This window comes from Hippocampus zosterae, chromosome 6 (assembly GCF_025434085.1).
Source record: "Hippocampus zosterae strain Florida chromosome 6, ASM2543408v3, whole genome shotgun sequence".
Taxonomy (NCBI): domain Eukaryota; kingdom Metazoa; phylum Chordata; class Actinopteri; order Syngnathiformes; family Syngnathidae; genus Hippocampus; species Hippocampus zosterae.
The window spans coordinates 8,088,240-8,203,227 of record NC_067456.1 but is presented as its reverse complement, the minus strand read 5'-3'; the positions used below and the strand labels follow the sequence as shown (position 1 = coordinate 8,203,227).

Here is a 114,988-nt window from a genome sequence, read left to right as displayed (position 1 = left end):
TAACAACACTCTCATTCAATCAGCACAGGTTTACCTAATACTGTGACCACTGAGTGTAAGTGTCCCTCCGAGTCTGGGGATGCCACAGTGTGCTCCTTAGCAACTGTTTCCACGGCTACAAACTGGGTCCCTGCCTCACCACCCCTAGCCCCCGAACCTGCCTCCATAATAAGTCACCGATGCCCCTTTGCTTCATTTGTGTCCACCTCCTAAAGCCTGCCGATCACGTGCAATGTCATACAAGTATCATGCAATTATAAGGTGATGATTCTGATCTATATGACATCAGCGTGCCATCGCTGTGCCCGCAAGCCGGTCAGTCCTTCTACTTTCATCAAGTATTGACTCACCGTTCAATGAATCATTGTCCTATATGGGAAGCAGTTCCGTAAACAATTGAACAGATACAGTAAAGCACGCACGGGTACACCGAGACATGCAATGCAAGCCTCGGAGCGACACAAGGATCTATTTATATCTCTCCTAAAAATAGGCAATCTTCTCCATAGAAACATGAAATCCATCTCGGGGGCGAATTATTCTCAAGATGCTGCCGCTCCACATGTGTGTGCGTACGTGTTGTTTTACGTGGACCTTCTGTCTGCTAATTCTTCCAGGAGTGGGAGCTAATGAGCATCATTGCAGCCGTGAGCCGCTTTATTGGGGGAATCTCCGCTCTGACGCTCAGCAGGAAGCAGGCAGGATATGACCGTCCTTTCATCATCGTCACTCTACGCGCACGTACACACTTAGATGGGACGTCTTTGAAGCCGAGTATGCCTGTTTGCAAAAAGCAAGAAGTCACCGACCTTTTTCCTAGTGAGAGCTACTTCTTGGCCAATGATGAGTGTGAAGGACGACCCGTTTGACACATACTATTAAAATAAGAAATGTGCTCAAATGACCTTTAATCATTGTATGTTATGATTTAATCATTAATTATATTCTTTTAATGTGATGACAACACCCCCCCTCCAAAAAAAAGCTGTCATTAATTGTCATATGTGAGTATTCTCCCAACCTTACTGTTCATTTTTCGACAAAATAAATAAATAAACAGATAAATAAATAATAATAACATCAGATAAACTTTGAGTGCGCTCAAGCCCCACCGGGAAATGCGTCAAGAGCTTTTGCGGCAAACGACACACCGTTTTATTTTGACAGACGGTGTTTCCTCATTGATCCTGCAGGCTATTTACATATCTCGACTGTTCATTATTCAATCGATAGGATGTGTGAGCAGACGTGACCCGGCTTGATTCTTACTTTACATCTCAGCTAAGGGCATCTCAATGGAGTACCGCCCCCCCCCCCCCAAAAAAAAATCTCCAGTAGTTTTAATTGCATTTCTTTCCTCCTCGCTCTCATGGCAATCACATACTGTAGTCTAATATAATACACACACGCATTCATGCACACACGCTCAGGATCTCCCTCTCTCTGACATGCTGAAATCGGCTGCGGTGGTCACACAGGAGAGAATATCTGAAGAAATATAAGCGCTGCTGCCCAGTCTGCCTTTTCTAAATGCTGCCTAACACCCGGAGTTCCTCTATTTGAACTTAAATTGGGACATTGAATGCATCATCATATTCATCGCAGGTCTTTGAAGTACCGCCTCAGAGAGCTAAACGAGCTGAATTCTTCAAAGAAGTTTGCTGTTCGCCGTTGCACAATTATTGCACCATGCAGTGGCAGCATTCAACAGGACTGCTTTTACAAAGGTGGTAACTTTTGAGGGACACCGACAAAGGTGTTAATTTTGCATTTTGTTGATGACGATGTGATAAGTGAATCAAATAATCCGTTAAATGGTCGAAGGTGGAACATTATTTATTGTATTTATTTTTAAGGAGCAATGATGTGCAACAGATATATATATATTTTTTAGATTACAGGTCTCCGTCACCCCTAACTTGAAATTTTAGGGGCACAAATAGAAAATTTAAAGGTGCACAGTGAATCAATTTATTAATATTCCCATTCTAGTCAGTTTTACTATTTCTGAGTTGAAAAAAACAAACAAACAGCAAATGTAATGGTTTCACATGTGCGAGGAGATGAAAAATGTATCAAATTTTAGGGGGCCAAAATGAATGGCATTTATTGAAGCATTGAAAAATTGGAGTGCAAACTCTACTTCACCCATTTTGAGTCTCTGTGAAAGAAAAATCTCCTAAATTTGATACATGGCTTAGAAGGGTGTTGTTAAAACTTGACAAATTTGAATGGTAAAAAAATAATATAAAATGAAGCTTTGAAAATAATGAAAAATCAAGCCTCCGCTTTCCTAAACTGTGGGGGCGTGAGCTCAATATACTGAAACTACACCATGCTCAACTGCCAATCAAAACCTCTGCTACAACCTGAAAAAAAATGAATGCTGTTTTGCCAAGAATCTTTATGCCGACACACTACTAAATATTTGAGCCGCAAATATTCATCTACTTAAAGCCTCCGGTGGCTGGAGTTTATCTTATTGTGTCATTGCAACAACAAGGCACTCTAAAGCTGCCACATTGACCAAAAGCCGTGGTCCAAGTTCTGGCTATCAAAAATATATTTTTTAATCCCCTTCTTGCCATTCTGCCTTTCTCTTCATTATTAACGTGCACTCAGGGCGGATAACGAGACACTTTAAAGCTGCTACGCCGGTGGAATTAGCGTTTTGCAGAGTTTTGGCGTGGCTAGCCGGCTAAGTGCAATAAGTCGCAATTGCACTAGATTATACCACGGATGCAGATGAAGGCGCTCAAGTTCTTAAATTGTGAGGAAAGGGGGACTCATGTCTGATCAGGAATGTGTCACTGGGCACCTTTTGAGCTACTGGATCCACTCAAAGGACATGGCACTCTCTTTCCATAAATGTGTCCAAATGCAATCTGCTGATATGTAGTGGTGGGAAACCTCTTAAGGTGATGTTACAGAGCTTTTGCACATCGCGACCGCAGTCTGCCTGTTGACTCCACATTTCTACATCATTAGGCTCCCCAATGATGAAAATCCACGCATGCACACCACTCCCGCCCCCTCCCTCTCTCTCTGTGGATGTGTGTGTACCGTGTTGCATTCCATCGCATCCACTCCGCTGGCGCGTCAGTCGGAGGTTGTGGTGCGCGCAGAGAGGACACGCGAGCAGGACCACCGCGGACAAGCATCATGCAGGTAAGAGGACTTTAAATGTCTTGGATGTTTGTCAGTCAGATGTACAGGTTTATGTTATTGATTTATTTATTTTGCGGGCGACAAGAAAAAAAAAAGTACCGTTGCAGGCACGGTTCTACCAAAGTGTTCATTTTGAGTGTTCTTTCGCATTTGATGACTTGTGAGGTGAAGTTATGTAATTACAATGGTTGATGAGTCGCTCGGCGGCGGCTGCTGCACTCAAAACCCCGCAGACGCTTTTCCAGCAAGTGTCACTTGGCATCTTCCTCTCTTGCTTCACACTCCTCCTCCTCCTCGTTAGTCTTCACTTTCTTCTCTCCTGCTTGACTTAAAAATCTAGAAACAGCCGATTGTGTCGTCAAGAGTGAGCGTAATGCGGAGAAAAAAAGAAGCAAGTAAAGTGCCCCCCCCCCCCCCCCCACACACACACACACAAAGTGACTTTCAACACCTTTGCAAGGAGAATTGCTCATTAAAACTGCAGGGACTCAAGCATCTGTACTCCAAGACATCAATCAATGACCGCCGCCGATAAAACATATAAATTATATTTAGTCTCATCTGAGGTCAGATTTTTAATGCACGCTTGATATCGGCAGTGCTCAGTTGTGGGAATAAGAGCGGGACGATGAGGAGGCGCATTTCCAGTAATTGATGCTCTTCAAGTGGAGAGATGGCCGCACCGTCATGTGCACTTTCTTCATTGGCCCGCTCATCAGACTGCAGACTATTGTTGTTCTCGTCGGTTAAAGTGGCTCCGTGAATCAAGATCGCCGGCTCACTATGTGCGCATTGTCCCGCAGGCTGTTACTTTCGCCCAATCGAAACACTTGTTAAGTCCAACACCAGTTGTTGCCGTCAGCACGGAGTAGCTGTCCGCAAATTGCCGGACATGACATGTAACACTTTGAGTAATGAAGATGGAGCTCCACTTTGCACCGCTGCCCTTGTTCCTCCGCAGGTAGAAACCTTTTACGACCAGCGACAGAAGATTAGCTGAAGCTAACAACGCAGGGGGTAGCCACCGTACTGATCCACAACGAGCGCATTTTTTTTTTATATTCGCTTTATCTTTTGCCAGCAGACGTGCAAGTTGTTTGAGGTCAAGAGGCTGAGAACATTTAATTAGCAGTTAGTCAACTTTGAGCACCAAACTTCGATGCAAAGTCATAAAGTGAGCTTGTCTGTTCAAAACGCACGGCTCGATTTTTTTTGACCGGCGCCTTATGTGGCGTTAACCTGCGCAGAAGCGCGTTAGACCGTTGTTGGTAATTCCGCAGATGGGTGGCACCTGGTGCATTAAAAAAAAAAAAGGGCAGTTTGTGCCGTTGTGGGCGTGAACACAGTCAACTGTGGTTGCGGTTCCTCGTGATTTAAATGTGGCATACAGACATCTCGCATGGCAACACGTCTGTGTGGAAAAAGGATGCGATAACCGCTGGCAACTCAAATATGCCCACAGACCCGACGCTTGATTGTTTATTCACCCCACCCCGTTCCTCCCCTCCAATGTGCCAGCCAGTCAAGAGGCTTTAAAAACCGTGATGATAATAACATAAGCACTTTCAATGAATGTATGTCTTTCATGATTGAGAGGGTTTGATTCCAGCCTTTTTTGAGATTTATGAATGAAATACGACCACCAAAAATTGTCGAGTATTTGACTGCTTGCACCTCGATCAAATGCACCAAAAATACGTTAGAGCAGCTGCGCCAGTATTAAGATGTGTCCGAGCAGGCGTTTCTTCAGTCTGACTTTCTGCCACCAATTTGTCCGTTATTATTAAAAAAAAGAAAAAACAATACTGTAGATTGCTATTATCCTTATTTAATAAATTATTACCAAAAATGGATTTGCTTTTTTTTTTAAAAAAAGGTAAATTATGATTTCACAACTCACGGATTAACTGTATTTAAGTTAGTTCAGAGCATCCATTGTACTTTTGGTGTTTTGGGCCCCCTCAAACTTGTGAACATTCATTTTGCGGCAAATCTTCAGTTCAGATTGACATTGCCAGCATGGTACTCATTGAACAAAGTTTCTTGTTGTGGCTGCTGTTGACGGTGGCATCAAAGCATCGCCATCAAATGTGCTTCTATTTCATAAGCCAAAGCCGAGCATGAGTTCATCCTCTTACTGCTGCTTTCTGCTCTGTGTGTGTGTGTGTGTGTGTGTGTGTGCTGCACACACGCATGCAAGCCAGATAAAAGTCTATTCACTGAGCCAAAGAGGCAGATTGTTGTCCCAAAATAATTAAAATAAGTCTGCAATCTGCCCCGTCGCCAAATGTTTAAAATAAAAGCGAGAAGGGCACAGGTTTGCTGACAATGACAGTTGTTTTCATGTCTTTCAGCGACAGTGCCCGCACGGCGCCGTATCAGGAGCAATTATTTTTCTCGCCACAGAAGCACGTGGAGAATTTCTGGATGGCGTGTTATTTTAAGATCAAAGCAGAATGAAAATGTGAATTTCTGACAATAGAATAAAATATTGATGGAATTATCCGTGCTGTTATCACGCAAAAGCTGAGGGGGGTCGCACATTCTCTTCGCTGTCGCTCTTTGGGATTCTGAAATGTGTGAGCAGATCAGATGTGGAATTACAAATAATAATTAAAAAAAACAATAACAACACCGTTGCTTCATAGTTCAAAAGTCGTCTATTTATGCCCAGTGCGTGGCTGGAGACCAGTTCTGGGTGGACAGGCATCCATTCATCCATTTTCCGATCTGCTTATCCTCACACGGGTCGTGCTGGTGCCTATCCCGGCTGTGTTCGGGCAGTAGGCGGGGGACACCCTGAACCGGTTGTCAGCCAATCGCAGCACACACAGATGAACAACAATTTACGCTCACACTCACACCTTGAGACAATTTAGAGTGTTCAATCAGCCTGTCACGCATGTTTTTGGAATGTGGGAGGAAACCGGAGTACCCGGAGAAATCCCACGCAGGCCCCCGGGAGAACATGCAAATGGACAAGCATTACTGCGATAATTGGATGGCCTTGCCTGAGCACCAAATCACTTACGGAGCCTCCGATCAGATTGCTCTGATGTCACTCTCTGGCAGGTGTATTTACATGTTTTCACTAATGAATCATTAGATTGTAAAAATCTCTCTAAACTAGACGAATTAACACCTCCCTCTATTAGAAAAAAAAGCCCTTTTCCCTTCGGATTAAACAGGTGGTAACTATGGTTACCTGCATTCATAGATGCTATTGTCAGCATGCAGACATCTAAAAAAAACACAACAATCTATTTCAAAGCTCCTTTGAACTCACCCTTGCAAACAACAACAGCAGCACCGACGAAAGCAAGTAAATCTTGACGAGTATAGAGACTTCCTGCACTTCCTTCCTTCCTACAAGTAAATACGCAGTATTAAAGGTGAGCATTTCCCAAGCATATCAGTGAGGATTAACACACCCCATTCCAATGAATCATCACTTCAGGATACTAATTTTGAGACACTCAACAGTCAGGCTTTTGCTAACTTTGATTATATGGGAGAACCCCTCCGCCCCGCCCCCTCCCAATACGGCCTGATTATCAGTATGTGTGCAGCCCGTGTTTGCGTTTTTAGACCTGTGTGCATGCTGGACTTTATCTTTAAGGGAGTGATTTTCACAGCAGAGCCAGCACGCCAATTTAGAGAAGTCAGACACAAGTCTGCAGGCCGGTATTGATGCAACACACACACACTCACACACACACACACCATCTATCCATCTATACATCCATTTTCTGATCCACTTTATCCTCACAAGTGTCGCGGTGGGTGCCTGAGCCTATCCCAGCTGTCTTCGGGAAGTAGGCAGGGGGACAACCCGAACCTCCGCACTGTGAGGTCGACGTGCTAACCGCTCGCCCACCGAGCCGCCCCTCAGCGAACCCTTTTACAGCAAATTTGAAAGAATCTCCCGTCGTGTGTAAACTATGTGTCCTCGCTAGATGAGTGCAGGGCGTCAGATTGCACCTCACACAATGTCGAACGGATTCACCTGTTCAATAGGTGTTGTGAATCGTAAGGTTACACTCATTGAATTTTTTAACAGGCCGTAACAGTACCCAGGCTTGGCCATCAAACGCCTCTGTCACAATTTCAACGCGATCCAGCAGGATGCTGAGCAGCTTTTTTTTTTTTAATCGGGGGTTCGGGTCGTGGGCGTGCTGGACCCTATCCCAGCTGTCTTCGGGCAGTAGGCAGGTTGAACTGGTTGCCAGCCAATCGCAGGGCACACAACGACTTCACACTCACACCTCAGGACAATTTCGAGTGTTCCATTGACCCATTGAAAATGCAAACTCCACACAGGAAGGCCGAAGCCGGAATCGAACCTTGCACCTCTGTACTATGAGGCGGACGTGCTAACCTGTTGCCTACCGTGCCGCCCTGCGCAGTGCATAAGGACACAAATGAAGCTCACATAGCACCGAGAGTTGGTATCGACCCTCAAGTCAAAAAAGAGCGACGAGGTGAAGCAACTGTAAAAATATCAATCTCTAATCAATGAATGCGTAGACAGACGGTCTTGGTCGGAGCGGTCAATGCGGTCCAAACAAGACAAGTGACAAGCCCTGAGGAAATGATGCCGATGTGCACACGCTTTCTGCAGTGAGGAGGAGCGGATAATTGAAACATGGCTCCTCGATTGCCCCGAGAGGACTAATTCTTCCTCCACATGAGGGCTCACACGTCAATATAGTATCCTCTCTCTCTCTCTCACACACACACACACACACACACACACACACATTCAGCTTGGCTTCCATATGGACGAAGCCTTCCTCCTCCCTCTGATTCGCACTGACAGCCACGCTGACTGAGAGCGCAAGCTGTCCGCGCACAAATAGTATCAGCTCTCCAACATCAACACGCGCTCCCGTTTTGCCCCCTTTCACACTGCAGCCATGCAGTCACTTATTACACGAAGGCCATTCCATTGGGTTGCATTTGAACAAACCAATTCAATTCAAGACGGGAGCTGTGCTAAAAGACCGTCCACGTGCGGTTCCGCATCCCTGCAAACTATAGAGTCATAGAATAATGCATTGTTAAAATGAAGGAATTTTTTTTACGCTTATAAAAGAAAAAGATCTCCATTGTTTCTTTAAACAATCCGACTTTGTTGTTGTTATCATACTTCTTCGAAAATACATACATTACATTCATACATTACATGTATGAATGTAATATATGTATTATATCATTATATATATATCATATCATATATCATTGCGCTTTATGAAAACAGTCATTTTTTCTTTACACTTAGCTTTAGCATGAGAAGTTGTTCATGAATCCTGTGTCTCTCCCAAAAGATGGTTACTTAAACACTTAGTTGGGATTTTTTTTTTTTGTGGCTTCTATTCTATGCACCTTATAATGCGGTGCCCCATATATAAGAAAACAATTTTAAAAAAGGTCATTCATTGAAGGTGCGTCTTTTACTGCAAGCTGCCCTGTAGTGCGAAAAATACGGTAATCCTCAGAAGTTTAGAGAAACCCCCGTTTTAATTGAATATGGCTTACATACGTCTAATCAATAACCCCCTCATCACCAAAAAATAAAATAAAAACAAAAAAATTGCAAGTGGAGCATGAGTGATGTCGAATCTTCCTTGGACCTGCTGAATGTTAATGACACATCTTTTATTAATGGAAGCTCTCGTGCACTAATGTCTCTCACTCTTTACATCACTTCCCTCTTCATTAACGCTCTTTCCAACTCTACTCTGTCACCACGACCACAGTCAAGTTCAGCTCAGCCTCCACAATACTCTTTTCCTCTTATCTGCCACCCTTTTCCCTCTCTGTCGATTCAAATTTGCATTCTCCCATACCAATCTTGCACTTGTCAATGCAGCTGAGGCCTCCTGCTTCGGATTAAATGCTCAAGACTTTGAGGAATATGGAAATTGTGCAGGGGGGGGGGGAATGTAACTCCGTGTAAAATGGAATTTCCCCTTGAGGGACATTAAACGATTGCTTCATGCGATATGAAAAATTACCTTGAATACTGATCAATCTGAAGAAGATTTCAATATGTACGTTACGTAAGATTCAGAAAGAAGGAGTATATGACCACTCGCCTGCCTTTTTAAAAAAAAAAAGCATTTCTTTTTTTTATTTTGTTGCTGCTCTGTTTACTCTGAGCCTGATATGCATATGTTCAACCATATAGGGCATGTGAGTTTATATGTATGAGATGTGCATACATTACGAAAGAAAAGGGCTGCGCTATGACAAAGCTAGCTGAAGCATTCAAGGTGTGTGTGTGTGTGTTTGTTGGTATTCCTGTCGCTTACTTTGTGTTATGATGAGATCTTAGTGTTGATTCACTGACGCGGTAATGCACATGGCCAAGTAAGAACCCATTAAGTGACTGAGGTTCCTCGCCGAGCAGTGTGTGTTAACAGTCAAAGTCCCCGGTCGCTTGGCCTGCTCAGCGGTGCGTGAACAAGCCGCTAATGTAGCAAAGAATTTCCCTGCGTTCAAAACAAAGTCTGCCTGCAGCTGTTAGTTTGGGGAATATTCCTCTCTAAAGACATGTCACAGTCGGATTCAGTCTCCACCCCCCACTCACCCCCCCCCCCCCCCCCCCCCCCCCCGTGGCTCCTCTGGGCAGGAACTATGTTGATGAGGGAATCAATGGATGAATGCAATTCTTTGTTACGTAGGACTCAAGTGAGCGCGGCATATTTATTTATAGGATGTTATGACACTGCATTGCATAGCTTGACTTGACTTTCAAGCAGTGGTGTCATGGAAGCACACATCACAGATTTTTCCGTGGAATACCGTCACGGAAATCCCTGCCGTATCGCAAAAAAACGGCAGTTTATAATAGGGGCTGAACTAATCTGCATCGACCTAAAATGCTTGAAGTCAACGACAAAGTACAGTAGTAATTTTTCACGTGTTTTTGCATTCCATCTTCCAATCAGCCGACGTACAGAAGACTTTCGAGTCTGTCTGTTGCCGTCACTAGACCATAACGCTCTCTTGATAAATAATCTCTTGATCAATTTAACTTCCACCACATTATAGTCAACTACAAGAAGTGTTTAGGTTTCCCACCCTTATTATATAGTAATTATGTATGTGTTCAGTACCAGGAGAAGAGTCGGACACATTTATTCACACACGACCAGTCATGCAGGTCATGCAGGTCCTGCTGTCAGCCACAGCTCACGTCTAGACGCTCACACACGTTGGTATCACATTTCTGTACATTTGATATGATGTGCTTCTGTTTTTTTTTTTGATCGTCAAACACATTTGAAATGTGTAAAAAAAAAAGTGTGTTTTAATAAGTTTCAATGACACGGTGATTGACTGGTTGGCACATCCACCTCACAGCGCGAAGGTGCAAGGTTCGATTCCGGCTCCGGCCATTTCTGTGTGTAGTATTACATGTTCTCCCCATGCCTGCGTGGGTTTTCTCTGGGTACTCCGGTTTCCTCCCGCATTCCAAAAACATGCATGACAGGTTAATGGTTGAAGGTTAATTCTAAATTGTGAGCGTGGATGGCTGTTCATCAATGCGATTGGCTGGCAACGAGTTCAGGGTTTGGACACATCATGAACTCGTCGCCTACTGCCCGTAGACAGTGGGGATAGGTTCCAGCACACCCGCGACCCTCGTGAGGATTCGAAAATGGATGCAAGGATGTATAATAGATGCGTTTGGAAAATATAAACAGGCGTTCACTGTACTACTATTAAGCTAACAAGTACATTTATATGAATGTTGTTAAGCTTAATTACCCTGTGCGGGATCCCAATCGCGATGCTATCAAATGTTAAAGTTGCAAATCGATTTTGCGACGGATTTGCGTACGGTTTACAATAAATGGATCAAGACATCTAACTTCCAGCAACTTTATGATTAACTCGTTCAAATTTGTCCGACCAAATCACCCACACTGAATCTTGATCCCTTTGTTTCCCTTGCAGTGTGAAACAAGCGTTTTTCCATATCTTCATCGCCACGCAGCCGTCCTCTGCTTGTCCTTTGCTCTTCGTCTCGGATAAGGCCGGGATTCATTATGCTAATTGACTTCAGTGATTCCAGGAACACCGGCAGACCTTCTAGCCCTCTCCGCGCTTTTTCTCTCTCTTCCTGTTTTCTCCCTCTCCCGCTCTCTGTCTCTCTCTTTCTCTTTCTCCCTCTCCCCCTTCGCACGGCCGTGCACCCGTGAGATCAAATGGTTGTTTTGAAATCCCCCATGGTCTCGCTTCAGCTCCTTCTGTTATGCTTTGCATTCTTCTCTGTTTGTTCTGCGCTCATCACATTTACCCGCACGGCTGCTTCAGTAAATACTTGTACATGCATTTTTGTTGGTGTATTTTATGTCTTCTCAGAAGAGCAATGGAGCTTCCCGGAGTTTCACTGAGAAAGAGCTTGTGGATAATTCGTATACATTGCAAAGTAAAAATATCAAGTGAACGCTTGTTTGGCAGTGCTCAACGCAATGAATTTAAATGAAGGTGCGTTAAAGCTACACAGAGCTAATTGGAGCAGATGAAAAGATGCTTACGCCCGTCTGAAATGATCACAGGTGCCCTTATGCGGATTTATTTACATTTAAAGACAGGAGGTCATGTTTGACACATGCTTGGTCAACGGAGACGCGTGGAGGCATCTGTGGCCGTCACGTGTCAACACATGTACTGTACTTGCCCACGTGTGACCGCATCCATCAGGAATGCGATATAGTAGTGCCGCTCTAGAGTAGCTCTGATTGCACTTTGGAAGATTTCGCTCCATAAAACATGAGAAGATGTACAGTATATGATGATTGATGCTGATTGCGGTTGTACGTTGAAGTGGTGTAGAGCTGCACTGGACTGTACTACTTATTGAAATACTATGTCTGTAGGCTGAGTAAAAGGCAAACATACAGCCAGTTTTTTTTTGTTTTTTTTGCCATTGAAAATGGCCATTTTATTGTCAGTGTTAAAAGATGCCCATTCGAAGCAAAAATTACTTCAGATACGACATGTACTGTTTGGCCTGCAGCTGAACTGTAACAAGTTTCTTTTTCAAGAATTTGTGAAATAACCTCAGATTAGAGATTCATTTTATAACTCTTTCATGGTTAATTTGAAAAGTCTTCTCCTTGGCTTCACCATTTCCATTGTATTTAACCTGAGAGCGCTCTCTGTATCTCTCCTCTACATCCCTCATCCTTCCCCCATATTCCCTACAGGCTGATGGTAAAATGGTCGACGGCAGCCTACTGGGAGATGCCAATGGCGTGGAGCCCGCGCCAGGGCGAGGGAAGGATTCTGGGAAGTGGCAGAAGCCACGATTCTCTCGCAAAACTCTGATGAAGTGCTGCCTGGTCAAATGGATCATCGCTAGCACGCAGCCTCAGGACAAAGGTGAGAGAGAGACACAGAGTTGGATTTGCGTATGTGGATGAACTGCTTTCGGGAGAAATGATTGCACAACAACTGTGACCAACCGTAATCCAGTTGATCAGATTATTGATTTGCTGGATCTCTACCAACCTCCCAGGGTCGCACAGGAGGGCAGTGACTCGTTGTGCTGCTCAGCACTCCCCAGAGTCAAGCACCAGAATATCACTCATTTATATGCCCATTTATCAAAAAGTGACATTTACTGTCAGGGCGCTCAGTTTATTGCACCCACCTTGGTCTCCAGTGCTTGGTTATCTCAGTGCGCCCCCTAGTGGTGCCAAGAATGCAGTCACTCTTGCTTCCTATTATTTTTAAATGAGAGGGAGATCATTTTTTTTCTTCATAATCTACTTTTAAAAAGTTCTCAAGTGTCTGAATGGCATGTCTGTTACGTGCTGTTGTAAGAAACACCGCAAGTTTTTTTGTTTTTGCGTCTGCTCTGCGATCTCGCTCCATCGATCGGTCCCGGTACTGGAGGAGTGCCCTTGGACATCGATGCTGGCCATACATCGACATATCATTATTTTTTATTAGTTATTGATCGATTGAATCAATAATAATTAAATAACTACGTTTGTTCCTCTCAAAAAACCAATTCCCTTTTAGTTTTTATTTAGGTTTGAATGTTGTATATTAATAAACTTAGATTCGTTATTCGCTCGTACACGTCATCTCTGGTCGTCGCTGGAGAATTACGTCAACACCCGACAGGTAACAGATAATGAATCAACATGAAGAAAAATAATAATAATAATAATAATGAATCAACATAGAACATAGCAGCGAGCAGGAAGTCAAAGAAAGGCATTTGTTTCAATGGAAACACTGGATTTCGCAAGGAGATTGTCTTAACAAAAACGGTAAGTGTACAGCCTATTCGAATGCCGAGTGAAATGTAACGCTAATGCAACTATTTGTTGACGAGAGCAAAAATGGGTTTTGCTGCCGTATTTATTCAAAAACTTGATCATTCTGTAAATCGCGTGCTCAAAGAGTTACTTATTATTGTGGAGCACGCAGTGAAGTATCCTGGTGCCCGTCCATGTAGACCAGCTGATATTTTTGAAAAATAAAATGAAAAATTGTTTGATGTTAACTTAACATACAGTCGTTCTATGATACAGAAGAATCACAGCAGCAGGTTAATGAGATGTGAAGTTTAATACCTGCGTACATGTTTTTGCTCCACAAAAAAAGAAAATGTTGAATAATTTTCAGATACATGAAGCACTCTATTGAAAAGGTTTGTTTACAATACACAGAGGTTTTAATGCATTAAACATCTTATTATGATAGTTAAAGTAAGAGACTGTATAAAAAGAGAGCTCTGTTTGTTTGTTCTGTGTCAATTTGTTTATGCTAGAATATTAAGAGAACGAGCCTTTATTGTATCAAATTGTATCGCTTTGTGTCGAATTGTTTGGCCTAATATCGATACATATCGTATCGGTCAAAAAAGTATTGTTACACTCTTAGTTAAAATGTAGAAACCTTTTTTTTTAAATCTGTCTGGGTACTCCAAAACCTCTGATCCAAGAATCATACACTCAGTTCTAAACCTGACTGTGGATGTTTTTTCCCCTTTAATATGGTCCTTCACGCAGTTTGAACTTTCCCTCTGACGAAAGGCTCCTTCGGGTCTTTTTGTGCACCTTGTGAGCAAATCATTGAGGATAAAAGTAAAAGAGAGCACTACTTTGATTGGAAGTTCAGCTCACACAAGACACTCAGTGGGAGAAAGTGCAGCCGGACTGTGATTCCTTCCCAGGGGTGGTGTGGAAATTCAGCTTTGTTTTCGGGTGAGTCCTCTCCATGGTAATGACTGGCAACTAAAAATAGCAGCATTGAGATGGAGATGTGTATTGAATGGTGGGAGGTGGGGGGTGGCAGACAGCAGTGGCTGTTTGCACTCGATATTTGAGGTTGAGGTGAGGTTGAAACAGGTTGTGGGGTTACAGGTGTACAGAATATCAAGGAGCAGTCTATAAGAGAAAGTAGTGGCTAGCTGGGAAAATTACAATGGGAATGGTGTGAGTCTTGTTCAGCTTTATTATGTGTTGAAGCTTGAAAAGGCTTTTAAATGATCACGGGACTAGTTCTTGTGCAGGTCATTCACCGGCCACAACATTAGGTACACCTGTTCTGTTCAATACAATGCACAGTGAAAATAGGCTGCACAGTGACTTAATGGCTAGATGTCTGCCACACAATTTAGCGAGTCTGGGTTTGAATATCATCTCTGGTCTTAGTCTGTGTTGTTTTCACGTCCTCCCTGTGCTTTCAAGTGTTTGGTGTGATTGGCTGTCAACCAGTCCAGCGTCAAACGTGCCTCTTGCCCAAAAGTCAGCTGGGACCATCTCCAACCCATCCACAACCCTATGAGGTTAACTAGTCAAGAAAACAGCATTAGTGTGCAGGTGTACCTAATGTAATCTGTTGAGCGGTTCTCTCTTTTGAAGCTGTGCTTTGAAAATAAGCTCCACACCCTGATGGAGAAGCCAGATCACTGGCCCGGGAGCAAGCGTTGGTTATACGAGTCGGATTAGAGTAGAGAAGCGAGGTGAAGACCGCAGGACTTTCCTAGAATCAACTTCTCATCTTCTGCAGCTTGTGTTCACTCAAGGTTGAGACATACTGGCGCGTTTCAACATCAAATGGGGGATGTGGTAGAGTCCAGGCCATGCTGAAATGACAGCAGCCGGGAGTCTGCCCCGTTCCCAACGTCACGTGAGTGACTTGACACGCATAGATGAGACAAGTGAGAGAGGAGAGAGGAAGATGTCCAGAAGGAGGAATAAGTGAACATCACTTACAAGAAAACTGGGCAAACAATTTGAGGGTGAGCTGAATCGAACCATGAGGACACAGATTGTTACCTGCTAAGTTCTTGGTCTATTCGGGGTCCTGGGGAAGGGCCAAATCGTCCTAGAGCTTGAAAGGATGAATTCTTGCAGGGCAGCCTCCAAGAAAAAGATTGAAAAACTGCTGCGCTGCTTTCTGGGCTTCATCGCTGGGATGCCTGGTCAAGGTAGTCTTATGTGTGCACATTTGAAAGATTTTCACCCAGAGGTCACCAACTATTTTGAAACGGGATTCATGCCAATGGGTCGAATTTTGATACCCGACTTCACTTATTTACAAATTACAGGTCATTTGAGCAAAAGTATTTTTTTCGGAAGTATTTATCTCTCACAATTTTTCTCAATAGTGACATTAGAAAATGGGAAAAAGATACACATCAACGGCATTCCTCCAATATCACAATATCCCGTCATTAGTGAGATGTTTCTCCTATTCAAAAGCTGTGCAGTGGAAACTCTCTTTAGCACAACCCGGGTTTGGGATGCTAGCTTGTTTTTATTGAGAATCAGTTTTTTTTTTTCTCGTAGGAAATTAAAATGTTACAGTACATGAATACTGTACCGTGTTCATGAAGACAGTAGGTATCAAACGGTTAACTTTCACATCGTCACGCCTCTAAGAGCGTCCTCCCTCGACTAAATTCCGCGCAAGCACGCAACTGTCCTATCCAGCTTAGTATTTTTTTTTTTCGGACCATAGAGGGATTAACATTTGATGATGATGCAATCCCAGATGAATGCTTTGTTGATGTCAGCAGCTAGTTCAACATTAATAAGTAACACTTGATGAAGTGCGCGGTCAGTCATATTGATTCACTGGTGACTAATGATCACCCATTGTGTACTGTACTATAAATACTAGTGAACCACTGCTTAGCAGTGATTGATTATGTTGTCCCGGAAAAGTACATTATAGGACTCTTACTATTCTTTGTTTCCTAATTAGTAACTAAACACAAGCAATGTTTAATGTTTTATTGCCACAAATAGTGTTTACTCAATGGCAGAGTACCAGGCTTTTATTTTGAAGGCACGTTGCTGTTTGATAAAGAGAATTGTTGCTCCTCTGACAAAAAAAATAAAGGGAAAAGACGATTTAACTGTCTGAGCAGTTTATATGAAATTCTTGACAGGAGGTGCTCGAGACGGCATTGAATGCAATGTGGAGGCGTGCAGCGGTGTGTGATGTAAAAGGTCACAAGCTGCGTATCGCTATTCGATCCCTCGCTCTGTTCCAGGCTCAAACGGACTTTCAAAGGTGGTCCCACCGACTGAGATGTGTGTGGACCCTTTTTGTCATCGTGGGCCACGAGCACTTGGCAGGGAGAGTGAGCGGCTTCACTTTGGGGTTTTGAGTTTTTCCTGGCGGCTCATCCATCGCGTTTAGATTACCGTCTCTGCAGTCACATGTGTCCTTTCGAAGTTTGAACTTGTCTCAGAGCAGCTTAGCTCCAAGAAAGTTGGGCTGTTTTGAGGCATTATGGGAGCTGTGATGGCTGCTCTCTCTGTGGGGGCCCGCAGGCGTCTTTCACGGCCCAGCTGTCTTTCTCAGTGTGGGCACAGTGCAGCCAGGTACCATCGCTCAGGTAGGAACTGGGTCTTGTTCTCTCTGTCAAAACGGAGTCTGTTTAGTCTTCCTCATGGCTGCAGCAGTTGTTATAGTCGGTCTTAACATTTGGTGCACTTGCACAACAACTCATGAGTGAGGGAGTAATGGGATAAGGGTTCCTGCTTGGAATCGCTTCGTGCCCGTTAAGGAATTGCCTTTTAGGGGTGCGGCCACAAGGCGGAAAACTTACAAATTTATGCTGGTGGTGGTGAAACTGTATACATCTTAGAACGTCACAAATGTGTCTCCAGAAACTCAGTCTGTAATGGTCCCGCAGCTCAATCAACAGGTGACATGTTTCCTGACAGGGCGCTTCACGTTATTTTCATATTTTGGTCCCAACACACCATGTGCAGTCATTTAACTTTTTCGGTGATTTCCTCCGACTTTTGTTTCCTTGCTTTTTGTCCTAAATCTCAAAGGATAATTTGGGGCCTTTAAGATGTATTCTATGTGACATCAACTGAAATAAGTTTTGCTGTTAATGTTTTGTCAAGTTATTTAAGAGAGTAACATCAATGTGACTGCTGACATGGTGTGCATAGAATTTACACGCACTGCATGGACAGCCATCCATCCATCCCTTATTCGAGCCGCTTATCCTCATATCCTCGTGAGGGTCATGGGCACCGCCTGGACAGTTAAAAAAAAAACATTGATTGATGGTAAGAAAAAAAAATTTCATGCACCTATGCCTGAAATTGATCAGCTCATCAGCAAGCTCTGTAGAAGCCGGAAACAATCATAATTAACTCTTTCATTCCACAAGACGTACTTGTCGGTCTTTTTAAAATTAGGCCCCGCCTACCAAGGACGTACTTGTAATCTAAGTCTTTTTTTTTTGCGTCATAGAGAGGAAGAGGGTCTGATGCAATCTGTGAATGAGAATAAGCCGTTTGCATTGTAATTCATGTTAAAAAAAGCGACCACTAGGTGGCAGTGGTGCCTCATGTGCTTGAAATACATGCTTTTACAAAAAGCTGTTTTTCTCCGTTTTTTTGCCCAGGAATCGCCATTTCCATGAAATTTAGCTATTTTGTAACGCCGATTGCTGAAGAATGGAAAAAGATCGAAACAAGTTTTTTTTTCTGCTGAAAGAAGAGAGTCCAAACTTTATTTTGGTAGGCTCCATGTTTATATAGCATTAGAACCAAATATTCTGTGGGCCTTGCGAGATCAGTCAAAATCCAGTAAAACGCTGGGATTGAGGGGGGTTGCTCCAGCAAAAATGGCTGGGAGTGAATGACTTAACTGAATCAGGTATGTTGGAGTCGGGGGAGCTCTAAAACAAGCAGGATATGGCTCTTGAGGAACCAGGGTTCTAAGTGGACCACTAACATCACTGAAGACTTTCCATCCTATTTTATTTTATCAAATAATAATGAAAGCAAACATGATCATAAAATGTGTGCATTCACAAATTCAAATTGTCCCACAAATCAATTTTAGCATGTTGTATGATGCAAAGATGCGTTTTAAGCCTCTGCAGTCCCGCAAGTAGCCACCAATGGGCAGTCAAGGTCTGCTGACCTTACCTTTTGATAAGTGCCTGCATTCTTGTTTGTGTACTACGGATATTAGAGACAGTACTACATTGATCCTGATATCCCACCCTCATTCTTTTAGGTTTGGCGGATCGAAGCATGACTGGCAGCAATTATATACACCACATAAACATGTGACAGTATCGAGCAGTTTTGCAGTGGATCTAAAGACCGGGGAGGGCGGTTCGAGGTGATGAGTTGGATTTTTGTCACCATCCATGCAGAAGATTTAGATTTTACTTTCTGGTTAGACATGATGCAATTTCAATCAGCCATTACTGACTGTTGTGTCAGCAGGCAGAGGACAGCCTTCCTTTTAAAAACCTGTTAGTGTCCTAATGGCTGCAGAAACACACACACGCATACACACAGAACACCCCTTGAAAAGCACCACTACGCACATATATCATGCTTCAGGGTGTGTGCGGGTGCGCTTCAGTTGATCCACTGTGCTTCACTCAAGTGCGAATTAAGAATCTAAACTTGACCTTGAGGGGATGGCGTGCAAAGATTGACAGTGCACTCACTCTATTGTCGATTGAGAGCTATTGACAGCACATGCACCGTTGCTGGGACAAAAAAAAGTGTGATATCATGTTTGATGCTATTTTTTTCCCGGAGTGGAGATTAAAAAAAAAAAAAGGAGCAAAATTGAAGGGGAACTCCCCACTCCTGTCTGACCACAAGGATATTGATTTTGCTGACTCTGGCCTCCCTTTTTGTGCCTTCTTCCTTCGACCAAGTCAGTGAATTCACACACACACACACACACACACACGCACACACACACACACACACACACACACACACCCTAGCCTCACTTTGATGCATTAGCCAGTGCAGAGTGATCACATATCCCTTTTTGACATGACTCACATTTTATCTATTGTAGTTGTGGCCAGCTGTGCAATATTTTGCAAGAAAGATTTTTTTTTGTCACTACAAGTCAGAAAATTGTAAACAAAAGTAGTGGGAGTAAGGGTTATGAGTGTGTGTAGGGGGTGGGTGGTGTGGGGGGTGTTAAAAGAATGTGGTTGACCAAAGTTATGGAACGACGGAGGAAATGCAGGGAGGGGGTGGTGCGTTCGGAGTTTCAAGGCATATCAGATGGAGAGAAAGGAGGAGGAGGAAAAGGCGGAGGAGGGTGAGACCAGAGGGAAGTAGGGATAGCCCGAGGTATAAAATGCACGGGGCAGTTTGGTTTTATTCCTCGAGGTGCATTGTGGGCAGTGTCGCAATGGTGGGGTATCCCTTCACGGATTCTCCTCGCTCGTACTGGACGCTTCCATATCGGGAGGTGGATTTGGATTTGGGTGTGTGCAGAAGTGGACTCAACCAGAGGAGACTAAAATTGAAGTTCAATTTTAAATTACTGGATGCATTTGGGGATTACTAAATCCAGAACCGGAGCAACAGGAGGAGGTTGGAGTTGTTTCTTGGCTCATTTTTAGCCACTGTCTGAGCATTGCTTGCTTCTCTGCAATCTTCCATTGAACTTTTTGCTATTTTTTCCCCCGACATTGCCTCGGAACTGAAGTGAGCAGCAGCTGGCGAAACAAGCTGTGTTTTGTTCTGTTTTGGCTTCAATGTGATTTGGTGGATTTATTTCCAATTGCGTCATATGGATGATAAAGCCACCACTGTTCATTGCAGTTGGACTTTCTCCCACCTGAAAGAAGAGATCGGGATCCCAAAGTCACGAGGACCATGGGGGACACCCAACAAAGTGTGTGCTATTCCTCAAAAACATCCTTAGGTGATGTCATGTGATTTAGAGCAAAGCGATGACGGGCGGACTGATAATAGCGGTTTGCTTTAAGGGGGAATCTGGAGGAAAGTGACTTGAAACATCTCTTTTATTGTACCTAATAATAAATGACCCCCGTCTTGCCTCCCGGATCCACACAGGGAGGTTTTCCATATATGTCGGCATCCACGTTGTTTCCATTTCAGCATCACTGTTGACATTACAAGCAGCTTGTTGGCCCGCTTCTCATGGTGTCTCGATACAAACCCATGCAGTCTCCCACCTGTCAGGCTGATTCCCGTCACTCCCTGACTGAGCTCCGGTGAGAACACTCGTTTGCCGGGCGGCCCGGCCCACGAGAACCCGGGTCGGCTCTGCCTTTTTCATCGATAAAGCCCGTCCCGTGCAACCATGGGGATCCAAGGCATGGAGCTGTTTGCCATCGGTGTGGTTATCATTCTCTTCATGGCTGTTCTCAAGCAGTTTGGCATACTGGAACCTATGTCCTCTTTTGAAGGTAAGGGTCAACATGGGCCCCTCCCCATTATCAGCTTTATGATTGCCACAGAAGGCACAAAACCTCTATGATATTAGCGACTGCAATGACAACAAGTGTTGTAAAAATAAATAGAAGCATATACTGGCACAAAGCCTGGGATAGACTTGTAAAGAGAACGGCAGGGGACATTTTGTTATTATAAGGCTTTTGCTTTTTATTATTTGTTTCTTGGATGAAAAACATTTGTGTTAAATCCAATGTAAACCTAACACCGACAACAGTAATTGATAGCCTGTTGTCGCTTGATAAATAACAGCCGCAATACTGAGCCAGCAAACACTTTGTGCACTTGAAAATAACATAATAGCTAAACAAAGAAGAAGCGCGAGGAAATAAAACCATAAAATAAAAGAATAAAACGAGGGATATTATGTACACAGATGGTTTGAAAGAGACTGCTGGAAAAGTCTTCCAACGAGTGTGTAGGTATGTAGATCCGTCAATCCATTGGGTCAATGGATTGATTGGCTGATTGAGGTTTGGTTGGACAAATGGTTGTAGGTCGTTATTTCTGGAAAGGGAAGGTTGATCGGTGGGTTGTTGGCTGAACCTGACAGGTGTGATGGTAGACCTTCAGGGGGTTGGTCTCATGATTGGGACAATAGCTGGATGGGTGATAGGGTGACGCAGGTAGCTGATTTCGTCAGCTGTTAATTGACCAACACAGGGCCGGCTGTTAAGTCGCGCCTAATTTCTTCTGATGGGCTTCCACCATGCATCCATTTTCTGTAGCGCTTACCTTTCTAGGGTCACAGGTGAGATGGAATCTTATCCCGAGAGGCAGGGTCCACTCTGGATTGGTCATCAATCAATTGCAGTGCACATGTAGACAAAAATCCATTCACACACTCGCGTTCACAACGACGGACGATTTAAGAGCCTTCGGTGAACCTAACATGAATGTTTTTGGAATGTGGGTGGAATCCGGAGTATGTGGAGATGAGCCAAGTGCGCGCGAGGAGAACTGTGAGGCCAATATGTTAGCCACTAGCTCTCTGTGCTGCCTGGTTGACTTCCGAGTTTCCCATTATTTCAGAATACGTTTGTCCCCTCAGAAACGAATGAAAAACACATTTATTTATTATAGAATAAAATTGTCACCAATGTTTTAAGTCACATTTTAACATTCCTAATGACCTTTTCAATGTACAAACGAGTTGACCTTAATAAAAATGCTGCATATTAAGAATTCTTTAAAGATTTCTGACAGATGCATAATTCAGAGGGAATAAGAAGGGGGAAGATTTACTGTTGACTCTCGAGGCTTTTCATAAGTATTGTTGGAATGTGCCACGTGTGTGTGAACTGTAAGTACCAGGGCCGAGGTCACCAAACTTGTTGAAATTGAGTTTTGCTCTGTGAAGGCTTACTACCAATTTGAGGCACACATCTGAAATAACACATTTGCCCAATTTACTTTTAATTATGTTTCTATTTGTAATGAATGATAGTCATCTGCAAAGTGTGTGAAGACGCCGATCATATTAACTCATTCACTCCCAAAGACGTTTTTAAACGTCTTTTCAGACTTGGTCCAGAATTGGCTGGTTCTGAATGAGTTAAAGGGGTACGGAACTTATGCATCCATTTTCAGCAGTAAAAAGTTGTCTTTCATGCATTTGATAACTTGGGGATTCTTCATGTACAATTAACACCTTTAAAAAATGCATTCTGACACCTGCTGTCAACTTAGAATGACATGACAGGTGTGTTAGCATTGCAACTTTGCATTACAATAGCTTACAATATTAAATATGCTTTTTTTTTTTTGGAAGAAAACCTCTCTTCGTTTTTGATGGAACATTAAAGCCAAGCAAGCAACGATTATTTTAATGCTGGCACTTGGGAGTCCTAAATATTTTTCTAGGTGGTGTAAAAAAAAAGAGCACTATTGCTTTACTGTAGATGTTCTCAGTGCTGAAATCTCACCCAAAAAAATGGTTTGTATAGCTTTGGGGACGTTTGGGCGTTCTTGGTTCATATTTTCCTGTTCTAGAGCCATCGCGGTCTTGTTGATTTTGGTCTTTGGGTCAGAGTGGCTTGCAGTCAGCATGCCAAGCCAATTACAGCAAGAAGGCTGCCGGCACCACATTAGTGTTTGTAATATTGCTCAGCATCAGTAAGTAATAAATTCAGCAAAAGCCCCAGTAATGTTCTTTTCTTTTATTATTCATCACTCCTTTCAATCGCATCAACCCTCTTGATACCCCCGCTTCCCCAAAGCCTGTCCTGATGCACCCCGGTTTAGCATTACCTCGCATCAATTATACATGTGGTATTGAGCAGGTTTTCTCTAAGGCCGCCTAAATATGGAACCCATAGAATTCCTCCAGGGCCCTGAAGGGCATTGATCATCCATCAGTCGCACCCAAAAATGTCTATCACGTGTCTCACTGTGCTCCTCACTCTACTTTACCTCATCCTATCTCACTCAGTCTGACTTAGCCACTCCAAAGTAGATCATCAAATTGTATGACAATTGCAACCACCGAGGTCATACTTGCAGCCAGATTTACCCGGATTTGGGATGTCTGATATCAGCATGAGGAAATGATAAAGCCAAAAGTTTCCTGAGACAGATCAGTGAGTAAAGGCACGGGCTTGAGCAATCAATTTCATATTTCTGACAATATGTGGAAAGTAAGGCAAAGTCTGCATTGGTGTTCCGAAACACAACTGTTTGTTGCATATACATTTTATGTATGTACGTGTTTTAGTAACATTTTCATAGCGGTTTGTGAACAAAATTGTTTCATTGGAAAAAAATTGTTTCTTCAACACTATTTTTTAAAATTTGTGACACCATGTGTTTTTTTAAATATATATCACAATAAGTGACTTTACAGTAAATGGTGGGGTGGGGGGGGGGGTGCAAGGTTCACTTATAGTTGTATATACAAAAACAAGGCTGATTTCTTGTGCCTCATCAAAAAAAAATGCTGCTGGGCTTTGTTTTTGTTTTTTGAGAGTTGTCCACTAGAGGGAGTCCAAGAGCTGTGTTCCTCGCCCATGAGATGAGCTTTGAACAAGTGTAACAGAACCCGAGGGAGTTGACGTTCCCTGTTCCCTTTTCATTACGCCATGAATGTGTCAGGACTCCACTGAATACTTGTGCAGCCGTACCCTTGTGAGCATCCCTGAGGAGACGGTGGAACATTTGGAAAAGTAGGTCACGGTGTGGTTTTGGCTCAATGCGATTGAGGTCACATTGTTGACATTTGACCTCAAAACCGTGGATTTGGTCGGTTTTTATTCATTCACTTCGTAGCATCGCCTTCATTCCTTAAAATATTTTGGGAAAACCAAGAAATAATGGCACTGTGCTTTAAAAAAGCCAGGAAAAGAGGCACAGGGTGAGAACACTATCATCACAGAGTGGTGTGAGTCTGTGAGATACTACGCAGCACTGTGACATAAGCACTTAGCCATTTTGTGTTGAGTCACGGTGAGACTAGATGCCAGAGTGCTGTTTCTTTGTCGCACCTCAAATAGCTGACACATTTAACCTTTTCCCATTTTCCCAGCCATTAGCTAATGCTAGTCTGTGCAGTCTTCAAGTCTCAAAGCAGCTCCGCTAATGCTCTGGCTTGCCTTGGTGTTTCTGTCTAGTGCCATCCAGTTGTCCCTTGAAAGTAGCTTCGGATCTTCACCCAGGCTTGCGCCCAAGTCAACCACAGGGATGCTTTGTTTGGGGGCAGTTACAAAGTAAATTAGCAAAACTGTTAAGCAACAGTGGACCAAAAATTCAGAACAACCGGTACTCTCTCGGAGACACATTTTCCGAAATAGGCTGACAATAAAACATAAGACTTGCAGATGGCTGATGATTTGTATACAGGCAATGAAAAAGTTCCTTTTCCGTAATATGTAGCCTTTAACAAGGGCATTCAGATCATCACATCTTTCTGTCACTTATGGCTAGAATGCAAAAAAAAAAAAAAAAATGCAATCAGGTGGTGAAGTGAGGGTGCAGAAAGCAAAAAAAAAAAAAAAGGCCAGTCAATTAATATGGCGAGGGAGTGAGCTAAAAAGAGATGCCGTCGGGGAAGAAGTGTGACAGACACAGAGTGACGAGCGAAGTGACAGGACGCAAACATGGACCAGAGCGCAACCACGATGAGCATATAGCAGCAGACACACGCGACCGTGGAAGGAAAGTTAGAAGACGAGAGCAGGATGAGTGTCCGGTGGGAGACAGAAGGCCTGCAGACGGTGGGCATCGTGTGTCTGGTCATCATGTTCCTCAAACTGATGCACTTGCTGGGCCTCATTGACATCACCGAGACTGGTGAGAGACGCTTCTGAACGTTTCTGCACAACCCGGGTTGAATTATTTTCTTATTTTCTTTCATTGCACTTGGATGATGGCATTGGCCTTAAAAGTTTAGATCTTCACGATCAGGCAGAAAATTTACAGTGTTTATGCGAATATGGTCAAATCAACATTTTTCACAAATTTATATGAGTCTGTCCCCAACGTCGTTTGACATTTTTATGCATGATTAACCAATTTTAGTGCTGGAAATATCTCGAACTGTGTCTGAGAAGGAAAACTCTTGTCTCTTTCTTCACATTATGTTGCCTCAGGATTGAAAGTCTGGATGTTTGTTCGACGTTAAGTGAAAATAGATGAGATAGATTTGAGTAAGCCTGTTTTGTTCAAAATGGATCGCTTTGGGGTCAGCCACCAAGATTTGCATGCAGATTCATTTCATTACAACGGTTTTAGCTCCGAGGCCTTTGAAGTTTGGGAAGCTGTAACCACAGGTGATTGTTTGTCTTTGTGAAATATTAAAATATTTTTTTTGTCTGTTCAGAGTGGCGGCAGGAGCATTTTGAACAATAACAGTGCAATAAATTGCAGCTTTTTGTTTTTGCAAGACGATTAAATTGGTGTTTGAACATGATTTTGAGACAATGGTGTGTTTATGTCGGTGCACAGTGGGATATGATAGCAATATGAAATGTAATACCAACTTGGATTGATGCATGGATTGATGTTTCTGAAAAATAGCTGTGTCGGGTCATTGTTGCTTCTCGCTACTGTCATGTGTGTTGCTGTTTGCTCTTGTTTTGTGTTATGTTTAGTTCATGGTTATGTTTTAGATTTAGTCATGGTTTTTGTTTGATACTTTGGACTTTGTGTGTTTTGGATTTAGTTTTCTTTGTTTTAAATACAATTCTTCAAATACACCCCGCTCCTCCCTCCTGCCTGTTTTTTGGGGTCCACCACCACCTTGCTACGGGATTCCGCCTGACAGAAACTATATGTAGACCCAAAACAAATACTGGAATGTTTTTATCTCAAAAATGTGATTTTTTTTTATGCTGCCTAAAATCTAAACTGATAATACAGCAAATACACTTTTCACTTACTTCTTGGATCATTTACAGCTAACCCGTGACCCTGAACAGGGTAAACATCGGTGAGGAATGGCTGGACTGTTCAAAGTTGTTCTTCCTGCACTCCGTCCACTCTGCTTTCGTCATACAAAAAAATCTTGACTGTCCAGTCTGACCTTATTCTTTGTTTTCTTTCTTCCTTACTCTCCCACTATCCACCATGTGCTCTCTTTCCCTCCATTGTGGTGTCCGCACCCCTTCCTCTCTTCTCTCTGTCTAAAGATGGTGAGTATGGAAAATAGTGCTCAGGAAAATTCCTCATCCCTGCTCTTTTATATGATTTCTTTTTAATTCATCCCGGCCCATGCTGTGCTTTCTCTTAGTGTGTGTGAACTGGCAACCAGCAGATTAGACAGATTGTGTTTTAAAAACAAAAGCAAACAGAACATGTTTGGTGACATTTCCGCCATGAAGAAAGTACAACCCATTTCCCCCTGCCTTTTTGCTTGTCAAAACATTCTCTCTACCTGCCTTCTTAAATGTGAGATCCCCTAACGCTCCCTGAATGTTGGCCTGTATGCACACACGTAACGTCTGCGCCCCCCCTCAGCCCCTCACCACACACACACATTACTATCTATGTCCTATTCCCTCTCTCTCCCTTTCTGTGTCTCTCTCTCTCTCTCTCTCTCTCTCTGTCCCACAGACAACAGTGACAGTGATCTGGAGCTGTCGACGGTGCGTCACCAGCCGGAGGGCCTGGACCAGCTTCAGGCTCAGACCAAGTTCACCAGAAAAGAGCTTCAGTCACTCTACAGAGGCTTCAAGAATGTATGTACCGGTACATCACTGTTGGGGAAAACTCTTGGTTATTCGATTGACAAGGTTTGATCACAATTTGTCAAATTACCGTATTTTCCGCACTAAAAGGCGCACTAGATTATGAGACGCACCTTCAATGAATGGCCTATTCTGAATTTTTTTTTCCCATATATTGGACACACTGGATTATAAAGTGCAATCTACAATTCATCCACTAGATGGAGCTATGGTCCTTCCGTTCGACTCGAGAGGCGTTAATGAGCGCCTCCAAAAAAGTAAATTAACGATTACTTCAATGGAACTACGAACATTGAAAATAATGCATCAAAACAGAAAAGCAAGCGAGGAAATCACAAAATCTATAGACCCCCTACAGAATTAATTTTCGCATTTCCTTGAGTGTAGCTCCAACGGAATGATCAGATGTCAGAAAATGTAGGAGACTGGAATGTGTTTGTTATTTATTCCGTTGTTCTGTACTGTATTCACAAACGAGGAAATCACTAAGTAAATTCTGTTGGAGGGGGGCTATAGAATTTATTTTGTGATTTCTTAGCTTGATTTTCTGTTTTGATGCATGATTTTTAATTTTCGTAGTTTCATTGAAGGAATTGTTCATTTATGTTTTTCGGAGGCTGTCATGAACGCCTCTCGCGTCGGAAGAAGAGAAGGCACGGAGACGGACAAAGACGTACTTGTATTTGTTGGGACGATGAAAACCATTAATAAAGTGTGCGTTTTTTTTACAAAAAAAAAAAACACAACACCACAGCTCTCCTTTTTAAAGAGCTGCAACAAAAACTTATTTAACTTCACTGAACCAACAGCAAGATATAACATTGTAAGTATGCCTCCAGCAAGTAGCCATCTTGGGGTCGACATATTACCGTAATGACCATAGATAAGGCGCACCGGATTTTAAGGCACGCCGCTATCTTTTAAGAAAATGGAAGACTTTCTGGTGCGCCTTATAGTGCGAAAAACACGGTAGATATTTTTACTGGTCATTAATCAGAGACTGATTTGAAAATACTGATCTGAAAAGTCAAATAAGGCAAAAAAAAAAGTAGTGGTTGGTATATCTGCCTCATAGTCATGAGATCTGGGTTTGAATCCCAATCTCTAACTTGTACCCAGTGAGTAAGGAGGACGGCTTGTTTCAGCTCGAAAATAATTTGCTTCCCCCCTCATATTCCCTCGGGAAGGAATGTCCCAGCGGTCTGGTTGACGAGGAGACATTCAAGTGCATCTATGCTCAGTTCTTTCCTCAAGGAGGTTAGCTTTCCTTTCCTCGCACCAGGTTGTGTCTATGGTAACGTACCTGAAACCCAGCTCTCTCATCCCTTGCAGACGCCACCACGTACGCTCACTTCCTGTTCAACGCCTTTGATATCGACAGGAATGGTTCGATCCGCTTTGAGGACTTTGTCATCGGGCTGTCGGTGCTGCTCAGAGGCTCCGTCACAGAAAAACTCAACTGGGCCTTCAACCTATACGACATCAACAAAGATGGCTACATCACCAAAGAGGTACTACAGGGGTCAGAGTGCTTGTTTCTTTCTTTTGCTCAAATCTCCTCCTCCCATATCATACGCAACCTTGCTACCTCATCAGGATACGTCTGCACATTATAATGACATCATCCTGAGAGGAGTTTTTTTTCTCATTTGTTGCAAAATATTGTGATTGTACACTGAAGACCATATAGTTGAGCCATAGAGAACAAATAGAAAACTTCTTTTTAATTTGGCTTGAGTAAACCATTTAGTGAACCCTTTTGTATGCGTAAATGGAATGTTTGTGCCTTGCGCAGGAGATGCTGGCAATAATGAAGTCCATCTACGACATGATGGGCAGGTACACTTACCCGTGTGTGCGAGACGAGGCCCCATCTGAGCATGTGGACAAATTCTTCCAGGTTCTCAACAATCATGCTTACGCAAATTCGCATATATCCTCCAGTCATTACTTGTATGACTGACTCTCTGCTTTTGCTTTCCTACTACTCTCCGACAGAAAATGGACAGAAACCGAGATGGTGTTGTGACCATCGAAGAATTCATTGAGACCTGCCAGAAGGTAAAGGGATATCCTTAACAGGGTTTACAAACTCGGGCTTGGGATCCAGAATGAGTCATTGAAACAAATTATTGCGTCATGATTATTGTAATAAATGAAGGTATGGTATTTATTTTTAGTTTATTTCGATTACAGTACAGTGCACTCCGCTTAATAGAACACCATCGGGCCGAAGCGCTTCTGTTCTACTAAGCGGAGTTTCTATTAACCGGAGACACTTTATTAGGTACACCTTCAGACACGTCGACGACCAAGTTATGCACGCAGAAAACCCCCCGCTGACGAGTTAGAAGAGACTCGACTGTGGACGTCCATATCTTTAATCAAACAACAAAACAACAACTTTAATCAACTTCAGTCAAACATCTCAAATCACGAGAAAAATTTCGTTACTTTTGTTTGGAAACAGGAGTCCGTAATTTTGCGGTTGACTTCCCTCTCAATGCGCTGGATAAGAGGGAAGTCCTGGAAACCGCGGGCGTACCTTCTGAGAATCCGGCAATGCATCGTGTCGTCTGAGTATGTCCTTCTTATCCGCAGATGATAGCCCTCGTCTCTTGAGTGAAGTTGAAGCCATTGTGACGTGCGTGTGTCGATGTGTGGAGTGACGCGTGCTACCTGCTACTGTACGGCTAGAACTACCGCGTTTTCTCGCGATAGTGGTACAGTATCGCGATAGCTACACTTCGAAAACCACTAGTTTACAATTTTCATTGCTTACGGCTTGTTCTATTAACCGGAGATCTGTTCTACTAAGCGGAGTATCTTTATAGGAAATTGCATTAGGCAAATCCGTTCCGGAGCCTTTTGCTCTATTAAGCGGATTACTCTATTAACCGGTGTTCTATTAAGCGGAGTGCACTGTATATATATTTTTTTTTTCTTTAATGGCTGGTCTCTTGTTGCCAACCTTTGCCATCGGGGCAAGTTTTGAAAAAGACCTGGCTGGGACTAGGAAATGGGGTATCTTTTCTGTCCTCTTGTTCACTTCCGAATTACATTTCACAGAAAGCTGTCATGAGCCTGACTTATGGTCGCCCATAAGTGCTAAAAAACAAACAAAAATAAAAGACCCAGGGAAATGACAAAAAACTGTCTGGCCACATTACGTTAAACTTTGATGTTGAGGAAGGACCGCAAATGATCATCCTGTGGTGTGAAAGTTAACCTTGCCTTGATGTCTGGTTTGGTTAACTCTGCCTTTTAAAAGTTTATACAAAAAATATTATCATTATTTTAATGATTTATATGTATATGGGTAAGGTGAATGAGTGGTTATTGCATCTTTTCCTTACATTTCAGAGTTTTGGGGTTTGGATCTCTGCTCCAGCATAGTTTGGAGTTTGCGCAATCTCCTTGTTCCGGCTTCATCTCACATTCGAAAATAATGCGTATAAGATTTACTGAAATGTCTAAATGGTCCATAGTTGTTGATATGAATGGTTCTTAGTCCATCGGGGATTGGCTGGCAGCCAGTCGAAGGCACGCCCCATATCTTACTGCAAAGTCTGCTGGGATAGGCTCCAGCTCACACGGACCCAAAATGACGATAGGTGCTATCGAAAATGATCGATGGAGGGATCATATTTTCTCATATCGTTGTTTCAATGTATTAAATATCTTTCCATCTTTTTTCTGTCCAGGATGAGAACATCATGAACTCCATGCAGCTATTTGAGAATGTAATCTAATACATCAGGTTGCTTTGAGAAAGTTTTTTTTTTCTCATACAGACCACACTCACAACCACAGCACACCCATCACCTGTACCTGAACCACCAAATAGATGACATCTTGGCACTTCATGTACTGTAAGTAGTGCAAAGACACAGGGGGGATTTTTCTATTTCTCACAACACTTCTTTTAGGTGCACTATCCCACAGCTACTAAAAAGGACCACATTGGACACGAGATGAACCTTCTGTTGAGAGCGCACAGCAGCACACGTTTTTTGTACAATTTATGTTCCTAATAAAGCCACAAAAGGACTTTTGTCACCAAACTGGAGGAAGAGGTCATCGACAAATGAAGGACACAATATTAGGCCTCAGAGTTCCCTTTTATTTGGACAAACGCTCTGCATAAAGTCAGCCCTGTTGAGCTCACAACGGGTAACGAAATGGAAACTAAAAAAGGGAACAAAGCATGTTTGTGACATGAAATTAGCTTGCACTAACAATTCTAGTTTCTGCGCCTGGGGAAAAACAAAGCGGTGTCAATATCTGCACAGCTGAGTGGAAAATTCTGTACATAGTGTGTGTAAAGCTGTCTCGCTTTTGTAAACCAAAAATGACATTTAGTGACAGCACCTCATAGAATTAAAGCAGATTGCTTTGTGTTATTTTGTATTGAATTAAGATTATGTTTAAATTAGTCAAACGGCCACAGTCTATCTGTGCAGTACTTGAAGAAGTAGGTCTGTAAAACTGGGGTTTATATGCTGAATGAAGGTTTTATTTATGTTGGTTCTTCAGTATCTTCCTCGCATGCTGACTCAAGTGCCACAGTGTAATGTGCAGTACAGTCGGATCTTTGTGACGTGGGTTAATAAAGATGCAGTCAAGTGCTGTGACCTCGGCTTTCAGTCTTATTTTCAGGACATTTTTCCTCCAGGGCTTGGCCATCATTTATATAGAATGAGCTTTTAGGTGATTTAACATAGGACAAGTGTGACATTTGCCAGCAGGGAAAAAATACCAACTACAGTACTACATCTAACAGCATATACAAGGTGATGGATGTGTGTGGGTTTATTGGAATGTCCCTTAGCCCACCATGTTGCACTGCTATTACCAAAAAAAAAAAAACAAAAAAAAACGGCACAGAACAAGCCATCCCGTTTATTGTGGCTGGAATATCAGTTTTGTATTTGGTTACATATACAGGCACCGATTGAAACATGACGATGAGGAAGATTTATTTAAAGTATCATGCAATTTTAAATGTATTTTACTCTGTCTATCTATCTAGCTAACTAACTACCTGCCTTACCTGTACACTATTGCTGTGCTTAAGAATAAAAGGGTAGCCCACTCGTTGCCATAGTGAGGATTATTTTACCATAAGGCAGCAACATGACTACAGTACTGCTTGAAATACATAAAATATTATGTATTTATTATGTATCTCTCACGATTATATATGTGCCGTGAGAGATAGTCAGGGGTGCTACAAGAATGTATCCAATTTCGCTTAATTTGTCTGAAAACCATAAATTAGAAATACAGTACATCTTTGTTCATCTGTCTATGCTAGTAATGTATTGCGACAGACAGAACAATTAAATGTTTTTCCACTAGATGGCAGAAGATACAAAAACCCGACACGGCAACCGCTTGTTACCATTGAGAGTATACTGTACATGTAAAATGACTTGGGGCTTCTTTTATGTTTATTAACATTACGTCCAATTAAACAGGCCCATAATTTGCACCGAGCGAGTTCAATTGAGAGCAGATTGATACTAGAGCATCAGTATATTAATGTGTATCCTTTGGTGGTGGTGTTTGGTGAATAAGCAAAATATTCCTTTGGCACAGCTAAGGTTAGGAAACACTGCAGTCGTCATGATGCAATGGAAGTACAAACGATCGACGATAGAGGGCAGGGTGATTTTCTCATCAAGTCAAGTCAACAGTATTTATAGAGAACTTTCAAACAGCCATTGCTGCATACAAAGTGCTGTACACGGAGCAATTTAACATGTACAATAAACGGTAATAAAAGGCGGTAGAAAGCACCAAACAGTAAAATCAAGAACAAATCTAATACGATTTAAAATAAGAATCAAATAAAACATAAAAATAAGAAGAAAACATTTGAATGAACTAGAATAGTCAGCATGTAAAGGTATTCAAAGGTAAATTTAGTTTATTTTATGCAAGTTGGAAGAATGTGGTACTGTATTATATGACGTTACACACTGAGTTTGGTGAGTCATCAACCCGCCGACTCTGATTGGCCGAAACGCCGTGAGGCAGGTGCCAGACGTCACTGCCGTTATGCGCATGTGTGAAACCTTACTCAACCCCGTGGTTTATGAAAGACATAAATCCCTCCGCGTGTAGCGGTTACCAAACTGTCTGTCGTGGAAAGGGATACTTCCCTCTGCCTCGACCGGTTTCAAAAACTCTCTCGCCGGTCCGTTTCTCCGCCTCGTATGAGCTTCCCCTCCGGCTTGAAGCTAAAGCCTGACGTCCTCCATCGATTACCGCCCCCTACTCTACCCGCTTTTACCGCGCCGCTTCAGCAGCGAGCCAGCGGACGTAGCCGTGCGGGGAAGTGGGCTTCGTCTTCCCTTTCTCTGGGCAGGTGAGTGAACAATCACAAAGAATCACATTTCTTTTATAACACAACCACACTCGATTAGCTAGAAAGCATAGAAACTACACAACCTGGGTTGCCTGAGACTCCAAAAAATACCCCTTCCAGGTTGGTCTCGTGGGTGATGTGTGTCTGTGATAGGCCTAATCTGTCATCCTTGAGCTCCCCAAACAATTTCATCTCCCACACAGCGCGACTAAGATTCATTGAACGCTATTGTTTCTCCGCTGTTTGACTACGTCATAACGCAACCTCCTTGCATTTTCATCCTTGATGTGTCCAGCTGGGCCAAGCATTCGCTGTTATCCTCTGCATTAGTCACAACTAGACCTATAATGCACTTAGTATGACACGATCTGTGTTACCGAAGCTTAACGGGTGAGGTGCTGGTGATGGCTGAGGTTGTCCTGGAAACGGAGCCAAGCAGTCGTGTGCATGTGTTTGTGTGTCTGCCTCGAAACACATCTTAAAAGTTAGAGTGGATATAAAAAGTCAGCTGTTCAAATGCCAGCTTTGTGTGATTAAAAAAAAAAAGCCTTGAGGTAAATACGTTTTTCTCCTGAATGCTGGGCTCTAGACTAGTTGCATTTTGCCCCCACAATTTGTGACCTTCTCCTCGCGCATGTGCAACAAGTAAATTTTCCTTTTTTTTTTAAATCATGAATGTTTCTTCAGCCCAGTCGTTGGCGGCGATGCACAAAGGTGCTCGTTTGCCAACTGACATTAACTCGAAAGACGATGAAAGGAGAGAAACACAAAATGAAGAAAACAAGCCAGGGTTTGGAGACCACTGTGATTGGCTAATCCGTGAAAAGAGGTGGCCCTCGGGGTTATTGCATGAGACTACAGGTAAACAGTAAACAATTCAAAGGAGGACTAACATTGCTTACTTTCTTCCCAATAAACCCAGTGTGCCAGAAGAGAGAGAAATACTGATAATGCATCTTACTTTTTGAGGAATCATTCATGGTGAATTAAAAGGTTGGGGAATTCTGTATCCTGGATCAGTGGCTGCAAGGATTCATCTGATGTATTTCAGTGAGAGACATGTAATGCAAATCCTAATGTCGATGCAAACAACACGGTACTTAGTCTGGAGCCCAGTAACATGACTTATTACTTTTAAAATTATAGATTGAAAAACAAACAAATGTTTTTCGTGGAAAATGAAAAAGGGAAAAGCACAACAACCTTGTTGCATAAATATGCATGCCCTTAAAAAAATGCTTTGTTACATCACCTTTCTACATTTATTCCAGAATCCACCCAACAGTATTTGCTCGCTATTCAGATCATCCCACAGATGTTCGATCAAATTAAATTGTGGACCATCCCAAAACCTTAAAGGTAACATGAAGTAAACTTAGCCAACCATTTTCTGAGTAATACTTAGGGCTAAAACAGTTTCAAGCATACTTTCATTTGCTTTTGTCACACAACTCACCCAGGTTCATAATTAGACCCATAGCAACGCCCTTAACAGCAAAAATGCTTTTGTTTGGCAATCTCCGGCGAGTGACGTCCGTTACAGAATACCGAGTCACCAGCCAGCCATTGTAACGTCCTGTTTATTGTCGTATTAACTGCTCTTTCACATTGTTAAAGAGTTATACGGCGAAACTCCTTGGTGCTGTGTTGCAATGCACTGTTCACATTCAGGCAAACATTTGTTTGATTGGTCAAAAGAAAATAATAGAGTACCGGTACATAAATGGGGCAGAAAATTGGAGCGATACAGTTTCAGTCTCGCAGCGCGGATGAATTTCACCCCATTGTCAACGAGCATTCTTTCTTACGCGCAGCACTTAGAAGACCTCGGTTTTCTCGATCGGATTTGCAAATAAAGTAGCTTTGATCATCAATGAATAACTCTCGCTGTCGTTCATGACAACATTTGATTCAAAGTACCTCGATGTAAACCTGTATGAAAACATTCAAACTATTTGAGTGCATGGATGGGATGCTCTGTCATAGTTTGGAACTAACAATGCTGCCGATATAATGTGTGGAGTGGCCAACAACGCAGCAGAACTAACTACCTTAGCAATGACGATGTTGGACACCAAGCCACTATTAAAATGTGCTCTCCGTGCTAGCGTGACTGCATGCGCTAACTAGGTACTATAATCCCATTGTGAGCAATTTACAGCATGGCGCAGCCTCAAATTGCAAATAATAACGCAAAGCTAATAACCGCAGCCTATATGGTTTATCTTTTCTTCCACCTGCCTCGTACATGTGTGGTAAGATAAATTTGAAACATCGCTTTATGACTTTTCTGCCTGGGTTTGTACACTTCCTATAGTGAGCCTCGCTATTGTTTTGATGTGACGTCACACTTGCGGGTTTTTCCCTTGTTAGGATCTCACTTCGGGAAAATGATTAATTGCTCAAATTTTTGAAATAGATATCACCTTTTCGTGCTTTATTCCATGTATTTTGTTTAATTACTTGTTTGGTATGTGCTAAACATACTCTCTGGAAATAAGGCCGAAAGATGCTGATACTATGGAAGCCTCTTTGAGGACCGTAAGACGTCACTACGAATCTGTCAGTAAAACCTAAACTTTATTTGGGGTTTACCAAAGGCACTTTCAACGGTAGCACGTATGCGAGAAAATGGATGTATTGATGAATGTTTAAAACTGGACCCGGCTACATCATCTCCAGTTTGAGTGTGTTTGGAAAAATAAAAGATATCTGTGCTTTACTTCACCTCTCTGATGGTCGTTCATCTACGTGTGGCCTGCGATTCGCTGGCAAGCAGTTCAGGGTGTACCCCGCCTACTGCCCCGAAAACAGCTGGGATAGGATCCAGCACGACGGCGACCCTCGTGAGGACAAAGTGGCTCGGATAATGGATGGATGGATGGATGGATGCATAATACCTTAACAGCCAGTTAAACAAGTTTCCAGTTGTTTAAAAATAACTGCCAAGTAATGGCATGAATGTGGCAACAAGTGAAATCACAACAAGCAGGCTCTCGAATGTTTGGTTCGTACAGGTGGCTTGTGCAACCAGTTAATCAGACGGTTATTTAAAAAGATCTATTCATAACAGGGCTCTATGCGTGCAGCTACCCAAATTTCTCGATGTGGTGACAGAAAAAAAAAATAGATTGCATACATACAACGGCGGAGGAAGTTTGGCAGTTTTCGACTGCAGTAATCTACCGGATGCTCCAAAGGCAAAGTTGTGTGTTTTGTTTTATATCGCAGGTAGTTCTCTTTTTTTATGTTGAGTTTGACAAAAAACTTGACGTGTTTGCGTAAATAAACAGGTTGAAGCCCCCTTTTTATTTGTGAGGTGAGTTGAATTTGAGTTCACTGCCACCATCGAGCAGCATCAGTGTCTCAACTAGTTTTGCTCTCAGGTCAGTGGCCAAAAAAAATCGGCTCAGTGACGAATCATAACTTGAAAAACTCGTAGATCAAGGCGCTGCTACTTCTTATATGTCGTTTGTGGTCACTGTCACCAAAAACAATTTGAATCAGAAAAGTTTGAATTTAAAAATGTAAATTGACTCAAACCAAATCAAATTGGAATATAATAATAATATAATATCGATATTCTGTACATATCGAACCGTCTTTTGGAGAATGAAATGCCAAATTTACAGTAGGACTACTGACAGGTTTATTCATGTTGTAAATTAATTTCATCACTCTCTCAAAATTAGCCAGACCAGATTGAACTAAAATGTAATCCCATCAAATCTAATTGAATCATTCCATTTCAAAATAAACTGTCCTTGAATCGTCTTTTTTTGGGGGGGGGGGGGGATAAATACACAAACCTACTTTCCATGATTTTGTTTTAAATGAAATAGAATTCATTCATCCATTCATTCATCTTCCGTACCGCTTGATCCTCACTAGGGACGCGGGGGGTGCTGGAGCCCATCCCAGCTGTCTCCGGGCAGTAGGCGGGGGACACCCTGAATCGGTTGCCAGCCAATCGCAGGGCACACATAGACGAACAACCATTCGCACTCACACTCACACCTAGGGACAATTTAGAGTGTTCAATCAGCCTGCTATGCATATTTTTGGAATGTGGGAGGAAACCGGAGCACCCGGAGAAAACCCACGCGGGGAGAACATGCTAACTCCACACACGGAGGCCAGAGCTGGAATCGAACCCGGTACCTCTGTACTGTGAATCCGACGTGCTAACCGCTGGACTACCGGGCCGCCCTTGAAATAGAATTCTAAATAAGAAATGATGGATCGATTCAGTATATGGGTCAAACTTTTAATAACTCTTGTTTTGTGCAAAAAAAAAAAAAACAAGAAGTTTGTGACTGAATGCCAATCTTTCGTTTTGAGTACCATCATTTGCGCTAGGTTTGTTTGTCCTACTCTTATTACTATTTTCCTCTTTGGCTCATCATTAGATCCCGCTATAAAAGTGATATGCACACAGAAAAAAAGCCCTTGGGGGGGAAATGGGCAGGAGGGGAGATAAGATTACATTGATACACTTGACAGTGACTCTTCCTGTCACCAAAAGGTTGATTGAACCGCAAACTTCGGTGACATGACTGGCTCTTAGGGTCTGGTCACTTATGATTCGGACTGTCAGATGCTTGTTTTCCTCTGTTTTACTGCTTTTCAGCTGATAAGATATATATATATATATATATATATATATATATATATATATATATAGCACACAAAGCTAGCTGGTTCTGGTTTAGGACGGTGGTCCCCAAACTTTTTTTGTGTTACGGACCAGTTGAGGCAAGTGTGTGCTGTTGGCAAATCGGGAATCATTATTTTCATTCCTTTTAAATTGCCACTGGTACTGACAACCAAGATAATTATAGAGTAAAAGAGTTTTATCCAACGGTACAACAAATGTAGAATTATATAAAGTAACTGAACAGTTACGAAATGGATTAATCAAGCAAAATAAAAGCGGTTTATAACGTAAACATAAATTTGAAGTTATGATCGTACATACGGCGTTAGCATCATTGCTGCTTGCAAATGTGACTGATGAAAAGATGACATCCTTCATTGCCGCCTTCACCCAGTGGCTTGCGGCTAGTTATTCGCGACTAAACTGCGAATGTTTCCGAGTGCAGGCTGTGCAAACTTCTGCTCGCGTTTTCATACTTTCCACTTGATCTCTTGGGTGCTACTTGTTCAAATGATTCAACCGGCTTCTTGTCTTGTTTTTGACAACAGTACCATGCACAACAGCTTCCTCCTCCACGTCGCTGTGGAGATACCACCAAGGGAGGAACTTGTCAAAATGGCTTCTTCTTCGGAAGTCATGGCTACCTATCGGTTGAGCGAGAGAGAAGAAAAAGAGAGTTATCCGCACCACAAGCAGGTGGTTTCGCAATTAAAGAGCGGGCCGCTGTAAAGAGACTAACGACCTGTCGAAGGTGTTGGTGTTTGAAATGAGTTTTGTTTGGTTTTTTTGTGCCTTTTCCCAGTGTACGTCCATGAGACGGGAGTGGCATTGCCATTTAATGAATGGGATTATTAGTTAAATTTAATTCCTGCTGCTGCTACTGATGCACTTTGGCTAACGTTAGCATTAGCTAGCGTCAAATTGGCCGACCACATATGGTCCCATACTATTATGTTTGGAATTATGTTTTTCACGACTATTTATTCAATTGTCATTCTTATCACTGTTTTACGCATACTGTAAAATGAACTTAACAGCGCAACAGTTTTAGTGGAATTCATTGCATCTCAACTTGGTTACATTCCATATGAATGCAGACTGACAGGAGTGTACAACACTATGCCACAGTCCTGACTGGTTTTGAAACCACACTACTTTTAGAACTTAGTTTCTGCTTACTGCCCTTTGCTTCAACAAGCAGGCTGAGCCGAGCCGAGCCGAGCTGAGCATCGGCAATGGCCAAGTACACCATGATGCGGTGTTATTTGGGTCGATGGATTTGGTCCCTGGCTGTGTTTGCTGTATCGCCCACCACATGTGACTGAGATTACACTGTAGTGCAAGTTCATTCGGTGTTCTTCCACTGAACAGCCCAAACGCAGCGTGTGCACTTGCACGTAGTGTTGCTCTGAATGTTTCCTGAAGTCCCCTTTTTGATGAGCTGTGCGTAACTTTGACCCTACTGTACACACAATATTGGGCTTCTCTAATCTTGCTTTTGTTTGTGTGTTGGATCACATGTTAGGGGTCCACCCGTACAAGTATCCGTATTGGACACTTGCCTGTCATACACAGACTATACCATACAGTGCTCCCTGAGTGTATAACGTGCAGTTTGCTAGACCGCAAACAATTCAAGTAGAGTTAATGAGTGCTTGATTCAACATGACTGCTACTCCAGAGGTAGTTTACTTTAAACTGAGTCACGTGGTAAAAAAAACACATGTATTATTTGTAGTAGGAGGAGGAGGAGGAGTAATTGTAGGAATATTTATCCAAACACATACCTCCTCTTACAAACCTAATTGTGCCATCTCCGCTAACACGTAACACAAAATGCAGTCAAACATCTTTTCAACGTACCCCGTTTCCGTTTCCACTCTTATAATACGTTTCAAACTCCCAATTTCACATTTCATTTTCCATTTGCCGATTTTGCTGACCACATTTTTCACACAAAGATGATGATTGAAAGATGATGGCAAACGGCTTTGGGTCCGTGGCACATCGTGAAGCGGCGAATGCACTTTTCATTTGCTGAATGTTTTCAGAGATGAAGTCGGAACGCGCCAGTTGTTTGTTTCATGTCTAATCAAGCCATTTTTTCTTCATACAATACATTCATTCATTCATCTTCCGAGCCGCTTGATACTCACTAGGGTCGCGGGGGGTGCTGGAGCCTATCCCATCTGTCTTCGGGCAGTAGGTGGGGGGGCACCCTGAATCGGTTGCCAGCCAATCGCAGGGCACACAGAAACGAACAACCATTCGCACTCACACTCACAACTAGAGACAATTTAGAGTGTTCAATGAGCCTGCCACGCATGTTTTTGGAATGTGGGAGGAAACTGGAGCACCCGGAGAAAGCCCACGCAGGCCCGGGGAGAACATGCAAACTCCACACAGGGAGCCCGGAGCTGGAATCGAACCCGGTACCTCTGCACTGTGAAGCCGACGTGCTAACCACTGGACTACCGGGCCGCCCTCATACAATACAATGCAGCTTTATTTGTATAGCGCTATTCACAACCGCTGCAGCCGTAACTAAGCGCTGTACAGAACATTTAAAATACTACGTCCAAGAAATCCGAATATTGATCCATATTTTAAGGCGCATCGGATTAAACGACACACTGTCGGCTTTTGAGAAAATTGAATGCGTTTAGGTGCGCCTTATAGTATGTAAAATACGGTACTCGATATTGGCAAATACTCAAATTTGTATTCATACTAAATCCCTATAAAATTGAATGAAACATGGTACCCTGTGTAGTTCTTTTTCACCAAGTGCGAAACAAAATATCCATCATATGAACAGCACGACTGCTCTAAGCCTTTTCAAATGAATCTTGTGTTGAAAATGAAACCAGCATTTATTACACTTTCATCTTGATTTTTGGCTGACTGTGGCATCCTATTAAATCATTTTGCCTGGTCTCATCTGGCCTTGCGCCATGTGTTGGGCAGCAAATGATCATTCGTCAGATATTCATTGAAATATTGTCTCCGTGTGGGTTGGAGTGACCCGGAGGGGTTGCTTATTGATCTTTTGAAAACGGCAAGTAATCCTAGCAGATGCTAGTGTTTTTGCTTTGTGGGGCCATGTTTGACTTCATGCTATTTTAAGCCCTTTTGGTCTCTATGTCCTGGACGTGGAAGTGTTGGAAGACGAAGGCCTTATTCCCCATGTGAGTAATTTGGCTACGAGGCACAAACGTCTCCGTTAAAACCACAAAAACCAAATGAGATGAATTCAGCATCCATGTGAGCAGACCAATACGATGATCTCAACTTTGGGTCATGAGGAAAGGCGAGATGGAAAATACCTCACAACTTTGAAAAAAAAAACGAGTCCTATTTGGAACATAAACGCCAATGGCTTTGGCTACACCGATTATTAAGCTAACACACGTTTATTCGGGATGTACCATACTAACTTTTTTTTCCAGACAGAATCCCAGTACATCTCCACATTTGTTACATTACTCTCAATCCGGTTTTCCAGTGCGACGAACATGAACCATAAAACAAATATTTACTCAACAGGGCAAACATGCATGGTCATACAGCAACATCAATGCGTAATTCGTTAGCCTGCTTGTGTTAGCATTAATCAGAGAATTCCACGAGTAATTGATTGTGAAATTAATTGACAGCTGTTTGAATAACGGAGTAGTCATTTAAGGCTATTGTTTTACTTAGAACTGTCCAAATCCTCTTATTTCATCCTCTCAATAATAATTACTGCCTGATTTCTGGAGTCACGTCATGAAATCCGACTGGTTATCGTTTCTTTTTTTTTTTTCTTAATTTTTTTATTCATTTATCTTTTTAGCAATCGTAACTTTAAGTTGTGTGTGAAATGGTGACATTCTCGTCAATTTCATGACATGATTGGCGATGCGTTGTTGATAAAAAGGAATGGAATGTTGAGACAAGAATGTGCAGTGGTCATCCCTCTGGGCCTTTGAGGCCATCTGCGCAAGTGAAGTGGAAATAATTTATTTCCAACAGTCTTTTTTTGTCATTTCATTGCGAATGTCTTTGCCGTGTGGCTTCCAGTACTTTGTGGGTTCATTTATTTTTTGTTCCAATCAGATTTTGGCTTTGATGTGTTGCCATTCACATGGATCATCTCACGCCTTTACGACTTAAAGTGCAGCCATTGAACACACATACACACCACTAAAATCACTGGTTCTTCTTTTCACCAATCACATTGTAGTTTCACTTCCGGAAAACCATGCCGCAGGCCCTGTGAGGTCTGAGTTTGCCCATGCAGATTGTCTTGTTTTGTTGCGGGTTGGGGGGAGGGTTTCAGAGCAGGTATGGATGAGTGAACAACTTAAGCATACATGGACAGATAGGATCTCTGGTGAATTAAAAATTTCCACAGTAATAAAATTTTATTGTGAAGTACTATATTATACTGTTGCGATTTAGATCTTTTGATGTAATGTATTGGAAGATAACGATAACTTTATTGTTATTGGTTTTTTTTTAAATTTAATTTATTTTTTATTTGGTTGGGAGGTCAAACGTTAAATATTCCATGAGATTTTGTATTCTCCAAAGTCATGAACTAATAATTGAAGAAATTAGTGTTTTAATTTACGAGCATAGTCAAGGACCAAATGAAACTTGTATATCAAGGAAGCTCTTCCCTTTGGTTTTCCACTCATGTTGAGTGTGCACATGCCATGTGCTTAGTCATCATGAGTGGAAAAATTAAATAAGGGTAGTATTATTCAATATAGGGAACAGAAACTGATGTTCTCTTGTTTTACTATTTCAGATCAACTTTGATGGCAGTATAAAGTCCAAAAGCCTTTTTGGTGTATTTGTACCTGATTACTGCTGCCAACGCATGACTTTCAGAAAAAAAAATGCAGAAAATTCCCCTTCTGGCATATTTGTGTCATATTTTCATTAATCTTTTTTCCTATTGAAATGTAATTTGTTTAAATGTGTTATTATAGTTTGCGACACTCCGATAACTTTCAATTTAAATTGTTTATTGTGCATGTTAAATTGCTCCATGTACAGCACTTTGTATGCAGCGATGGCTGTTTGAAAGTGCTCTATAAATACTGTTGACTTGACTTGACTTGAAATCATTTCTGTTTACCTGGTTGCTAAAGCAATATGAGTTAATAAGCCGCCTACCGACTTTCATTGTTCAGCTTATTGGGAGTTACTTGCTCATCATATTTCCATGTTGCTCAGTGGAACCTTGTTGGCTGTTCAAAGCCAATTCATTTATTTCCCTTGTCTCTCCGTCCTCAATGGTTTCTCTTGAACTTGTGTGGAGACTGACCTCAGTCTCATCCTTTGACACAGCCCCTTTTATCTTCTGCTATTTTGTTTTGTCTGCTGTCAATGCAAGCACATCTCGTTTAAACGGTGGGCCTCTGCCTTGCTGTGCGTTGAGATGGATGTGTGATCGTTGCAAGGGCAAGTAGATAATGTAAAATCATTTGGATTTTTTTTTCTCTGGGGAGGGAGGGAGAGGGAGAGAGAGGTGTTGATTTGTGTTTGTAAGTTACAATTTAAAAATAAAATTTTCAACAGTATTATTTTTTTATTTATAGCTTTTATTTAGTTCTTTATTGTTTCCAGTCAGTTCCCATTAAATAAATCACTTTGTATATCCTTTTAGACTAACATTGTGCTTTTTCTTCACGACAAAAAAAAAAGCTTAGTTTCCACTGAACCCGTACTAATATAGATCGTTTTAGGAAAATCGAGATATGAAATTTCGTCCACATTGTGCAGCTCTACTACCCATCCATACCGAGACTGTTTGCATAACGAAATACGCACCTAAGTGGACGCATATTTTGCACATTAAGTGCATAACTCGCAAAGTTCATGAAAGTGATCATTTGTAACTCCAAGTTCCATTGTATCTAATATATATGAATTAATTTGTATCATAGAGGGTGCTTGTAGGTTTTGCTCACCAGAGGGACTTCTGCCGGCATAGCGTGGCTTCGGGTACCCGTGATTAACCTGCAAAAATTGCTATTCACAGTTACAGTTGCTCCTCATCTGAAGTCAATGATGAGCAAAACCGTTCCTCAAAGAAAATAGTTGTTGTTTTGAGCTTTGGACTATGAAACCCTTTGTGGCCAAAGGGGGAATTTAATGCTGGCAAGTGTCTCGCTGTGGCTTAAAGGATTTTATCGACTCGTTGCAACAATGAATGCCTTTTTGGTCTTAAATCTGCCCGCTGTGCTCTGCGGGAGTTCAAAGGCGTGAGAATGTCAGGTGCAGCAGTAAGACTAACCTATGTGCAAAGTCTACTGTTACATCATGAGCAGCCAGGCCTGAGAGAAAAGTGCCCGATTCTCATTGCTGCTTTATTTGTGGCGTGGAGCATGCTGTGCGGGGGCTGGTGTTGCTGTGAGAACCGAGTAGAAGAATATTCAATAGGTTGAGCATCTTTGTGCCTCTCATCTAAATCTGTCCCTCTTTCTCACTGCCTTGCTTTCTCTATCCCACCTCAACTTTATTGAGGTACGACTTTAACAACTGCATCTGTCGTGCAATACATAGTTAATAACAAAATCATAAATAATCAAATACAAATATTTTCCAATTATAATAGTGCAGACCTCCTTTTGCATTGGCGTTTAGCATACAGGTGGTGTTTTATTCCCCCCCTTCACTTAGTGTTGATAAACTGTCGTGAAGTGAAAGGAGCAAGATAAAAGTCTCCAACGACGAGTATGAGGGTGTTGTCATATATGTTGATTGCCGCTACGCCGAAATTCTAATCTCGTGAACACAGAAAGTATGACGTCATTGCTGTCAGATGAGTTTGACAATAAACAACCAGCTGTAGTTTTAAGACGGTTGATAGCTCATGCAGTAGTGTAAAACACAATTCTAGAAAGATGTGTTTAATTCTCCAGTCCGAAAGTTGTCTCTTATGCTTCACTAGCAGCACCAGTACGATACCGGGCAGCCGCAAGTCCACCGTCCACGTGAGTAACTAGCAAGCACGTAGCTAGCAACAAGTCCCGAGAACATGCCGCACAAACAAAAACAGGACACAAAGCCGGCTGCAAGTAAACGAACTACTCCCAACGACAAAAAGAGCTGTTTACAGGTTTAATGCAACAACATCATGTTAATTTGAAAGGATTTGTTCAAATGAAAATGGACTCGACCAACTCATGACTTGATAATACCTGGGAAGTCCGAGAGATAAAAACCAACATAAGCTTTCCTCAGAAAGAGGTAGATGACATTCAAAAAAGTTCAGATCAATCAAACTGTAACCACTGTAACTGTGACAGCCTGTTAGTCATAGCAGATAAGAGGGACTATTTTGAAGGCCAGTCAAGAAGGAACACCTTGGTCAATGACGGAATTGAATAAACACCACGAGAAACCGGGACCGATACAGAAGAAAATGCAAAGAACATTCATGGAAAAGTTGCAGTAACAAGGGAAGAAAGATCGAGATGAGGAGAGCTCACCGCACTGAGAGACCCGAATGTGGGAGGATTAGACCTAGCCCAATTGTGGTGACGCTTAAAAAAAAATGCACGGACAGAACAAGAATCCCGCTCAGAGCAAAATACTTAAGACTCCAGCATCTATCTAAATGAGGGTCTTTATAAATGATATGCGTCGAAAAAGAAAAGAACTTCTTCCAAAATTAAAAAGCTGCACATGACAGAGGAAAGACGAACATATAGTTCACCACCAACACAACAGGTTCAAGCTCAACACCACCAAGCCGCATGCCGAGAACTGTAACTCAATCGCCTGACCAACGAAATTCTTTGACCGTACTGTAATTGTAAATGTACATCCTCAAAAAATGGACTTCAAAACGTGCTTTCTCTCATAAGGCAGTTGACGATCAGCATCCGACTGTGTAGCGCCGCTGAAATGAATGATACAGAAATATTCGGTTCTCTGTGATCAGTAACAAAGGGCAGATTCTGTCAATGAAATGTACACATGGCAATATGTATTTCACCACTTTCTTTAAGGAGAGGGGGTGGTGGCATTTTCGAGAAAGCTGAGCCTCACTTACAGTCCTTAGATAAATCGCCTCCGCTGGGGATGTAACATACACTCTTACACATTGTGAAACATCTGGCCCGAAATCCTTCACTATGATTCAGCGTTCGAGACACGCATTTCCACACGTGTAGACACACCACACCTACGTAGAGACATCTCAAATGCCAACATGTCATTTGAGATGGTCCCTTTTGATATACTTGTATGAATTATTTATCAAGCATTATGCCATCGGCCCCTGTCACACAATGATGAGATTAGTGGTTTTTCAGTTGCTCTCACCACAAGTTGCCTGTTTTTCTGCCATGTGTCTCTTGCGCGGATGCCTTTCCTGTCAACTGCCACCCCATCACACGCACAAACATGAAAGTGATTCTATCCGGCGGAAGGGGATTAGTGGTGTTTGCACATGCCTCGCCAGATCCTCACAGACCCCTAGGCTGCCGGGATACTCAAGTCAAACAATTCGACCGTGCCGTGCTCTTGTGCCACATGCGCTGTCCTCACCAGGCGGAAAATAACTTGTCTTTGTTATCTACTGGAGCCGAAAGATTATGGAGAGAAAAAAAAAAACAACTCAATAATCTCATGATTATTTTGATTGAGATTGAAACCACGAATATTTATGTCGAAATGTATTCAACAACTAAAACAACCTCAAAGCTATCATCATAGCCTCATGTCCATTCATCCCTGCACTTTGAAGACTTCAGTCTTGAATTTCAAGCCTCTTGCGTTTCCGTTCGGCCTTACATCAGGGGCGTCAAACTCATTTTTTGTCACGGGCCACTTTGGGTTTACGTCTTCCCTTGGAGGGCCGTTACGACAGTGAAACTAAATAAATGTTTATATAATATTACTTGTACACGACACATTGATGGATTACCAGTTTTGAAGGGAGAGTTCACAGGGTAATAAAATTATTGCAAAATCTCAATATTATTTATTACATGTGACAATTTGACATTCCGGTACAGATTTTAGCAAGCATCATGGAAGTTGGCACACATGATTTGCTTTCGCGGGCCACATAAAATGATGTGGTGGGCCGGATCTGGCCTCCGGGCCTTGTGTTTGACACCTGTGCCGTACATCTTTGCATACATTAATGCCTTGAATATGCATTACCCTTCTCTCTTTTATCACATGTATTTTATCTTGTTATTTTCACATCTCTCTGGACTTACTGGGCTAGTTTAGATCTCAAGGATTGTGCGGATTGGTGTGGCAAAAAAGTCCTTGGATCTACATGCCCTTGAATTATGAGGAAAAGAAAATTTCTTGAATCCTTGAAAACTCAACTTTAAATATGACTTGAACGGACAAGGAAAAGAGAAATTAGTAAAAATAATAATAATAATAATATTATAAAAGCAATTCTAAAAACAAAAATACGCTGTTCCTACACGTTCTGGCCTCGAGGGTAAGGCATGGTGCCGTGCCCCAATGACGTCCAGAATGAGAATAGAAGAAGTTACGATTGAACTTGTATATGTCGTAAAACCTGTTTTTTGCAGATTTGAAAGGATCTGTGCCTTCTCGTAGTGTCATCTTACTCTGTGCGTGTGCGCGTTTATGTGTTTCCACAGTATTCATAGGTTATTTGAAGGAATATCACTCCCGAAGTCGATGCAAATTTTCTGTTAGCATTTGAATGGGATCCTCCAATGACTTTTGAATTAGCCCTAGCGATGTTTTAAAAATGAAGCTTGCTTTGAATTTAGATGTACAATGTGCGTAATTATCTTTTGTGTGTTCGAGTTTCACAGTAAAGTCCAACTAGGCTGCCATGAAAAGATTTAGAGCACAATCACGGATGGCAGAATTAGATTGGATTGGATTAAACTTTATTGTCAAATGTACTGTATGTGAAACAAATCACATTTGCTGTGCGATGCCACCCTTGCTATGCAAACAACGTGGTACATACATGCTACTTTCACGTCGGGAGCTTGTAAACGCAACATTCCGCCTTAATTGTTTTTGTTCTATCACATTTTTAAAATCGATATCATGATTAAAATTTTGATGAATCGGACAGCCCTATTACCTACCAATAGTTGTGTAATATTGTGACACTCGCCTTCGAAATTAAGACTTGCTCTTATTAATTTAGTACCCTATTGGATTGACTTACCGTAATTTATCCTTTTTAAACAGGGATAGATGGACCATGGAAAAAGTCCTAATTGGCAAATACAAATTGAGAACTCTTTTAAGGCAGTAAACATCTCAGGCCCACATGGTCACACGCAAGGCTGACTAACCCGTTTCAAACATTTGACATTATTCAAAAGGCCACACAGCCTTATGTATTTACAGTGGCTCGGGGCCACTACATTACTGCGTTGGGCCGCCCAAAGTTCAGACACTAACCTGACTGGGCCAATACAAATTTGAAATGTAAACACAATGACATGAACAAGCGCTTCTTCAATATGTGTTTTTTTTATGTTCTTTTGTGTTTAAAGATCTTCAATTGCTCAATTGTCATTTGATCTTTTTACTTGGCGGCGCACATTTCTTTGCACGGAATGGCTTAAACAAGATAAAAAGCCCTGAAAATTTTAAATATTCTAGATTAGTTTTTCTATCGGGGAAAAAACAATCGGACATTTTTTTTTTACTTTTATGCAAAATGTTTTGGGTGTATGACTTTTAAGGTATAACGTACATGCATATGCAGTCACTCATCGTCTTGGCTTTGCCTGATTCTTCTTGCATGGATAAAACGCATCTTCCCCTCTCCATGTATAAACTTATTGGGGGCTGGATGGAGACAATCACTAATAATCTCACTACTTATTTTTGCTTTGAATAATCATGTGTGTCCAATTAACTTTTGTTTCACCTCCCTGCTCCTTCCTGTGTTTGACCCATCCCTTCTGCCTCAACCCCTACTTCTCCTTCTACTTTCCTCCTTAAACCTATTCTCTCCTCTCCTGCACTCAGGCTCTGTCTCTCTCTCTCACACTTGCTCTCTCTCTCTTTCGTTCCATCTCCCTCTCTCACTTCCCACACAGATGCTCCCAGCCATGCAGATTGACAAGAGTGATGGGATGTGTCAACTAGGTATTTCACCTATCCCAATTTTTTCACACAGCAAGCCGGGAGATTGTTTTAATGTGGACAAAGCTCGGAATTAATTATGGGGCGAGGCTGCAGTTGGTGCAGTTTAAGGGCGGAAAACATCTTTATTCAGTAATTACGTTGTCGGACTGTTTTTTCTGGATTAAACAGCTAATTTACATGACGGCTTTTGAAGGGAAAATGAGCTTCATGCCACCAGTGTTTTCAACGCCCTTTGCTTTTACAAGAATGATGAGTTCCCTTTCTCAGGGGGGTTGGTCTCAAATCCGAGAGTGGCACCAAGTCCCGACATAGCCCATGTTGCCTGATCTGAAACTAACCTTAATTTTGTGATGTCAAAAAAAAATAAAAATAGGTCACAGATATGGTGCTGATCATCTCCCATGTGTATCGAGTGTGTCTGAGGTGAGAGCATTGTGAAATGGAGCTGTGACTTTGGAAAGTACTGAATGCCATTCGGGGAACCCATTATTCTACAAAACACGTCACATCAGTGTTTGTTTTTACGGTCATTTCCTTATTCCTGTTTTGAGGCAGATCCACTTTTGGGCCGTCAAGATTCTTGGTGAGCAGTGAAAATTAGGACTGCTGAAACTGAGAATATTTACCTGAACACAAAAATATATGTCTGAAGTTGAACTCAAGAAATCCCGATTTATCAAATTATGATGTGACGAATATTTTTGAGCGCAGACAACAGAACATCGACAGCCTTTATAATATACGAGTACCCCAGTATCCCATGTCACAATATGGACACTTGCGACTTTATAATCCAGTGCGGCTTCTTTCTTTTACATATCTGTTTCTTTTGTAATTTATTGGTTGACTTTTGGCTAACCGATCCAGGGAAACTTTCTTTTTGTTAAAAAAAAAGTGTTAAACTGGGATGTCACATTTAAAAGATTAATTTGTTACGAATGTCTTTGAATCGTTTTTGTAAATTTTCCCCCCCAATGTCTTGTTCAAACGCATCCATCCATAACGTGCGTGGATGGATATTCTGACGTGATTACACCAACATTAACCGTTTGTTGTTTTAATTGAAGATTCACTACATTTCAATAAATAACATACACACTAAAAAGTATTTTCTGATGAAAATAGAATGATTTTTGAACGTTGTTTAGGCCAGCGGGTCAGTTTGTGATTGCATCATCGAGGATGCCGAGGTGGAACTTCCGCCTTGCAATTGCCTTCCGCCTTTTTTTCAGTTTACAGCAATGTGTTATGCATGTTGCCAGTGATGGTTACACAGCGCGAGAACAAGTACGACTTTGATCCATCTTCAAGTACATGTGAAGATTGTTCATATACCTAAAATACTACATAGAGGTTTTTCTACAAAAATCGGCATAACCCGAATTATTCAAAGTATATTTTTTCATTTATGATGTAAAGATAAACTTGAAAAATGCGATTGGCTGGCAACCGGTTCAGAGTGTCCCCCTGCCTCCTACCCGAAGATGGCTGGGATAGGATGCAGCACCTCCCACGACCCTTGTGAGGACAAGCGGGTCGAAAAATGGATGGATGGAATATGTGTTCTGTTGTCCTCAAATTGTTGCACCTCTTAATAGCCTTGTGTTTAGACCACTAACATGATAAGAGTTTCTGTGCGTGAAACTGCCCATTTGTCTTAATAGGAAAATTGTTTTCCAGATCAAGCATCATATTTGACTGTTGTATACAGTATTTTTTTAAAAATCACTTGGTCCATTACAAGATTAAAAGTGACTTCCCCCCTCCCCTCCCCCCACTGTTATACAAGGGTGACTTTTAGCAACATTCATGATCCCGCACCGTATCCACTTATCATTGATGCCAATGACAGTTTCGGGCTCAGAATGGAAGGCTTTTCATCAGCCTGGGCCAAAGGACGTGTACTGTCCAAACTGACAGAGCTCAAGGTCTCATGTTACCCAAACAGCAGTTGCTGTGACATCTGAACCATTACAAACAGAGCATCCGCTCTCGTTTGCCTTCTTCATCTCTCCTACGAACATTGTTGCTGTCATCCCAAACTTTTTAGACACTGCATCCTTTCTTTCCCTTCTCTCTCTGTGCCTGGCAGCAAAATCCTACCATATTGTCTGTCATAGCCGTAGTATTCATGCATAATTTAGAATCCAAACAGATGTTTTGGATTGGATGCCCTTCTTTGGTCGTCTCTTTTTAATTAATGAATTGAGAATGTAACAACAACAATTAAAAAGCAAGAGCTCGAATAAGTGCAGCCTGGCAGCTTCTCAGGTTATCGCATGTGAACCTTAATTAATTCAAACCTGAAATTCATCCCTCCGCCCAACTCTATTTTGTTTTCCAAGCAGATAAATCGTCCTTGGATGATCTAATCATTCCGAAGGACTCGTCTGCAGCTTTTACACCGGAGCGAGACAAAGGTGACGAAGCGGACGAGTGGGTAGACAACGCCATTACAAGCATGGGTGTGGGCAAGAACACCACCTCCAAGCCCGTGGACAGTGGGAGCGAGGGAGGCAAATACGAAGACGACAACAAACATGGAGCTGACTTCTACCCCATTCCGGTACATGCATGTATTTTTTTTGTCTTTTTAATTGTACAAAGAAAAGTAACAACATGCTTGAGGCTGTGCCTGAAATGATTTGGCCGAGAACCACAATGTTCAGCCTTGTGGGGTACTTGTCCTTGATTCACTTGAGAGATTAAATGGCTCAAATTGAAAAGTTATTTGAAGTGCTTTAATGCAGAGTGTTGGTCTCATCTAACCCCCCCCCCCCCTTTCACTTGACTACCGGTAATTACAGTCTCGGTCTGTTTTTCTACATTCTTCCAACAAATATTTTCCGACCTTCCTCCAGCCGCAAGTCAGTGTTTTAATATTTCTTCTCGATAACAGAAAGTAGCCTTGAATCCTGCTGACTTGTTTTAGCTGCAAGGCCTCTCTGATGTCGTGCTGCCACCCAAAGCATAAACTCAAAGGGGAAGGAAATGAGACAGATTTGTTTTTTCCTCCTTGGTTGTTTGCCTCCCCTTGTCACGCCGAAACGTCCAGGTGTTATTTCCTTACACGTGGTCAACCTTTTTTTGTTACTACTGTGCAAATATACATATGTTTAATTAATACCGTATTGACACCACACACTGTAGCTTCTGTTTTATATCACTGGATATAAAACGACGTTACTCTTAAAAATCTTTTGTAGACTTTCGGACATGTAAGCAGCTTAAGCCAGTTCGGTTTACCTGCTTAAAAAGGAGTCTGAGGAAGTATAAACTTATCACTTACCTAATTGATTGGTCTTCTGTTCCATTGAAGTCATATTTGTGCAGTGGTTAACTGTTATGCAAGTATTATGTGTTTTTAGAACCCGTTTTAACCATTACAATCTTTGCGGTTAGGTGGTGGTCAATGGAGTGGGCGGAGCCAGTGGGGACCAGGATACAGAGAACACTGAGCTGATGGCCATCTACACAAAAGATGTTCAACGAGCAGAAAAGGTAACCATGACTGAATGTGACTATACCCTCTGACACATTTTGTGACTTATCAAGATGACTGATGGTCATGGTTACATGCACTGACTTGCATGTAATGCACGCTAGTAATAGCAATGCACATGTAATAATCATCTGACTGCAAAATGAAAAGTTGACCCAAATACAAAGTGCTACAATCAGACATCTTCCAAATGTGGGTGAGCTCGGCTGTGATGTCACTTCATGATAATAGCCAATGTGATGCTGGAATCTTCATAGCCAAAATGAAACTTAATTCTGATCCATAACCCTAAGAAGGATATTCCAAATAAGCATATGCATTTGCATTGTGAGAGTTTGATGTCTGAAAGGCAATTAAGCATCTCAACATGGAGATTTTCAATGTTAAATCAAAATTGGTGGCAAACTGGGATGTGAACTTCAGGTTACCTGCTCAAAATTAAAGGTGACCTTACATTATGTGAAGACAGCGTTCAAATTGAGTCTGATGCATGGGTGGTCACCGCACAATGTTGTTTGTGCCCATATTTATGTTACAGGTTGTTGTTTGTCGTTTTGCCCAGGCTGACTCTGCTCTTTTGGCAGTCTCTCTGCATTTCTCCTCGGTAGTCATTTTCATATCGTTTTATAAGTCAGTCCAACTTTGACAAAAATTGTAATACAATGTTCGCTTGCTGTGTTGCAGTTTGTTCCCAATCCCTTTAATAATGGCAAATTTACTTGTGACACATATTAATCTTTTGTAAAATCCCAGGTGCATCACGAAATCTGCGGTAAATTGCGTTTTTAAAATATATTTATTTATTTTGCAGACACATTCGTGTACGCAAGCACTGCAATACAATGCTGCATTTTATGCTTGCAGTCAAATTGTGTTCACATTTATATGGTGTGTTTGTGGTGGCTCTTCTCTGAACGCGAGTTGGTCTAGAACATATCGCACATGATGAATGGAGTTTCGCTGTGTACTAATAACACTGGTTAAGTATTCTTCCAAAAGTGTGTTTGTACAAATAAGACCTCCCCTAATAGACAAGCCCTGGTACTGCGCAGATATTAATTCATAGTTGGAGCTACTTCATCCTGAGAAGAATAGAATGTGTCTCACGAGTGTGTATGTTTTTGTGTGTATGTAGAGCTCACTGTCAGAGACGTTGGACAGCTCAGACAGCACTGATCCGAGGAGAATGGACATGATCTATATCATTGAAGACACTCCGCCATGGTACCTGTGTGTTTTTTTAGGCCTACAGGTAAACACTTCCTTTAATTATTTATGAATAAGTAGAAAAAAATAGAAATAGTACAACATGGACAGTCCAAAAAACGTATAAGAAAAATGGCACAATAACCTCACTTCAATGTCAAAGTGATGGGAATAAGTGCTGTATATTTAATCCCACCCCTACTGTTACTATTATTATGATTATTTTTTTTTTAATTAAATGTTACTTTTTACTGGCAGTTTTTAACTCACACCATCAATCACAGTGGAACGTGAACTAGGTGTGCGGCACTTGCTTTCAAACGGAGTAACAATATAATACCATTGTAAAATTTTCATAGAATTTCATAGCTGGACTACAATTACATAAAAATGTGAAAGGAATACCTCTGACAGTGTCACTCAAAAGTGAACTATTTTGAATTCTAAAAGGTGATTTTGTTTTTTTATGTGGCTCTGATGAAAATGATTCTTCATTATTATTATTATTATGGTTTTTTTGTTTTGTTTTTTTTAACCAGGACAAATCCCATTGAGATCCGCAGATCTCTTTACCAAGAGAGTTCTGGCCAAAATGCACCACCACAACACAAGAAATGTGTTTTTAATAAATGTAAATTTACAATAAAACACAAGCAATGAATATTGAACATGAATATTAAAACCGGAACCATCTCTGAAATTCTTATTTAAAAAGAAAATATACACAAAAGTATTCAAAACACTTCAAAGGTTTAACTTGACTATGCAGTCACTGTAATGGAGAGTTTTATGTGCATTTTATTAAATAAACACTGCTTAGTCAAAGGAAGTATTTTTGACACAGCTCTTGTATCGGATCTTGTGTGACCATTGTGTTGGGAAACACTGGTGTAGAATTAACTGAACAAACAAAAGTGATTAATTTTAAAGCTCTGTGGCAAAAAAGCTGTGAAAAAAAAATATCATGTATCGTGTCTAACAAGCTGCCCGTGTTGTGTTTGTAGCACTATTTAACATGTTTCAGTGGAACTATAGCAGTGCCATTCCTCCTCGCCGAAGCAATGTGTGTCGGCTTTGACCAGTGGGCCACAAGCCAGCTCATAGGGACCATTTTCTTTTGTGTGGGGATCACAACACTCCTACAGACCACGCTCGGCTGCAGGTACACCATACGCGCGCACGCATGCTCACGTAGACATCACTTTCAACATCCATCCACATACACTTAAAACCCTGTTCTTCCTCATGCCTAGATAAACATGTCTTCCTCGCAGCTCTGAGGTTTGGGGTTTGAATCTGTATGTTGTCCCCGTGTTTGCGCGGGGTTTCCACAAGCTTCCTCCCACATTCTGAAATTGTCCATAGTTCTGTGACTGCTGCTCATTTAACATGTGATTGGCTAGTGAGCAGTCAGGGCCTACGCTGCGCCTCATTAGAAGTCACGTGGGAGAGGCGTCAGCTCGCGTGCGGCGCCAACAAGAGTTGCAGGAAACGCGTACATGGATCATTCGATTTTATTTGGTTGCTGATGAGTGTTTGTTGGTTTCCCAGGTTGCCTTTGTTCCAGGCCAGCGCTTTTGCCTTCCTTGCCCCAGCCAGAGCCATTCTGTCTCTGGACAAATGGAAGTGTAACAACACGGGTGAGAGCATCTTCTCCTTCCCGGTGTGACGTCCAGTAGAAGATTATCAGCGTGATCGCATGGAGATTCATTGTCGTCGCTGTCAGTGATACATTTTTATCTTGTTTTTCTCCTCTTAGCGATATTCGAGACAAACAGCACAGAGATTCTCCACACAGAGCACATCTGGCATCCCAGGATACGAGAAGTGAGAAACGGAAAAAAAACACGCACGCACTTTGTTTGGGTGTGAATGTTTTGTGAGCGAAATGGGAAATGAAAATGGTATTATCTAAGCCGAAAATGAAATACTACAAAGGAAGCGTTTTCGTAACATGTTATACAATGTTTGTAATGGCTTCTTACCAAACAGTAGCTGGAGACATGCCAACATATCAACAAGCACATGTGACTTTGTCTGGCTTATGAAAATGCATAAACATATTCTGCTTACTCATACCCAGTCGAGTGACTCTTTTTGCCCTCAAGCTCAACAGTGACTCACACTAAATTGATTACATATAATTTTGTGATAAGCCGTAGGAATCATCAGTCATATAATAAATAGTGAAGGACTACAAAGCATCAGAGAACCCTCAATGCCAAAAGGTGTTTTTATAGTTAATTGATGAGAACTAAATAATAACTGGGACGGCACGGTGGGAAAAACTGGTGAGCACCTCCGCTTCACAGTGCAGAGGTGCAGGGTTCAATTCCAGCTCCGGCCTCCCTATGTAGAGTTTTCATGTTCTACCCCGTGCCCGCGTGGGTTTTCTCCAGGTGTTCCGGGTTCCTCCCTCACTCCAAAAACATGGGTGGTAGGTTCATTGGGGGCTTCACATTGTCCGTCGGTGCGATTGTGATCGCGAATGGTTGTTTGTCCCTGTGCACCCTGCGATTTGCTGGCAACCATGTATTTACATACATGAAATGTGTAACACAACTGAGTTGAACTCCAACTGACTTTTTTTTTTCCCCGCCCTCCAGATCCAAGGGGCGATCATTGTGTCGTCCCTGGTGGAGGTGTGTATCGGCGCGCTGGGTCTACCCGGGCTCCTGTTGAAGTATATCGGACCTCTGACCATCACCCCCACCGTGGCCCTCATCGGCCTCTCTGGTTTCCAGGCGGCAGGGGAGAGGGCAGGAAAACACTGGGGCATAGCTATGCTGTAAGTTCACACCTTAAAGTAAATGCTGCATTTTCCGGCTCAGCTTACTTTACATGCATAGAGATAAGACATACATGCACTATCTATTCCAGGTTAACCTATTTTCATCCCACAAAACAACATCGCAAACTTTTTGTGTTATTTTTTTATAATGAGCCATGGTAAGATGACCTGGTATCTCGCTCACATGGCGACATCATCCGCCACGTGTCATGGCTCTCTGCGTCATAGCCGCAGGGTTGTTGCTCCCGACCTGTGTAATTGGCTTGTTATCGCCACTGTGAGCTGCTCTTTCTCAAGCGTTCAGGTTAATTGATTTGTATGTGTGGGGTCCTTTTTCAGGTATACAACGCAATCGGATCAGACATTTTGAGCCGTTGTTTTAATCCAATCATCTTTACGTCACAATTAGTCACAGCCAAACACCGAGGCCTCAAGTGAAGCATTTGTGGCGTCACTGCGATTTACTTTCATCCTGCCTGATTCTACTTGTCTTTCACATTTGTACAATTCATTTTCAAGGTGTGTTATGACACTGCAACCAGTGACGGTTTAACTCTTGTACTCTCACACAAATGAGCTAGTATATTTCCATCACTGCATCAGAATAGAGACACGCCTGCTTATGTGATGGGGTAAACTTTATTTAGTGACCTCTTTTTTTGTTGACTGGATTGTGACAGTTCCTAATGGAGCCAAAACGGTTAAATACTCACTGAAAATGCTGTTCAACTAAATGTCTCTGTCTATGTGTGCTAAATGGATTACTTCATAGTTAGATTGTAATTGAGAATTCTTAGCAAATTTAAGAGGCGACATTCTTGACTTTAACTAAGCTGTTTTTTTTTTCTTCTTTTCAGGACTATTTTCCTGGTGCTACTTTTCTCCCAATATGCCCGAAATGTCCACTTCCCATTGCCGGTGTACAAAGCAAAGAAAGGCTGGACTTCTTACAGGCTGCAGGTGTTCAAAATGTTCCCAGTAGGTACACCCTTGAGTCCGTCTCCTTGCCGTGTAAACGTTGGTGAAAGCGTCTCGAACGGACTTTTGGCACGCACATTTTTCTTGTTACTCAACATCGTTTTACATCATCTGTCAAGACTGGGCTTATTGGAAAATTCAGGTGTGCCACCGTATGCGATGTGTCTTAGGCCATCTGCTGGTCAAGAAGTGAAACTTCATGGATTTGACGTTGTTGAAGTAATATCTCTTTGACAGGAATAGCGAAATAATTTGGACAAATTCAAACGGATAATGGAGAACAAGTACACTCAAATTGGGTTTTCATTGACTTGGAGTCTTGGATTGGAATGCATGGAAAAATCCAAATGGGCGATGGTTGTCTGAAGCCATGAATTTCTAGTTTTTGAAGCGGCCTCATTACTTTGCTTGAATGGAATGTTTATTTTTTGTTGTTTTGTTTGTTTTTCTGAATTAGCAAATATCACCAAAGGTAAATAATTAATCATATGTCACCTTAATCTAACTGATAAGGATGCACTTTACCATGATTGCAATTCAATGAACGCTACTGTCTCTATAATCCTTTTCAACTTTTTAATTCCCGAGGGACTATTAAACCCACAAAAGCAATTTGCCACTGTTTAGACTAGAAATGTTGCTGCACAGTTGCTGTGAACTGGCAAACATTCAACCAAACAATTTTACATCAGTCTGTTTTAAAGTTCAAGTGTATTTGATTGCCTTTCTCACTTGTTTTGCACCCAGATCATCATGGCCATTCTGGTTTCATGGCTGCTTTGCTTCATCTTCACGGTGTCAGACGTCTTCCCACCTGAAAAGGACAAATATGGCTACTATGCCCGCACGGATGCACGTCAAGGGATCCTCTTGGCTGCACCTTGGTTCAAGATCCCCTACCCCTGTGAGTGTCTCCTTGTAGCCACGGGATCAACAACATACGGTAGTCTTTAAAGTTTTAAGTCAGGGGTGTCCAACATGAGGCCTTGTTCTATTTCACCCCATGCCTGAAAAAAAAAATGGTGACAGCCCTGCTTTAGATACTGCCGCTACACATGCAGTGATCCACACATCAGCCGAAGTTTTTGATCGACTCGCCCAATCCAATCAGCAAGCTGTCCATTGTGTATCACAGTACAAGCTGTATGTTTAAAAAGAACTGTTTTGACCTTTCAGTCCAGTGGGGCCTCCCTAGTGTAACGGCCGCAGGCGTCATCGGCATGATGAGCGCCGTAGTAGCCAGCATAATCGAGTCCATCGGGGACTATTATGCCTGCGCCCGTCTGTCGTGCGCCCCTCCTCCTCCCATCCACGCCATCAATAGGTGAGCTCCGTCAAGCCTTTGTCTCACTACAAAGATTTTTTTTTTCTTATGACACAGAGTATCCTCTAATCCTTTATCTCCTTAGGGGCATATTTATTGAGGGCATTTCCTGTGTCCTGGATGGTCTTTTTGGGACAGGAAATGGTTCCACATCCTCCAGTCCAAATATTGGTGTCCTTGGAATAACAAAGGTATGTCACAGCCGCAATCAATCAAACTTTCAACCCAGGACAATTATCTTATGGTACAGTGGTACGTTGATTTACAAGTGCCCAAGTTGTGGTCTTTTTTTTTTGAGCTGCAGGCCAAAATTTGACTTAATGGTCAGCTTCAAACATTCTCCCACAAAATGGCAAAAGCAAAGATTAAAACATCCGGGTGCTATTAGCCATGAAAGTGTTTATTGGGTGGCATGATGAATATGTAATAAGGAGAATAAATGAGGCGATCTTATCTCCAGGTGGGCAGCAGGCGTGTGATCCAGTACGGAGCCGCCATGATGCTGCTGCTGGGCCTCGTGGGTAAATTCAGCGCCCTGTTCGCCTCCCTGCCGGACCCCGTGCTGGGGGCTCTTTTCTGCACCTTGTTCGGCATGATCACGGCGGTGGGGCTGTCCAACCTGCAGTTCATCGACCTCAACTCTTCCAGGAACCTTTTTGTTCTGGGTTTCTCCATCTTCTTTGGCCTGATGCTGCCAAGTTACCTCAAACAAAACCCGCTGGTCACAGGTGAGTGCAGCGGACTGACAACAAATCTCACCTTGTACATCACGTGGTTGGTCCAGTTTGATGAATGGTGGGACAATCATTGTTTTCATTTTGTGAACTAGCAAGTCTAAACCAATATAATGAAGTGTCTGTCACTCCTTGACAGCTGAGCAATTAAAATAAGTTAAGATTTTCATATTACTAGAATTAACTGAGATGAATCGGTATATATTGATTTTTTTTTGTCACCATTGGGATTTAATCCCAACAACATCAGTAATATAATTATTATAGTTTGGCAAGAGACGCAAAGTTTCACTGTATTAAGCTTTCACTGTTGAAGTAGCTTGTTTTTGTTTTTCTTGCTTTTTTCAGGCATTGTTGGGATTGACCAAGTGTTAAACGTTCTCCTCACCACCGCCATGTTTGTCGGAGGCTCAGTTGCTTTCATTTTGGACAATACTATTCCAGGTGAGCCATTTATATATGCAGCTACCGTATGAAACAAAAGTCAAATGAATGTCATATTATTGTGCCGGGGGGTCCTCACTTTCGTATCGGTAACAACATTCAAAGTTACGAACGGCATGCAATGAATTTGCTTGCGGAGCGGCGTGAAAATATGTTAGCACTCAGCGCCCAAAGGCACACTTCACTTACCGCCATACGCAGATCAGAAGAACGTAAATTCATTTTAATATGCACAGTAAATTTGTAAGCGTGAAATGTGTTTTAGCGTGCACAGAAAAATTGAGAATGAAAATGATCAAGAGGTTTTTTTTGCGGGGGTGGGGGGGGTAATTTTCTTTTTTTTCCATACCAATGCATTTCAGTGGTCATGAGTTAGATGCGGATTTCACTATTCGTGGGCTGGCTCCGTCCTTGTCCCCCGTAAATAGTGTGGGTGTGTACTGTACTGTTAAAATCCACATTGGCAATGACTATAAAGTGCCAGTTTTCACATTTTTTGGGAAAATTTCCATAATAAATAAGTTGGAATTTTCCACAAAAATATCTATGATGTAGCTGGGCCATTGGAAAAAACTTAAATGACAGGCAAATTCTTTACTCAGTGTTTTTCATTCATTCATTCATTCAGCTTCCGAACCGCTTGATCCTCACAAGGGTCGCGGGGGGTGCTGGAGCCCATCCCAGCTGTCTCAGGGCAGTAGGCAGGGGACACCCCGAATCGGTTGCCAGCCAATCGCAGGGCACACAGAGACAAACAACCAACCACGCTCACACTCACACTCACACCTAGGGACAATTTAGAGTGTTCAATCAGCCTGCCACGCATGTTTTTGGAATGTGGGAGGAAACCGGAGCACCCGGAGAAAACCCACGCAGGCCCGGGGAGAACATGCAAACTCCACACAGGGAGGCCGGAGCTGGAATCGAACCCGGTACCTCTGCACTGTGAAGCCGACGTGCTAACCACTGGACTACCGGGCCGCCATTTTTCATTCATTCATTTTTTATTTCCAGCCTCAGTGTTTTTCCATATAAATAATCTGTAGTTACGGTAAATTACTGCATTCGTGTCGACTAGTGACAGACTACGGCATGTTGTGACTGTTGTGAAATACTGAGCTCCCACCACTACTTCGTCATGTTATGGATGCTGAAAATGAGACGATGACTGGAGATGACCTTCACCTCTCGTCAGGTTCTCCTGAGGAGCGAGGTATCAGGAAGCTGAAGCGCGGCTCGGGTCCCAGCGCTGCGGAGCTGGAAGGCATGCGGTCCTATGACCTGCCTTTTGGAATGGACTTCATCCGCAGGCATCCCATCTTCAAGTACCTCCCAATTAGCCCCACCTTCGCCGGCTACCAGTGGGGGAGGCTGCAGGAAACCTGCAGGAGCAATGGCAGACACATGGATGTGGACAAGGGAGGAAGCGAGGTAGTGGGTTCCCACGGCGAGAGTGCAGCGTAGCCATCGAGATAGTGTGTGAATTGGAGGAGCAAGGGACGGTACACTGAGAGAAAAGGGCGCAGCGCAGGATTGGCGAGCGTGTGGATAACACGTGAAGCACTGACCTCTGTCCGTCTGTCTGTTTTCTTTTGTTGTTTCCCACTATGCTATTTTAAGCATGCTGCAAGCCGCAGCCAGCGTGCTCCAGAAGATGTTAACCACATGGCATCTGCTTGGTGTGTTTGCATGTGTACTCCATATGCAACGTAATGGCTACGTGCATTGATTGACACTGTCACTTTAATCCACACGGGCATACAATTATGACACAAAAAGTCTGCCAATTGAGAATTATGCAAAAAAAAAAGGTCACAATGACTTGATGCCATGTATGCAACCATATGCACACACACCAACAGCCCTACCAAAATTAGCTTAGTCCTACAGCTCTTAGAAGCATGTCTGTTCAGGTCCGATTCATCAGGGGCCCTCGGCCCGGCGCAGTGATTGTGATTGTTTTTGTTGCTGCCTCCTTAGTTGTGAATGTCACTCCACGCTTGGCTCGGAAAAACCCTACAGAGGAAAACAGGCTTATTTTCCGCAAAACTAGTTTCACGGTCTCACAGTTTACATGTCACTACGGTTGTCAGTATTAGCATCTATCTTAGCATCTACACAAAGGGATCATTTGGCAACAGTTCGAAGGGACTTTTCACGTGTGTCTTCCTGGCGTCATCTTCACTTCCGCTGCCTGTGTTCGCCCATGTAAAAAGATGTACAGTAAACTATAAGGACGGTTGTTGCTCAGTTCTAAAGGTTCTGGGGTTAGCTATTTAAATCCGGGTCGTGGCCTTCTCATGTGGACTTTTGTATAATCGCGTCCTGTTTGTGCGGGTTGTCTATGGGTGAACCAGGTTCCCTCTACTTTCAACAACTTTACTTAATCAAAGACTTGAAATTGTCATTAGGTGTGAAAGTGATTGTGAATGGTTCTTTGTGTATTTGTAGTTTGTACACTGTGCGCTATGGCTAGCACCTAGTCCGGATTGTACCATGCCTCTCGTTCAAAGCCAGCTGGGTTTGGCAGAAAACGGAAGAAATACATATGTTTTGTATCGTAACGCATAGCTAAATCTATTTCCGTAATGCCATATTCCGTTTCTGCTTTATAGTTAAACTCAAGCTCTGTAGAAGTAGAATCAATGTTCTAAACTACTCTTTTAATGCCACTGTCAAATTAAGCAGAATAATCCTGCCCAGAGTGGTCTCTCCATTTGCCTCGATGGCTTCACTCCGTTAGCCTCAACGGCTTCAAGACAGAATTGACACTGTTTTTATTGCCTAAAGCTTTTCTTTTTTGAAAAAAGAAAAAGAAAATATCTTAAAAACGTCATGTGCCAGGGAAAAAAAAGGTAAAAACATTCTTTAAGTCATCGTCAAAAATATTTTAAGGGACACATGAAGCCATCGCTGATTAAAATTTGCTACTGACCAATGTAATTAACCCCCCTCCGCCCCATCTTCTCACATAAGCAAATACAAATAGCAGATGTGAAGATGACTCCAGCAAGAGCCAGACATCCCATTCTCTGGCGGCTTCTTCTTAAAGCAATTCCGTACTGTACCTGGTCTACATGGCCTTCTCAGAGACGGGTCATAAGCGTTGATCCTGCACATCTGCACAGGTCTTTTGACTGTTTGCTGGGCTCTCTGATCCTCTGTGTGGATCCTCTGTTCCTTGTTTACAGGGTCACGATACAGCCCAGCCACGTATCCACTTGCCCACTGAGAACGGCGTGAACTACTGTAGTTTTGGATTGGGCAACTGTAACAAAACTGTAACGACACAAGAACTTGTGTATGTTGCGTTTTCTGGCTCGATTGAATCGTCTGTTGCTAATGCCCTCAACATTTTTCATTCATGCAGTCTCCATTTTCATGCAGCTTGTGATAATAGCAACACAAGGTAGCACAATTACACTAAATTACTTGAAAAGTGCGTGATATTGTATACTGTTGATTTTTTTTTTTTTTGCGAAACCAAAAGGTTTTTTCTGCTTTTAAATTTTGTTACCAAAAAAAAAAAACGGAAAGCAAAATACATTTTCCATAAAAACTACCCAATATTTTCTCACCTTCATATGACCTTTATGTCTTAATCAAAGCTAATGCTTTATTTATGGAAGGAATGTTATTGTGCAAAGTTCTTCCATAGAAGACGTCAACTGCCCTGATCGCTGTTAAGAATAAATGAATCACGCCAGATGTCTCAGCCTTTTTACGATTCCGTTACATTTCATGGTGCCAAGAATATTACGTTTACCTTACAATGCTTTCAGAATGGGCCTGAAGACTGGCAAATGAACCACATCATACTGTCGGGCCTTAACTCTAACTGTCTGACTGTTAGTAGCCTCTCATGTGCAGAAACATGAATGGCATTTTGTTGTGCTTATTTTTCCCCCCTCCAATTTATTTGTTCCCGACTTGTATCTTTCACTTTCACATCCTATTATAACAGCATTTCGCAAACCTTTGTTCGGAAAATGTTATGGCACATACACACACAAACGACAAAAAAGGTAGACCAGCTGAAATAATGATGATCCTGTCTGTTTCTTTCCAAATATACTGTACTTTGGTGAAATGTGGACCTGTTTAATTGAATACAAAACTATTACAGTGGTGCCTTGAAATACTCAACTCAAAACGCTCATGTCACAAATCAGCTTTCCCCATTGAAATGAATGCGGGAGGACCAACCACAAAAAAGTCATGTTTTTAATATAAAAAATGGCACTTTATAATATTGTACTCTGTAAAAATATATTAATTCTATAATTAATTAGAATGTTAAGAAACATTCTAAAGGTTTGTCACTTTTTTTGATTTTGGTTGTTTGTTTGTTTTATTTTTTGCTTGAATTCAATCGGCATTGTGCTGCTCCTACTGGTGTTTATGTCTTGTACAGACATACAGATGGCACTAAATGAAGATGTTCTCAGCTTCTAAACGAGCCACGGTAATGTTAAATGTTCTTCACAGAGGATAAAGAATATATTTCCTATTGTATGTTTGCATTCAACAAGGGGACTTTAAAATTGGATAATTTCCCATGGTACACCGGATGATCCCTCACTTCACAATGATTACAAATCATTCCATTGTACGAGTAATATCAGTTTATATCATTTCAGTTTCAAAACATGTACAATCTACTTAGTTTCACTCAATGAATGAAATTCTTAACCGGCATTTACTTAGAATCATCCATTTTTTAAAAAGCTTTCGTATGCTTGACTACAGTGTCATGCACACAACATGCAAGCAGTCATATTTACATTCATGCAAATGACACTTATCTCAAGCACGCAGACACACCTTCCTGTGCTGTCCTGCAAGTGAGTCCTCTTGTTCGGTGTACCTGTTTTCCTCCCTGGAGAGGCTGACTGTCAAAGTTTATGGCCGCAGCAGAAAACAAACGACCTGGTCCCCTTATTACGAGCTGACCGAAGCTGCGGTTGTCACGGAAACCGACTTTATCAAAACATAGTTCCATGTGCATCAACCTAACTTCACTTGGATTTGATCACATAACTCAGTCAAAAAATAACCTGTACAAAACTGGACCTCCTCCATTGACATGTTTACTGGTTTAGTGACAAAGCAGTGTATGGTTCTTAATAAGATGGCCAGAAGCACACAATGACATCTGTTGCTTTTGATTATTGTGAAGGGGGTACATGTACAATAATCTTTCGGTGTACTACCTGTTCTATATTTGTGACTGGTTTTTATTTTTATTTTTTGTTTCCTTTTAAAATTGCTTCCCTTTGTTAACACACTGGCAAACAGCTCAGGGTGTACCCCCGCCTACTGCCCGATGACACCTGGGATAGGAGGCTGGAGCATGCCCGCGACCCTCGTGAGGAACAGTGGTTCGGATAATGGATGGATTGTTAAGAAATACAAAAAATCAAATGACGAGGCAAACTTAGAAAATAGAGTATATGTATATTGAACTTGCTTCTGGGAAGAGAAATTGTGAAAACTAAGTGTGTCCTGTTCCTTATTCGGCAGCAGGTGTCATGCGTTCACTTCTGCCGCCTGCACACCTGCTGCCTATTTGCCAGTGATTGCACCTGCTATATCTAGGCGCTCCGGCGGTCGACTCATTACCGGAGCAATGCATGCCGTGCCACTGCTATTGCCTATGATTACACATATTGTTCGACACCATTCGCGGTTGGTTATATTATCGTCGTCCCACGGGAAGCATTATCTTAGCGTACGTGAATCAGTACTCGTTTAACATATTTTCCTTGCCGTTGTTTTGCAAGCGTTTTCTGTTGTCTCATTTCCTTATTTCAAGATGCTCGTTTTTACCAGCGCTTTCTGTTGTCGCGTTTCCTTATTTCCTGGTGCTCGTTTTTACCAGCGCTTTCTGTTGTCGCGTTCCTTATTTCCTGGCTGTCGTTCTGTGACCAGCGTTTTCTGTTGTTTATTAGGCGGGATTTTTGTTTATTATAAATATTCTTGTTTTATAAAGTCCTTGTCGGTGTCTGCTATTTCGGGGAACCGTTTGTTTTCGTTTTCTCCGTTACATACGAAAGCAGTTCTCTTTTCCTGCTTCGTGCCTAACGTGACAAATTGTAGCAACAAAAATGGTTGATTATTTGTTTTTCTAATACTATTTAATAAGAAATCACAGAATGTATGATGATGTCCTAATTTTATACTAAAATATAAATCTATGTGCAGACCTCTGCTTTCATATACTCAAATCTACAGTCTTTCAACTCATTAGGATCATGTTATTAATTCATGACTGACCAATCAATGGAAATTTTATGTTACTATGCTGATGAGGTAGTTTTGAAACCTTACAAAAATTTATGGGCCCGTTTTCAACAACTCACCTCCTGTCAATGAATAAAAATCATACAGTATGTCAAATATTATTCACTCTGGTTCCAATTTTGTCTCCACACATTCATTGTGAAATTTTTAAAAAGTTTTATGGTAAATGCAGTGAGAATGTAAAGGTCTACACATGTTAAATGCCACGTTTTGTGTTATTAAAAAAATGGCAAAAGATAAATAATTTCAAAAGCTGCCATTAATTTGACCTATACCTGATACAATCAATTGAAAAATAAAATCCTTTTGCAGAAGTGAAGTAAAAATTGTTGTTACGCAACAGTCCACAACAGTTGATACAATTCTATGGAGCAAATGTTCAAATGTAGGTTGTAGATGTAGGTCAGTGTTGCCCCACCACTGTATCTCATCTGTTTTATTAAAATATATGAAAGCTAAGCTAATAAAAAGCCAAACTGCCACGTTGCATGTTTTCTTTGATACTTTTTATACTGTACTCCCACCTCAAGGAACCACGTGCTCTTTCCGAAGAACAAGGGGACGCTCACTATTTGGCTGCTGGTCTGGTCCATTGTTCAGAGGCTTTCATTTTATTCAAGTGTGAGCGAGTCTCGTGCACAATAGACTCGTTGGGGGGCCCCGCGCCGTGATTGGCTGCCCTGGAGGCGCGAGCGAGCCCAGCCGCCCGCCACGACAGATGTATTCTCTCTGACCGTGTCTGAGTCTGAGCCCCACGACGCGGGCAGACCGAGCAACGGCGACCGTGGGCCGACGAACCGAGAGCCGACTACCGTAAATTCAACCGGCGACTCCCAGCAACACGACCACGGGAGAGAAACGGAACACAAACCGTTGACGTCGCCGACAACGTAATTAGGGTAAGCAGTTCTTTAATATGAACATTGAATGGACTGCGGCATTGTGTGTGTTTGTTTCAAATTTGTAAACGCTTTTAACCGAAAACAGTCACCATTTCGTGTTTTTTGTTTGTTTAAAATTATCATGTGGAACATCTCGTTCAAGGGATGCTAGCTCAGTACAATCATCTTCAAGTGTGGGCTTCGTCTAAAGCTCGGAGATGCATCAAAGTGGGAATGCGCCGAGCCTGTGACTGACAACGTAATAATAAGCCATAAGGTTACAATTACTCAGATGTTAAGTTTTAAAAACAAATACTCTGACGTTTACCTTAAAAATATGACCGTTACACACATTGCTATGTGAGAGATTTGCTTGCTTTTGACTCGTTTATTAGATGAACATGGTATAGTGGTTTGGACGTCTGTTTTCAATTCGCCGTCAATGACGGTGTGTAGTGCAAGTGTGAACGGTTGTCTGATTTTTTTCATTTCACTCACGACCAATCCAGGGTGTCAGCCACCTTTCGCCTTAAATCAGCTTTGATAGGCTTCAGTGCCTCAGGACCATAAACGGCATAAATGGTACAGATTTTGATCGCTTTTTTTGTACTGCTCAGACTTAGTTTCTGCACCGGTTTTGGTTGCAGCCTCGCTTTTACTTGTCCCACACCATCGATCCATCATCTATCAATTTGGGCTGGACAGTTGGCAGGCAGGCAGGCAGGCAGTCAGTCCAGCCTACCACTTCCCTGAAGTCAGCTAAAATGGGCTTTAAAAACATTTAAATTATTAAAACAATACTAATAAAATATACTGATTGTGTTGCCATATCTGTGTGTTAAGATACTTGCCTTCAAGAGGATAGACTCGCTGGAATAGTGTGTAACATTAGCGAGCGGGTGTGGGCGTCTGGACCTGAGCTGTACACTTCCAGTAGATGACACATGGTACAAAATTTACTTGTTCCTTAGTTTTTGTGACATTTTTGTTTTGTGGTGTGCCTGAGATTATTGTGTGTGTAAAAATACATGCCTTCAACTCTTCATTTAATAATTTTTATGGACTCATTCGGAAGACATGAGAGGCACTATGGTTCAATTGTATGCGGGATGTATAAATTAAACAACATGGTGGTTGTCCTGAGTCGGAAGTACATTTGTGCTGCTGTGGTAGCATCTTTTTACACAACCTAATCTCTCTTTCACTCATGCCTGCCAAGCTTTAAATGGCCCCTGCCACGTCTAATGGGAACCAGGAGGAACTATATTTTTGGTTCAATGTTTCTGGGGTTGCTATGACACTATTGACAATAGAAGCGATCTGCAGAGTTTCGGAGGGTTACAGGGGTCAGGAGGAGGGTATTAAACGCTATTCATCTCATTAAAAGAAACCCATAGCAGTTTTAAAAAAAGACAGGCGTGTGTGTTTGTCATTAAGAGAGCAGGGTGATGGGTATTTGTAAGCCAGGAAGTCGTGGTCATGACTTTTAATTACATGCAGAATGATTTGCGCTCTTTTACAACCACACACAAAAGGAGAGAGTTTAGATGGGAGACGCAGACTGGGAAAAAATGTGAATCTAAACTGTTTGTAGAATGTAGACATGCACCCGCAAAGGAGAAATGGGCAATGGCGAAAAGTAGGGAGGAGACGGAAGCTTTCGACTGGCTGATGCCGTAATGAGCCACGAGGGAATTCAGTCTACTGAGATGACCATTCGAACCCCTCTCATGTCTCACCGAAGGGCAAACGATCGCAAATGTTTAACCTGTTCACTGTTTATGACGGCAAATCCTGTTGTGAACATCAAATTCGATTGAACCACGGAATCCTTGATTGTGACATCAGCCAGGCTGTAATGAGCCCACAACAATGGATGCCCCAAGAGTAATCATAAGATAAGATAAGATAAGAAAAACCTTTATTAGTCTCACAATGGAGAAATTCCCAATTCACAGCAGCAAAGTTATGAAAGTAAGAAGTAGAACAACAAAATATAGGAGCTGCTGGAAAGGCAGCCACTCTCGCGGCGCCATTTTGAAGTCAAAATAACAAAAATCATCTCCATTTTGTAGCTTGACGCCACCCGTCGAGGTGTGACAGAACGCCGTTGAAATATTAACGCGTGGCTTATTGCGTTTTAATATTTAATTCAATTCAGAGAGCTGATTGACAGGCTCAGATTGCGTAGCGATGGTGCGTCAGTGTTAAAATGGGGGGCCCTCTGTTTGTGCATGGGGATGATCTGTGGGTGTGGGTGCTAATTCATCTGCGTTGGCATTGGATTGAGGAAGTCTTCGCTGTGTGGCAGTTTCCTGAGCGACTGGGCGAGCAAAGGAGGAAGTGATACAGCGGAAGGGGAGTATTTCCTCTATACACCCCCGCTTGCCTCTTTTCTGTTTGCGTTTGCTCTCATGAGACCAGACTTGCACACACATACACACACACACACACACACACGCACACGCACACGCACACGCACACATTGAAAAGACCTTCATGACAACACTGTTCACGGTTTTTTAATATTAACACACTCCCTATGAAATTATCATGCCTGCTCTGTTGCATTTTTGAGTGTCTACTTTGGCAATTCAATGGTGCCTCGAGATCAAAGTGACCTGGTTTACTAATTACAAGATACGAGCCATTGATCAACCTTTTTTTTTCCTTTTGCTTTGATTTGTGAGTACAAACTCTGAAGACTAAAACTGTATGATTGCGGGTGACTGAACTCACTTCACGACAAGCGTATGTTAGCGGGCGTTTATTGCCAGTCTCAGCTGATGGTTACTGTCAAACTAAACGTAAAACAAAGACCTAAAAAAAAAAAAAACGACATAACCTCCGCTAGCTTAATGCTCCCCTTCCAATTCTTTGCAAATCATGTTTATTGTTATGAACTGTAGCTTATTTTTGGGGTCCAAAAATTGACCCTGCCCTCCCCCCAAAATAAAAAAGAAGGAAAGAAATAACACACCGATGTTACCAATTTCAATTCTTATCATGACAGAATGGATGGAAAATGTCAAAAAGACCCACGGATGAAATTGAAGACAAAGTTTGGCATTTTTGTTTAAATTGTTTTCTTGCGGCAAATTCCAGTACTCCTGGTTTGACACTGTGAGACCATGTACATTCATTTCTAAGCAAATCATACAGAATGTTTCACATATTACTGGTAAACTCAACAAAAAAAGAAGCTCTGTGTTCTGCATGTTACTGGTAAACACATCACTTGTTTTTCTCTTGTTGGTGGTGTTCACATTACTGACGTGGGATTAGTTCCCGCTCTTTCCCAATCTCACAGTCGACTGGTGAATGAAGTGAAAGCCCTGTGCTTTGTGATTAAGAGAGGAAGTGTTTCAAAACCATGTGGAGGATTCATCCTCTGCACATCATGACAGCTGCTCGGTCGATTCCCGTTTTGACCCATGCGGTGAAAAAAAAAACTCTTTGAAACTACTGCCAGCTTTCCACTTGGGTTGAATTGACTTTGTTTATGTCTAAATGTGTTTTAAGTTGCAACGTTGAACTGTGTGTATGAACGCACAGATCTGGAAAAATCTCATGTTTCAGTCATATTTCAGTATTTTTGAGCTTGTAAATCTTCAAATGGCGTGCGGTTTTGTTGGAGCAGCTGAAAGAAAAAAATGGCTTAACAAGTTGCACATGTGTCCCCTGCACCTGTTCACCCAAACAGAAGCTTCTTTTTCCATGCGCATACAGAAAACACATCAAGTCAGAGGAGGATTATAGTGACGTCCAACTATGTGTTTGTTTAAGAGCGTGTGTTCGAGTATGCAGTGGAGGCCCGAGTTGTTTATATGTCTCCTGGAGAAAATAGTTGCCGTACAATCAATCTTGTGTTTTGGCTCCTTTTGTGCTCTTCCTCTGCTGGTCATGAGGAGTCATGAGACTGGCGATAATGATCAAGCACATGTTTTGTTTCTCCCATCAGCTCCTCTCATGCAGTGTGACCATGGATGGCATTCACAATGGGGTTCAGGTCGGCGAGAACAAGTTCATCAGCAAGTAAGCAACTCACTTTCACGGTATTTGGCCATTCGGAACATTTTGGGGTGGTGTCAGTTACTCCCGGTTTATCGATATTCTCAAAACCTGTGGTTTTACTGCATTTCAATGTCAAGCTTGGATTTACAATAAACCTTTATTTATGTGGCGCTTTCGCAACAGCTGCATCTGTAACAACCTTAATGTGTTCGACTGTATTTGTGTGTTTACTCGGATATGTATCCGCTCTTGAGAGGTTTCCAATCTTAAAAGGTCCAATTCCACATACTATGTTTATACCTGATGGCTAGCCCAACTGTGCCACTTGAGTGTGACACGTCATAATTGTTTCACTTGAACTATGCCGTGTAAATCCAGCCAAAGATGCTCTAGAGCAGGGGTGTCAAACTCATTTTTGTTGTGGGCCACATTTTAATGACACAGTTTCCCTTTGAGGGCCATTATGAATGAAACCAAATAAGAACAGTCAATAATAATGGTTTATTCAACTATTGTTTGTTAATGTAATGAGGGGTTTGGTTCCAAGAAAATGCTGACAATATGTCTCTTATTTATTTCATATGAGAATTTTAAATTTTGGTAGAAATCTTAACAAGCATCATGGAAGTTGACATGTTTGATTTCCTTTCGTGGCCCACATATAATGATGTGGCGGGTCAGATCTGACCCCCGGGCCTTGGGTTTGACACCCGTGCTCTAGAGTAGTGCTGAGATGTGATCACCTCTTGTCTCCAGGGCAACCATCCTCTCGCATCTGAAAACATACAACCTCTACTATGAAGGACAGAATCTACAGCTCAGACACAGAGAGGTATTTATGTGTGTCACATTCTCTGCCATTTCGCACACACGGACAGTGCTTCGATCCGGTGGCATGTCGTTCATTGATCTCACTAACAGGAAGAGGGAGAGCTGATTGTGGAGGGCCTGTTGAACATCTTTTGGGGCCTGCGCCGTCCAATCAGGCTTCAGATGCAGGACGACCACGAGCGCATCCGACCTCCTCCATCCTCTACATCCTGGCACTCGGGTTGCATTCTGGACAGTCAAGGGTGAGTGCACGCTGATCAGGTTACGCCACAATGACCGGAAATGTTCACATGTTGAAGGTCACCGGCGGCAAAAATCCCTTCATATTCTGTGCACCTGTATGTTCTTATGAGATGGGAAATGCGTGTGTGTGTGTGTGTGTGTGTGTGTGTGTGTGTAAAATTTGTAAAACCATTAATTTGAACAATTAAAAAAAATGTAATAAAATCTCATTTGATATAGTAACTCACCAATTATTTTATACAGGAAATAAAACATTGGTAAATGTGTATGTAAAATAGTTTATTTGAAAATAAAATGAGAATTATTTACATTTTGGATTGTATTTTTTAAAGTAATTCAATAATCATTGACCATTTGTTTAACAAAATGATTGAGGAGTATATGTAATGTTTTTTAATAATAAATTGATTCCTATTTTAAATAATGTATGAATATTAATTGATTCCCATTTTAAAAATAATTGGCCATAAAATAATAAAGAAAACAAAGGCTTGTACAATGCTTGTCAAATTGCTTACATTGTATGGTTATCAGTCAGTTTACCAAATATTTTTTGGATAAAAAAATAAAATAAAGTCACCCCGGATGGTCTATGGGTCACCTATGACCCTAATGAGGGAGCAGTGCTCTAGAAAACTGACGGAAGGATGGTTGTGGTATTACATGTCATGGATGTACCAATTGTTGTGGTCAGTTAGTGTCGACTGCATCTAATACGTACACAAATTAAAAATACGAGCAAACTCTGAATCCATTACTTCCTTCCAGCTCCCCGAACAGCGCAGACAGTCAACAAACGCCACATGTGACTCCGCCCACTGTGGTGGTGACATCGCCTGACAACAACTCGGAAGACAACGGTGTGATGGAGGAGCACGCCGAAGGTGAATGTCCCCACCAGCAGTGCACAGTCGGGTTGATGAAGCAACAACTCATTTAAGTGATGGTGTCTCTCCCGTTGACCTGACAGAGGACAGTGAGACCTCAGCTCAGCTGCTTAGGACCAAGAGTGATGCCGGAATTCTAAGGCGAGTCCACCGCCGCTCCCCCAGCGACCAGAGGAAGATCCGACGCCATCGCTTCTCCATCAACGGACACTTTTACAACCACAAGGTGATGCACTTGCACTGTAAATACGAGGAGCGAATCACTTAAACACAGGCTATTAAAAACAGTAGTACAGGTACCTTATTTTCTGAGGTACAAGTTGACACATTGTTATTTTTTACTCTGTGATGCAAGATAAAATTTGAGCACGTGTTTGAGTGAAGTGGAGAGAAAACTGGCACATTTAAAATGATTAAACTTGAAAGAACAATTCAATTCACGTTTTGATATTTGCGTCTCTCAGACAGCCGTGTTCACGCCTGCTTTCGGCTCAGTGACCAACGTTCGCATCAACAGCTGCATGACGACACCTCAGGTGCTCAGAGTTCTCCTCAACAAGTTTAAAATTGAAAACAGTCCGGATGACTTTGCACTCTACCTCGTCCATGCCAGTGGGGGTGAGTAACAGCTTTGTCTTATCCAAATTTTATTTTTTATAACACTTTCACATATTATAACATTTACAATCCTAGTCCGTTCATCAATTTTCTGTAGCACTTGTCTCAACTGACTCTGAGTGCTAATGTGAAAGAGGAGGAAAGGATGGGGTGCTGTCCTTTTGAGATGAATGTTATATTGGTGACTTAGGTTAAAAATCTTTCATGGCTAACAGCATCTCAGAGCAAACTTGGCAGATAGGTTTGCTTTTAATTCGGTGCATATACACATTTTCTTGACCTAATGGCAGCCAGAATGTGCTCTCTCTTCTCTGGTGTGCAAATACAATTTTAGGGTTGGATGTGCTTGTAAGTGGGGTCTGCCGTCTAGTGGTGATCACTGTTATTACATCTTAAAACTGCTCAACTACAGTATAATAATGCACTTACATACCCCTTTCGTCATTTTTATTTTTTTAAAATGTGCCCATCCCTGGTAATGAGAGGCTCAAAATGCATAATTTTAAAAAATGTGTGTGTGCGTCCGTGCGTCTGTGTTTTCAGAGCGAGCGAAGCTGAAGCGCAGTGACTTCCCTCTGGTTTTGAGAGTGATGCAAGGTCCGTGTGAGCAGGTGTGCAAACTTTTCCTCATGGAGGAGGACCTGGGAGAAGAAGTCACATATGATGTAAATATCACACAAACACCCAACTGAGCCTGGCTTCTTTGCTGCTCGCTCATGTGCACTTTTCCTTCTCCACTCCATCAGGTGGCGCAGTATATCAAGTTTGAGATGCCCGTGCTGCAGAGCTTCATCACCAAGCTGAAAGAGGAGGAAGACAGAGAGGTGCAGAAGCTGAGGAGAAGGTACATTCACACAACATTAAAGGTGATATTTTCCATTTTCTGTCACAATTTTAAAAAAAAAAGATACACATGCTTTTGTCAAAATATCCAGAGGGTTGAGAATCCGGTAAGAGTTTTCAGTGTATACCCACTTTCTTAGCCTATTTTTGAGGGGGGGTTCATTCAAATGAGTGACTATATATCTTCCCTATACACTGCTCGGCCAATGGACAGTCTGACTGTTGTTACTATGACAACTGGAGCAAGTAGAGCCTGACCTGTACAACTATGAAGCGTCTTCCAATTGCAGTGTGTGTTGGGGGAAAAATGGGCAGTCACAAAGGAAATCAAATTGCTTTTTATATGTGGAGGCAGTGCTTCATAAACTACTGCACTGTTTGTATGTGGCTGTGTATGGACTCATCACAAACTCCACACTGTCGATAACCTCATTAAGCAGTCAAGTACCTGACAACTAAGGTAATGTCTTGTTAGCTAATATTTCCATCCCACAAAGTTCAAGGCAGCTCTACTTACCTTGTGGCTTTGACATGAGAGCAGGGTCGTCACACTAGTTGTGCAAGTAGCTCTGCATCTTTGCCAAGCTGATCATGTCATGGGGTCAGAAACTCAGTTTAGGGCATATATTATGTAAATTAGCCACACTGTGAAGTAATATCTTGCAGGTGCAGATTGGCCCGCTCACAGACCCATGTTCAGATAACACAAGATTTATTTGGGTTAAATACAGACTTGATGAGTGGGCAGGCGCACCACAGACGCACCTATCAGCATACAAGTCATTCAAAATGAAATGTTCCCGAAAATGTCCCCTTGAAGACATATTTGATTCATAAATGCTAACATTCCGCAGGTACAACGTCCTACGCTGCATCATAGAGAAGCAGCTCGGCTGTCTGCCAGAAAGCCCCGCATGCATGTGAGCACCAGCAACCACCAGCCGCAAAAGTGTCCGACGACTACAAGCTTCAAACACACAAGACACGAGGCTAGGACGCCATCTTGATGTGTCTGCTCTGGGTGGCGCAGACAGCAGGTTACATTGTGTGCCGGCATGATACAACACAGAGTGACTCGGGGAAGCTGACAAACCGATTGGGTGGCCATCCATTTTCCATAGCGCATTGTCCTCATTCGGGTCGCATGTGAGCTGCAGACGATTCCAGCTGACTTTGGGTCAGAGGTAAGGTACACCCGGGACTGGGCGCCAGCCAATCACAGCTCACATGTCAACAAACAACCATTCACTCTCCATTGAAAGTCCGAAATGAACGTCACCGAATGAACCTGCCTGACCTCTCAAATGCGACCCGGACACGTTAACCACTGGGCTATGGCGCCACCCGCGCTATCTCTTGTTAAAAATCCATTTAAAGCACAAGCATCATGTCATGCTTTTCGTCAAGTGCCTGCTCAAAACTCACCAAGCACAAACGAAGAACTTTGATCATATATCCTCAACGTACAAATCAAACGATGAGCACAAATGCCAAAAGCCTCCTTCTGTACCCGCAATGCACTTGGGGCATATTTTTTTTTCGCTACTGCCGGTGGCAGATTGGTATACTCTCCACTTATAGGTACTCCGAACAGGACACGTCATTCATCACATCCCACGTACGGATACGAATGTCATGTCGACATGTTCAAAGCACAGCAAAAGACTTTTGAGGGCTGTTATTTTAAGCCTGCATGGTGCACAACACAAGACCGCTTGTGTCTGCTTGTCTCTGTTGTAACTGTTTTCAGTTGATAATGTGTGTGTGATCCACACGGCTTATATGCACACGCAGAGCCTAAGTGGAAGTAGGTCAGCGAAGAGTGTAGAGCGGCGCACACAAAGACGCCAGCCATCGTGTTGCGTCCCACGTGTCTGTTACTCCAGAAATATTTGCCCACTGCTGACACCGTTAAAGCCGCTGCAAGGTGTCTACTGCACTCTCTTGTGTCGCTGTAGGATGTGTTTCAGTGATTTTGTAGTTTTCTTTTTGACCCGTAGTGTATTGTGGCGTACTTACAGAGTCCATGCAAATGTCTGTATGTCATTCTGAGAACATGCATGCTTTGTTTCAGACTTGTTTTGATTGCGTTGTTTTTTTTTTTTTGTATGACTTCTTAGGCAGAGCTGTGAAATATTTTAATCCTTCACATGGGAACAACTCATGCTGATGTGAAAATGTAGGGCCGGGGGGTGTTGTATAATGATTGTAATTTAAAAAGAGATTTTAGAGAAGACAGGCTAATGTGTATGATTAAAACATTGTGATACTTATTTGCTGATATAGTGGCTCCAATAGGCACCAGATGTCATCCATCGTCCTTCCAATTTCTGTCGCACATTGATAGGGATTTTTTTTTTTTACACAAAGTGCCATCTCCTTGCACCACTTCCAACATTAAATTACACTAGCGCAGTAGGCCAAAGTGGTCATTAAAAACGAGGCAATGGCTTGATTTGTAAAAAACTCACTTTGGTATGGTTATGTAACAAGTTCTCAGCAGTGTTCATTACGGTGGTGGATAAACATATCTGTTGAAGGGTCACGTTTGATTTTTAAACAAACAGCTGGTTCATTCATAAGGTAAAAAAATATATATACAGTATATAATTACACTTTGGCCAATTCTAATAATAATATCACGGGACTCTTGATGATGTCATGCTAGGTGAGGGCGATAACGGGAATGACATGGCCAGACTTTTCCCAACCCCAGTCTAACATTACTCAAACACATAATATCCTATTAGTCGAGCCCGTAACAAGATGTTTCGCTGCTTCATTGGACTATTAAGCGCATTCCTTCAAAATTAGACCAGGAGGTGTTTAAGTCTTACTGTCAGTAGCGCAACAGATTACCACTCAGCCAGCCAATGACAGGCGGGCTGATGATCCCCTCGATGTGACCGTCTGAAGGGTAAGTTGCCGACCCTGAAACACTCATCACTCACTGCAACACGCATGCACACACTTGGTGGTTTTCAGCTTCTGGAGGACGGAAACGTACTTTTGTTTTTTTTCTTTTTTCTTTTTTCCTAGAACGGCAACCAGGTGAGAGCACCTTTTTGATCTACGACATTCAATTTGAATATAGTGGAAAAACCAATTTACTTCGGTCCTTCTTTAGGTGCACTACGGGACTTGAACGCAACAATCTACAGTACCTTTACAAAAGAAGACAAAATAGCAGCTGCTCTTGTTAAGCACCTCATTGCATGGGTACCTAATTAAGTGTCCGGTGAGTGTAAATAGTTTATAATATAATAATCTTTCCATCCATCAATCCATCCATTGTCTGAGCCACTTTATCTTTACGAGGGTGGTGGGCGTGCTGTAGCCTATCTCGGCTGTCTACAGGCAGTAGGCGAGGTACACTGAACTGGTTGTCAGAAACCAGAGTACCCGGAGAAAACCCACATAGGGACAGGGAGAACATCCGCATAGGAAGCCCAGAGCCGCAATCGAACCCTGCACCTCGCACCGTAAGGCCGACGTGCTAACCAGTCGGCCACCGGGCCGCTCTGAATCTTTCCAAATGACCAAAAACAGAAATGTAGCGCTTGAGGAACAACGAAGTTCATACGCATGAGATCTATTTAATTATTTTATGCGTAAATGATTTCATTTGGTTGTGCGCCACTGAACGGATGACGTCACATTTGTTTGTGTTGAAAAGTTCCCACCTTGTTTGTGAATGACCGACACTGTAATTGGATTATAGCCGGTTTAAAATAGTCAAGTCAAGTCAAGTCAACAGTATTTATAAGGCACTTTCAAACAGCCATCGCTGCATACAAAGTGCTGTACATGGAGCGATTTAACATATACAATAAACAGTAAGACGAATCAGTAATAAGTAATAAGTAATAAGGCGGTAGAAAGCACCAAGCAGTAAAACCAATAGCAAATCTAAGTCATGCTGAGTCAAACGCCAAAGAATACAAGTGAGTTTTGAGGAGGGCTTTAAAGATGGGCAGCGAGGAGGCTTGCTGAATGTTCAGTGGGAGGTCATTCCAGAGAGATGGACCAGCAACAGAAAAGGCTCGATCCCCTCTGAGCCTCAGTTTAGTTCTTGGTACGTCTAGCAAAGACTGGTCCACAGACCTGAGGCGCCGGGCAGGGGTGTAGGGGTGTAGGGGTGTAGTCGACGTGTACGTCTCGATAATAGAACAAATAATGTCATTCACTTCAGCAGTAATTATGTACATTCCTAGAATGTTCATTATAGGTTGATTGAGGCACTATTACAAGCAATCTGGGCATCATTTCAGATTGAACACTTACTGTCCACTTTTTGATATATCTTTATGTATTATAGCACAGAGTATAAAAAAAACAATTAGTGGAACAGGGGATTATGAAAGCTTGTGTAAAAAGTGTGTCTCCATTTAGACGGATTATTAGGAGCTCTTCAATAATCAGTGGGGTAAAAATAACAAAGCCCTCTTCAGAAGATCTTATGTGTCTATTTTAGTTTGAGAATAAAATTAACTTCTCTTGTATTGTGAGTACCGTAATCTGTTTATTGGTTGTTACGGTAAGTATAGATAGATAGTTAGATAGACACCCAAAATTTCTATCATGACCAAGACTGAAATACAGTAGCAGAGGACGTCTAAATGTTCATGGACACCTGAACTGTACTTGCAAAGTGATTCTTTCGCCTGCCACTACAGTGACTCAGATGACTGCACTTTGAGAATCACTTGAGTGTTTATTATACTACTTTACATATAATAAAAGTTTATTTTTTGGTTCAGTCTCATTGATCACCATCCACAAGACTCCCATGTTAATATTTAAAAAGAAGTTTGTGTTAACTTAAAAAAAATAGTCCATCGATTGACTTCAGGTGAGTTTTTGCTCATGAATAAAATGATTTCAATGCAAAACAATCAACTTTATCAAGTGGTCAGTAAGGCAATTATGCATGGAGTGTGGCTTACTCTCCATACTGTATGAGTAGTAGTATACTGTATTTTGTATATGTATGTATAATATTAGCATATGTATTGGTATTTGATTTTGTTTTTTGTTTTCAATGTGTTGTGACAGGTCAACCAATCATGTCCAGTCTACAAAAAATGCCCCTGACAGTGACAATGTGTGTGCTGCTCTTAGCCACACTAACCCCCAGCACGGATGCCCGGCGTGGCGGAGGCTTCAGGGGGGGAAGGGGGGGCTGGGGTGGCAGGAGGCCAGCCTACAGACCGGCCCCTCCCAGGAGCAATGGCCCCAGTGCCGGTAAAGTTGCCGGGGCTGCGGCGGCGGGGGCCATCGGAGGAGCCATGCTGGGCTCCGCCCTGAGTCGCCCCGGGTACGGGTATGGCGGAGGCTACGGAGGGTATGGGGGCTACGGAGGGTATGGGGGCTATGGAGGAGGTTATGGCTACCCACGCTACGGCGGTGGCTACGGAGCCAGGCCTGCGTATGAGCCAGAGGGCTCTGGAGATTTGGAGTACTACACCGGAGCATCCAGCGGGCCCATCTACAACAGCATCATTGTTGTGATCGGTTCTCTGCTCTCTCTGCTGCTCGTCATGTGAAACCAGGCTGAGGGTAGCACAAAGACGCACCTACGACACGACCCTTGGAACTTTTATTGGGCCTCATCTGCACTGAAACCACCCTTGAGGACAAGAAGTTGACCCAGGAACTAGTCTGTACCAGCAGCCTGTTCACAATGGTGGATGTTACAGAAGGAGACTAAATATTACTTGCAACCTTAACTAGCTTTGATTTACTACACAATATAATATTTGTAAGAAGCTACAACTTTTGTATTATTATTATTATTAATTTAAAATTGTACAACCCATCAATATAACCGCACACAACTGTGTCTCATACACATGAGTGGTTCTGAGTCATTTTCTATTTATTTTGAGCAGTTTATATTCTTGTGTGCAGATGACTATAGGCAAGTGTTTTGCTTTAAGCAACCAATCGGGAAACGGAATAGTGCTGATGTCATCGAAGAAATAGTGTTGATGTCATCGAAGAAGCCCAGCAATGAGAAACGACACCAAATAACCTGGATAGATTGTTTGGACGAAAAAGGTTCTAATACACTTAAAATTGTAAACGTAGTAGGAAGTGCTTGTTTAAGACAGCAACAGCATCGACTGTGTATCGACACCAGGTAAACATGCACAACCTGAAGGCACCACAACAAGTAATCCTGCTTTGACAACCATTTTGTTCACTGTCAGAAGAGTTCCGATCAATCTCAGTCAATCTTATTTGCACATGGTGTACGTAATGAAATATCCGCTGACTGTAAATGCAGTAATTGAATTAGATGTTATGGAATGAACCCTCAGTAGATCTCAGGATTGGAGGACTGAAATGTGTTTATGACTTTCAGCTTTTGTTCAGCCAATGCTAATGACAAATGTGCTTTAATCTTGTATATAGTTACGCAGTTAAAGCCAAATTACAATAAATGACTAATGATGTGTGTAAAAGTGAACGTGAACGTGTGAAATGTGAAGACAATCATGGTAAATGCTGATTGTGGTTGTATTGTTTTTTCCTCAAAGCCGAAGGAGTCCAAAATGTAGGCTCAGGACCAAATTTGATATGCCGAGGCTGTGTTGTTCATGACTTTGCTGTCAAGTCACTCGTAGAAAAGCTCGACACTCTAAAAGGCATTACCACTCTGTTCAAGAGCATTTCTATGACTACCGGTAATTATCGTTCGGGGGTTTAAAGAATGCAGTGGTCTTTGTTACCAGCAGAGGGAGCCACATATTTGCTCATTTTTTTGGTTGCCTTGTAAAATGATTCTTTCTTACACCTTCACTCGCGCTACTGGTTGATTAATTTAGAACCCCTTTGAAGTGGATTCATCCATACATTTCCTCTAGCACTTTTCCTTCTTAGATTCATGGGTGAAGTGACTTAGTGGAAGAGCTTCACCCTGGTCACCAAGATAATAATCACATCCACGCCTATGGGTGATCTCGACTGTTCAACGCAAACGTTCATATTTCATTCATTTTTCAAACATTGTGAACAGTTTTAATTAACTGCTTCATCAAAAAAAAAAAGATAGATAAATAAATAAATACAATGAACTCTTAAAGCCCGTTTTCATGCTGTGGCATGTTTGTATGTCCCTCATCAGCAAAATTTAAGTATTAGGACAGATTGTGAGACAAGAAAAATGGTGACCATAGATAGCTGCTGCCTTTCAGAAGTGGAGATGCCACAGGCATAAAACTCCTGGGTGACATGCGTTGTGTTTATAAAAATGAAAAATCAATGATATAGTTTCAGGAAAGGGAGTTCCAACAAGTCTTTCATGATTACTTTTCCAGCAAACCAAACAAGATATCTGCCGGATGACGAGATGGGTTAAACACTGAGGAAATACTTGGAACTACAGAGGAGCAGATAGGCCACAGTGGATGCTAAAACTTGAGACGTGTTTATCTGCAACATGTTTGAACTTGGATTCAAAGCGCCGTTATCTGAAGATCTTCTGAGTTCAACCCAAGAACTTTGTTCAGTCATTGAAACCAAGTTCAGTTTTTCATCATTTAAGGAAAAAGAAATTATCCCCTCGTGGGTCCACCTCTGAGTTCTTCCAATATTCCATATAAAATCTCATTGTATGCTATACAATTACAATTAAGGCGATTCTGTTTCTGATTCTGAAAAAGTCCCCAATCAACTTATAAATTATATTGTGATAAAATGATCCCCAAAATACACAAGTTTGTAAATTGTAGTTTCATTATTATTATTATTATTATTATTATTATTATTGTTATTATTATATGACATAATTTACATTGTGTTTGCGAAACTTTTTATCTGGCTTTCTTAAAAAAATACAACTTTTTGTTCCAAAATATTTTGAATTTTTCAGGAAAAATGGAAATCGTCAGTAATAATTTTCCAGGGTCAAACATAAACACGCGTGTTACTCTAGTATCACTTTTTATTTTCTTCTATTAAAGTGACATCTACTATTCTTGAATGCCATGCTGGTGTACCGTACCATTGACGCCTATATTTAAACTTTTACAGTTATTTGCTCAATACATGAGTGTCTAAAAATACGTTTCAAAAGTTTCAAAAAAAAAAAGAAAAAAGCAATTGTATCACAAATGGAGCCAAGATCGAACTTTGGAGACCCCTGCTTGAAAGCCTGACCCAGGTCTCCCAAAAGCTGCTGAATGTTTATCAGCACGGACGGAAATCTGTGGAACAACAATGATGCAGTTCCTCAATAGTGAAGACACGGTGGAAAAAAAGTGTTTGAAAACAAACATGCTAGAGAGTTTTTAGGTCACAATGGATGCACAGGAGGAAATGAAGAGGAAGTTAAGGCTCGCAGTGGGACACGCAAAGAAACACAGCGACGGTCATGTCCCAGAGGTCCACGGTTGTGGTCCAATCATGTTCTGGTAAGATAATCATACTGTATTGCATTCAAAGTGAAACACGATCTAGTTGACTAGACCAAGGTGGACTGCCATGATTCTGGTTTTGTTTTCTCATGTGCTTTGGTCTTCCTTGTTTGGTTTTGTTTTCACCTGTTCTTGTCATCGGGTCACCTGTGTCTCAGAATCAGAATCAGAATCATCTTTATTGGCCAAGTATGTAGAACACACAAGGAATTTGTCTCCGGTATAACACGCTGCACTAGTATCATCGTAAACAACAAAATCATTGAACCTTAAATGAACCATTTTAGAGTAACCAGTAGTTTTGTAGTACCATTTAGTGGTGCAAGAAGAGTGACTATGTCAGTGACTGTTTAAGGAGTTAATGGCTAGAGGGAAGAAGCTGTTTAAGTGTCTACTGGATTTGGTGCGCATGGATCTGTAGCGTCTGCCTGAGGGGAGTGGCTGAAAAAGGTGGTGGGCAGGGTGCGGGGGATCCAGGAGGATTTTCCGTGCCCTTGTCTTGATTCTTGCAGTGTGCAAGTCCTCAAGAGTGGGTAGGGCGGTGCCAACGATTTTTTCTGCCGTCCTAACTGTCCGTTGAAGTTGGATTTTGTTATTTTTTGTGGCGGCCCCAAACCAAACCGTGATGGAAGAACACAGGATTGATTCGATGACTGCCGTGTAGAACTGTCGTAGCACCTCCTGTGGCAGGCCATGCTTCCTCAGCAGCCTCAGGAAGTACATCCGCTGCCGGGCCCTTTTCAGGATGGAGATGGTGTTGACTTCCCACTTCATGTCCTGGGAGACTGTGATTCCCAGGAACTTGAAGGTCTCGACGGTTGACACAGGGCAGTTGGATAGTGTGAGGGGCAACTGAGGAGAAGAATGTTTCCTGAAGTCCACGATCATCTCTACAGTCTTGAGCGTGTTCAGCCCGAGGTTGTGTCGGCCGCACCAGAGCTCCAGCTGCTCCACTTGTTGGCGGTACGCAGACTCGTCGCCGTCTTTGATGAGACTGATGACCGTGGTGTCGTCTGCAAACTTTATGATTTTGACAGCTGGATCTGTTGAGGTGCAATCGTTTGTGTAGAGAGAGAAGAGCAGTGGCGAGAGGACACATCCCTGTGGGGCTCCAGTGCTGGTGGTGCGTATTGATGATGATCCAATCAGCTACCTCAACCCTTTTTGTCTTGTCCAGTTGGTCCTTGTTATCTTGTCAGTTTACTTGTGCTGTACTTTGTTCCCTGGTTTCTGTCAATCTTGGTCCGGTCATTGTTTTGTCCTTCTGTCATGGGTTTTTGTTTGTTTGTTTCTTTGGTTTGTTGGGATTTTCAGGACTTTGTTGTGTCTTGGATGACATTCTTCCAGTTGACATCACCTTATGTTACGTTACCTTGTGTTGTGACATTGTGTGATGCTTGCTTCTGTGACGCTAGCTCCCATTACGCTACCTTACCTTATGCTACGTTACATTACACTCAATCACATCACATCGTATCACAATGCGCTACATCATGTTATGCTACACCATGTTATGCTATATTACTTTGCAGTACATTGCATTATGCTACCTCCTGTTTGCGTTACTTTATTACTCCACATTATGTTATGCTACGTTACATAATACAAAATTAAGTTTCACTACAGTACATTCTGCTACATAACGTTGGGCTACATGACAATACACTACATGATGTTATGCTACATATGTACACTGCGCTACTTTACGTTATGCTACATTACGTTATGCTACATTAGATTACGCTACATTTGCGAGACAGTACTTTACGCTACATTAGCTTGTGCTACCTGACGTTATGATACATTATGTTAAAACTACGCTGTTTTAAGCTACATTACATTACACTATGTTAAGATACAGTATATTTTGCTACTTTGTACACTATGTCACACTACATTACATTAAGCTACATTAAGGTAAGCTGCATTACATTGATTTCCATTGCCTTTAGGTAATCTTATCATATTTATTAGGCCAAAAACAGGGAAGACAAATACTCTATATTTGTATCATTAAACCATTTAATAAGATTTTTAAGGTAATACAATAAACACGTTTTTTTTTTTTTTAATTGACCATAGCTGGTTTTGTGTATGTATTTGCCATGGTATTTGTAAATTCGTCCATTGAGGAACGAAGACCAGTCAATGTTATCTTAGATAGTAATTTATATTCCTTCAATTATTGTTCTTAGGACCCAAGAAACGGAGCAAATCAATGCAATGTTTTCTTCCTGCGCTCAACGCACTATAGGATGAGATGAATAGTTCAAAATGGGAAAAACACCAAACAGTCTGGTATCCTCCATTCACTCAGGCTGAAATTGAGCAGAGGTTTCCGTAACAGTATCTTTTTAACAATTTGTTTAATCTCCCTCTTCCAGATTTCAGTGTGAACTTCCTGTTGCCTTCTGCTTATCTAATTAAACTAGGCGATATGAACTTCAAGGGTTGATTTTTTCCAAAGCAATAAGTCTTCTGTCGCCTGGGTGATCCAATATTTATTAAACTAAAGCGGGCTTTTGTGATATATTCAAAGAATATTATGAGATTTATGATATCCTTATGATACTTGACGGAATATTTATTGATGCGGTATGTCGCCTTGAGCAGTCCGTGTCAGGAAGGGAAGGGAGAAATAATAATAAACCCGGCATTCAAGAGAAAATTGATGCCTGGATTTATTTCAAGCAAAAATTTCATGGCACCTTCTATGTTGTTCCAACAAACCCTACTTTCAACCCTAATTTGAAGTCCTACTTTGAAAACCACATTAGACTTTAAAACTATACTTTGAAGCCCGACTGTAAAAACCAAACCAAGTTTGAAACCCAAATCTTAGTTTAAATCCCTACTTTGAAACCTCAACTCTCCTTTGAAGCCCTCGCTAACCCTACTTTGAAACCCGATAGGGTGTGTAAACGATTTCTAGCCACGATAGATAAAAAACAATATTCTGAGCATAACATTCCCCTGTCAGCAGAATATTCTGTGGTTGATTTTAATTCCTTGTGTCGTGTTTCTGATGTTATCTCAAGCAGATCATGATCACTTTTTAGCCAAGCCCTCTTGTTCATGAGTCACTCTGGCTTTGCTGGAAAATCCTGTTGGAGCTTGTGTAAGAACTCTGGAGTGGCACCAGTTTATGATGCGCTTGTAGCTTTCCGATACACGGGTGCAGCAGGAATCGCTGCGTGTCTGCACGTCCTCACATGTGTGCATCTCTGTGCAGTGACATTTGATAGGGTGTGCTTGTTCCCTACAAAATCACTTGACGATCCATGTTGATCCACGCCAATGACAATTAGTGGTGAGGAGTAGCAAGCGGAAGAAACCCGAGCGTTGAAATACATAGATGGAAATTATGATTAATTCAATGCATCTTTCCAGTGTTTTGACAATAATGAATTTAGATCCACCAAAAATGCACCACCATTAAGGAAGCGGTTTGGGTAGCAATTGGGACAACTTTAAACAGAGATTATATGGCCTTTTAGTGTTGTTTACCTTGGCTACCAAAGTGAGCCCAGATTCAACCATATTTTGGTAGTGCATTTCTGATACAATGTTCTGATGGCTCACCACGAAATGCATGCAATATTAAAACGTATATTTTCATGTAATCATTTTAGGTCCAATTCACATTTATCTTTGCATTTAATAAACTTTTTCAGCTATGCTATACCTCGCTCGCTAAATATTGCCATTTTGATAATCTATGTAATAGGGTTTGGGGTTAAGGGTTAGCGTGAGAGTTAGGCCAGGGTTTCAAAGTAGTGTTTCAAGCTAGGGTTAGGGTTTCAAACTAGGGTTTCAAACGAGGGTTAGTGTGAGCATTTGGGATTTGGGTTTCAGGGTTAGGTTGGGGGTGTTTAGGATTATGGGTGAGGGTTTGAGGTTAAGGCTTCGAAACACAAAGCCAAGACCCCTGTCTTGAAACCCAAACCCCTAACCTAACCGTAACCCTGAATCCCTAAACCTACTCCTAACCCTAACACCTAACCCTAATCCTTAATCCCTAATCCCTAATACCAACCCCTAACTCCTAACCATTAACCCTAACCCCTAACCCCTAATCCTAACCCTAACCCTAACCCTAACCCTAACCCTAACCCTAACCCTAACCCTTAACCCCTAACACTAAACCCTAACCCCTAACCCCTAACAGGTAACCCCTAACCCTGACCCTTACCCTAACCCTCTAACCATAACCGTGACCCAAACCCCCTAACTCTAACCCTAAACCCTAACCCTTACCCTACACCCTAATCCTAACCCCTAATCCCTAACCCTAAAACTAACCCTAACCCGGAGGTCGACAACACGTGGCTCAAGAGCCGCCATTAGCTCTTTAGCTCCATCTCGTTTTCGAAAATGTTTGGAAATTGAAAAAGATGGGGTAGGCAAATTATCAATTCATACTAAATCCAAACGCTGCCAAGTTAAATATTAGGAGGCTACGGCAGCACAACGAATGCCTGTGCTGGTCAGGAGTATGAAACCTGGACCCCGTCCTTAACCACTCGACGACAGCTGACAAATGCATGACCACAAGTTATATCACATCATGTGTACGAATCATGTCTAAAAGACCTTACACATTGTTCCATTTGTTGTTCACAAGTACTTTGACTTTCCTACTCATCGACAATAAAATGATTTGTTTTCTCACCAAGTGGTAACTCATCGTGGTAGTGACAATTTAAAACACAGCATGCAGACTGCAGTAAAAATCTCACCAGTTGTCAGGAAACCTCACAGCGGGGTGCGGTAATACGATAGATCATCGTGATGGAGATGCTCCAAACCAGTTTTGGAGTATAAATGATTATTAACAAGTATCCCAGAGACATAATGGTGAAGTTGGCGTGGAAGGTGATCACAGGGCCTAATGATTGTTTCGACCATGATGGATGGACATATGATATCCTGAGATGGTTTATTAAAATCATCAATGTAGGCCAAGAATCATTAAGTTACATTGGCAGAGAAAATGCAGCAAGCTGGGAAGCGTTTCTTGGCTTCCAGTAACGTGCGCACATGTGACTTTCTGTCGAGACACTTAAAAATGCAAAAACAGATCTCAGAGTAGATGTTTTTGAAAACAGCCACTGAAACAGCTGTGCACTTTAAAAATGTGTTGAGTGTAGGCATGACAGCCAAAACTGGAAATGGCCCAGTCAGCAAAGGCATCTGGCCCGGATTCGGCATGAAACTGGCACAGCTGGCCTTGAATCGGCACTGGCATAATGCATGTGGGCCGAACACGGCCCAGGAGTGGCAAAGGAGACACTGGCTTGACTGTGGCAAACCAGATGAGGGCCAGATGTGGTGTGAAGTATTAGGGCCAGAAATCAATTTACAACTCTAGCCCGTATATGGCCAGCCATTATTGAGCCACCCTTAAATGCAGTTTCAGATTTATTTTTTCAACACACAGCCTTGTTTTACATTTGCACACCGATGCGGAATTCCATTCATCACACACACACACACACACACACACACACACACACACACACACACACACACACACACACACACACACACACACGCACGTGCGAGGTTCAATCAGGCCCGCAGGATCATTTAAAAATGAATAAAATAAGAATTAATATTTTTAATTAGGTGCAATTCATTGAGTATCCGATAGGGGACACTGTTTTGACCAGAGAAGAAGACAACAGCAGCCTCAGTCCATCATGGAGACAGACCCATGACAGCAGACGCTATCAATAGCACTCTCAAAAAGTTCGTACAATCAATGGGATCAGTTGCAATGCATATATGTGAATGATGAAAGTAAATTGCAGATTTGTTGAAGGAAATGTAAGGTGCTTCATGAAATGCTTTGTAAAAGATACGTTCATTAAATTTCAACATTTTCCAAATGTTCTTGTGCTTCTTTATACCAAAACAAAGGAAAGACATGTTGTTTTGGCTATTTATCGCAACGTATGGGATAATTTTAATTGTCCGGCCCACTTGACATCTCCCGAGGCCGTATGTGGCCCACCATGTGAAATGAGTTTGACACCAGTGATGTATAGAAAGGTGTTTTTAGCTGGAAAAAAACACAACCATGTACAGAAAGGCGTTTTTAGCTGAAAAAAACTAGCATGTATAGTAAGGCGTTTTTAGCCGAAAAAAACGACCACATATATAGTAAGGCGTTTTTGGATGAAATTTTTAGCCGAAAAAAAAACAACCATGTATAGCAAGGTAGTTAGTTTGAACACCTAACCACTAGTTTGGGACATAGTTTCTCTACCCCTGAGCCACACCACCAAATTACTTCCTGTTTGTTTTGTGTTGTCTTCAATAAAGCTGCAGATGGTGATTAAAGAAAGATGCGACCTTGTTGCAAACACTGGGAATCGAACAACCAACAGCTGGATTTGGGACTTCATCTTTCTACCACTGAGCTAACCCACCACATTAACCTTTGGGTTGTTTTGTGTTTTTGCTCAAATAAGTTGTATTTGGTGGTTAAAGACTAGATATTGTTGCAACAACAAGGGGTTGAACTCTCAACCTCTGGTATGGCACTCCATCACTCTATCACTGAGCCAAAGCACCACATAAAATGGCATAGTTGTGTTTTTTTACTAATCATGGTCGTTTCTTTAGGCTTTTTTTTTCCGGCTAAAAACGCCTAACTATACATGGTCGTTTTTTTTTCGGCTAAAAATTTTGTCCAAAAACGCCTTACTATACACATGGTCGTTTTTTTTTCGGCTAAAAACGCCTTACTATACATGGTCGTTTTTTTCGGCTAAATAATGTGAGCCCCAAATCCATATTTAAACTCTGCTTTTCACCCTTACTTATGATTCACAGCATTTTTTAAAAATCAACAAAAAAGGTATTATGTTAATGTGCTTCGGTGCTTTTCATAATTTTGGTCAGGACATTTTTATTTCTTTACTTTGTTTTTAAATGTCGTACTTTCAACAATGTGAAGCACATTGAGTTTCCTTGTGTGTTAAATGTGCCATATAAAAAAATCTGCACTGCTTATATAAAACCAGTTTGTTGTTATTATTTTTAGTAGTAGTAGTAGTAGTAGTAGTAATAAAAATGTTTTTTTTTTTTAAAAAAGCTCATGTTTTTATGAATTAACATTTTTGGTTCATGTTGGCATTTTATCCTTCACTTGGCAAAATGAATTGGTTTCAATTTTAGTTAGAGCTAACAGTTCACTGTTTAACCTGTATCAGTAATTTCTGAAGGAACCTAGCGATGCTTCTGTGTGTGTTCAACTATCTCTCCACACAGTGTGTATTTGTGAGGATTTCACAGTCAGGAGCATGACGAATTCCTTGGCCTGCAGCTACACTCAAACTCATCTGATCTTTTATCATGGGTTGACTGATGCTCAGCTCACGATGAAAGATCAGACCATGATGAACTGTGTTTATATCTTTTGGATCAAATAAATAGCATTTTAAAAGTTGGGACTTTTTTTTTTTTTTTAGTAATCTCACTGTTTTGTCTGCTTTTGTTGTCACTGTCAGCTTGACTCTACAAGTCCTGTCTTTCCTGTGAGGCTTTCTTTTTGTCAAAGACAAATGACTTGACCTATAATGCACCATTAAAGAAAAGAAAAAATGCAATCGCCTCACGATAATATAATACTGTTGCCATACTAGGTTGAGAAAGCCACATATTTTTTTTTCTTTTTTTGATCTATAAATGACAAATGGGTGGCTAGGGCAGGGCACGGATGGAGGGCGTGAAACTGTGGCTATGGGTGGGGGGGTCGTTAAGCCCCTCTAGCATTGCACCTAATTTGTAAACTATCCATCCATCCATTTTCCAATCAGTTTATCCTCACACGGGTCGCGGGGGGTGCTGGAGCCTATCCCAGCAGTAGGCGGGGGACACTCTGAACCGGTTGCCAGCCAATCGCAGGGCACCAGAGACGAAAAACCATCATTTTGAGCGTTCAATGAGCCTGCTGTGCACGTTTTTGGAATGTGGGAGGAAACCGGAATACCCGGAGAAAACCCACGTAGGCACAGGGAGACGATGCAAAACTCCACACAGGAAAGCCGGAGCCAGGATTGAACCCACGACGTCTGCCCTGTGAGGGCGACATGCTAACCGCTGGGCCGCCGTATTATACATCTATCTGAATTTTTTTTTTAACTTTCATTACACATTTCACGAATGTGTCTCATTTGATGTCTTTAATACACCATCAAAAAGACACTTATCACTTACTGCATCAGCTCTGTCTTGTTTCCTGGTCTGTGTTTTATATTGCATCTGCTCACAGGCGCATTCGGCAGTTAAGTCGAAGTTGCGGGTGTGCTCTGCAGTTTGTCAACGTCCAGTGACAGAATCACCGCCGGCTGATGTTTTCCTGCTTCACTTACCCGTTTCCCCATCTTGTCGTACGTCGCTTGAGCTTGTTTCGTGTGGCAATCAGCAACGCATGCTAATGGCTGGATCCATGCAAATTTCAGGCTCATGTGGTCAAACTGTGCCGTCGGGTGTTGACGGCGTATGTCAAGTCACACCTGCTAGCACAGACGCTGAGCACATGGCCATTCGGTTCCAGAATTAATTGAAAACAGATCCAATTACGTACTCAGAAGTGGAGGGAGACATTTTGTCTTCCTCCTTTCTCATCCCAACATGGCGCTTTCATTTAGCTCATGTGATGTCTTCCCAGACTCTGTGGGATTTTTATTCAATTTTTTTTTCAAAGCCAAATCATTGCTTGTTTAAGTTTAATTGCAAGGCCGTTGAGCTTTCGACTGTTTATTATTCCAGCGTAGAAACTTCCCTCTCAGACGTCTTACAGCCGTTTCTAATCGTCGCCTTCTGCCTGCGTCTTGTGCGTGACGCATCAGGCATGGGTTGTAATGAGCGATTGGCCTGTTGGTTTATTTGTGGATTTTATTCCTAAATATGTTTGGTTGCTCTTGTCAGGGTCGTCCTTTGGATGGATAATGAAGGCTTGGAGTTGAGCTCATAAAGCAGAAAAAAAGTTATGTGAGAAACTTTAGCCTTATGTTGACACTATACGAAGACAGATGTGCCATATGTCTGGCGCAACTCACATAATAACAAGACTGCAGGAATTCATCACATCCTTCATTACAATCTGGGTACTGATTTAAAAGCATGTTACAAAAAAAACATCTGAAATGACGGAACACATATTCATATTCTGTACAAACACAACAGGTATGACTATGAACATCTTTGCAAAGGCATTTGTTTTTTCACAATTACAGAGTAAAAAGAGTATAAGTGACACTAAGTTGAAAAGGTAACTTGGTTACATGGTAGAAGGCGAAGCAGAATGTCAATCAAATCACATTGTACAACATTAAGATTGGCCTGTATGTATGATAAATAAATAAAAAGTACACCTGGGCCCCTCAAGTGTGAATCCGAAGTTCTTGTTTGACCCTTTTTTTTCTCCACGCACCTGCTGTACACACACAGTCAAATATTTAAATGAATATATCCGTATGTAACCTTTTAAAAGATACAATTCAGGTCAAAAACGCTCATAGCCTGGCAAACATTTGAATCCCGAGAAAGCTCGGGGGGTTTTGCTGTATATTACGATGACCCTTTAGAGGAGTGAAAAGATTGCAGTGATTTTTTAATCACATCATCTTCAATTAATGAAGAAATGTTTAAGTATGAATGAAAAGTACTTCTCAGCTAGCCCAAATAATGTCGGTCGGATCTGAATTGCAACATTTGTCGATGGACTTCATAATTTCAGGAATGCTGTGAAGCGTATCGTTGTCTTTGTAGTTGGAATTGGCAAGCAAACGTCATTCAAAACATCTCACCACATCGTCCATTTCGACTCACATCCATCACAAATGTGATAAAAACCCTCGAAAACTCAACGCTGAGCATAAGCACGCCACACGTGGAAAAACAAATATTCCCGGCAGTCACATGTAAGTAATTAGATGTCACAAACTGGAATCTTTTGTACCTTTTTCAGATATTTGAGATGAAATGTTCGTGTGGATTCCAGGACAGACAAAAAAGGAACAGTTGCCATTCACCACAAAAATAAAACTGCACACTGCACATTAGTCATGGGGCTGAAATAAAAAAAAAAAAGGGGGGGGGGGTGTACAATAGAATCCAACACAAAGACAGCTATCAGCAGGATCACATTCACTGCTGTTGCTGCCCACAAATTCATGAATCAGCTGTTATTTTGACATTCTGACCTCAAGCTAGTTCAACTTAAAAAGCCATCCAAAAATGATTGTCACAAGGTGGCCCAAAAATAGAATGGGGTGTCTTTTCCCATTGCTTGAGTCACAAAGAAGTGGGTCATTTCTGTTGGAATAAAATCAAATTTACACCCAACAACAAAAGCGGAGGTAGCTGAGAAGCAAATAAGAGTTATTTCATCAAAGGCTAATGGAAAGGTATAATTTTGGTCATTGTTTGTTCGTTAATAATCAAGATTATGCAATAAGCACACACCCTGATTCCAGGAAAGTTGTGTGAATTTCTGTTCACTCCGCCCTGGTGACCAATAAGCGGAGACAGCTAACAGAGATATTGATGGAAAAAAACTAATATTGCACTCTACAAGCAGAACACCGCACTCGTGGTTAGCATGGCTGCCTCACAGTGCGGGGGTTTGAATCTTTTGTCTCCTCCCACATTCCAAAAACAAGCGTAATAGACTAAATAGTTGCTCCTTGTGATTGGTTTTGGGAACTTTTATATGTGCCCTGCAGTCTGCTGGCAATTAGTCAGACTTTTGCCCAAAGTCAAAGGGGATAGCCTACAGCTCACCTGCTATGCTAACAAGGCTAATTGCTATATTAAATCGTTGGATGGGACTTTATGAGTTTTTCTTTTCGTTTTTTTTTTTGGCAGCCAAATGTCACAAAGAAGCACTTGCACATATACGCACACATTTTTAAAAAAATCACTTTTCTATAAGGAATGTTTCACATTTTTAAAAAAATCACTTTTCTATAAGGAATGTTTATTTGAGTTTTTACCACTTGAGTCATGATGGAACTGTATTCATCGCCAACCTAATTAAGTAGCAGTGCACTAATTTTAGACAAGACAGACAAACAAAACCACAATGCGTCACAATTTTTAGTTTGAGTGATTTGCTTTGTATTTTTGCCAAAAAGAAACTGTTCCTCCTAGACAAAAATTAAAGCGGTAGGCTATTTCTCTTGCTAACATCTCAACCAGGAGCTAGGCGCTCGCTAACAAATAGAGGCACAAACAAGCTTAATATGATTTCCCCCTTTTTTTTGCCACTGATTCACAACAGAACCATTCAACCTCCACTTTATAAAAATATTAATAAAATCCCGGATTTCAAATAGGAGTTAGTCCGATGCTAAACCAGGAAGTAGCTGCTAGCAAACACATGGATGGACAAATAAAACGGATTTTCCCTTTTTGTCAGGCGATCCTGTTACGTTTCATTGTCATGAAATTCACTTTGTATCTCACGTGATTTTACACGAGTTTTGGAGTTGCTTTAACCATTTACAGGACACTCTTTGAAATACTTGAAAATTCAGCATTCCAGACCTTGCTGTGAGGCAACAGTGCTAATAAACTCTTCATTGTTAGCATTATTTTTCCTGACTGATTGCCTGTGAGATATGACAGTTTTTTCCTTCCACATGTGCTCCATTTCGAAGTCAGTGCAAGGTCAGATGCATTTTTCCTCCATGGTTACAGAGCTGAGTGACACCTGTAGCCCGGGGTCCTTAGCTGGCGAAGTCTGGGGGCCCATAATCACAGGGCCCCCCTCAGTCCTTGGCGCCACGTTGCCCTGCTCGCACGATGAAGCCCATGAGAGACTTTCCGCTTTATGATTGGCACAGCAGCTCATTGCCTGTGTGTCCCTTACCTGCGAGATGCACAAGAAAGTCTGAGAGCTTATATTAGGAACGTCACCGGACACCAGCGAGTGCGAGTCCCGCTTGGAGACGGCCGAGGAGGGCGGACGGGGCGCGGCGTCCATGCAGCGTAAGCTCCCGTTGTCGCTCGTCTTCTGGCTCCTGGCACCCATTTTGCAGAAGAGACATTTGATGTTCTCCACGAGCTGGCGGAAAACGGCCTTGCGCAGCAGGATGTAAATCCAGGGGTCGAGGATGGGGTTGAAGGAGGCAAAGCGAATGGCCGTGAGATCCGGGTTTTTGTCCAAGCGCAGTTCAACCGGAGTCTTGTAGAGCTGGTTCAGAAACACCTGGGCCTACATATAGAGAATGAAGAAGAGATATTTCAAAACACTGGGGAACCAAAGAAAGAAAGTGTGACAGTGCCCGACCAGTAGATGGCACTCTAATGGAAAAAAAAGCAGGAGACACACTTTTTTTTCCATTTTAAAAATTGGCAAAGATGTTGCCAATTTTCAGATGTTGCCAATTTTCAGATGTAAAAGTGCTGAAAACATGGGTGTAAATAAACCTTTGGTGTCATTATGTGCCTAGTTCAGCACTGACAATGTGGAGCAAGAATGCAAGAGGGTGCGGTTAAATAAAAGCATCTTACTTTTTATCTTCATTTGTGAAATGAATGTGAACAAACAGATCAGATTTTTTTACAAAGCTACTTTCGAAATCATTTTCTTGCCTGGCGATTTCCTGTTTACTGGAAAAAAAAGCAATTTTTTGGGGCGGGGACTAACATGGTAATTTAAGTTGGAACAACTAAATAAAAATTTGTGACATTTATAGAAACAATGTTAGCATAACAAAGCAAGCAAGTTGTTTGCTCCGAAACAATTTGCAGTTTTTTTTTCCTTATATCCTTTAGGTGAGAGGACAATGGTTCGATATACTCCTATTTTTTTCGTTGTGAAATGCGGGAAAGCCAATTTTAACAACAGAAAAACGTTTTTAAAAATGTCATGGAATTCCCAAACTTAAAATTTAATCGTAGTTTCGTTGCCTTTAAATTTAGGAGTTAACCCAACTTTTTATTTGTTTTTTTTTGGGGGGGGGCCCATATTTTCTCCACTTGACCAAGACAAAAAAAATAAATTTGAGCAAAAATGAATGTACATTGCAGCGTATAAGCGCAATCCGTGATTTTAGTTCCCTTGGGAATTTGTATCACGAAGACTATTTGTTGGTGACTTTTTGTTCTTGTAGAGCGTATCCGAAAGACCAGCGACAAGCTTGGCCGAGAAACAAATTGTGGGGTGACCACAATAAAATTACATGATGCTTGATAACGGGAAGTTCAAAGTAAGAACAGGAAACGTATCTCCGCTTGACTTCAACCACAGTAGCATTGTTAAAAGTAGAAAATCATGTTTACCATCACCGGAAACCAACTTGTTGTTGTTCAGAACTGAATACATAGGCGAACCTAGAAGAAGCCAATATTCGATTCCTACTATTCAGTACTTTACAGTTGAGGTGCCTTTGCTCAAATTATTTTGTGTGCTTGAAAGGTTGAAACCAAATATAAATGGCCACAAAGCTGTTATTATGTTGCTTGACATACATATTATATACACGAGCAAATATACAGGATTTGTAGTAAATAAATAATACTCTGACGAATCAAATGAATCATTTGAATAACTGTCTATGGCATGAGATTATGGCCATGTAGGAAATATGATGTAATACGATGTACCCTGACTACCAAAAGTGTCTCGATTTGTGTTATTTGCAGAACAGGCGAGGATTATTTGCAGGTGAGCGGTTGCCATGGTAAAGCGGTCACGAGAGATCATCAGGAGTGGCACGGGAAAGTATCCACTTTTGACCTTAGTTTGTCAACAAATACAGCATATGGATGTTGACCTATCAATCTATGCCAGGTGATAAAGAAAAGCATGAAATACCGAATACAACCCAGCTGCGCCGTTGCCACTCATACAACAGAATATAAATCGTGATATCCTGCGAATACATCAGCGTCGAACCCGACGCATTCGCTCGAGGACGCTGCGTAAAAAACAAAACGTGCGTAAAGGCGCAGAACGCCCACTCACAACAAGCGGAATGGAGCAGATGAGCACGACTGCCGAGGTGCCGATGAGCAGGATGACCATCTGGATCTCGGCACCGGCCAGGCGGCCGAAACTTCGAGCCCTCTTGCGCGAGTCCACGCTGCCGCGAGTCAGGTCGGCGCCCAGCGACGTCCTTCGCATGTAACGCCGGTGCATGCGGATGAGAGCGCCGCACACCAGCACGTTGCACAGCACCGTGGCCAGGATGAGCACCGAACTGAACCCCGCGTACATGAAGTTGAACGCCGCGTCGCTCGTCTCGTTACTCCGCCACTCCAGGAAGCACCAGGTCCGCGGGTACTGCTTCTGGACGCGACCGAAGCCCAGGACGGGCAGCGCGCAAAAGAGCGCGTTGGACACGTAGATGGCCGCCAGGGTCAAGCCGGCCAGCTTCTGGTCCACGTGGTCGTTGTAGAAGTACGCGTGGTTGATGGCCATGTACCTTTCCACGGACATGGCGCAGATGATGCTGAGGCCGGCCAGGGAGAAGAAGATGAGCGTGAAGCCGAAGTACTGGCACAGGGGCTCCCCGCCGGGCCAGGCGCCCTTCACGTAGGTGGCGATGGTGACCGGGCTGGCCAGCAGCGTGCCCAGGAGGTCGGTGACGGCCAGACCGCACACCAGCGTGTAGAAAGTGGTCTCCTTCTGCTCCTTGCGAGACTTGCACAGCACCGCGATGGCGATGACGTTGCCCACCACCCCGAAGATGAACATGATGGACGGGATGGTGGGGATCATGGGGCGACCCGTCACGGACTGCTCGCTCGTCGCGCTCTCCATCTTCCGGACGCTCCGCGGTCTTACTCATGAACGAACTTTCTGCTCGTGCCGGAACCTCCGTTCGGGGGCAGAACACCTCGGTGGCATTGTTTCAAAGTCCCAAAAAGTGACTTTCGAAGAGGCGCGCGTCCATGGTGGGAACCTCGGTGAGAGTGAGAGATGAAGTCGGGCTCACACGCCGCGGTGACTTCATTCAAACATTCGAGTCCCTCCCACTTGGGTTTCTTTCACATGTAATCGTGTCAAAAATTTTGGAAAGCCTCCCACCCCACGAGCACTCCCCCCTCCAGATTGACATCGTGCTAAATTGAACTGTACTGATAAAGTATGTCCAGTATAATTATTACCTTTCGCAACCGTGCAACCATACACACACACACAAATGGATAAAAATTATTATTATTATTATATTTAATTGAAAGATGTTTGTTGTTTTTTTTCTCTTTCTCCTTTCTTCTTTCTATATACATTCTTGCTGCTGGAGGCTGTAAATTTCCCCATTGTGGGACGAATAAAGGATATCTTATCTTATAATCGAGCATTTACAACATCAAGTGTCATGTAATGGTTGTTGAATTCATTCTACTTTCGCTCCCATATTTGGCTCATTAATTACAAAATACACAAAGTATTGTCCTAATCATTCAAATTTGGTGCTTTCATGTCAACATACCTGCTCTATGGAAATTTTCACGCCCAAAGTTCAAAATGTGTTTTTAATTCGTTTACCTCGTTAGATGTTTTGTGAATTTATTCGTTGTCATTTTTTTTCGTGAAGAATTAACAATACATATTTTACGATTGTTTATTTTTATTTATATAGTTTTTTAATTTTATTAGATTGGTTAAAATAATTCAAGTGCATATATATATATATATATATATATATATATATATTGATTGATTGACTCAATGTACAGGAAAAACAAATCCAGCATATTGTAAAACAAAAATACGTACGGAGTACATGTAACAATTGATTTTATTAATTGCTAAATCAATTAGAGACACAATAACGTCATGGCTTTTAAAATTTTGAATGAATAGCATTTTATCCTAAGCAAATTACTCATGAACATTAATTTTATTAAATAATTTAGTCGTATGAATTAATTATAAATAATACAATTAAAGTAAGAATTTTTAATATATGTATGCCTGTTATCCTATATTTGCCAGGTTTTAAGTGCTCTGGAAAAAAATGTATTCCATTTACTCAATTTTATCTCAGCAATTTTTACCAATTATTCTTCAGTGCATCAATTTATCATTTGTAACCGTTGTACAAGTGTAAAAAGAAGTTAATGGGCGTTTATTACGATCCCACTTTGTTCAGGTCAAATTCCGATGTAAATTCAGTTCTTCTTTTACGACAATGTTTGCCTTGCCCAGTACTGAGGTCATGCGTGATAACACTTCATTTTACGCGTTTTTTGCGAACCAATTTGTGGTGTATTTTTCTCCAAAAGGTTCAGTAGAACTGCTTCACTGACTTTGAACTCTGCCACTGAGTAACACTCTTGGTTCCTTTCAAGTTGTATTTGACTTGTTGGAACACGGAGCACACTGCACAGTTGAGTGGATGAATGGCCTACGTGAGTCTTACATAATGAGATGCATTTGACGTCTTGGGTATCTTTATTCATGAGACACTTCACATGACATCATTTTAGCCACAAACGCCTCATTTACGGCACGTCGAAGACTGACGCTCTCGTACGTGCCCATCGACTCGCAAATAAACAACCTCAGCCATCAATGTCACTCTGCTTACCTGGGCGGGGCCTAAAACTGTCATTATGCCAAGGCCGCTACACTACTTTCTCGTTTAACATGTAAACAAGCAGCCCCAGATTTCTGTGGTATTATAAACGAGATGATGAAAAAAAATCATTTTAAAACTTGTCTCTTCATTATTTGACCCATAATTGGTAAAACTGTAAAGAAAAATATTTTTGCTCAAACAAATAAGATACTAAAGCTGCAGAAATGTGCACACCTCTGTGGATATGAGCGTTCAAAATTCACCAAACTCATAATTAATGAATGAATTAATTGGGAGTCAGCACACACCTGCCACTATTTAAGGTGCCTCCGAATAACCTCGAATCAAGTTCGGATGTTCTAGTAGGCTTTTTCTGACATTTTATAGGTCACCTCTCATCAAAACAAACTACAACCTTCACAGCATCATGGGGATCTTATTCTTCAAATATATCAGTCAGAAGAAGGGCACAAAAGAAATTCCAATGCATTAAATACACCAGATGTTCCACGGTGATGGCAAACACCATCAAGTGGAGAAAATATGGCCGAGAACAGAACGTCACACTAAAAGTGATGATAAGACAGTAAGAAAATTGGTAAGGCAGGCTGCCAAGAGCCCAACAGCAACACTGAAGGAGTTGCACGAACATCTTGCAAGTACCAAGTGTTCAGCAACCTATATGAGACAATAATCCCGCTTTCATCTTCATATTTGTGTGGCTAGGGTTGTGAGACGGAAGCCTCATCTTACAAATGAAAACACGCAAATGCATGTGGGGAAATTGGTGGGGGGTGTTTAAATTAGATAGTGTCCGGTTTAGTGCAAGGTAAGCAGAGCTGCGTTACATTTGACTTAGATTTGTTCTTGATTTTACAGTTCGGTGCTTTCTATCGCCTTTTATTACCGATTTGTCTTACTGTTTATTGTGCATGTTAAATTGCTCCATGTACAGCACTTTGTATGCAGCAATGGCTGTTTGAAAGTGCTCTATAAATACCGTTGACTTGACTTGACATTTTCTGGGATTCGCAGATCAGCGTTCAATACCAGCCATCAGTTTTCGGATGAATGGCACTTGATTTGCTCCGTAAAGTCAGGATCAAATGTGCGCTATATGTCCACGAAATAGAGGGTGCAAAATTCTGACTTGTCCTGACTACCGAGTGAAATCACTTCTTGGACTTTTAAGAGTCTAGTTGGCACTAAAAGGTTAAGTGGCCCTGAAACTAAACGACCGCTTAATGTGCTACTAAAGCAGACCGACTACTGCTGGAGGCCTTCCACATCTTTCCCCTCAGCTTGCAGAAGAACATGTTGGCCTCGGAGTGGCACTCCCTGACGTCACCGCACTGATTGAGCCTGCGTGCTTGGAAAACGCATTTGTTGTGTTCTTTGCTGCCAGCGTCAAACCAGGAGTGGGCGGAGAAGAAACTTTTGTTTCAATCATTTTTAAGTGAAAAATATTTGGTGGCAAATCAAGTACAAAAACTTTGTTTACTTTACTGAAGTAGACTCTTGCGGGGTTGGGGGTATTTGTACTCTATTTCTAACATCTCTTTACTTTGATCCCCTAAAGATTTGAACACAGATATTTGCATTTTCAGATCTGTACTTTTTTTTGTTTGTAATTACTTAAGTAAATGAGTCAAATCACTCCAACTTTGACCAGGATGTTTTTAGACACACGGATCAGTACTTCTAGCGTTGTGTTCAAGTACTTTTGCCATCTCTGGGTGTTGGCTCCTACAAGGAGAACTGGCAACAAAAAAATATATATATTTTCCTAACATGATAGCAAAATAGCGTATGATGTCAGAATCTTGTGCGTGCAACCGTACGTCTGTCTCGTTTTTGAGCCTCTGCAGAATGCCGCGAAAGCAGATTTGTCTGATTAGGCCTCTTAAGAATGCACTTTTCCTGGATTTGTGTGCAGCAGTCAGATAACCTGCGGCACGTTCGTACCACTTCCAGTTGGGGGGGTGGGGGGGGGAAAGTCGCAATCAGTGTTCCTGTCCGTAGCACTCAACAATAAAACGCTTTTATACTATGGCATGCTTTGTTAGTGTGAAACACTTTGTGAATGAAAACGAAAACATCACGATTTGTTTAAATCCTGTGCAGCACAATTACTTGATTGTATCAGTGGGGGTGGTGGGGGGGGGGGGGTTGTTGCTTCAACTGAAATAATACATTCAGTTAAAAATAAAATGCAGGTGTTAAGCCACTCATGTAAGTCAGGAGCAAAAACTTCAGTTAACGCTTTTTGGTGAGGCTTTGAGTCATTTCCCCCTACAGTGTACATGTTTGTTTGGGTTTTGAAGCTAAGTGTGAACCGCCGCTCCATCACCTGATATCATGTTTTGGCCGCAGGGGTTTTTGACGGAGAGGAAAAAAACACCATCGTCGTCGTCATCATCAGGCAACCGAAAAGTAAAACGTTCTCTGCTAGGGCAGGCACGGACAAGCCCAATTTCTCTGCCAGGCTTTAAGAGGGCAACGTGCACACGTAAGCAACGTGCATTTTGGCACTTTGAGTGTCTGACGGCATTTGAATAGAGACGCAGATGTCTTGATTTCCAACAGCTTCACCGGTTCCCTACCCGACACAAAGTTCTTTAACTGACTGACAAGACCCTCCATAACCTGGCCCTTCCTGACCTGAATGATGCATAATGTGTTTCCTTATTAAACAGGATTATCAATTTAATTCTTATGTTTCCCAGCATGTACCGGTAAGCTGGAGTGCTCACCAAAAATGTTGATTTATATTCCAATAGATATTTTGTATTTAACACACAGCGCTGAAACTGTTATTTTGTGTGTGTCTCACTGATTTCAGCTTCCAATCATGGGCGTGACGTCAATGTGCCAATTTATCTCATTGGCTGCTGATGCTTATTATGATTCAGCCCGGTGAAATCTGCCTAGTAACAAGGGGCAAGGAAACATATGATGTGAGCAGGATAAAGAATCAGAGCTACTGTGTTTTATCGCTCTAAAATGACTCCAAAACATTGTGATTTAAAATAACTGTAAGATTGAGAAAATAAAACATTTTAGATTTTTACGGTTGTTGTTGTCAATGCCACCCTTTTTGATTGAACGAAAATACAAGCTAATGGATTATAATGAAGTACAAAGAAACAAACACTTGGTCCATAATAAAACATGAAAAAGCACATCAGACAGAAAGCGAGCGTACGAGAGCCTGCGAGTGATGGTCAGCCTCACAAAAAAAAAAAAAAAAAAAAAACGAAAACTGCCGCTGACGAAGAATAATTGTTTCAATTCTCTTAAGAATGGCTAAAAGGTTTCAAGTAATTGTCTAAACTAAAATGGAAATTGTTGCTTGTATAGGAGTACTTTTGGCTCATACACAAGAGAGACATGATCAGCAAACTATATGAAATGTGAAAATAAAACACACCACTCACTCTTAAATACAGGCTGGAAAGAAAGGTGAAAAAAACAGCGCTGCTACTGTACTTGGTGTTCAGTGTATAATTAGCACACTCCATATGTTTGTTTCTGCTTTAGAAGATTTCCTGATAACATACTTGGATGTGGGCACAGTCAACATCACAAAATGCTAGAGCAGCATTTTTTTTTTTACTGGCAACTGTTTTGACAAATAATTTCACACCATGTCAAGATAAAAACAGAATCGGCACCGTCATCTTTTTCTTAGATTATTGACATGGGACAAACCGGATTTGCTGCAAATGCTTTTTCACGTTCATCGTCAACAACTGATGTCTCCGGACAGTGAGTCAACACAGTGAGTCAACACCAAGATGGTGTCAGTGGAGAGAGAACACGTCCGGTGTAACGATTCAAGTTCCAGTACATGTGTGAGTGCTCGTGATTTCCGTAATGGGTGCTCATTATTCACTCAACTCCACTTTTTTTTTTTTTTAAACTGACACCGACATGACGGCAGGTGTGCATGTGTGGGGGAGGGGGTGGGTGTGGGTGGGGGCACACATGGTGAAGCATATACAATCTGTTACAACGGGGGTGTCAAACTCATTTTTGTCACGGGGCACATTTTAGTTACGGCTTTCCTTGGTGGGCCTTTATGATTGAAACACTATAAAGAAGTCAATAATAGTTTATTGTTTAAGTTACTGTAATGAGGAATTTGGTAACGTAGAAATGCTTCCAATAGCTCTTTTATTTATTTCATATGAAAATTTAAAGTTTTGGTCGAGATTTTAGCAAGCATCATGGAAGCTGACATGTTTGATTTGCTTTCGCGGACCACAGAATATGATGTGGGGGGCCAAATCCGGCCCCCGGGCCCCGAGTTTGACAAATGTGTTACAAGATGCTGGTTGAGTTACATAGTTGTAATTGACTTTTTTTTATAATCTATGCTCGCAAAAATTGACAAATATTTTAGGGTCCCAGATAAGACCTTCTAAGAGACACTTAGTCCACACACAAATAAATAATAATAAAATAATAACCATCATTGTATATTATTATTTATAGATCGTTTTTCGAGAATCTTGTAATTAAAGTATATTTTAATCAAACATTTCTAATAATCTGCGGCCGTCACATTATTACATGGGTGCAAAAAAAAATCCCTGATTGTGACGCGACTTTATATCATGTCAAAATGCTGTGAAATCCAATACAAGAAAATGGCGGGATTTTAAAAAATGTCCCAGCTTACCACAAAATATTTGCAGATTTTTCTCGTGCTTCTTGCTAAAAAGAAAAACAAAAAACAATGAACAAATGAAAAAACAACAGACTTAAAAGTCAACCATGAACATGCACCATGTGACACTGTGTTATCACAAAGCAATGATTTCTTCATTTTTACCTTCAGCGTGGTCATCAGTGTTCCTTAAGATCTCCAAATCTTCTGACTGGATGTTCTTGGAAAAAGGGTGTAGGTGGATTCTTTAAAAAATATTCAGATTAAATTATGAAATTCCAATCAAGGGCAGTCACCTGGTGAGTCATTGGATTTAGTGGGAGTGCTGCTTGTTCGTGTCTTTAGGACGTGCACACTTTGTGTGGACAAACATCACTCCCACAACCAGATCGCCTCTTAACAAACATGTGGCAGATGTAAAATTATTGTTCACTGAGGAGGAATAGACAAAGTTATCAAGAAAGACGACTAGAAAATGCACGTATACACACACAAACACACAAAATGACAACCTTTCAAGCACCTATAAAGAAATCATACAAATCACATTGTGTGTTTTCCAAAGAACACACAAACAAAGAAGACAGAATCTAAATCGAATGTGGATGTTATTGAATATTACGTTTGACCTAAGGAGCAATGTAGCGCTGTCGGAACAAATGCTGCACTCGTCTCCTTGCAATCAAACAGAACCGACAAATACTAATTTGAAAAAACACTATTTGCGCTGTGCTTACAGGGACACGTATTAAACAGTTAGCCCCGATGAATAATGAACTATCCAGTCAACATTCGGCACATTTTGGAATCCAAAAAGTCCTGACGAGCAGCTTTTTTTGTGTGTGCATGGCAATAAAAGTGCATGTCAGTGATGTTTGTGGTCATTAAGTCCCATGAAGAGAACATGATGTTCGTTCTAAAAAGAAAAAAAAATCCGTAATAAGCACGTGCCGGTCTCTGGTTAATACCTCTAGCCAGCTTGAAATATCAAGTGGCAATACAATTTCCTGCGACAGCGAATGTGTCACGGTAGGACTGGCTGCTTTCCAAGCTGCACTGATATAAAAAACATCCGCTTCCTTCCATATTTATTTTGCTTAAATGAAGCTTGTGCAGATGGCCTCCTGTATAGATTAGCAGTTGATGTAATATCCTTTTTTATTTTCTATATTCGGGTGTGAATGCGTTAAATCAACGTTAGACGTGATTATTTGTCCATTTTTTAAAAAAATGACAATCTAAACACAAAAACAGAACATATGGGTACTTCTATCAATCAGACCTGAATTAGCTCTCCAACATAGCTGTTTTATTCCTAAAAAAAGTGTATTTTATTTTATTGTAAGCCAACATACCATAAGGCTGAGTTAGACCATTAAAACAATTGGACTTGTAATGATTTAATTAACCCTTTTGTGCACCAATAATGACAACCGGTACCCTGATAAACTGTCCACCGCTGTCCCTGAAAAGGTTAAAATGTATTACACATAAAAGTGAAACAAAAACTGGAATGAAATACTGTCAACGTAAAAAAGAAAAAAAATAAATAAATGATGAAATGCAAATGTGTTGTCAATTCCCCAATTTTTTTCTGTACAAGTAGCCCCACTTTTCTCTCAATGTTAAAGAAAATAATAATAATATAGCGGCCCGGTAGTCCAGTGGTTAGCACGTCGGCTTCACAGTGCAGAGGTACCGGGTTCGATTCCAGCTCCGGCCTTCCTGTGTGGAGTTTGCATGTTCTCCCCGGGCCTGCGTGGGTTTTCTCCGGGTGCTCCGGTTTCCTCCCACATTCCAAAAATATGCGTGGCAGGCTGATTGAACACTCTAAATTGTCCCTAGGTGTAAGTGTGAGCGTGGTTGGTTGTTCGTCTCTGAGTGCCCTGCGATTGGCTGGCAACCGATTCAGGGTGTCCCCCGCCTACCGCCCGGAGACAGCTGGGATAGGCTCCAGCACCCCCCGCGACCCTAGTGAGGATCAAGCGGTTAGGAAGATGAATGAATGAATGAATAATAATATAATAATAATCACCAGAGTCATGGCGTAAATATTCTGGAAAGAATGTGAACAAGATTGACTTGTATCAGATCTATGCCATGATGATGGTGAAAGTGTGTTCTTTGGAACATCATTTCGCCTCATTATCAGCTCTCAGTATTCAAGCAAAAAAAAAAAAAAAAACGCAATGACATGAAAATGGTTTCCTCTGTATTCACATTGGTGGCGGATTCCACAGTAACTCAAACCATTGGATGTTTTTCTTCACAAGCCCCTGGGATTTATTATCTGTTCCCATCTAATCAGCCTGACACATCAAGTCAAGCGCTTCCCGCTTGATACGGGTAGCGTCGGCTTTTCGAGTACACACCTCAGCGCGATATAATGCATTCTTTGTGTTGAACTCTCATAACTGAATTCCTTCGCCAGCAAATGACTCCTTTTTCTCCAGATTAGTTATCAGCAAATTCTTCAGCGCAATAACCCTTTCTTTACCTCTGTGAGAACACTCGCCGAGACACACAAACGCACCAACAGGAAAAGACATGGGAGGACGTGATCCAAAACTCCCTTTTTTTTTGTTTTTCTTTTGCTCACCAGTTCACATGGCGACAAGAGTTGCACAACTGAAGCCGGTCAATTGATTTGCTTTTAATTTTTAAACGTAGTCCAAAAGAACTTAGTCTGTGTTAATATTTTACTTGGGGTTTTTTTTAATCTTTTGGGCTAAGTGACAGCGTCAGTGTAAAACCTTTAAGCCTGTTGCTGGAGCGCCGCTTTGGCGGCGAGTCGCGCCTGCTTCTCCTCTTGGGCCTTCTTCCTGGTCTCCTGCTCCCTTTGGATCAGCTGCTTCCTCTCGACCTCCCAGTTCCCCAAAAGAGTCTCGTACTGCTCCAGGTCTGGCCTCTCCAATGAGGGCAGCAGCCGTTTGGTCAGATCGGTTGCCAAATTCTGGAAGTCGGACGAGTCCACTTTACCCTGAGCCTCCAGCTGGTTGACCATCACCTGATAAGACACAAATTCATTCAGCGGGATTTACACTGCAGAGCCCAATCCCGAAATCGCAGCTCTATCCAAAATTTTAGACTGTCAATTTCCATGTCATGTCAATTTCAGGGTGGTTTTCTAGTTGGATTCTTTTTGTTTGGGCAGATGTCAGCGTTTACACAGCACCGAGCAGTGGATTTCGATGTCAGAGGTGCAGGCCATCTGTGTGTTGACACTGCACTTGCACGGGCGCATTGCCAATAGGACTCAATTTTTTCAATACACATTTGGAAGAGACCTGATTCCATTCTGATGATGGACTTTTTTTTTTCTCTGCAGGACAAACGATCGTGGTGTACGACCACGCATCTGCGTTTTGAATCTGAAATTTTACTGACAGAATGTTGGGTTTCCGCGGTGTCCAAACATCCCATCGCATGAAAAATTCAACAACCTTCGGAAAATGCGTCTGTGAGCAACCCATTACGTAACAGCGGCGCTAATTTCCATAATAACTGCTAACCACAGAGTTTCTCCGCCCAGTATTTGGCAGCAAGTGTCCAATGTCCAGAGTCGGCGCTGGACTACACAGAAGCCAAAAGGTAAGTGGAGCTGCAACAAGTTGCTATTGTTGTTGCTCGTTGCTTTTTTGGAGTGGAAACTGAGTTACGAGAGATACTTTTATTTACCGGTATTTATTTTTTTGGAAGAAGAGCACCGTGGCCCCCTAACCTGAAATTTTAAGTAGCACACACTGTCAACTGACATGTAAAGTAAATATTCATCCCACTCACCAAATTACTGATAAATGCGCACAAGCAACAAAGAATATTGGGGAATAGTAATTAGTAAAAATAGTTTTAATTAAAAATTGTTTTAATGTTTACAAATCTACAAATTTACCGGTACCATTTAGCGCCAGTCTGGAGCCCTGAGATGTGCAGCCATAAAATTCTACGTTTGTGATGATTTGCTAACAACAACAAAGTTTATCAGTTTGAACATTAAATATATTGTCTTTTTCGTATATTCAATATATCTTGAAATATTTTTTGCAAATTATTGTATTCTGTTTTTAGATCCATTAGAATTGGATTTGTAAACTAAGCGGATTTTAAGAGGTGGAGCCATCTTTTGCGCATCTCAACAGAAGAATGTGAGACTTGGGAACTTGGTTAAAGTGTGGGGGAAAAAAAGTGTATAATCTGACTCCTTGAACAACAAATGCCATCCCACCTTGAATTTGCTGTCATACTCGTAAAGCTTTTCTCTCTCCGCCTGGTCGTCTTCATCAACTTCTTCCTTACTTTCTTCTTCTCCTGCCGACTCCTCTCCAGACGAATCAGATGAGTTGGGCGAGTCGGTTGAGGTGAAGGAGAGCCCTTGCAGCACGTCCTCTAGAAAAGCCAACTGAAATGAACAAAAGAATTAATTTATCCTCCGGGACATGTGAAGACCCAAACCTAATAAGATACAGTTAGCCGCATGCATTATTTGACAGGTGACCTCCACGTCTTAATGCAATCTTAGCGCCGACCCGAGGCACTGGGATATGACGTCCATATAATGTGCCCGGGAGAGCTACGTGCGCGCTCGCCCTTATTGTCTGTCACAACGTGTTTGGTCTATTGTGGCAGAGATGCTTACAGACACAGCAGGCGCTCTGGGTCCTCTCAAGATCTTGTGAAAATAAGGCTGGATTAACAAACTCGACCTGACTGTATGTTAATGAAAATATGACAATGTGTGTGTGTGTGTGTGTGTTCCATCTCGGATGATTAATCGTGTCTTGGTTATGTCCCTCACCAGATGAGGATGTCATTTGGAAAGCTGAACGAGAAAATGAGAGGTAATTCTGGGTAAAATTGGACCGAAGATAAATGCGAATCATTTGTAATACTTTTATGATTATGAATGGCACCGCTTTTGTCGCGATGGCAACCCCAGATGTCCTACTTTAGAGGTCTTTAATGCTGATTTGAGTTTTCTTTTATTTCTAGTGATCAGGGGGGAAAAACGCATTTAGTCACTCCTCATTTGGCTTTCATTCTAACAACTGATTCAAAACGAAATAGCCTTCTTTTAAATGTGGTGTAGAGAAACATCAGAGCAGTATCAATATTTTCTCGATAGTACGTTTCTTCCTTTTCTTTTCTTTTAATCCAAACTCAAACCTAAGTTGCAAAGGGGAAACGAGCCCTGTTCTGTATTTGAACAGAAATGGACATGGTGAAGGACGAGGCTTTTTTTTTTCTTTGTCCCTTATTAAGTCATGCAAATATTATCATTCAGTCTTGTTTCAAATATGGTTGAGTCGCGTCCTTGCTGTCCATTAAATCCAGCAAACTGATTTATCAAAAGTATTTGTGTATACCAGTATCTTTCCCAACCGTTGCACACAATGTTACCTTTTATTACATAATAATGTTATTTATATATAAGACATACAAATTGATAGTTGATAGTACACCGCCAGTCCGCCGCTATTCACAGATGATAAAGAGATGAGTCATGCCGGAAATAGTGAAAACCTGTGAGTAATGAGTAAATAAATAAAAGGTTTATAATTGCCCATAGATGCCACAAGATGGCGGCAAATCACAACTTTTACCAAGATGACGCACTTAAGCTCACCGCAACATAGTTCTTTGAAATCAAACACAGACAGGGATAAATGGATGCAAGTGCGCTGTAATTATTTATCCTTGGTGTATTTTGACCGAATAGAATGTCAAGAAAGCTTTTCATAAGAGACCATGGAAGCAGTTTTAACGGTTGAAAAAAAAAGTCCTCTTTTATCCATGAAAGCCATTTGGATGAACTAAATAAGGATAGTATGAGTGAAACATGCTCAGTCCTTACCGAATCTTTGGACAGTTTGACGTCAGCGGGCGAGGCGGCCACACCCTCCAAAACAGCCAGTGCTCGACTCAGATATCCTCGCTCCCAGAAGAGGGGCATGCCTTTGAACACAGCATGAATGCCATTCTGCATTTCCACCTTACCTGCAGAACGTAACACACTGTTACTTTCAAATAAAATATTCCAAGTCTAAGAAAGATGGTGTAATACCATGAAGATGTTTTTGTCACCTCCAGTCTGCAAAAGCAGAAAAGCAATCTCCTGTCCTATGCTCACCTAGCAAAATGTTTCCCAAAAAGCGAGCGGTGAGGCCTACGCTGTTGTCTTGCTTGAGGCCGCAGATAAGCAGTGACGCTCCCAGCGCTCGCTCCTGCGACACCTGAGTACACATGTATGTCTGATGTCACTCAACAAGAGATTGCTTATTTTATTTTTTATTTTTTTGGGGTAATCACAGCTTAAATCCACTTTTTTGTGGCACTCACAGTGAGCTGAGGTCTGGTTGCTAGGTAACTGGCAAGGGTGTACAGAGACAGGATCTGAGTGGATGGAAGGTCAAAGGCTTCCTGGAGCATCAACTCCTCCACCACAGAGGACGCACCTGGAATTTGATTTAGCACAGCAATAAGAACTTCAAGCAATTATATAAAAATATTTTAAGCCAAGAGGTGGGCAAACTTGAGTTGAAAAAAATTAAATTAAATTTTTAAAAAATCAGTTTTTTTATTCATTATTGTTTTCAACAGAACATGTATGCAAAATCGAAAATATGTAAAATAGTTCATTTTGATTTTATTCATTATTATTTTCAATAGACGGTGTATATAAAATCCAAAATGTGTAAAATGTAAACAAGTAAAATCATTTTGATGATCCATTTATCCGTATTGTTTTGTGTTTTTTGTTATTGTAAATAATAATAATACATTTTATTTATAAGTGCCTTGGGTGTCTTGAAAGGCGCTTATAAATAAAATGTATTATTATTATTTACATCCAATCAAATTTAAAAACAACATTGATAATTCAGTTCCAAATGATCAGTTCCAAATGATCCAAATGTTCAATCAAATAAATGTTAAATCAGGGCTCAACAAATGGTGGCATTTTCACCTTCAAATTTGAGACCGTCAACCTTTCATCTCCCCGCGCACGTGTGACCAGTAAATTTGCAGATTTTTTTTATTTTAAAACTTTGAAATATTTGATGTTGTTGACAAAAGTCTGCTCCTCAATCCGGCCCATTTATCAGTAATTTAGTGAAAAGGACTGGATGTAAATATTTACTCCTCAAGCCACTTTATAGTGTCCACCCTTAACTTGTCTGCTTTCGCCCCAATTTTTTTATTTTTTTTTTAAGAAAATAATTAGCTTACGTCATGAAAAAATGTGGGACGATGTGTACAACAGTCACAAAGTATAACTGCAGTACACACTTTCGCCTGAATTGTTATTATCCATTTAACCAAGACATTTTGGACAACTATGCTTCAAAGTTTCGTAGAATAGTTTTGGGGGAGGTCCATTTGCACTTCCTGTAAGTGTCCCAAAACCTTTGTGTACTTCTGAAAATGTACAATGCTATCTTAATGACTTACTCTTGAAGTCCTTGTCCTTTAGGTAAGAATCAATGAGCAGGTTGGAAGTGAAGTTGTCTGGGAAGATTCCATACTGGACCTACAAGAAACACACTTGGATGTCCAATTCGTCGCACACGATTCGAAAATTCGATTATGACTGACTTCTGTTGTTTCTGAGCCAATTGATATGATGCCGTAAACTAGTGTATACCTTGTTTCGAAGCGTGTGCAGGGCCTTGTCTCTGGCACCGTATTTTAGACACTGCCTGATCCAACTGTGAATAGTCCACTCTCGAAGGTACCAACAATTTGGACTGTGACGGAACCTGGCCGGGCGACAAACAAAAAGTGTGAGGATATTTTTAGTTCAGGTTTTTTTCTTCTTTTTTTAATCATAAAGCACAGTATGGCGATATGATACAAGATCGGTGGTGTGACTGCACAAGAAGAAGTGAAATCAACAACAAATGATAGTCCTCACAACTGACACGACAGACCCATAGAAATAGCTGCATGTGTATCCAGCACCAACAAGAATGACACTCAGTAGACCTCAGCTGAGAAAAGTAAGGGATTCTTACACCTTCACAGATGCATCCATCTTTAATTTCTTTGCTACAATTCATACAGCTTCATGTAATAATGACTTGGTATGGTCATTTTTAGCTTAAAAATAAATTCACTAAATCCAATAAAAACAAGCAAGGGGTGACAACACTTGAATTATTCCTCAGTTCTTAATTATCCATTAGCACGTTCTCTAAAGGTATTTAGCACATGAAACAAGCTCTACAAAAGGACTATTATTGTCATTATTTCCGAAGAAATTTCACTCGTCCATCCATTCCCTATAGCGCTTATCCTCATTGGGTTTGCTGACTTTGGGAGAGAGGAGTGGATGCACTCTGGACTGATCACCAGCCAATCAGGGCAGGGCACGTACAGTGAAATAACAAACAATTTGTACTCACTTTAATATGAATGGAAAATTTTGAGTCTTCAGTGAACCCACTGAGCCAAGATTAAAACCCACAATTTCCTGAGTAAGAGGTGTTACTGCTAGTTGGCCATGCCGCTGAGGGCAATTTCATTTCTGTAGATGATATTTTGTAATACTGTACATGCAAAAGTGAAAAAAAAATACGGTAAAGTAACTGAAAAGTATTCATTCCTTGAGTGACCCTCCAAAACGTTTTTGGGAAATTTGATGATTAGCTTTCGTGCAATCCTGTTCACTAACAAAATGAGGCATTGACACAACCATCTTAGCATTGGTAAATATTTAGTTGCTCATCAGAATGCATGTGAAGGGAGCATGTGAACGATTGAGAAATGTCGTAAATGTCGGAATCAGATTTCCAGTGGAAAGAATAAACAGGAAAAGTAGGAACAAAGCAAAGCATGTGAGAGAGAGACAAGCCAAAAAGACAATACGTCCCGGGAAAACACAGAGAATAAAGCTTGCAAAAGCATAGTTGTGAGGCAGCAACAGATTTGACTGACTTGTAAAGGTAGTACTCGGCTTGATCCACCTCCTCTCGGCATGATATGTTGTCGACAAACTGGGGGGAAAAAAATGAACAAATTAAGCCGGTGAAAGCCAACCGTATAATAACATCAAGTATGAGTTATATAATAAATATCAAAACTCACCTGTGACACAGTCAGGGAGCTAACAGGAAGGTTCCTCTCATATAACCCGTCCATGTTGCTGGCCAGCAAAGCTTGAAGGGTTTATGTTGTTGGTTTTTTTTCCAATAGAGAACAACAAATTAATATTTGGCCTTAGCAGTCCAGCAACTGTCAAATAGTTTACTTACTAGCAAATAAAAAAATAGCTTAACTAACAACCACAAACCAACAGTTGCAGTTTTCAAATGTAATAAATCTTTCTGTTTTATAAGTGGAGTCCATGCTGATGGCGCCCAATGACCAAAAGTGGAGCTACACTCCCACCTTGTGGTTTTGCAGAATCATATAACATACGGTCGCTGTTTTAGTCCACTGCAGTGGAGTACATAACGCCGATATAAGACATCGGCACACCCCAGTTAAAATGCCAGCTGTTTTACTGAAAATAAGACCAAGATAAATAATTTGAAAAGCGTTTCCACCATTACAATTATGTACAATTTATCTATGTTTTATTTAATCGTGTGTGTTGTTTCGAGAGGCTAAGTGAAAAAAGTAATTCTTCTCACATAACAGTCACCTCAAGAACTTAATCCGTATGATGTTTATCAATGTGAGCCACTGAATGGGAATGATGTTGTTCTTACCCAAATTCTGAGGGTCTTTTTCTCTCGCCTCCCACAATGTGCTGTCTGTGTAAGCTGCTGAAAGTAACCATCGTCTGGCTGCAGACACACATTGTATTCATTACTGTTAACACGGAGTTGAAACGTCCACCTCTGCGATGAAAGACAAATAAGATAGACTGACGCTGTTGTAAGCTAGTGATTACTTGTGGGGTACCAGTAGCGGATATTTAGCGCTTCTTGATTCCACGTGAAAACACAATTCCAGTTCATATAATACGACAAACTAACCGCATGTAACATCAAATGTATTTCAGGCAATTGGAAGAGCACTCACCTGATACAGACGGAGATACACGTTTAACTTTGACAGCGGCGTTCAGGTAGCATCTCAACACGGAGGCCGCCATCTTTGGAAGATACCACTACGAATAACATGGAGCGAAGGGGTGCGAGATGGAATGGGACTTCCGGTCTAAACCAAAATTTACTCCGGTCTGAAAAGATAATCATTCGCGTTTGTGTTAGACTATCGAATAAAATCTTTCCCGAGTTATGCGTGCATTTAGTTTTTCACGTGTAGTGGCAGCACAGTTGAATCCAGTTTCAACTGACCTTAGGGGCTCCGTTGATATAAATACATTACATGTGATTTGTGTTATTATAAATTAATCAAATGTGATTGGTGTTATTACTATTATTATAGTAGTAGTAGATATAATAATAATAATAATTAACATTATTACTATTATTATAGATAGATAGATAGATAGATAGATAGATAGATAGATAGATAGATAGATAGAT

General features: G+C 41.7%; 6 protein-coding genes across 18 annotated transcripts; 4 read left to right on the top strand and 2 right to left on the bottom strand.

Moving 5' to 3' along the window:
- The first annotated feature begins 3,052 nt into the window (after window positions 1-3,052).
- Window positions 3,053-31,740, top strand: kcnip3a (Kv channel interacting protein 3a, calsenilin). 3 transcript variants are annotated; one of them, XM_052068564.1, is made up of 8 exons: window positions 3,053-3,168; window positions 12,390-12,564; window positions 26,973-27,097; window positions 28,294-28,363; window positions 28,439-28,617; window positions 28,902-29,006; window positions 29,105-29,167; window positions 30,811-31,740. In XM_052068564.1, exons 1-8 carry the CDS (start codon window positions 3,163-3,165, stop codon window positions 30,856-30,858), a joined length of 771 nt encoding a protein of 256 aa, XP_051924524.1. In that variant the 5' UTR covers window positions 3,053-3,162; the 3' UTR covers window positions 30,859-31,740. The 3 variants fall into 3 exon arrangements, with proteins under 3 accessions (XP_051924524.1, XP_051924525.1, XP_051924526.1); XM_052068565.1 differs by lacking the exons at window positions 3,053-3,168; window positions 12,390-12,564 and adding an exon at window positions 19,667-20,881; XM_052068566.1 differs by lacking the exons at window positions 3,053-3,168; window positions 12,390-12,564 and adding an exon at window positions 23,655-25,211.
- A 1,437-nt stretch (window positions 31,741-33,177) lies between these two features.
- On the top strand, window positions 33,178-66,634 carry slc23a2 (solute carrier family 23 member 2). Of its 5 annotated transcripts, none has more exons than XM_052068554.1 (16): window positions 33,178-33,479; window positions 49,132-49,251; window positions 51,600-51,817; window positions 52,654-52,752; window positions 53,889-54,005; window positions 54,964-55,121; window positions 55,511-55,599; window positions 55,719-55,786; window positions 56,566-56,747; window positions 57,608-57,728; window positions 58,476-58,632; window positions 58,905-59,052; window positions 59,138-59,243; window positions 59,513-59,780; window positions 60,135-60,230; window positions 61,426-66,634. In XM_052068554.1, exons 2-16 carry the CDS (start codon window positions 49,203-49,205, stop codon window positions 61,692-61,694), a joined length of 2,145 nt encoding a protein of 714 aa, XP_051924514.1. In that variant the 5' UTR covers window positions 33,178-33,479; window positions 49,132-49,202; the 3' UTR covers window positions 61,695-66,634. The 5 variants fall into 5 exon arrangements, with proteins under 5 accessions (XP_051924514.1, XP_051924512.1, XP_051924516.1 ...); XM_052068552.1 differs by having other exon boundaries at window positions 51,597-51,817; XM_052068556.1 differs by lacking the exon at window positions 49,132-49,251 and having other exon boundaries at window positions 33,179-33,479.
- A 485-nt stretch (window positions 66,635-67,119) lies between these two features.
- rassf2a (Ras association domain family member 2a) lies at window positions 67,120-77,084 on the top strand. Of its 2 annotated transcripts, none has more exons than XM_052068559.1 (10): window positions 67,120-67,432; window positions 71,376-71,449; window positions 72,185-72,260; window positions 72,350-72,501; window positions 73,271-73,386; window positions 73,473-73,615; window positions 73,854-74,007; window positions 74,551-74,672; window positions 74,754-74,851; window positions 75,705-77,084. In XM_052068559.1, the coding sequence occupies exons 2-10, from the start codon at window positions 71,397-71,399 to the stop codon at window positions 75,772-75,774; spliced, it is 984 nt and encodes a 327-aa protein (XP_051924519.1). In that variant the 5' UTR covers window positions 67,120-67,432; window positions 71,376-71,396; the 3' UTR covers window positions 75,775-77,084. The 2 variants fall into 2 exon arrangements, with proteins under 2 accessions (XP_051924519.1, XP_051924518.1); XM_052068558.1 differs by having other exon boundaries at window positions 67,121-67,439.
- Window positions 77,085-77,784: 700 nt separating this feature from the next.
- prnpa (prion protein a) lies at window positions 77,785-82,929 on the top strand. Of its 3 annotated transcripts, XR_007962799.1 has the most exons (3): window positions 77,785-77,901; window positions 77,978-78,088; window positions 79,906-82,929. XR_007962799.1 is itself a non-coding variant. In XM_052068568.1 (2 exons), exon 2 carries the CDS (start codon window positions 79,917-79,919, stop codon window positions 80,394-80,396), a length of 480 nt encoding a protein of 159 aa, XP_051924528.1. In that variant the 5' UTR covers window positions 77,791-77,901; window positions 79,906-79,916; the 3' UTR covers window positions 80,397-82,929. The 3 variants fall into 3 exon arrangements, 2 of the variants coding, with proteins under 2 accessions (XP_051924528.1, XP_051924527.1); XM_052068568.1 differs by lacking the exon at window positions 77,978-78,088 and having other exon boundaries at window positions 77,791-77,901; XM_052068567.1 differs by lacking the exon at window positions 77,785-77,901 and having other exon boundaries at window positions 77,908-78,088.
- Window positions 82,930-92,159: 9,230 nt separating this feature from the next.
- Window positions 92,160-98,344, bottom strand: ptger4a (prostaglandin E receptor 4 (subtype EP4) a). 4 transcript variants are annotated; one of them, XM_052067341.1, is made up of 4 exons: window positions 97,258-98,344; window positions 95,158-95,502; window positions 94,247-95,079; window positions 92,160-94,211 (listed from the first exon to the last, which is right to left on the bottom strand). In XM_052067341.1, the coding sequence occupies exons 1-3, from the start codon at window positions 98,053-98,055 to the stop codon at window positions 94,957-94,959; spliced, it is 1,266 nt and encodes a 421-aa protein (XP_051923301.1). In that variant the 5' UTR covers window positions 98,056-98,344; the 3' UTR covers window positions 92,160-94,211; window positions 94,247-94,956. The 4 variants fall into 4 exon arrangements, with proteins under 4 accessions (XP_051923301.1, XP_051923298.1, XP_051923300.1 ...); XM_052067338.1 differs by having other exon boundaries at window positions 94,247-95,502; XM_052067340.1 differs by having other exon boundaries at window positions 92,160-94,206; window positions 94,247-95,502.
- An 8,696-nt stretch (window positions 98,345-107,040) lies between these two features.
- Window positions 107,041-114,657, bottom strand: mrps27 (mitochondrial ribosomal protein S27). Its single transcript, XM_052067097.1, has 11 exons — window positions 114,519-114,657; window positions 114,203-114,280; window positions 113,577-113,647; window positions 113,427-113,485; window positions 112,135-112,249; window positions 111,942-112,020; window positions 110,829-110,944; window positions 110,620-110,722; window positions 110,344-110,486; window positions 108,718-108,891; window positions 107,041-107,499 (listed from the first exon to the last, which is right to left on the bottom strand). Exons 1-11 carry the CDS (start codon window positions 114,589-114,591, stop codon window positions 107,248-107,250), a joined length of 1,263 nt encoding a protein of 420 aa, XP_051923057.1. The 5' UTR covers window positions 114,592-114,657; the 3' UTR covers window positions 107,041-107,247.
- Between the last annotated feature and the right edge of the window lie 331 nt (window positions 114,658-114,988).

Bases quoted from the DNA above. Each gene is read 5' to 3' on its own strand.
- kcnip3a (XM_052068564.1), top strand. The intron at 12,565-26,972 runs GTGAGAGAGAGA...TCTGTCCCACAG, and splicing joins CACGCAGCCTCAGGACAAAG to ACAACAGTGACAGTGATCTG. The intron at 29,007-29,104 runs GTTCTCAACAAT...ACTCTCCGACAG, and splicing joins ATGTGGACAAATTCTTCCAG to AAAATGGACAGAAACCGAGA.
- prnpa (XM_052068568.1), top strand. From the start codon at position 79,917: ATGTCCAGTCTACAAAAAATGCCCCTGACAGTGACAATGTGTGTGCTG.
- ptger4a (XM_052067338.1), bottom strand. From the start codon at position 98,055: ATGGAGAGCGCGACGAGCGAGCAGTCCGTGACGGGTCGCCCCATGATC. The intron at 95,503-97,257 runs GTGAGTGGGCGT...CTCTATATGTAG, and splicing joins TCTGCTCCATTCCGCTTGTT to GCCCAGGTGTTTCTGAACCA.
- mrps27 (XM_052067097.1), bottom strand. From the start codon at position 114,591: ATGGCGGCCTCCGTGTTGAGATGCTACCTGAACGCCGCTGTCAAAGTT. The intron at 110,723-110,828 runs GTGAGTGCCACA...ATGTGTACTCAG, and splicing joins CAACCAGACCTCAGCTCACT to GTGTCGCAGGAGCGAGCGCT. The intron at 107,500-108,717 runs GTGGGATGGCAT...GTGTCTTATCAG, and splicing joins AGTATGACAGCAAATTCAAG to GTGATGGTCAACCAGCTGGA.
- rassf2a (XM_052068559.1), top strand. From the start codon at position 71,397: ATGGATGGCATTCACAATGGGGTTCAGGTCGGCGAGAACAAGTTCATC. The intron at 73,387-73,472 runs GTGAATGTCCCC...TTGACCTGACAG, and splicing joins GATGGAGGAGCACGCCGAAG to AGGACAGTGAGACCTCAGCT. The intron at 74,008-74,550 runs GTGAGTAACAGC...CTGTGTTTTCAG, and splicing joins CCTCGTCCATGCCAGTGGGG to AGCGAGCGAAGCTGAAGCGC.
- slc23a2 (XM_052068551.1), top strand. From the start codon at position 34,658: ATGAAAAAGGGAAAAGCACAACAACCTTGTTGCATAAATATGCATGCC. The intron at 51,818-52,653 runs GTACATGCATGT...CTTTGCGGTTAG, and splicing joins CTGACTTCTACCCCATTCCG to GTGGTGGTCAATGGAGTGGG. The intron at 59,781-60,134 runs GTGAGTGCAGCG...TGCTTTTTTCAG, and splicing joins ACAAAACCCGCTGGTCACAG to GCATTGTTGGGATTGACCAA.